This window comes from Haliotis cracherodii, unplaced genomic scaffold (assembly GCF_022045235.1).
Source record: "Haliotis cracherodii isolate W230 unplaced genomic scaffold, xgHalCrac1.p SCAF_2, whole genome shotgun sequence".
Classification (NCBI taxonomy): domain Eukaryota; kingdom Metazoa; phylum Mollusca; class Gastropoda; order Lepetellida; family Haliotidae; genus Haliotis; species Haliotis cracherodii.
The window spans coordinates 39164340-39308518 of record NW_027266275.1 but is presented as its reverse complement, the minus strand read 5'-3'; the positions used below and the strand labels follow the sequence as shown (position 1 = coordinate 39308518).

The 144179-nt window shown below is 39.6% G+C and overlaps 2 protein-coding genes across 2 annotated transcripts in view; both read left to right on the top strand.

Moving 5' to 3' along the window:
* LOC139468078 (probable flavin-containing monoamine oxidase A) overlaps positions 1-18552 on the top strand; it is a 21085-nt gene extending 2533 nt beyond the window's left edge. The window contains exons 2-11 of the mRNA XM_071249787.1: positions 5011-5101; positions 6250-6394; positions 7619-7733; positions 10925-11082; positions 11878-11967; positions 12577-12664; positions 13584-13849; positions 14584-14771; positions 15879-15966; positions 16809-18552. Of these exons, the coding sequence (XP_071105888.1) occupies positions 5011-5101; positions 6250-6394; positions 7619-7733; positions 10925-11082; positions 11878-11967; positions 12577-12664; positions 13584-13849; positions 14584-14771; positions 15879-15966; positions 16809-17033 (1454 nt within the window). The 3' untranslated portion in view covers positions 17034-18552. The remainder of the gene's footprint in view (positions 1-5010; positions 5102-6249; positions 6395-7618; positions 7734-10924; positions 11083-11877; positions 11968-12576; positions 12665-13583; positions 13850-14583; positions 14772-15878; positions 15967-16808) is intronic.
* A 10455-nt stretch (positions 18553-29007) lies between these two features.
* Positions 29008-104767, top strand: LOC139468077 (small G protein signaling modulator 3-like). Its single transcript, XM_071249786.1, has 20 exons — positions 29008-29171; positions 33787-33968; positions 35219-35288; positions 36259-36389; positions 37777-37971; positions 38545-38679; positions 39354-39470; positions 42277-42355; positions 43672-43817; positions 51421-51516; positions 58464-58595; positions 59669-59857; positions 61265-61420; positions 62847-63010; positions 64349-64442; positions 78537-78607; positions 86800-86848; positions 88506-88591; positions 91967-92089; positions 103368-104767. The coding sequence occupies exons 1-20, from the start codon at positions 29105-29107 to the stop codon at positions 103498-103500; spliced, it is 2415 nt and encodes an 804-aa protein (XP_071105887.1). The 5' UTR covers positions 29008-29104; the 3' UTR covers positions 103501-104767.
* Positions 104768-144179: the final 39412 nt, after the last annotated feature.

Here is a 144179-nt window from a genome sequence, read left to right as displayed (position 1 = left end):
AAATGGAATATTGCTGAGTGCGGCGTTAACAACAAAACCAAACCTAGTCAGTGAAGAGATGCAGGGAACATGCGGTGCTGGTGTCAGCCGCTGCTCCGTCACAACCACGTTACAACTACGCTCATAGGCACCGACTTTCTATTTTATCGGTTTACGAACTTTGGGCCAAATAATCAGATCGGTAGGTCGAACGAAATCAATATGAAAATTCCAATTTCATATCCTGTTTTTATTTCCTCAGAAGTATGTTGGATATGACGCATTGAGTTACCTCCCTTCTGTTATAGGCAAGGATCTGTCGCGATTCGTCATAATTCGTTTTTCGAAGTAAAATGTATTGTCAACAGATTTTAATGATATTTTGAATAATACATATACTAGTATACAATTATTACAAAATAATGTATATTTATTTTGATAGCGTCAGTAAATGAGTTTTTTTTAACGCTCTACTTTCTTGCCGGCGGAATAAAAAAACCCACTGCTTGTCATTTGTATGTTAAAATTATACATTTTCATGTTTTGGAGTCGGCAGATTCGTAAACCAAGTTCTAAAAAAGTCATTATCAGGCCCTCTGGCAAGGTTGAGTCTCATAAGTATGTACTGAAGGTATTCATACAATACATTCACTTCTATAACACTATTAATTATGCTCTATATCGTATGTAGGTCAGCCCTACCTTGACAGGTATATCGAGGTTACCGAACTTTCCATGTTGAGTCTGTGCGAAGAATGGCTAATGTTCGTGTGCCCGCCAAAACCAATGTTCGGGCGTCTCAGTGATTCGCTGTGGGAAGTTCATTCCGAGGCCCCACTGATATATTGCTGCAGTAATTCTGAAACCAGTTGGACGCTTTTGTTAGGTTACACAATTGTTATTATACTTAACAGTCTTCTCGGTGTGTGCAGAGACAGACTGCATGCTTTGAATGAGTTAATTGAGCAATTAATTGCTAGTCTAAGAAGACCCAAGTACGTCCATGTGGTAACAGTCGACTCAAAAAGGGGGAGCAGATCGTTGCAGTGTGTGATTTGGCAGAGTTTGTCCGATGGCTTTGGTCAAGCCAGTACCACTGGTTCGACTGGCCTAGGCCAGCTACAGGCCGTTATGGTAGACTTGTAATGTTGCTGACTGCCGCATATTATATTCACTCACATACTCACTATCACGTGTTGCATGCGTTATATCACTTGAATACAAGTAACAAGGACTTAAACTTAGAATAACATTTAGTCTGTGACATGAAAAATGAAAATATTGTAAGATGTATTTTTCGAAAGGACGTATTTTATTGTAATGAGCCAAGAGATATATGTATGTGTCTTTGTTAATGTGAGTGCGGTTTTCTTGAACTTCCTATGAGTAGTTTATATAATATACTGAACCACAAAAGAAACGTGGCAATGGCTAGATATGAGAAAACTTAATTGTCCAAACACTGTAAACATACTTTGAGACATATTAAAAAGATGAAACCTGGCAAAACAGATCATCAAGGTTGAAATTAAAGTGTCAAATGTTCTTAAAGTGAAACACAACACAAGTCTCTGAGAGTGAGTGAGTGAGTTTGATTTTACGCCGCTTTAAGCAATATTTCAGCAATATCACGGCGGGGGACACCAGAAATGGGCTTCACACATTGTACCCATGTCGGGAATCGAACCCGGGTTTTCAGCGTGACGAGCGAACGCTTTAACTACCAGGCTACACGACCGCCCCTTAGTCTCTGAGACAATGGCATCACAAGTCAGTTTCTCGTGTGTCCGCCATGTGCATTGACGTAACGTCGATACATGGAATGGATGAGGAGGCGGTTGATGAAGGCCATAGGCCCTTGAGCCCACACTCTGAGGAACGCCAGACGCAGTTCAGCTGCAGTTGTCGGCCTTGGTCGGACGTCATTCAGCCGTCTTTGAATATCGTACCACAGGTGCTCAATGGGATTTAAATCGGGACTGAGGGCAGGCATGGATCTGATGCCATTCTGCAGGATGAAGTCTCTTTTAGCTCATGCAGTGTGGGAACGGGCGTTATCATGATGAAACTCGTGGTTGCGGCGACGTGCTAAATGAGGTATGGCGTGTAGTCTCAAGACTTAATCAATGTGCCGAGCTGCTGTGACACCATTGCCTCTCCCTGGACCGATGTTCTGGAAGACCACAGGACCGACCCTCTGTGCAAGACCAATTCCACCCCATGCCATGATGCTCGGACCACCCCACGAATCTCTCTCAACAACACAAGCATCCGAATATCGTTCCCCACGGCGTCGCCAGACTCTCTCTGCTATCTGCTGTTGAGATACAGTAACGGCTCTCGTCTGAGAAGAGGACATTTCTCCACTGCTGGTAGCGCAAATGCCGGTGCTGTGTTGCCCACTGAAGACGGTCCCGGCGATGACGTGATGTCAGAATGGGTCCTCGGTGTGGCCCGTAACAGTGGAGGTGCTCGTCAATCGTCGACGCAAGGTGTCCGCACTAATGTGTCGCTGGTGTGTCCCCATGGTCTGTCGAGCAGTTTCCGCAGCAGTAACAAAGCGATCTTAAAGATGCACAATCTGACGATCCTGACGTCGGGTGGTGACGCTTCGTCTTCCACAACGTGGTCGGTCATCTGTAGTGTTGTTGGTCATGGTACCGTTGCTGGAGCCTGTATATGGTCCTTACGTGGACTTGAAATGCATTGGTTACTTGCCGGGTGGTTTGTCCAGCTTGCAATCGTCAAAGGGCTTGGTGTCGCTGATTTCTTGTCAGTCTTGGCATGTGGTAACAATTCAATAACGAATGAATGTAATTTTCACGGAACTCACGTGCATCTGGTAACCATGCGTTTGGGCGATCGGTTTTATTGTCATCTGCTTTATTTTATCATCAAATTTCATTTTTCCGGAAAAGGTAAAGTTAAATTTTAGAAACTTTGACAAAAATTACCCAGATATTTAAATGACAACTTTTCATGCAATGTTACATTTAGTGACGTTTCTTTTGCGGTTCAGTATATATAGTTCTTTCATTCCTAGTAATAGAGGCACATTCGTCACCACTCGCCCCTTTCCGTAACCTGCAAGAAGACTTGTCCCCCTGTCGATGAATGTTATGTGCGAAAATACGACAAACCAATCAGAATGCGCGTATGATTTCCAAAAATATACCCAAGACATAGTTAAAAGTGTTCAGTCATACTGTATAATTCCGGATGTCCCACTGTGCTCTAAAGTGCATTTGAAATATATAAATATATGGGGAAATATATGTGAACGAATTGACAATTGTTTTAGGTATGCCCGTTTGCGCTAAGACGGAACCGGGTCGCACAAATGGCACGAGTCGCTATTCGGCCTGTCCCGGAATAACACGAGTTGGTAACGAATGATAGAGGCAGTGTATCTCCGTGGGCAGGCACAAAAATGTCGGCATTAGCACACACGCACGCACGCACACACATAAAAGACTTCGTGACAATATGAGTACAAAATATCCCAGGTTTTACCATGGCATACATCTACGGCCAGCGCCATGTTGGGCTTTCCCCCCCACATTAGACATGCCTTAATAATTGGTGTAACAGAAATACTGTTTAAAGTGATGTTCAACTCAACTTACCCACTCATTATTGATATTGCCATTGCCAAAAAGTCTAAGATTGCACGTTTCTACGACCATATTCCTTTAAATGTGATATCTATGTTACTCCATTAAAGACTTTTTATGAGAATCAGGACATTATTCATGACACCCGTACCTCACGTAACAAAAGGCCTATGGTATCTTTGAGAGGCATTTAGAAGTTAGCGTATAAAGTAAGGAGATGATATAATCGATGAACGACTTCTTTATTACAATTATGCATATGACGTAGTCGATCGAAACCCGGTAGCAGTTTACTTTCTATGAAATAAAATATACGTTAATGATTAAGGAAGATATCGTCTTTAAAAAGATGTTTTATGATGTGAAGCCAATCGGAGATGTAGAGTGGGCTGTATATGCTTCAGAACACATAGGCTCACCTTTCTGACGGGCCGATCCGTAACCCGGGAGTGACTATATAGAGCAGCTGATAAACGGGGCAGGTGATACGGTAACCGCAGAAAGAGAACAACAGCCTCATATACAATTACAGGCGGTGTATATCAGACTGATAGTAATCACATGTGGAAACCGCTATATCACACTGACAGGTTTACGCGCTATGTTCCCTTCCGTTGCATAGACTGCTATTTGAGGGCTTGTTAATAGCCAAAACACCATACGGTCTGTTATCTCGATATGGACACGTTAGTACTGTACAGACACAACCATGTTTGTTACACAAGAAGATAATACATTCCATGAGTACGTACACAGACCCATTCTGCACAGCTCACTAATCAGTTGAAGTTAAGAAACGTTGGTGGGCAGAGATCGAGTTCTTGAATGGGTGAACGTGTTTCGGCGGTTTGGCTCCACTAGGGCTTCGGCCTTGCCCCACACTAAAGCACATGTAACGCATGTGGTGACTCCTTGGGCAAGTGTCTTTATTTGAATTGCTATTTGACTAGTTCTTAAAGAACAACCTACTCGAGCTACGATGAATTATCCATTAAATGTCCGAGTGTTTTTTGGCTATTATGTTGCAAGTAGGTTATTCTATGTAATTCACATAGTCTTTGTTTGAAGAAAATGCGCGTTTGCCAATCGCAAGAAGATATATCGGCTTATGTAGTTGGAACGGCGTTATATCAAATATTTACGTGAACTGATTTGAATAGCCAATAGAAGACCGTATACCATCGGTATAAGGTCTCTGAGCCAATCACTGTGAAGACAAAAATAATTTGCTCAACATATTAACCAATTTATCCCTGTGGGTGCAATGCGGCCATTCTTGAATGTTTCGATTCTTTGCGCAAAGGTCATTAGTAACTTTATTGTAAATTAATTAATTGCTTATTACTTCACAAAAACATTTACATGATGTGATTGGAACAATTTTATTTACTTCCCCATGCTGTTCACTTATTGACAGGCCGAATAGGCGGGAGGACGGAGACCCGGCAGCTTGACGCAGCAGATGGCACCAAGGACTTCTGGGACCTCGGGGGCGAGTGGGTCGGCAGGTTTGTTTGTTTGTTTGTTTGTTTGTTGTTTAACGCCGCACTCAGCAATATTCCAGCTATATGACGGCGGTCTGTAAAATAATCGAGTCTGGACCAGACAATCCAGTGATTGACATCATGAGCATCGATCCACGCAATTGGGATCGATGACATGTATCAACCAAGTCAGCGAGCCTGACCACCCGATCTCGTTAGTCGCCTTTTACGACAAGCATAGTCGCCTTTTACGGCAAGTATGGGTTGCTGAAGACCTATTCTACCCCGGAATCTTCACTGGTCGGGGGTCGGCAGGTAAGGTTGACGGGCGTTAGTAAATGTGCACATGGATCTCTATACTATAAATGAGCCCATGTTAATATCACAAACTACTTAAATCATTTTGATGAAATGACTGAAACCAAACAATTAACCAGAATGTATTAATTTTGTATATTTGAGTCCTCGATGATTTTGGGATTTTGTCGTCACGTCCCTTGATTTCGTTTGAGATGACTAAAACAGGAGCCGTGTGCAAAAAATGGGTGACACCCGAACTTCAGTTGTACCATGACGCTAAAAGTAGTTTACGATTCCTTGTATTTCTATTTAAATTTCGTTTCCCAAAATTGTAAACGTCTTTGACCTGCATCACTTCCTGCTCACTTCCCACATCAAGCAGGGGGCACGGATGGCCAAGCCGCGATTCGCTGTGCAGAGCTGAGTTCCTTTGGGCACGCCAGAAACCTATGATTGTGGTTTCGAATCCCGGTTCGCCCCGATTATGTTTCTAGGTTTGTCAGCACCATACCCGTGCGCGTGGGTTTCACCCAAGTGGTAAACGTCTGAGACCTGCATTACTTCGAGCTTTCCTCCCACATTGAGCTGACACGCCGCGATATAACTGGAATAATATTAAAAGCGGCGTTAAACCCAACTCACTCACTCACTCCCACATCAAGCCGATACGCCCTGATATAACTAAAATACTCTTCAAAGCAGCAGAAAACATTTCAAGTTGGCGTGAATAGTTCCACCCAATAATAACATTATATCCACACAATGTATGCATGTTCCATCGTTCCTCCAGGTCTGGTGTCCTGCGCAGTGATATTGCTGGAATATTCCATAAAACCCAACCCAACTCACCCAATCACTCACTCGTTCTCCAGGCCGCAGACGCACCTGCAGTATCTGCTGCAGAAGTTCCGCATGGACACCTTCAACCCCGTGGCCCCCCACACAGAGTCCCCCTTCACCCCTACCCCCAGACTTGCATGGAAGACGCGGCTCGACGTCATACAGTTCTCCTGGAAAGTAGGTGCAATGGTCTGAGATATTAATCATTATTGAGATATTTAGTAGTTAGTTTTCAACAAAGAAATGTCAGGTACATACCGCTTCTGGGTATATTCAAACAGACAGGCAAAGAAATAATACAAATGTCCCAATGCTGTGGTAGCAAATGGTCCCAGGCAATTTTTCATAATAGAACTGAGAAATCTACCCTGGATGAACGAGGATAATATTTTTTCTGTGTCTGTGTGTAGCTGGAACTATTTGTGGGTGAGGTGAGGTGAGGTGAGGTGAGGTGAAATGTGGTTGAACGTCGCGCTTAAGATTATTGCTCTTGTATAGAGACATGCACGTGTGCGCGCGTTAGTCGGGACTAGTGCATGCCCGGTTTAAGTGCCGGCTCAATTAAACACCATGATGTAGTTTAACATGGATACCGCACCCAGACACTGTATCCCGACTCCAAGCCGACCGACCCGTGAAGATCCTAGTTAGAACAGGTCTTCAACCCATGCTTGTAAGGGGCGGTTAACGGGATCGGGTAGCTAGGTTAGCTAAATTAGTTGATGTTTGTCATCGTTTCCCAGTTGCGTGGTTCGATGATCATGATATCAATCACTGAATTGTCTGGCCCAGATTCGATTATTTACATACCGCCGTCATATAGCTAGAATATTGCTGAGTGCGGCGTTAAACAGCAAACAAACAAAATAAGTAGTTGTTTTATCTGCTTAATGCCCAGCGCCATGCAGAGTAACAAGTACCATCGCTAACGTCACATGGTATGAGGGGCCCGGGGATCCAACACTTTCTTCGCAGAGGCTTTTATGCACTAGACCAGGGATTATTTGATAGCGCATTTGTTACAAGATATCTCATGCATGTCGTAAGAGGTTCGGGTGGTTGGCTAATTGTGAATCATCGTACCTCCATGGTGTCAAGCAGCGAGGTTTCAATTCACAAACAATCCAGCGACGCCTTAATCTATAAAGAACGTTGCGACGTTACACTTATACACTTTTGCCGTTAGCAGTATGCGACCTGTTGTAAAAAGGAACTTAATGGAACTTTTGTCTGAACTCTAACGCCTGCTTTGCTCCACTGATTTAGAACATCCTCAACACCTACTTTTGCTGTGTTCTGCGACTTCCTTTTATACACATAACAAGAAGATAGGGATATCATTTCAAACTGAGATATTATCAGTTATGCTATTTTTATTATTCTGTGTTGCCATGGTAACAGCTGAAACGACTGAAGGGTCGCCTGTCACAGAGCGACATCAAGAACTCGGTGGAGGCGCTCAAGTGGGACGGCATCACGTTCGAGAAATATCGGGATGACAACTTGTGGACTGTAGGTACGACGCTTTACAACAGTTACTGAATAACTAAAACATCCCGCGAACACATGTGCTTAATTGATATTCCTAATATTCCCCACGAAAAGTGTGTTGCTATTCAAGTTAAAGTGGTTACAGTTCTGAAAGTTTTGGAGGTTAGATATGACATGGATACTTGGCACTCTTAAATTGGGGCATGGTGTCTCTCAGTGGGCTAGCAACGCCGGTGTCCCGGTATAAACTCTCCCCCGTACAAATTCTCCCCCCGGAGATTTTATACCGGTACAGATTCTCCCCCGGAGAATCTGTTCTGAAATAAAATCTCCCCCGGGCGGATATGTTTCGCGTCCCCCTCAGTATAAAGTCTCCCCCCTGATTATTCGGTTAGTTGCAATGTCTTTAAGTACTATAATCTTTAAATAGTTATTTTTAATGTAAGGAGGGTTACTTTAAAAAATAGATTATGAAATATGGTCATAATGAATTGATATTTCAGCATATTTTATTTGGTAACTGTACCTTCCATCCTAAAATAATTATGAGACATAATCATACCAAACAAATATGAATGAAATGACTTAATATAACAAATACATGTACGGTTACTGTTGTAACAGAATTCAGAAATCTTATTAATCCTCGCAAACATTCGGTTTTAACACTAACTACGTAAAAACTGTCAATATATCCACGCGCGCCTCCAGCTCAGGCTGTCCGTTATACTCTGATTTTAGATCTAAAATATATTCCTTAATACAGGCTACGATATGAAAATGGTATCAGTGTAATATCAGCGGCTAGAATATCATGGTGCAAGCAGGTTTCTGTTAAACATACAACATCATAACTATCTAATTCAGCACTGATAAAATCTACTTTATCTTTATGACTGCGTACGTTTAGATATATAATCTTTAAATCTGGACTAGCAAAGGTCCTGGATTCGGATGGATATCACCGCGGCAGAAGAGAAAAAGTAAAACTAAGAATGATAATCGGAAATTATATAAGCAAAGTAACCCAAAATATAGAGAAATGTGTATCATCTTCCCGAAATGATTAGCATGTAGAATAGATTCAAAAACACCCACTACCACGGCATTAAAATCACATTATATAACCGAAAAATAAACATCATAAATATATACCACTGGGCGGAACAAAAAGTCCAACCTGAGGATCTAAACAAACTACTCAAAATACGCTATAAATCTATTATATTCCTAGGAGACTTTAACGCTCACCATCCTACATGGAGCATAGATGATAAAATAGATAATCATGGCAAATTAATTTCCGAATGGATAGAAACAAACGACCTAGTACTCCTAAATAACAACCAACCCACGAGGTACGATAAGATAAACCAAAAAAATGTCGGCCTAACCATATGCACCGCAGATCTAGCTCAAAGTACTCGACGTGGGAAGTGCACAACGTCCCGCTAGGTAGTGACCACTCCCCCATAAACACAACCATATGAAATACAAACGTACCAATTCAAACAGAAAACCAAGAACCAAAATTCAATTACAATAAAGCTAACTGGGACCAATTCCAAGATATCTGCAACGAAGCTAACTTAAACGAAATAGAAAATAATGATCCAGAAACCTATTGTAGAAACCTAACAGCCAAAACTTCCATCCCCTTCAAAACATCTAAGACAGGCTAGGCAAACCCACGGTACCATGGTGAAATGAGGAAATAGAACAGACTAGACGAAAACGTAAATCGGCCTTCAATAAAGCAAAACGCGACTACAAACATCTAAACATAGCCCACGAACTAAACAACCAAGTTTAAAAACTAGTCCAACTAGCCAAAAGTAGAGACTGGAAAAAAATCTGCGAAGGTATAAATAACCGTACAGATGCCAGAACGGTCTGGCGCAAAATCCACGCCATTAGAGGCTTAAAACGACATAAAAAAAACCCTGACATTAACAACTCAACCAACCCCGCCCAAAAAGCAAATAATCTCGCAAACCACTTTTCGGCCGTTAGCAGTAACACCAACTTCAGCCAAAAATTCCAAGATAAACTTAAAACAAAAAACAAACCCACAAAAGAACCAAACAATAACAATCTAGAAATAAACCAACCCTTCACAATGGAGGAGCTCCTCTACGTAATCCAAAACAGGAAAAAGGGCACAGCCCCAGAATTTGGCCTAACTTCTTACCAAGTAATTAAAAATCTCCCGCTAAAACTACTCCAGGCACTACTCAAACTATACAATCTCATCTACCTAAACGGACAGGTTCCTACTCCCTGGAAACAGGCCCTAGTCATACCAATCCCTAAACCTAATAAACCAGCTAATCAAGCTAACTCATATAGACCAATATCCCTAACTTCAAACTTATGCAAAGTAATGGAATCAATGGCTAAAAATAGATTACAACATTACTTAACCCAAAATAACATCAACTATTGAACTGCATGGAAAGTATTTATAAAACGACCGGGGGAGGAAATATTCTGGGGGGAGATTTTATTTCGTTGGGTGGGGGAGAGTTTATTTCGAGAGGGGCGGAACTGTACCGGTATAAATTCGCCGGGGGGAGATTTTATTCTGGGGGCGAATATATTTCGTGACACCGGCATTAGCCCAGACTAGGAAGAGGAGACATAAAGGATCGTTGACTTGGTTGATTGCGTACCATCGTACCCCGACGACGTATGGCTTTGCACATAATATCAATCAACGGTTTGCCTGTTTAGACTTGATCATTTACATGCTGCCGTCACACATATGCAATGTTGCTGAGTGCAGCTTTAAACAACAAATATAACAAACCAAAACGTCGAGCCAGGGTACCTCGAGATGTCTTCCCTTGGAGTCACCCATTGTCCAACAATCTAGATATGGTGTGTTCTATAATGTTTAGTCTATTTTCCACATCTCTGGAAAAGTGTTGATTGCGTGGCGTCAAGCGCCGTGATCCAGTGAAAAGTCCATGGGCTCTCATGGGTGAGTGAATAATTATTGGAAACTGATAATTTTGTTTAGATTTTTTTCCCATTTGGTTTAACTCAAATTGTATTGTATTCTCGGGGTCTATTAATAAAAGACATAAAGTGTGCTTTCAAGATGCCCTGGATTCAAACCTTTATATCAGACATTTGGCTGTAACAGTGAGATGGAGATATTGACTTTGGCGCCGTATTGATGTCTGGATCAAGGTTTTGCGTTTCTTCTTTCAGAGGCCAAGAACCTTGTAGACGCGGCGTGTCGGTGTATGTTTGGTCTGTCCCCAGCAGAAATGACCCTGTTGTATTTCCTCATGTATATCAACTCGGCTGGAGGACTGAAAATATTCACCACGCCGGCTGAGTTCACCGGCAGAGAAAGCAGGGTCAAGGTAGGCTCAGCAGATGGCCGCGCAATGTTTCGTGCTGGGCATTTATTCACAGGTGTCCAAAATGTAAGCTATCCCTTCCTCTATGCATGCCATTTTCGAATGATCATCCAAAAGATATGTGCCGTCTCACATGCGTGATTGGGTTTGCCTGTACTACGCTTCAAGCAACATTCAGTTAGCTGCACCATGTTGGTAATCGAGCCAGGTTTTCAGGCATGGAATGGTTGAAAGGGGGACGTTCCAGTCGTGATTTGGACAATGTATGTAATGCCAAGTGTGAAACTGCTTGCACCTTTACTGCTGGACCGCCTTAAGGGGTTAAAACAAGGCCTAGTCGACTCGAAGTGAGTATACTGTGTCTAAGTAGGGTATCCGCCTGGTAACTCAGTGGACGAGCACTATATATAAGACTGGCATACGTCCGGACTTGTACAAGAAGCCGCACACCCATGCGTGCACGTAGCAATAAGCTTAGCACGATGCTAAGCACTATCAACCTCATATTTACTGATGGATTGATCAGTATCATGAACTTTGGGCTACCATCCAGTGGTGTTGTAGGGATTCCCCCTTAAACGACATGCTACCTCATATTTTCAATAGCCCTTATACAGTATGGTTGTTGTCAGTCATTAAACAGCCATACGCTTGATTAGTTGGTGAATTTAGTGCATGACTGTGTAGTGGTGACTCATTTTATCACTTACCCATTTCAGTTTGAGAGTCTCGAACAAGTTTCAAACAATCACTGTATGAGCTAAATATTTTGCTGTATCGTTTGATGTATGTTTTCAGGGCGGAGTTCAGCAGCTGGCCACGCACATGATGCACAAGATCGGCAAGAGAAACGTGCACTTGAACCATCCAGTGACGCATATAGTTCAGGTAGAATAGTTATAATTGCATTCTGGTAAGTTGAAATGCAGTTGTTATAAAAGGAGGAAATTTTAAAAAGTGCCGATTCGTTTTTGTTTTTTTTGCTCTGTTTATTTCAAAAAACCGAACCAGGTTGATCAGAAATGATCATAGTTTGAGTCCCAGTTGGCTCTGATAACGTTTCTTGGTTTGTCAGCACTATACCCAGGTCATGGGTTTCACTAAAGTGTTAAAGCCTAAAGCCTGCATCAATTTGGGCTTCTGTCCACATTATGCTGACACATCGTGATATAACTGTCTCTGCAGAATGTTCCACTGTGTCTTTGCAGAATGTATGAGTCCAACTCAAAAGTAAAATGGAATACTTTCAGGAAACGTATGACGGTGTGGTGACATGGGTTAGAATAAGTCCCGAGCACTCTAAGGACTTGGTGACATGGATGTTCAGGTTGTCAGGCTCAATGGGTGTCATTGTACGCCGAAAGCGTGGGACGTAGCATATTTTCAGAGGGCTCCGATAGTGCTGAACGAAAAACGAAAGGATACATAAACATGTGAATCTGTTTGACTCACCACCAATTACATATTTTGTAATTATGAATGATTCCCTTCTTTCAGTCTGGGGAGAAGGTTACTGTTGTAACGGAAAACCGCCTCCAGGTGCAGTGTAGCAGGGTCATCATGGCGATACCGCCACACCATGCAGGTGATTTAAGGGAACTTCATATCTTTACGTAGCCATGCAGTAAAGGCAAAAACAAACACCCAGTTGAGTGCTTGAAGAATTATTTTGAAGTGTACATGTTTGTGAGTTTTGACTGTACTGTATCAAAGTAACACATAGCCATATATAAATATAATAACATGTTCAACCCTTAGGATACGTAGATCATCGGATTCGTGGAGATTCCGGGTAAGAATATAGGCCACCTGCAACATATATGCTTGTCGTAAGAGGTGGCTGAATGGATCGGGTTGTCAGACTGGTTGCCCGCTTGTCATCGTATCCCAATTGCGTTGGTTTGCCCTCATGACGTCAATCATTGGATTGTCTGGTCCATTACAATGTAGATCTTGATAATTGATCAGATCGCCTTGACTGGTCGTCGCCATTATGTTTGAAGCAAATGCAAGGATATGAACTGAGGTGGAATCTGATTGGTCACTAGGAGTGACATAGAAGAGACATAACTCGTAATAGCCACTGGTGGCGCTACGATCGAGCCTGGAACTTTCAGGCTTGTTCGGCATGGGTGGAAACTGGACTTTTATAGTCAGTTAACGCCCTTGCCTCGGGAAGATGAGGTGCGGCTAAACTGTGTCAAAAATGTCGATGTTAGATGTTGCCAGTGTTCGGCAATGACTAAGTCTATGGCACGTATATGGGACAATACAAAAGGTGGATCATTCATCTTTGGACACGGACTTACTGATCTGATGTTAGATTCTCTCTTGAATTGCAAAACATCAGTCTGTTTCACTCATTTAACCACTCTTGTGTACATCACAGAGTCGTAAGTGCAGCGGGAAAAACCATGTCGTTATTCATAGGTCCTGTCCGATAACATCTATAACATTATCCAGTAGCCCAAAAGTGCCCTTATACCTCATCCTTTATGCTTCAGCCACAATCAAGTTCACGCCTTCCCTACCCTCTAGGAAACTAAACCTCCTGAACAGCGTGCCTCTAGCCTTCCTGGTCAAATTTGCGGTCACCTTCGAAGAGTCGTTCTGGAAGGACAGTGGGCCCGATAAGCGCCATTTTGGATTCCAAACGGTATTGGAGGACCCAGAACGTGGCCCGATAGGGATTGCGTATGATGCCACGTCTGCCAGGGGGAACCCAGCCCTCGCTGGCTTCCTGTCGTCTGCTTACGGCACAGAGGCTGATGTGAGTAAATGTTGTAAAAACTCGATTAATTCGGGCTCTACGTTCTTATGTGAAATAGGCCAATGTAATAGGTCGTGTATGGCGTAATGGCTTCATGTAGACGTGGGGGATACGGGTGGCCCAGTCGTCTAACGCGTCGCAATTCGCTGTGCAAAGTTGCGTCCTTTGGGCATACGAGAGATCTTGGATTCGAATTCCGATTCTCCCCGATTATGTTTCTAGGTTTTCAGTACCATTCCCGCTATCGTAGGTTTCGGTAAACGTTTGAGACCTGCCTCAATTCGGGCTTTCCTCCTACAGTGAGCTGACAGCCGTGGTGGAACTTGTATTCTGTCCTACTCATGTAGACATTCATCTGGAGTGGCATGGAGAAAGGGTTTACGCCTTATATTAAGCTTATTTGATGCTAGTTACTTTATACGTTGACTTCATAGAAGTGTCCAAAGTTGAAAAAACTCGCTCACACAAGAGTTCGATTCCGTCCATCTACAAACTGGGAATAGGGTTTAGAATACGTCCCCATCATAATGAACCAGGCTACTGAAGTGGTGGAATTAGTGGTATGGCGCGCATTGGTAGCGTGTCATCGAACCCCAGCGAGGACCTTATTAACAGGCCACTGTCATATATAGTTGGTAAATTCATATTCTTAATAAATATTTTTGATGACCAAATGCATTTGAATCCATTTAATACATTAATGTGGATGTTATGTAATGTAATATCTGCAACAGCCTCGAAGACGACAGGACGCCATCATTGACCTCCTCGAGAGCGTCCTTGGTCCGAATGTCCGTCAGTATAAAGATTTCGTCCAGAAGGACTGGAGCAAGGAGCCGTATAACGGGGGATGCTTCCTCAAATCCCTCATTCCTGGAACCACCAAGTACTTCAATCAGGACCTTAGGGAGCCGTTTGAACGGTGAGTTGAAGTCCTAGGGCAAAATAGTCTCCAGGAAAAACATTTCCTTTCGTTGTAGGTATCTGACACTTGAATGGATACCCGTCACAGGACCTGTGAGGAGTCCAGGTAAGAATATAGGTCCCCAGCAACGCTTGTAGTAAATTATCTAGATGAATTATCTGTCCTAGACTCGATTATTTACACACGGTCGTTACATAACTGGAATAGTGCTGTGTATATGACGTATAACAACAAACAAACATGGCTACATAACGTCATATACGGCAGTTACACACTGAAGGGGGACTAGCTTTGGCAAATCGACATGATTTATTCAAGAACCCCCACTTTGTTTGCCTGCAAACTCAATTTGTTTATGTTGTGCAGTCTCATAGATGAGAGTACCATAATTATGTAGTTTGACTCTATATTATCGCGGTATCGGTAAATCTGGTAATCCACACTCCCTGTCGACTGTTTACTTATGCAAATCTAAGCACGATATTTCATCGCTTGATCGAATACAGGACTCGTTGCGGTATGTCACGGCTACTTGTAAGTATACATGTTAACTTTTTTATGATAGTTTCTGGAAATATGTTTTTGGAGTGGAATTACCCCTACCACCATTCGAAATTGATTAGAAAAGAAAACATTTGTTTGGACGAAGTCCCTTGACCCAACCTTGGTCTTATGCATACTGATTATTTATAATCCCAAAACAGGAGTGATCTAAACCACGTATTCCACACAAATATACCACAAAAAAGCCATACCGCGATAATATAGAGTTTCCGTCCTCGAGTCGCTAATGCCAGGTACTTTGTTTACCGAACTCGGTCAAGATAATCAGCATCGATTAATTCTTACTTGTAAAAGTTGAACAAAGAACAACAAACGTTTTGCGTATGACATATTCAATAGGTTAGTAAGTGTACGCCATTACGATACATTACAAATTAACTACCACGATAATATAGCCTACCATGCTACAGGGACAACGTTTCAATTTCACAAATGGTATTACTAAAGTCTATTATTGTCTGATTATTATGCTTTTAGATATATAAATGTAGTGTGGATTAACACTTCAGTTCAGCACAAAACTTCACTTCACCCTTTCAGGATCCATTTCGCTGGAACTGAGACAGCTACGATTTGGTGTGGGTTCATGAACGGTGCCATACAGTCAGGCTTCAGGGCAGCAACAGAGGTAACGAAACATTTTCATCCTCCCGAGGATTGCCCAGCCGTCTTCAGAGTTGTAATTCGCTGTGCAGAGTTCCATCCCTTAGTTATGCCAGGATGCAGTGATTGCGAATCCAAGATGAGTTCTAATTACGACCCTTGGACTTGATGGCACCTTCCACAAAGCGATCTTAGCGCTAAGATTATCTTAACACCCATACTTTAACGTGGGGTTATTACAATCGTAGTGCTAAGATCGGGATCAGGTGGTCAGGCTCGCTGACTTGGTTGATGCATGTTATCGTATCCCAAATGCGTAGATCGATGACCATGATGACAACCACTGGATTATCTGGTCCGGACTCGATTATTCACAGACCGTCCCACACAGCTGGAGTATTGCTGAGTGCGGCGTTGAACAACAAACAAAACTCTGAGAAGTGAATCACTTCCAGCTGTCATCCACGTGAAGCCTATAGGCTGTGTTATCACTGTAGTACTGTTCAATGCGGCGTCAACCCTTATTCGATGACTCATTGATCAAAAACAACCCATGGGCAAAACTTCTTAGGCTTTGAGTTGTTTCATTACCGATATACCCTTCGATGTAGAAGGGAGTCGACAACCGATCGTTTCGTCATCATAACATACACGAAATATAAACAATAGTTTCTATGTAAAGCTATTTAAGCTAGAAATTCCTGCTGGTGTATGAAAATGATTTCAGAGCTTCAGGTGACAAGGGAGCCATAGTCTCTTTGAAAACACAAATGAAGCTATACGTCTTAGCATATTTAATTCTGTGCGTTACGTTGAAATTGAAATTGTCACTGAGAATTGTGTCTTCAAAGAATATTCCTTTTCCAGGTATTGTATCATGTACGACCGCAGATAATTACCTCCCCTGATCCCGAGTCCCAGCGGTTTTTCGACGATGACGAGAACAGATTCGGCGATGACACGTACCTGCTTCGATGGATGTTGTTTGCAGCAGTTGGTGCAGGGTTTGCATCGGCTCTGTATGTAGTTCTCAAATCTGACAAAGGATTTACCAGGAATTTCATGGACAATATACGAATTGTATTTGACTGATTCACAGTATTTATTGGATGTTCATTTTCGAATATTCTTCATATTGACATTTTGGACCCACAGTGCCAGTCATGAGACGCTTCCAGATCTGAAACCAGTGCTGTGAATTCTGGCGGGACGTGATAGTATCCATGGGAGGCGGTGTTTGCTTGGTGCTTGTTGAAGCGCCTGTAAAATCCTTGACAGAAATCTTTACATGACATTTCTTTGTGTATTAAAAGATGCCATAAACATGCTCTTGCATTTTCCATGAGAATGATTTATGCTATGCAAGAGACGACATTCGTCTGTGGAAACCTTGATAACAACAAATCATGCAATGCTAATGAATGGGGTGTGCAGTGTGGATTCGTAAATTTTGTTTAAAACATGACAGTATTTTACTAGGAGAGGTTGGGTATTGTCATTTTAATGCATGTCGCTGCCTGAAATAAACATGACATATAACATGATTACTATTTTTCAACGTTATTGTGTATATGTCGAGATTCAGATTGATGGTAATCATAACTTCGTCAGATCGTTTACTCCGATAAAAGGCCTGTGACGATCCAGGGTAGAATAGGTCTTTAGCAACCCATGCTTGCCGTAAAAGGCGACTTTGCTTGTCGTAAGAGGCGACTGACGGGATCGGGTGGTCAGGCTCGCTGACTTGGTTGAAACATGTTATCGATCCCAATTTCGTTTATCGATGTTCATGATATCAATCACTGGATTGTCTGGTCCAGACTCGAATATTTACAGACCGCCGTCATACAGCTGTAATACTTCTGAGTGCGGCGTAAAACAACCATCCAACCAACCAACTCCGACAAAATAGCTGTCTTTCAGAGAGGTTGGTTGTTTGGATGGTTTGTTTGTTTGTTTGTTGTTTAACGCTGGATTCCAGCTGAATGGACCAAACATGGATATTGATATCATGAGTATCGATCCACGCAATTGGGATCGATTACATGCATCAACCAAGTCAGCGAGTCTGACCACCCGATCCCGTTAGTCACTTCTTACGACAAGCTATGCGTGTAAAAGATTTGAGTTGAATGAGATTGACACAAAATACACGTGTTGGGGGATGTTTTCCGTTTAATACATTCCACCTTAAAGTATCATCAACGTATTTAGTGGTGCGTAGATATCAGTGACGTCTCCTATCATATGTAAATATTTCATGAGAGTTTCAAAAGAATAAAGAGTTCGTGTAGCCAATATTGAATAACATTAAACGACATACACTGTAACATTGCAACTAACACAGCAGGCACATTGGATTCAAACAAACTATTAAGTATGGTGGTAATGCTGTTGTTATCTAAAAGATTCCTCTCTGCTGTCGGGGAAACTTTAGACAGCGTAGTCTTGCAGAAGGAATCCATGTAGCATTATAATTCCGACCCGAATGTTTTTGCTACTTATATTTCTTATGATTGTGTGCCTAAGGGTTATTCGTCCATAGCCAGAATATCGAGTCACTGATAATCAAAATTGTTGAAGTATGAAAGTATTAACAAACAAAAGACAAACGAAATAAAAATGATTCCAAAAGTAATATTTTCGTTTTGTGTTGTGTAGTCAAAATGTGTGGAGGTATAGTTGTGAGCCATGGGATGAAAAGGCGACCTTACAGAAAACGATTACGCTATCATATTATTCACTCATTATTGCGAACTTGCCATCATATTATTCACTCATTGACGATACTCTCAGAGAGGTATATGGGGCGGTCGGATAGCCTTGTGGTTAAAGCGTTCGCTCGTCACGCCGAAGACCCGGGTTCGATTCCCGACATGGGTACAATGTGTGAAGCCCATTTCTGGTGTCCCCTGCGTGATATTGCTAAAAGCGGCGTAAAACCATACTCACTCGGAGAGGTATCGTATCGGAGTGAAAGATGTGATTGGGATTAGATTGTCAGTTATGTATGGCTGACTGTATGTTGTTAAATGCCCCAGACCCAATATTCATGTTATGTCATGGCGGCTTTTAAATAATGTAAATAATAAGTGGTTGATATTATGTACAATGTCTCATGTCGCCAGGGTATGATGGTTCGTGCCTGGATACCTCTTCTGACCCGGGCACCCAGCCGGGTCAAACAGTACTGTAAAGCAGCGCTTGCTGCGCTTGATTTATTACAACCTGTCACTTTGGCAACGCTCACTGATGACTAAGATATCAACAGATGGGTAGATTCGCCCCATGCATGACACAACAGGAATACGATAACAGAAACAAATTTCATGGAAAAGTTTAACAAACCAAATATTTAAAATAACTAGAATTAAATACACATATTTATAATGTTTTGGTGAAAGATAGGTAAAAGTAATTTGGTGATGTTGATTTACTAGGCTTGACTGGATTTAGGTAATTAGGTGAATTCTTAAGGGGTTACCAAAAACTGAACAAATATATAGAGGACGGCTTTTATGTCTTTTATTTTACATGTTTGTATGAAAATTGTGTCCGTTCATACACTGTTACAAATAGTCCTTCTATACAGTGTTGCAAGTAAATAGAGCACAGTCAGTCATACATCTAGTTATAGTCTAGCTATCCCACACGTCAAGAAGACAGGTAACTCTGTCGGTATTGTCCATGACAGATAAGTGGCCATTGATGAGTCTGCCCTCAGCTCCCCTGGAGGACAGCAACATCGCGACGTTTTCTAGGTGGTTGTCTTGGTTGACCACACTGCTGGGCACGTTTCACATCGGTTGTGGATTGCTCGTGCTAAATCAGTTTCACAAAATCAAAGATGCTGGGGTCGTTAGTTGTCAAAGAGTGCAGATTGTTATGCCACCCTTCAATGTTGTTGGTCCCATGTCCGCTGTTAGCAAAGTGGTTTCACTGCCCTTATCCCCGTGAACACTCTCTACCCAAGTAGTCCTCACATGATAGTCCTACAACTTATTGAACTTAGTAACAGTTTCCCTATGTGGACTATCGGCAATTGTAGCCAACCAAACATTGTCAGTTTGGTCAAGAGGTACAAGGGGAAGGGCCTCAGCTGTGGTAACGAGCTTCTGGGATTCTGATCTTCTTTGTAGAGAGTAAGAAGACCTAAATGTTGGACCTTCCTCCACAACGCCTGTTTATAATGGAAAAAGCATCTTCAAAAACCGCAATAGCAGCATTGGTTGCAGCCTTCTCAAAATCAGTCTGGAACACAAGGGGTTTCAGGTTAAAGTGATGTGGTTCTGCTTCATCCTAATTAGCCGGAAGGCGGCTGTGTAGGAAGCTTCAGTCTTATTCGGTAGGACGCAGTAAACAAGAGGATACATGAAGCCTTGATGTTCAGCAAGGAGGGTGTAAGTTTGACAAAACAACTTGGGGGAGGAGTAGAAAGTACCATCAGCAAATACGGTTTCAGCTTCACATCGATGGTCCAGATTTTCTCGAGACGAGAAGTTTGTCGTTGTCGCCTTGATCGGCGATAAGAAAGTTTTCACCAGCGTCAGTTGTTTTCCACTGGCCTAGATGTCATAGATGTAAGGCGCTAAAGGCAGTACTGCTTGTTTATGGTCAGTTAGTCTTGATAATACGGGCACCGACGGTCTGAATGGTACCCTTGCATTGCTGAATAGTACATTTTCAGTATCTTGTGCGGTGAGATATTCAAGCAGGGTCGTGCAACTGATTTAAGGAAGGCAACAGCCAGTGGATCGTGCTTTTAGTTTACATACTGTCATTTATATCCGTTTTGTTTATCAAATGAGTTAAATAAAATAATATAGTAAATAAGTCCCAGTTATTTTTAAAAAACCACAAACTATACACGAAGGAATACGTCGAAATACAAAAGATTTTATGAAGTAATGCTGATGTAGCTGGGCGTGGAGTCATCCTTCAGATGTCATTCTAACTGTGACACCTTGTGACGGGGTTACCTCTTTGGCGATGTGGGCAAGCGTCTTACCTCGGATAATAAGGTCTGTGGTTTGAATCCCATGCATCATGTGAATCGGCTCCGTCTCTTCGAAAACACTATTCTATCATGGTCGAGGGAGGCTATTAGCCATGCTCCACGTCTGACGACCATTCTCAGCCCAGAATTTCGACCCACAAAGAGATCTTAGCACTGTCTCAAATCAATGCGAGTTAATCACAGCTCTTACAGCGTTTTGTGGAACGAGGCCCAGAACTAGACGTAATTAGTGCCGTGTGTGAAATAATTTTATGACACATTATTTTTGCGTAATTATGATAATTATTAACCACTTGATTGATATACATTATAATATATTGCCTGTCAGAGTGAAAAAAGGTTTTATTTCGGACTTACATAAAAATTGCTAGGACGGTCACTTGGCAGAACCTAGTCCCTTTGATGTGTGGACCACATCTGCAACAGTGTGACATTGAATCAGTTGTGTGCTTTCAGCGGGCATTCATTAGATCACCTATTGTCTCTGATATGAGCAGAATAGCTGCTAATGTTCTTTATTACAAGACAATATACATTGTACGTTGGTAATTACACTGTGCTTTGAAGAATTACTGCACCTGGGTATTACGACAAGACTTCAAATGGATTACTATAGAATACACTACCGTTCAAAACGGTCCCAAGAAGACAAATATTTGAGGGATTATGTTGTCTTTGATTGATTCATACAGGCAGGTGTGTGTAAGCAGGGAGTCTGTGTGAGATAATAATTAACACATGTACTATGTTGTACGCTTTTGTTTGTTTGTATGTTGTTTAACGCCGCAATCAGCAATATTCCAGCTGTATGATGGCGGTCTGTAAAATAATCGAGTCAGGACCAGACAATTCAATGATTGACATCATCAGCTTCGATCCACGCGATTGAGATCGATGACATGCATCAACCAAGTCAGCGAGCTTGACCTCCCGATCCCGTTAGTTGCCTCTTGCGATAGGCATTGTCGCCTTTTACGGCAAGCATGGGTTGCTGAAGACCTATTCGACCCAGATCTTCACGCCTCATGTAAGGAATAAGATTGGAGTGAGTTGTGTGTTACGCCGCTATTATTCCAATCATATCACGTGGAATACCAAGCTTGTTTTCATGCCATGTACCTATATGGTCTTCGGCATGACAGACAAACGCTTTAACCGCTGGACTACCCAACTGCTGCGCGCTAGACTACCCAACTGCTGCGAAACACTATGAAAATGTGTACATGCACTAATGTGCACGTAATTTCTTATGACATCAGAGCTATGGCCGTCAGCTAGTCGTTACTTTAACTCAGTTATCTATTTATTACCTGAAGGTGAAACTCCTCCCTTGTATGTGCTCCCTTAATTGTATGCCAACTCCGATAAATCTATCTATGATACTTTGAGTCTGGCCTGCGTGACCAATGACTTATAGTTCTAACGTTAGTTTAAAGTAACATGATAGTGAAATGTTATAATTCCGATGAAGACTATACAAGAATCCTCTTGATATGAAGAAGACGTGATACGTTCGGAGCGCACGCGAGCACTCGGTCCGAATTCTGTGAAATGTTGAAACCCTCGTGATTATCGTATTCTACTGCTAGATTAATGTCTATATGTGTTATAAATACATTGTTAAATGTGTTTATGCCTGAACTATTGTTGAATTAAATCCATTACCTGCCTTTCTTAGCGCCAATACAACGACAAAGAGTTGTGCGGCGTAGCTGATGTTTTTATTCGTGAGAGCCTCGCGTTCTCACAATCTTAAAATCCATGGGTACTGTATGTGGAGCCAATTTGTGGGGTCCCCCGTGGTGATACTGATAAAACACTGCCAAAAGAAACATACTCACTCACTTACTCATATAACAGGGGTTGGTTGGCGTTCATAGCGGCACGACTGTCGTAATTCTTACATTTTAAGGTGCAACCACTCCCGAACTTTGCAACCAATCCCGCAAATAGAATTGTACTTTGGCCCTGCGGCATTTCAGTGTGGAGTGAGTGAGTATGGTTTTACGCCGCTTTTAGCAATATACCAGCAATATCACGGCGGGGGACACCAGAAATGGGCTTCACACATTGTACCCATGTCGGGAATGGCGTGACGAGCGAACGCTTTAACCACTAGGCTACCCGACCGCCCTTTCAGTGTGGAATAAACTTATCTAAGTTAGGTGATAACATAGACAAATAACACAATCATAGCGATGAGGGCGCTTTGTGTAAGGGTCCCTGGTTATTGAAGCGTTCGGGGGCACGGGTGGGCCGGGCCAGTCGTCTAAGGCACCGAGATTCGCTGTGCAGAGTTGCGTCCCTTGATCACGCCAGAAACCTATGATTGTGAGTTCGAATCCCGGTTTGCCCCGGTTATGTTTCTAGGTTTGTCAGCACCATACCCGTGCTCGTGGGTTTCACCGAAGTGGTAAACGTCTGAGACCTGCATCACTTCGCCGTGATATAACTGGAATACTGTTAAAATCGGCGTTAAACCCAACTCACTCACTATTAATGCGTTCGCTCTTCAAACCGAACACTCTTGTTCTGATCCCCTTACTTGTTTAATGAAGCCTATGCTTGGTGTTTCTTGTTCAAATACATCGCTGAAAGTGACATACAATAATGTAATTGCTTCGTCATGCATAACAAACACTCAAAAATTTGATTATAATACCATTAACATACGTATTAAAGCTTAATTAATACTATAAAAGTATACTATTGTGATATGTCCGGAAAGATTGAAATACCATTATTAGCATCAAACTTGGAATCGGCCAGCTGTGGTTTAATAGAATATATACAAGCAACAACATCAACATAGTGAAACATGTGTCACAAACGATAAAATAACAGTTTCAGACTAGCATACACCAGATAGCAATATTATATTCCATATATTGAGTATATCAGTTTCACATATGAGTTAGATGTAATTGCCATGGATGATATTTTTCAAAATTCTATCTCGGCGTTAAAATTCAATAAATGAACCGAGTGTGCAGAGACCGTCATATGACTTGCATTATCGACAATGCATATTCAACGTTTTAGCATCAAGATGACTGTGGACGTTTGAAACACTAACCACCATCCTGGCATCCCCGGGAAGGGCGGATAAATTGAGAATGCTATGTCGCTCTCTCTTCTGTGAGAATCTTCTGTCGCCGGACAAAACAAATACGGAGGAAGAGAGCGACCTTGCTGAACCCGATCTTGTCTACTACTATACGTATCTGCGCAGGAGGATATTTACAGGTAGGCAGTTACATCTCTTGTGTTGAAATATCCCATTCATAGAAATACGCATTGTACTCATACATGTTGGGTTAGACAAGTGTTGTTTGATATAAAATAAATCGATGAATCGAAGTTAGGGATGGTAACAATTTTGCGTACGTGCCGTAGTAACCACTTGTTTGATTTGAAGATGTAAGCAAGATCAAACGAAAGTTTCTTTTGTAGTTCTACACAAGCGGGTAAATACCCCCAATATCATCCACCAACCTACTCCCATACTCTCGCTGTACAAATTCAGCAATCACTTGGATGATAGTCATCAAAAGTAGAAACACCATCATTGTTGTATATAATATTCACAATTAGTTTACATGCCCAGTCAGTTATCGAATGCATATAGGTTCTAGAAATAAATGATACAGTACTCAATATTTTGTTTATACTTTCAACAATATATCTGGCAAACATATTACAACATGTGATACTGTGTAACAACACTGTCTAATCAAGTCCATCTATGACGATTATATTGATAAAGGCTAGGTGGTTCTTGGTCGACATATAAATGAATTTATATTATAAATACTACACACCTTATAATGGAGGTCAAAGGCAGAACAAATTGTCATCTCATCACCTATTTCAGGTATCACTTTACAGAATTGATTATAGTAGTCAGTATGACTTGCCAATAAACAAGTGTACGCAATCACCTTTTCTTAAAATAATTAAAAGTATTCCATCAACTAAAAGGTAAGTTGACTTCTAACTACTGCACTCCATCAGGGGTATATCTGTTTTTATAACACATATTACACGTATTAAGTTTGTGGTGATGTGACAACGTTATACCAAATAACAAATAAAGTAACTCAAGGCGCGACAGTAGACAAACCAGCTCTTACAAGCGTACTCGTGAGATCGATCGATTATTCAAAGTGCGACATATATTTCTCTATTGTGTGTGTGCGTGGGCAACGTCGCTGGCTCCGTCATCAGTGGCATTGAAACAGACTTCCCATATGCTAACCATTACTGCGCACAAGGCACGGGCATAAAACCGATTTCATTCCGTATGGTAACGAAACGTATATGTCATTACCGCAACAGCTGTTTAAGATATGTGTATAGTAACACACTCGCCGTGAATTGTGCACAAGTATTGGTGCACAGGTATGCACATATTGGATACATCATGTCATGCGTATGTAAGAGAACGGGTAACAAGTTTAGGAAACAAATATTATTTAATGTGGGTGGCATTTACATAAATACCAAGTCAAACAAGAGATAAGTTTATGGTTTATCTCGGTGACTGAGTTGAGATTTTCAGTAGTTTAGTCATTTGATTGCAATAATAACATTCTTCAAGGAAAATATTAACTCAAAAAGGGATTTATTTTTTCAAGGAATACCCCGAGTGAGAAATGGCGTACCATTGGAAGCGCTCGTTAAATCACCAGTATCCGTCGGTCAGGATGACGTCAAATGCCCCCGCGGATACCACAGCGGAAGGTTTTGCGTTGTCCGTGCCCAACTGGCAAATAGTAAGCCTAACAAAACCCATATTTTTATAATCCTATCTATATATACTCATAACTCCAACAAGCCATACTGTATAATAAATGTAATCTTTATAACAAGAATATGTATGGTGGATAAAAGCACACACAAACTGAGCATGATTTAACGCCGCTTTTAACAGTATTCCAGTTATATCATGGTGTGTCAGCTTAATGTGGGAGAAAAGCCCGAAGTGATGCAGGTCACAGACGTATACCACTTCGGTCAAACCCACGAGCACGGGTATATGGTGCCATAATTGGGGCGAACTGGGATTCGAACCCACAATCATAGGTTTCTAGCGTGCCCAAGGGACGCCCCGTCAGTGCTATGATCAGTCTACACAACATGTTGCCCAGTTCATGTCTTGTCAACGGGATGTATGGCCCATGTCATATATGTCGATGCAATTAAAGATTCCGGGGTAGAAGAGGTCTTCAGCAACCCATGCTTGCCGTAAAAGGCGACTATGCTTGTCGCAAAAGGCGACTAACGGGATCGGGTGGTCAGGCTCGCTGACTTGGTTGATTCCTGTCATAATCGAAATTGCGTGGGTTGATGTTCATGATATTAACCACTGGATTGTCTGGTCCAGACTCGATTATTTACAGACCGCCGTCATATAGCTGGAATATTGCTGAGTGCGGCGTTAAACAACAAACCAATCCAAACAAAACAAAATATAACAGGGAACTTATACAGCTATTAGCTTAACTTAGATTATACAATCTAATCAAGCAGGCGAATACACCGAAACCCCGTTAATCTGGATCCCGTCAGTTCGGACACCTAACATTTCGAACGAATAATTTTGGGAACGTACTTCAATATCAAGGAACCTTACTGTGTATTTATGATTCGTCTATCCGGAAACCGGGACGATGTCGCTCAGAACGGCATCGTCCAGTTTCACGTAACGGTGTTTCAAAGTACATAACTATTTTAATGGCCTCCTGTGAACATGAAAGTCCTGTGGGTGAGAGATACACTGCCGGCCAGAGGAAAGTATACGCTTCATTCAAGGCGGACAACAGTCGTCGAAACCCTGCAAACTTATAATCATAAGTCCCGAAGACAACTATGATACCCGTAACGAATACGCCACCATCGAATAACCTTTCCTTGTTTGTATCATTTTGAGCCACCATCAAACATGGGTGTATAGTTTCCTTTTCTTAGCAGATCAAGTGGATGGGACTGATTCCAAGAAATCCATCCTTATGAATGACTCGCCAAAACAGCTGATGTAACATCATGTATTTGGATGACGATTTCTCTCATCTTGACTGCGTTGGTGTAGTGTATTGTATACAACATTGTATTTTTACGTGATGTAAAATTATAATGGTGTTTATCTGCTTCATTAAAACAACAGAAAAAATATTCATATATCATGCATAAACACTTAATCGAAACACTTTTCATTATCATATAGATAGGACGTATTGTTATAGCCTTCCGTGCGTATGCCATTGAAGTGTGACTATTCAGATCAATACACATATACAAACAAGAATATTCCTGTGTTACATTTATTCACCATCCACGTGAAAATGAACGCAAGAGTGAATAAAGCGAAGAGCTGATGAGATCAAAGCAGAACAAAATGCGCAATAAATGTTTGGAAACTAGCATACCCGGGATAGGGTGAATACTGTATGTTTGTCTCAAGCTACTATATAATGGGTATCGTATGGCCAAGATGGACGTCAAGTCGGAAAAGTAAATAGTGATCACTATCCGCTGAGGCTTTATTAGGCTGCATAAAATCATTAAATGTTTCTCAAAAGTGAGGAGGGTGGTAGAACTTTATTTATTTTCAATTGACAACAAAAGTGATGAAGGAGGAACGCTTTATAATTATTCCCCATCAAGAATACCAACCAACACAACTGAGCACACGTTGAACTCGGCATTTATTTCAATGTCAGTTGTCAAGCATTTATTTTGTGGATGACAGAGTCTGCTTCATTTGACTCAAGAAGACCTGGCCGATTTAGCTTGCAATCAGTTCAATTTTGTTTTCTCCACTGGATTGACAGTCAAGGCATTTGTTTAGACAGGTGTGATAAAACTTTAATAATGTTGAACACAACGTTACGGTATGCTATTTCACTCAATGTACAGACGAGCATGAATGTGTGAGTGAGTGGGTGGGTGTCTGAGCGAGAAAGTGAGAAAGTATTGTCGCCTCCACCATTTTGCAAGGATATATTGAATAGAACATCCCTGTCTTATGTGTTTAATGTTTTAATATCAATAATAAATACATATCCAGTTTATTAATACTCACTGTGGTTTTGTGCGTTCTTCTCTAAAAGGCCTGGAAGGGCAGAATAAAAATATTTTATCATAATTTATTTTTTATACATATCCACAGAGAATAGTCAGGCATATACTTGCTGATTATCTTGCTATCACTGTCCACGTGTCGGCGGTATTACAATAGCTCTGGTCGATACTGGATAAAACATATAAACAGCAAATTAGCATTTCCATCTCTTTCATAAATCTCTTGAAATTAATATTGATTTCTCTTTGTTCATTGTGGTGTGGGGTGATTTATCTAGGATATTGTGCTGATAAGGAAATATCCTATCAACGTAAAATGAATATCGCTGTTCAAAACATAGGGTGTCGCGGTAAAGTTGTTACTATATAATTTACAGTCCAAAACAAAACACGTTTATACTATTTTTTACTCCCTTTGTCCTATATATAATCGACAGTAGGAAGAAAATAGTTCATGGCCTGCAAAATGTTTAATAATCTACATTGAAAGCAAAATGATAATTCACTGTGGGCGGTTGGCTTATAAATAATCTGTAATCACATGTATTCCTTTACTTTAGTCACAGCTTGGTTCGATAACAACCACAGGATCAGTGGTAATAACAATGATATTTTTTGTTACCAGTTATATATTTTCAGAGTCATGTATTTGTAAAATATATATTTGTGATGTGTCGGGTAACAAAAAGATCAATGTAGCACAGCTTTCAATATCAGTAATGAACGGTCCCTCTGACGTATGCCGATCTTGTAAAATGGTAAACAAAATAGTCCCCGAAAATAGTGAAATATATTTGGGATATGTATCAATAATGGCAATATATTTTTGAAGGATCCGAACGCAATATACATTAATTAACGCAGAGTGGCTAAATGCGCCATAAATGAAATGAACATGATTTTGTTTCATTGGTGTATAATTACACGCTCTACTTTCTAAGTATATTCCTACGCACTGTCAACATAATTTGCATACGAGTCAATGGCGATTGATAAGTGTTCCCACGATGTAATAAGCGAATAATATGTCAGTGGCACATACTAAGGATCTAACATAGGAAAAATGGAATTAGCTAAAGCAGTTTTCGGGGATCGTTCACTCGACGGATACAGCAGCAAGTCAACAGCTGGTATGTCAAAATGTACTCCATGTTGAACGATGTAGGCTGATGTCGCGATCGTCGTGCCACATCGGCTTATGTGATTGATTGTCAACTTAATTCGTGAGAGTGTAAAACTGACTTCTGAGAGTATTGCTTATAGAATACCGTTCGTTACTGGCAGGTCTGTTATTTTATTTTATTTGCAGACGTATGAATATGTTGCAAATGTTATTATTGTCCGTCGTTTGGTAATATTTGTGAAAATGTACAGGGGAGGTAACTCTAATCGATTTCAAGAATTATTATTGGAAGTGAGTATACTTGTACAAATCAAAATATTTATGTTGGCAGTATTTTACATTTCACTGTTTGGGAAAATAAAAGCATGATATGTTGATATCCTGATTCCAGGGCTACGTGTCAGTAATTTCAATAACAGTGACACTATCCTCTTCCTTGTCAGTAGTTGGGGTCCAGTTAGACTACTTTCTTTGTGCAAACAGTGTACATGGTGTATGACATATGATTTTATGTTTGTAATATACTCTTATTTCAAGTTAGCAACCCATTTTTATGACAAATCTACCTTTCATTATACCTAATTTAAGAAATTTAATAATGATCAAGTTTTAATACTGTATAGAAATAGTACTATTGTAAACAACTTATGGCTAAAACGTTCCCGTGCAAAAACATCCCCTAGCAAAAACAACCATGTTGAATGTACATACCAGTATTCAAGTAATTGAAAAATTACAGAATAATAGATGTACACCTTCATTGATTGATTTTCAGAAAATAACATGTTGTACTCAGAAGTATCAATCTTTACTAGAAATGTGCCTGTATTCAGCAAATTAAGAGTTTACGCCATTGCCTGTCCAGGACATGTGAAAATGAAGTTTGTTTGGTCTAATCTATACCCTGTTGATAGTTGGGGAAACAATTTTTGTTCTGAAGCTGTGGAATTACTGATAGAATTTATGAAAATCCTATGGCATGTTTAAAGGATGACAAAACTTCAGGAAAGAAAAAGCTTTTAGAGTAGGTAATGAAAATTGTAATGGTACAGCGGCATTCAATTGATATATATCATACGCATTTACAGACTGCTGTGAATGGTATTTATTACCTTTCCCTCTATTCAAGATTATTACTACTAATAATACAGTAACCTGTTGAGGGATTTCACTTGTAGTATGTGTTTATCCAATTGTTAAGTACACACCTAATCTGTGAATTCAATACTGTTAGTTAGTCTATTTACTCAACATGCTAAACACAGACAAAACAACATGATAACATGTCTCAGGTTTCATGGCCTGGTGACTGCATAAACTGGACTTGTGATTTGCACAATTAATTCCAAATCAGATGATTTGTCTCTTCTTCTGTCTTCCGAACAATCTTTTGCATGTTTAGTTGTGTATGTAATGTATAAGTTCATTTGTTTCTAATGGGTAATTTTTTATGGTAAATCTGAGTTATTTGACTGTTAAAGAGAATCATTTTTTGTTCTAATTGATCAAAGTTCAGCTATGTGTCAGCGGGGAATTAGCTCTTGGGGGAATAAAGGACAAAATCGACATCACTGTCCCGGAACGCTTTATGTAATCAATAAACAACAATTGCACAATGAGCGGAATACCTGCACTGACAACACAAACACAGCGATGAGCGGACCTTCCACATGTTCCAGCTCAGGCACGAGGTGAGCGGAGCTCCAGCTCAACCTCATGACGTTTCCTACGAGCGACACATCCTGTTCGAGGTCGTCCCTACACCAGCACTCAGAATACCAAGCTTGACTAACACCGTGTAATGGTAACGAATATATAGTAATGAACAACAATGGACAGACAATGACGTTGCTCTGGACATGGGACTTATGCGGGTGATGAACCGACATTGCTCAGGGGATGAACAATTAAGGCAATAAATGTCATACTATAAATAACAGTAATTAACGGGAAGTGATATAGTGGCCCAGGTTGGCTGACAGTGGCAAAAACATTTGATCAGGGGACATTTTAGCTAGCATCCTTCTCCATGTTCTCAGCGTTAGACACTAACGGTTTTAGGGGTTATAGCTGAAACGGCACCTCAGCAAAATGTCAGCTGGTAAAAACGGCACCGGTTGGCGAAAACGGCACCTCGCCTCAAGTAAAAACGGCTACTATCATGAATATTGCCTGGCGAAAATTAGCCCATGTGAATACATCAAATACCATGTAAATAAATTATATAGAATACTACATAAATTGTTCTTATCTTCATTAAAAATAGAGGTGCCATTTTAGCCTGCACCCCAGTTTTAGTACACTAGTCCTTATGATGATAACATATAGCAAGACTCTTGAAACATGTGAAAAGGGCAAATTTCTACTAGTCCTTGTGATATCTTCAGTATTGATGAATGATAATCCTATTTGTATGTGATTAGTTTTGATCATTGTTGATTAAAAGATAGAATAAATGAACAAATATTTGAGTGAAATATCTGACTTCTAACTTGAAAATCAATAACAAGCCAAACATGCTAAAAGCTAAGAAAACTGATCTAACAAATGCTAAATGTCACATTTCTGTAGCAGCATTAACTGTCACATTCTGTGTCTGTCTGATAAACCATTGAATGATTTATCAACAGGAATTTATCTAGACCTTTTCAGAGGTATATGATCAGCCCATATTATGCGACAAATGCTTGTAAACATTCCTAAATTGTTATTTAGATTTACCCAACTCATATTAAGAATCTGTAATGTTTATAGAGGTGATTTATATTTCACTGATGAACATGTTGAACATAATGTTTGTTTTCCCCCCAATTTTCCTGTCAAGAGAACTTAGTTTGAATCTGAGATAAATCCCTGGTCAATGCAATATAGACTTAAACCATGCAATATTTTGTAAACAACTTTTTCGTTTTATTCTTTTGCATGATAAATGGTTAACATTAGGGCTGGGATGAGTCCAAATTTACGACCAAGGTACTCAACCCCCTATTATCCAACTCTACCTGGATACCCTATGTTGGTATCAAGAATTGTTTTATCCGTGCCCTGGCAAATGCTATTTACATAAATGAAGAAAAAAATCAGAACATGCATATACTGAAGTCAACTGAAGTTATATCTTTACTGAAACGTACAAAAGTCAGAAACAAAGTGTGCACAGTCAGAAAGAAATGCAGTGTTAGAAACAAACAGTTTCAATGCACTAGTCCTTATAATGATAACATATATATCAAACCCCTTAAAAATGGCAAATTTCTACTTGTCCTTATGACACCTTAACTATTGGGCAGTTGGTAAGGACTACAGGAGTAGTTCCAATGCAAACATAAGCAACTTGTTTTAAACAATATATCACGTGACTAACCTCGGGTCTCGCTACTCCTGTGGGCACTCAGGTTCTACTCAAGACCCACCTGACCCGAGTACTCAAGTTGTCCATCCCAGCCCTAGTTAGCATGGTGAAGTGACTATATATGTGAGGTATTTTGTTTGTTCATCTTGCATGTCCATTGACCATGTTGATCATGCTTGTGGACAACAGAACTCCGCTGTATCCATCATCATGACAATTTTATCATAGTAATCATCATAGTTTAACCTCGTAATCAGTGTTTGGGCGTAAGAAAATTAGTTTTGTTTTGCTTAATCTTTGCCATGTTGGCATGGTCAGGCATTAGAGGGCAAATAAGAAGTTATAAATCAAATATCCGCTTATCATGTTCATCATGTCAATCATGCTGACAGCATATTTTAAGTGTCTGTCTTTGTTCACATTTTAAACTGTTGACTACATATATATGCAGGTGAGCTGCAGTTCCATGGCACCATTTTTACAATATTTTTTTAATATCTTTTATTTAATTTTTGTTTCTGCATAGGGCTCAAAATGTTTTATGATCGGGGTAGAATAAGTCTTCACCAACCCATACTTGCCGTAAACAACTGGTAAAAGGTGACTATGCATATCGTAAGAGGCGACTAAGGGGATCAGGCGGTCAGTCTTGCTGACTTGGTTGATGCATGTAATTGATCCCAATTGCGTGAATTGATGCTGATGATGTCAATCACTGGATTTTCTGGTCCAGACTCGAATATTTACAGACCGCCATCATATAGCTGGAATATTGCTGAGTTAACAGCAAACAAACACTGTTTTGTTAGCAAGGGTCAGGGGGAGAATTCATCCATTTGTATTGTGATTGTGGAATTCTTGAAGAGGTAATTGTATAAACTTGTTCTTGACCGTCTCTATAGTCTAGTGGTAGAGCGCCCTTAGAGCGGAAGGTCTAGTGTTAGATCCTTGGCCCTGCCATACCAAAAGACATTAAAACTAATAAAAGATGGTACTTGTTGTTGGCGCTCACCATTGGGGGCTAAAACAAGGGCTGGTTGGCGCAGAGTCAGTATACTGTGTCTGAGTGTGGAATCAATGTTAAACTGTAGTATGGTATCTCAGTGGGCTAGCACTATAAAATCAGCGTTATTCCAGACTAGTACAGGCAGCCACACACACACAAGTGCATGTATGTCCCTATATATAAGTGCAATAATCTTAAACGCGGTGTGAAACCCCATTTCACTTCACCCTTATCTTGTTTTTATGAAATGTTCTTCTGTTTCAGTTGAAACACTATCCGAGGATGAAGAAGATATTGTCAGCATATGTACCGGTGAAGGCATCAGCATCACTGCCACGCCCTCTTTCACCGGCAGTGGGGGGTTTATTCCCTCCCCTGGGGGACACTTCTCAGCACTGACACCTTCCATGTGGCCCCAAGACATCATTCTGAAGTTTGGCAATGCTGTAAGATTGTGTCATCATGATGTGTTTTCTATGTCAGCATGGTCAAGGACCTGTTAACTTTCATTCTTGATTTCAAATCTTTCAAGGCCTTATATTTGAATCTGCCTTGAAAAGGCATTACACATTGAGATTCTTTATTGGCATTAAGAAGTTGGATATAAATATTGGACAAATTTCATTGATCAAGATGTCATTGCAGCAATGTATATAGCTTAAATGTAGTTCCTTATCATGCTTATAGGTGACCTCATTTGCATATTTAGATGATTATGACACAAAGTTTATAGAATTCATCAATAACATCATTTTCATGAGGCAAAGGAGTTAAAAATGTGAACTAATTATCAAAGTCCAGTTTCCACCCTTGACGAACTAGGCTAGAATTATTGAGTTATATTTTGACTGGACTTATGAGTCTATGCACATGATGCATGGTCCAATAAAAATCATGTAACCAAATTGTCATCTGGTTCGTTAACTGCCGTGCTGATTTCGGTCTATTGCAGGATTCACAAAGCATCTATAAAGACAACTCAGCGTCAACAGATATTTTCCCAACCTTTTCATGTTTTTGATCAAGGTGCTCACCATCTTGCCAGGGCAAGAAGTTAACCGACTATTTGAGTCCAGTTTCCACCCTTGCTGAACTAGGCTGGAATTATAGAGTTATATTTTGGCTGAACAAATAATTGTATACATAGTCCAGTCAAAATCGCTTTACGAAATCAACATCAGTTCGTAAACATGGATTTCAACTTGCAGATTTTGGTGTATGCAGGATTTGCAAAGAAAGTGTATTGTCAAGTGGGCCTTGACAGATATTTTCTAAATTATTTCATGTTTTTAGTCAAGGTGCTCACATAATTTGATGCACTTCGTGGGGTAAGACCCACTTGATTACAACATAGATCTTGATCATTGATCAGATCGTCTTGACTGGGAGCCGCCATTTTGTTTGAAGTTTTATGAGAGGTGGAATCTGATTGGTCAATAGGGGGTGCATATAAGGGTAATAACTCAAAATAGCCTCTACCAAGCCCAGAAATTCCAGCCTAGTTCGGCAAGTCACAGTCAGTTAGCTTCCTTGCCTTGGGAAGATGCAATAACACTATCCATCATATGATAAATATTTTATTCCTATGAACATGATAAATGTTTTGTGTCACATTAGCATGATCAAAAGACATAACAAAAATTATACGGGACCCTGAATGAATGGTGGTTGTATTTTAGTAATGTTGATATTTCAGCCAGAGGAAGACTCTACGGGACAGTTGGATTACCGCTATGATGAGTTTGGATTCAAAGTAGAAGAGGAAGGTATGATTTAGTTTTTGTTTAATTTTCCCACCACTTTTCCTTAACTCCTTTTTTGAATTCAAGGTACTGGTAACCTGGAATATGGGTTTCTGTGAAGTCAACAATCATTGTCTGAGATAATAAATTACCAGGATAATAAATTGTAGCCATATGGAGTATATCAATACCTCAATATAAATATGAGGATATTATATGAGTGTTCATGTCTCATGCTCTGTTTACGACTCTTGCTCGAGAAATACCAGAATTTAGACACAAGTGTCGTAAACATAGTATGACATGAACATGAATATAATGTTCTGTTTATTACCGAAGAGGATGTCTACATTCAGAGATGGATTTTTGTGTTTACTTATAAAGACCACAAATCACAATTTGTCGAATGACGTCAACAATCTTCAGCTAACTATATTAATATGAATGGGAGTAGTTTTTATCCCCTTTCGTGTTATACCAATAGTTGTTAATGGATGGTACTTATTGTTTCCCTGTCTGGCACTCAGCATTAAGGGGCTAAAACAAGAAGGACTGGTTGGTTTGGAGTCAGTATGCTCTGTCTGAGTGGAATATTTATGTTGAACTGCAGCATGGTATCTCAGTGCACTAGCAGTATAAAATAGGCATTAGTCCAGTGCAGACAAAGTCCTGTCACTGGTTCAGATAAAGCCCTGTCACTGGTTCAGATAAAGCCCTGTTACTGGTGCAGATAAAACCCTGTCACTGGTGCAGATAAAGCCCTGTTACTGGTGCAGATAAAGCCCTGTCACTGGTTCAGATAAAGCCCTGTTACTGGTGCAGATAAAGCCCTGTCACTGGTGCAGATAAAGCCCTGTCACTGGTGCAGATAAGGCCCTGTCACTGGTTCAGATAAAGCCCTGGCACTGGTGCAGATAAAGCCCTGTCACTGGTGCAGACAAAGCCCTGTCACTGGTGCATGAGTAACATGAGTACATCCTTGGTTCTGCTGCAGATGGTCCTGAGGAGAACTCCAGTAAGCTTCTTAGTACGCCATTTGTAGAGGACCCTCAACATCGACTTAAGTGGACAGCGTACCTCGAGTTCACGCACAACAACGAAGTCGGAGACCTCACGTGGGACAAGGTACAAACAAGTTCATATTCCTTGTAAGACACTGTATTCATTTGGAGTATTTACCATTGTTCCATGAATCAACCCTTGTCATGAACTACAGATGACATCAGATGACTTTCTACAATGGTTCATAAATCCTGGTTCACCCTGATTATGTTTATAGGTTTGTCAGCCTGTGTTCGTGGGTTTCACCAAAGTGGTAAACGTCTGTGAGTGAGACATCCCCACATCAAGCTGACACGTTGTGATATAACTGCAGTAGTGTTAAAATGCAGCATTAAGCCTCAGAACTCATTTGCTTATTTGATATCAGGATTGTTTCTGGTGGCTTAAAGCACTTGGTAAAGAGCAGTAAACAGGAAAGTATCAGAAGAAATTTCAAAAGGTTTATCAAGCTTTTGCAAACCTTTTTAACCATGGTTATAAGAAAATTCAGATTGTGTTAGTAAATATTATCAATGAAAAGATTATGCAGTGTTTGAAATTAAGAATGAATTTCAAGTATGTTGAATTATGTTAAATGTTTCCTTAATTGAAATATTATTGCTGGAATTATATCCATGATTGGCTGTACTCCAAATTAATCCTGAATGTATTGGGGTCCTTGTCATAACCCCAATGTTAAAAGTTTATGGGGGTCCCTAGGTTCAAATACTGTCGCAAGAAAGTTCAAGGATTCTACTTTGTGTTTTTCTGGTTTACTTCATAACACTAAATAACAAAAGTGTTTATTTTTATGCCACATGTGTACTACTCATACCAAGAACACCCACATTTGGAAGGCTGTGAGTTGCATAACCCACCAGCCATGACAGATTAACTAGTCTTATAAAAAAAAGTCTACCGGTGTGTCCTTTAATAAATGTTCAACGTCTTTTGAGTTGCATGTGAGGGATGCATAATGAAGCTTCTACTTCTAGCATGATTAGGTAACATACTGATTGTGTATTGTGACGAGGGATGCAACTTAACCAAAACATTTACTACTCCAAATACATGAAATAAAGGTAACATATCAGGGACACAGCCCAGAAATTGAAAAAGGCCTGATATTCTACTAGCCCTTGAGATTAGCATTTAAATGGTTCCATAAGTTTTGAAAATGACCCCATGTATTTATGCACATATCCCTGTTCCCACTTCCTAAGTGTCTGGGCACAACATTGCTAGTTGAATTTCAAACATTTTTGGGGGTGTTGCTATATGTTATCACTGTAAGAACCTTGGATGTTGAAAGGTAAGTGTAGTGAATTGAATATAATAATTATAATTTCCATGGCCTTGAATATGGGGGAGGGAGCTTTGGAAAGTCCTTGAATTTTGTGATGTAATTCTGTATGGACACTGTCTTTAGCTTTATTGTGTAATGGTGCTATATTCCATGCCTATTTATCAGGTGGAGTCACAGCTGCCGAGATCAGAGAAGCTAAAGGGCATGGTGCGGCAAGGCATCCCCCACTCTCTGCGGCCACAGATCTGGATGAGGATGTCAGGTGCCCTGGAGAAAAAGCTGAAGTCAGAACTTACCTACAAAGATGTAGTTAAAGCCAGTGCCAATGATCATCTGATGACATCAAAACAAATTGAAAAAGTGAGCAATATCAAGATCTTTTTTTTTATACATTTACAAAAATATACATAATTGTGAATTTGTCATGATTGATCATCATGAATAGCCAGTGATAGCTGCATTTTAAATGTGATGATTTTTTGTTTATAATGACCTGATCTGTGGATCTTCAATCACAAACTTTCAGAAGTTCGGAATCAAATTATCGTTTCTTTTTTCTCTCCTTCCCCCACCACCCCCCAGTGCCGAGTTTAACTGATTTCAGTAATGCATTATTACTTCAGTGTGAAGGGTGAAGGGAAGTAACTCTAAGACTTTTCCCTACAAACCCTTTTTAAATCACTATTCATGCTACTTTTAAGGTATCACTTATCATGCTTATAAGATCTGTGTTATTCATTTCATCTTTATTACTATTTTGACCACTGTATATGATGTTTGTGGAACAAAACATCTTTAGAAAAGTAATAATCATTGTGATAAGAAGAAGGCCAAGTTTAACTTGTTGAATGAAAACTCAACAAATAGCAATGGATGGTTACTTGCTGTCTCAAGAAGATGAGCTATCTACAGTTGGATAATTCCTCTATTTAGGATCTACTTCGAACAATGCCAAGCAACACATGTTTCTGCAACATCAACAGTACTGGTGTACCTCGACTCCGTCGTATCCTGCGAGGCCTGGCGTGGTTGTACCCAGACATCGGATACTGTCAGGGGACAGGCGTGGTGGGTGCATTGTATTGTCTTACTGGTATATATCATGCTATATCTCATGGCTTAACTCGCTTCATGCATTGTATTTTGAAACACATGTGGTTGTGACATCATGACATCACATCACGCTACTGCTGACCCTGTTTGCAGTTGAGTTGCTATACGGAGAGTCTGGTGGCAGACAGAACATAGATATAAATGTTACACAAACTGTTTCCACCAAAACTAAGCTCGTGTAACTTGTGACCTTGTTGTGATAAATTTATACATGTGTCTCTATAGCAGGCTGTACATGATTTTTCAAGCTTAAAGTTTATAAACATCCCTTGACCTCTGTTGTGGTGTACTGGACCATTCAAATCCTGTACAATCTGCTAGAGATATGTGTAAGTCATAGATTGTCTTCACTGTTTAGTAGGCACAGGTGTCTCAGTTATTTAAGGTGCCTTGATTTGCTGTGCTTATTTACGTACCTTAGTGTTGCCAGAAATCTTGTGTTCGAACCTTACATTCGCCCTGAATGTGTTTCTAGGATTTGGTGCATTGTACTGGTGGTCATGGGTGGTAAAGTTTTAAACATCACTTTTGGCCCTCCTCCCACATCCAAGCGATGTTGGGCCAAACTAACTCACTCACTGCAGTGTTTATGCCAGTAGAGATTCCCAGGATAAATGTTTGTGTTGCAGATTGCTGCCTCCCTGCTGCTGTTCATGGAAGAGGAGGACACATTCTGGATGATGTGTGCCATCATAGAGGACCTGCTGCCGGCATCCTACTACTCCAGCACCCTTATAGGCATACAGGTCAGTCAGCCTCTACACACCATATATAGGCATACAGGTCAGTCAGCCTCTACACACCATATATAGGCATACAGGTCAGTCAGCCTCTACACACCATATAGGCATACAGGTCAGTCAGCCTCTAAACACTAGATAGGTATACAGGTCAGTCAGTCCCTACATACTAGAGAGACATACAGGTCAGTCAGCCTCTACACACTAAATAGGCATGCGGGTCGGTAAGCCTCTACACACTAAATAGGCATGCAGGTCGGTCAGCCTCTACACATTAGATAGGCATAGAGGTCAGTCAGCCTCTACACACCATATAGGCATACAGGTCAGTCAGCCTCTACACACTAGATAGGCATACAGGTCAGTAAGCCTCTACACACTAAATAGGCATGCAGGTCGGTCAGCCTCTACACATTAGATAGGCATAGAGGTCAGTCAGCCTCTACATACTAGATAGGTATACAGGTCAGTCAGCCCCTACATACTAGATAGACATACAGGTCAGTTAGTCCCTACATACTAGAAAGGCATACAGGTCAGTCCCTACATACTAGATAGGCATACAGGTCAGTCAGCCCCAACACACTTGATAGGTATACAGGTCAGTCAGCCCCAACACACTAGATAGGCAAACAGGTCCGTCAGTCACTACACACTAGATAGGCATACAGGTCAGTCAGTCCCTACACACAAGATAGGCATAGAGGTCAGTTAGCCCCAACACACTAGACATACAGGTCAGTCAGTCCCTACACACCAGATAGGCATACAGGTCAGTCAGTCCCTACACACTAGATAGGCATACAGGTCAGTCAGCCCCAACACACTAGATAGGCATACAGGTCAGTCAGTCACTACACACTAGATAGGCATACAGGTCAGTCAGCCCCAACACAATAGATAGGCAAACAGGCCCGTCAGTCCCTACACACTAGATAGGCATACAGGTCAGTCAGCTTCTACACATTAGATAGGCATACAGGTCAGTCAGCTCCTACACACTTGATAGGTATACAGGTCAGTCAGTCTCTACACACTAGATAAGCATACAGGTCAGTCAGTCACTACACACTAGATAGGCATACAGGTCAGTTAGCCCCAACACACTAGGCATACAGGTCAGTCAGTTCCTACACACTAGATAGGCATACAGGTCAGTCAGCTTCTACACATTAGATAGGTATACAGGTCAGTCAGTCCCTACACACTTGATAGGTATACAGGTCAGTCAGCCTCTACACACTAGATAGGCATACAGGTCAGTCAGTCCCTACACATTAGATAGGCATACAGGTCAGTCAGCCTCTACACACTAGATAAGCATACAGGTCAGTCAGCCCTGACACACTTGATAGGCATACAGGTCAGTCAGCCTCTACACACTAGATAGGCATACAGGTCAGTCAGCCTCTACACACTAGAAAAACATACAGGTCAGTCAGCCTTTACACACTAGATAGGCATACAGGTCAGTCATCTCCGACACACTTGATAGGTATACAGGTCAGTCAGCCTCTACACACTAGGTAGGCATACAGGTCAGTCAGCCCCTACACACTAGATAGGCATACAGGTCTGTCAGCTTCTACACACTCGATAGGCATACAGGTCAGTCAGCTCCTACACACTTGATATGTATACAGGTCAGTCAGCCTCTACACACTAGATAGGCATACAGGTCAGTCAGTCCCTACACACTAGATAGGCATACAGGTCAGTCAGCCTCTACACACTAGATAGGCATACAGGTTAGTCAGTCACTACACACTTGATATGTATACAGGTCAGTCAGCCTCTACACACTAGATAGGCATACAGGTTAGTCAGTCACTACACACTTGATATGTATACAGGTCAGTCCGTCCCAACTCACTAGATAAGCATACAGGTCAGTCAGTCACTACACACTAGATAGGCATACAGGTCAGTCAGCCTCTACACACTAGATAGGCATACAGGTTAGTCAGCCCTGACACACTTCATAGGTATACAGGTCAGTGAGCCTCTACACACTAGATAGGCATACAGGTCAGTCACTCACACTGGATAGGCATTCAGGTCAGTCAGTCCCTACACACTGGATAGGCATACAGGTCAGTCAGCCTCTACACACTATATAGGTATACAGGTCAGTGAGACTCATTTTGAAAGCAAGGTTAACATATGATATACAACTGTAGCTTGTCATTTTATGAGATATATTCCTTCATTAAAGTGAATGAACAGAAGACCTACCAATGCATATTTAGTTGATTTGATTTAATTAATGAAAGATGTGCTTGAGATCTCTTGTTACTGTCATCAGCATGATAAACATTTGATAAAATTTTACATGTTACCTTGGTTACCCTCAAGTATACTTGTACCGTTTTATATGTAGATTAATGCGAACTTCGGGGACTATTAAAAACCCTATTCACTATCTCCATGGTTTTGTAATTACTATTATGTTGCCATAGTGCAATAATTTCTACAAGCCGGACAAGCTTATGGATTACATCAACATGATCAATACATCTGTCCCTGGTTTTGTGATCTATAGATGACAATAATATTCGATAAAGTGAAAACAAGAAATAGTGAAAAAGGAACCCTTCAATTCATAATCATTGTCAGCAAATAATTTTCCATTCATATAATCCATTTAAGAACAAAATATGTTTACATTTTTGTGATTGTTAATGGCACAGGTACTACAGAAATGTACCGCTGGTATCATGTTATATTTGATCATTGGCCTATTGAAATTATTACTAGCTACAGGCAAGCAGGCTCATGGTACTAACACTGTGATGTTGGGTTTGATTCCCAGGCTGACCAGCGGGTGTTGAGACAGCTGCTCATAAGCTACCTGCCGGACGTTGACCTTGTCTTGAAGGAACACGACATAGGTAAGATGTTCAATATGGTGAAAAGTTGTAGATACAGTCTTGGAGTTATTGTGTGGCACGGTAATATTGTGTATGCTTCTTAGGAAGTGAATTGTGTCCTGTATTCCATGAATGCTATTCAACTCCTAGGCTTCTATCAGCACAGTGCGGCATGGGTGGCCAAGTCGCCTAAGGCCTCGTAAGTCACTGTGCAGAGTTTCGTCCCTTGGGCATGCCAGAAACCTATTATCGTGGGTTCGAATCCCTGTTCACCCTGTTTATGTTTCTTGGTTCGTCAGCGCCCTACCCGTGCTCGTGGGTTTCACCAAAGTGGCAAATGTCTGAGACCAGCACCATGATATAACTGGAATACTGTTGAAAGTGGCATTAATCCCAACTCACTAACCTATCGGAACAATTATCTGTCAGTGTTACGTATTTGATGTGTTGTTGTATTGAAAAAAAGAACCTAAGATTAGAAATGATTGGGAATAGCAATTGAATAAGGCTTGTACTGTGTCAGTAACTGGAAACACTTGCTTTGTAATGAATATAGCTATCAAATACAAACAATTTGATGGAATACAGTCATTATTATTTTACTGTAATGGTACCCTGTCATCCATCATGTCCATAGTTGAATAAGCATGAAACAGGGTTAGAACTTAACACTAGCCTGCTGGCCCAAGGCTAGAATATATTCATTCAAGCTGGTGTAAATTTCCCTGTTTCCCCATTGTTTTAACATTAAAAGGGCATTATATCTTTACCATACACTGGGCTAGCAAAGCTTTTAGCTCTGTTAGCTCTAACCCTGAGAAAATATTGATTCAGGGAAGCATCTTTATTATATTGGCTTACTATTTACAAAGCAGTGTCCCAATTTCAAAAGGACCACATCAATGACCTGAAGCAAATGACTGACAAAAACAAAAATACACTTATAGATAAATAATACCTTGCATGTGAGCATGAACTACAATCAATTAGTAAAGAGGGAGGTACCAGGATTTGTTCTGGTACATTTTGTTCTGCTTAGAAACACTAACAATTAGTCTCGCTAGATACTAACCTGCTAACCAAGTGTGCTGCACAGGTGGCCTTATCCTCTATAGTGCTGCAGCTTGCTGTGCAGAGTTGTGTCCCTTGAATGATTGTGGACTTGAATCAAAGATTCACCATGATTGTGATCCTTTGTTTGATCAGTGACTCTCATAATGTGTGTTTCAACTTGCTGGACAGCTGGTTGGCCCAGCACAATGCTTCTTTGAACATCCCTTGCTACTAACTGGATGCTCCCGTCCTGCTGCTGCTGCATGCTGTCCTGTTTGTTTCAGAGCTGTCCCTCATCAGCCTGCACTGGTTCCTCACCCTGTTTGCCAGTGTCGTGCACATGAAGGTGCTGCTCAGTCTGTGGGACTTGTTCTTTTATGAGGGGTCAGTGGTACTCTTCCAAATTACCATGGGCATGCTCAAACTGAAGGTGGGTCAACTTGCTTGCTCGCTTGTGCTTGTAATTAACATGTTTAATAGTGGAATGAATCTATTAATGCATATTAAAATCAATGATGTGGTTCTGATTCAATTCAATTCAATTTCAAATTGGGAAGGTTCTTGTAAAGTTTTGTTAAATTGTTTTGTCACAAACACTGCTACTATTTCGGCGAACTACTGTAAAGTTAGCACTGTTTGGTATGTGTATTCATGCGTGCTCTGTGATTTGTGAAGAACACTGTATATCACTGAAAGCAATGTTTGGGTTGGCACATTAAATTAGGTTTGGTCAGGTAATCGGATCCACATCATTGTTTTAGGCTAATATGTCATTGTATGGCAGGCGGTATTCTCTCCATCAACAACAGAAGTTCCAGATTAGAAGAGCTACTGACTCTTATTAGAAGAGTTGCTGTTGTTGAATGCAGCAGTCAGCAAAAGTCCAGGGCCCTGTTCCACAAAGAAGTCACAAAGATGGCACTAAGGCTTTACTCCCATACTTTAACACAGACTTATGTCATAGTGCAATGAACGCCTTGTGAAACATGGCCCAGCTTTTCTTATTTTGTTGCAACAGCAGCCTGTAAGGTTCAGAGTCACAGTGAAAATAATAATGTCCATCTTCCCGAGGCAAGGGAGTTTACTGACTGTAAAAGTCCAGTTTCCACCCTTTGACCGACAATCGACCGAAATCAGCACGGCAGTTGGCGATCTGGATGTTGATTTCGTTATCTGATTTAAGTTGGACTATGCATAGTCTTGTTAGTCCAGCCAAAATATAACTCCATAATCCCAGCCTAGTTTGGCAAGGGTGGAAACTGGACTTTTAGAGATAGGTCACTCCCTTGCCTCAAGAAGATGGTGATTGACATCATGAGCATCAATCTACACAATTGAGATATGATAACATGCATCAACAAAGTTAAAGAGTTTGCCCATCCGAACCCGTTAGTCACCTCTTACTACAAGCATGGTTTGCTCAAGACTCGGATCTTCAAAGGGGCCCATGATGTGATAATGGATATTAACAGTTTTATTGCATGAAAGCATTTATTGTTCTCACAAACATCCCCTGCTTGACATGAGATCTTACTTCAGGATATTCATAATTTCAAGATTAGGCCTATTCATCAGAGATAGGTCAAGTCCACCGACAAAAAGATTGTAAAGGTTCCAAATATGTTTTGTTTTTTTAGTATTTTTTTAATTAAAAAGTATAGAGCAACAAATTTACATGGGGTGGTAGGGACCCACATAAGGTTCCAAGTGTTGTTAGATGAGTTAGCACAATCTTTTGTATGTATTCCCCACATCTGCTGTTTCTATGGTTGCTGTAGTGGACATTTTCACTTCCTGTATAAGAAGTGTTTCACCTTTATTTTAAAGGCGAATGATTTCCAAGAACAAAGATGCTGTCGTAATGGGTTGACAATTGCTTCATCAACTTTTGTCACCTAATTTGACGCCTTAGTTCATGAAAACATTGAGTGTAACACTAAATCAAATTGTTTAATTTTTTAACCTATCCTCCATTACTACCTTAATGCATTTACTGCTGTTTTTCTGACTAGGAAGGCTGAGCTGTAAGAGGTCCTGGCGGCAGAAGTTGTTGTTCCAACAAGTTGTGTGGCATATACCCTCCAACAGCTACCATGTGAGGGGTTCCATCGTCGTGGTGCGATCTTTGCAGCTCTCTCTCCCCTCGTGACTTCACTAAATACCTTAGTGTCTTGAGGAAATGACACACCCAACGTGCCTGCAGATATCCCCAGATGGCCGACCACAGGGAAACTTCTCTGACTACGGAGGTCCCTATTAATGTCTTCACTGAGGTGTTATTGTCCCATACCACGCTGCAGTCTTCTACAGCATTCACGCCTGCACTCATGTATGCACTTATTGTCAAAGACACCAGCACGCCCAGCGCTGACGCCTCTCATGCCTCCCAAGTTTTGGCTCCTTACCTGCACCGTATCTGGATCACGTTTAGGTTCATTGGATGCAATCTATGTCCCTGTCATCCAGGGCTCAGATGACTCCTATGGCGTCTCTGACTCCTTCGATGCCTGCGGCACACCTGGTCTTCACTGTTCCCATTCCAGCGCTTCAGGCCACCGCAACGCCCGCTGTTACACTGGCGCCTTAGGAGCCTCCAGGTTTTCAACCATTAATTAGCTTACCACCCATGTCCTCGGCTCCTGCTGTTGTGCTGGTGGCACCTCTTGTGCATCATATCAATATATCTTTGTTTCCTTTTCTACGACTACCTCATGTCCGTCCTTGGCTCCTTTAGAGGACACTACTACCCCTCGTCAACCTCACACACGTGCCTCTAACTCTCCCCCGTCTTCACGCTGCACTCCAGGTCTTCTCGCTCTAGACAGTCCTGTAGTCATTCCCTGCTTCGCTGGCATTACAACTATCCTTAGGACACTTTGCTGAGCTCCGTAGGTATGTTCTTGGGCTTAACCAAGTATCGGATTGGATGGTGCATAGGTTAGGTTCAGTCGCTGCCTCCCTGGGCCTGGTTGTTGATAAAATAGACACAATTTTGTCCTCTCCTACATTCATCCTGCCAGTTCACATGCTGACTGATTTGATATTTGCTTTGGATGACAATTTCTCGAAGCTGTCCCTTACTCCGGCATTTAATACACCTCGTTACCAGAAAGTGGATTTTCCCATGCATGCGTTCGAAACCGCAGATAATGCTCAATCTCTCGACGATGATTTACATCCAATGACTGGCTCCTCCACAATTTCATTAATGTCAAATCAACCATCTACGTAATCAACTCAGGGTGGCCTTGGCGGAGATCACTACCACCAGGCTTCTCAGTTATCTCTCATAAACAGATTGGGATTCAAGAAGCAAGAGGCAACTCCTAATTCAGCCTTGGAGTGCATCTTTGCTCTTCAATGGTGACATCTCCACGGGTACCTGTTTTGCACAGACCAGGATCTCTTCCTAGTACCCAGCGACAGGTAACACAAGATGGACTGGTGGACGCACTCTCCAGACTGGATAAAGTGGCTTCCACGGAGTGGATGCTCCAGCCCAATGCCTTCACCCTGGTTTGCCAGCAGCTCAGCCTACCACTCAGCGACCTACTTGCCACCAGCCAAAATTATCAGCTTCAGACCTACATCTCCCTGGTCATGTACCCTCTGCACACCATTATCTTGCAGGCTTATGACCTCGCCGGTATGGAACCGCCCATTACCAAAATCCCCATGAGATTCGAGCTGTCGCTTCGACCATGACTCTCCACAGCAATTGTTCCTTCAAGTCCATCATGGAGGGTTGTTTTTGGCGCTCGGATACTGTATTCTCTGGTCATTATCTTCGAGGCGTGGCTCTTGAGGTTGTGCAAGGTGTCCATAGTTTTGGTCCCCAGGTGGTGGAGCAGCAGGTCACAAACCCCAGACGGTCTTGACGTTTACACCTCCGAGCTGACCCTGCGACCTCTCTGGTAGAAATTACCTGAGACGAGAGGGTTTCATTCTTCTGTTCATTCTAGCTGCTTGCATTGGAATTTGGAACTTGGCAGACACCCTTTTCTACTTTTCCATTTTCCATTTTCCATGACTGGACTTCACACCTCCTACTCTGCCTCATGTGGCTGTATCAGACAGGAATGGTCTTAGGCTTCCGGTTTTCCCACTCGGGAAGCTGGTTACCTGGACTGGTTGAGGGTCTATCCTGAAATTTTTAAGGTGTGCCCCCTTCCGTTCCGTCTGATTAAAATGCATTAAGGTAATAATGCAGGATAAAATTTAATAAAATCTAAGTCTCTTTTACGTTGATACTTATCCTGCATTACTACATCTAAAGTGCCCGCCCATCGCTTTGCTACCTCCCCGCGAAGCTTTCAAATGTTTTTACTAGTGATTATACATGACATCGCTACTTCCGGTCACAACTTCTGCAGCCAGGACTTCTCACAGCTCCATCTTCCTTGTCAGAAAAGCAGCAGTGAAAGCATTAAGGTAGTAATACAGGATAAGTATCCAAATGTTAAAAATATTTAGATTTTACAAATTCGAAGGTTTGTTTAACAAATGAAATGTCAAAATTTTATTTTGATTTTATTATTGCCTGTAGTGTCCTATAATTGATTTTATTAGACTTTAAATGTTATTACCCTCACATATCTGATATAACAACCAGCGGATCTTACTGTTTCTTTTCTGCCGGTAATATCCTTTTTGTTCAACAAATTAATACATTAAAAACATCAGTCCATGAAGGATTTATTAAAAATATTTTGATATAAACATAAATCTGTTAAGTGGTGATGTTTTGCTGCATGACTTCGCTATCTGTTGTCTGTTAGATGATGGGAGTCTTTGATCTTGCCTCCTTCCATGATAGAAGGTGTCATTATATGCCATTATAAGTGCAGTGAACCTGAGGTGACAATAAATCTAGACAAGTCTAGACAAAAATATGTTAATTTTGTAATCCTCTCAATGCTATCAGCCAAATGTCTCAGGCGTCAGTCACTCGTAATGGCCATTGTTGACTTGGGACACTTCATGTTGAGCAGCATGCAGTCCAATATTTTCTTTATAATGTTTCTAAAAAATAAAAACAACTTTCAGTTTCATAAATTATAAACAAAAATAACCTGGATTGTTTCATCATTGATTGGATGCAACGGCCATGACTATGGCAATGGTTGTAAACAAACAACTCGTGCATCGTGACCCAGTAATACTCATATACCGGTGAATATTGCAATCTTTTTGCAGTATCTAGCTTCATTCTCTAGAATTTTTTTTGTAGTTATTTCATGATTAAGAATATGTCTGGCTAGCTTTGTCTTTCTATTTGACACGTACTGATAAGGGTTTCACTTGTCACACAGCTATCTTTATGAAAGTGACTCATTCAAATCAGCAATCTTTTTATTATATTCTCCAAATATATATGATAAATGTTTTATGATCATTACATTTCAATATTTATACTCGATTGTTTGGCCTAAATTTTTTTTGCGAATATGAAAAACAATTTGACGTTATTAATAGATAAGCTGAAGATATATTCTTAGTTTTCAGGGAAACAGTTGATAAACATGATCAATGATGAATGAAGAATCTGCCCAAGTCCTGTAACATCTTTAAGCTGTATCTCTGCAGTTATTGTCTGAAAAAGACTTATATTTGTTATGTAAAATATTCTCTTTATTTTTCATTGTTTCCCTAAAGCTTTTTGATTAAACCAACATAATTTCTTTTTCTGAATTCAATTTAAATCAAATAATCATTTTTATGTTATCAGATTTTTTAGTTTTGACAGGACACAAACCATTGGACCCTATTATATGTGTTGTTAAGGATTATTAAAAACCAATAGTGAGCAGGTAATTTTCAATTTTGTCCAGCACATCTGTTGTTATGTGACAGCTGGGAGTTTTACATTACCAACTCGATTCTTGACTGTTATGGTAGCCTGAATTGTGATGTCACAGAAGTGTAGATCAGTTTGTATTGTGTTGGTTTTATGGCTATTTCACCTTGGAGTACTAATAATCAACTGAAAAGTTTAACGTACTTGCCGGTGCTGTTGTCGAGTGACTCTAGTAAATGTCCAGTTCTAATGCTACATGATGGTTCCGGCTCGAAGTCGCTGTGTCTATTGGGAAGTCAGACCAAGGAAGCGCCATGTAGTAAGGCTATTGTATTTAATTACTTGGTTCATATTTATGCTGACTCAACATTTCCCCAATGTGTTATGAAATTAAGAGCTTGAGGTTCAGTGTCCTGTTGAGTGTATTTTCAGTGATGCAAAAAGTACTGAAGTTGGGTTCTAAAGGATGAAAATGTACCCTTTTACATGTTATGCACTTCACCCTACCAAGAATTCTTTTCAGATATCGCTTAAATAAATTTGACTGTTGGCAATCTGTAAAACGGGGAAATAAGAAAAATCAAACTTATGTTTCTTTTGCAAATTTACACTTTCAATTACTGATGCTTTTTTATGTCAATTATTAATGATGTAGTATGTGGTTGGACGTAAGATTGTACGGTCCAGTGTCAGCTCTCCACAGGTATGTGGCCTTGACCTTGTTTCTTATCTTGATGGTGGTCCCATGATATGCTTACCTCATGTAGTGATACATACCTTCATTCTTTAGTCACGATAAGATGTGTATTAATTGGCACAATTTTTGCCTGAAATCCTTCAAATTCCACTTGGCCATTCAAGGTGTTGCTATCAATAAGTTTGTGTTCAAATTGCCTGACTAATGTTATCATATCTTGGTATATGAACTTTCATATCATATCCTCTGCACCACAAACCGGGACATCCTCTGCACACGCAATCCGGGACATCCTCTGCACATGCAAACTGGGATAAAGTCTGCAGGCGCAGACCGGGTTCAAACTTAATTTCTGATCATTATGCTTAAGAGGTTGGTCATGTGACCCCTTTTAGTTGGCATACCATGTGTTATAGATATATGGAAAACCCTTTAGAAATGTGCAGTCGACAATATGACTAAAATAAATGAAAAACCATCAAGTTAATGTCTTCTTAGCCACTTGGTTTTTTTTTATTTAACAATGTTAAATTTTTGTTGATTTTTAACAGTCTGTCAGCATGGTCAGTAACCCCTTATACTTCAAGACCAATAGTGAAAACACCAAACAGTATGGTATCTGTGGAAAGAGCAGAATCTGGACTGTAATCTCAATACAAACAAAGGCCAGGTGAATAAAATAGGACAAAGAGTTAAGTGATCCTTAGGGTATTACCTCTCTGACTGTTTCCTAGAAACTAGTAGTTTGTGCTATTTCAAGGGATTCACCTGGGTACTTCTGATACGTCCCTAAACTGGCCTAATTCCCAAAAATATTTGTTGTAATGCCCTACTGTCCTATTACATTGCTTATTAAAGAGTTAAATAAGAAAATGCAATTTAGGAAAAATGGTTTGAAAATCAAATGTTTGGATAAGGGAGTCAGTATACAAGCATTGATTGTCAAAAGATAATGTAAAAATGTCCATGTTTGAAAAAGAATGTCCAAATGTTTTGTAAGACTTACTAACCAGTACAAATTTCATTGCCCCAGTGGAGATTCTGCCTTACAATTGGTCCCAAGCAACTTTATCGATCGGTTGGGTCAGACTCAGTGACTTGTTTGATTGTGTGTCATTGTACCACAAAGGCATGAATTCATTGCTCATAATATCAGTCACTGGTTTGTCTAGTCGACAGTCAAATATTTACAGGCTGCCGTCCAAAAGATGCAATTTTGTGTATGGCGTTAAAAGGAAACAAACAAGAATGAAAATTTATGAAAAGAGTAAGGTGGTTCCCGCTGGAAAGACAGATATTTGTGTTTCCGGTTTGCTGAACGGGAATCCTTATCTGGAGCTCCCTACAATATTTTTCCCCCAGTATTGTCCATAGACTAAGCCTCCAGAATAAGTTTCACTACGGAAAACAGTTTTTTTTATCATGTTTTAAGAACTATAACAACTGAAAAAACCTGACCTTCCTACCCCGTTTTGGGATAGACTTGAATATGTTTATACATTTGGTTTTTTTCCTTATCATTTGTTTATTTTGTTGCAGGAGAATGAGCTGAAGACACTGGACAACTCCGCCCAGATCTTCAATGCCCTGTCTGATGTACCAGGAGATGTGCAGGATGTTGAAGATCTCATTGAGGTAAGAGCTGCAAATCTATCCTTTCCAACTCCCATATGATAACTGTGCCAGGTAAATAGTATGTGGTATAACCAGCCAATATAACTTGGTCTTTGTAGTTCCGCAAGACTTTTTAAAATTGATCTTTAGATCCCACTGACCCTAAGATATTGAGAATTGAAAAATAGACTTATATATGTTTTTTGTCACCTGAAAGCACTTTTTGCACTGCCCACAACCTGCAGATGATAGGTTAAACTGCGAGATTGATGAAACAAGACTGACTCTAACACCACAAATATCTGAAATGTCTTTATTCCCCAACCTGTCGACCAGAATGACACAATAATCATTAAACCAAGCATTAAAAAAGATCTAGCCTTACAGTAACTTGATAATTTGCTGATTCTACATAAATGACAAAAGGACAACAAACAACCATGAAACACATTGTTTATTGATTGTTAGTGTGTGATGTGGTTATTTCACATTTTGTCCAACTTCCCTGGCTGCATGTACACTGCAAGGCATCATTTGGACAAATTCGTCTTTTCAAAGCAGAAATATGCATAAATAGAGAAGAAATTGTCTGGAACATGGCATAACCAGGATTAATAGTGGTCTTTGTGTGGCCCGCTATCATTGGAAACCTTTGTGCACTCTATTTTACTGGATAGTTACTAAAGCTGAAACATTTCACAAATGTACTGGAACAACTTGATTTCAAGACTCAACCTTATGATGCATGGCATGCTTCATAATGTATCGGTATGTATCAGTCTCAATTTGGTTTTCTTAAACTGCGCATAATATGCCCTTGAATTAGCTATTAATGTGAATGCTGTAATTCTTGAAATTAACGCGAGCGTGAATTAAATGAGAAAAATACAAGTGTTCTTGGCTCGCATTTTTAAACATCGCATTTATATCAACAATAAGACATTTTGGATAGCAGAAATACCAACTTAGACATACGCTGAAATAAACAACTATGTATTTCTAATCACTGTTTATTGAGCAGCACTTGTAACAAGTATATAAACAATGTCATTCAAACACTAATTACATCCTGTGAATTGCCACTGCTGGGGTCAAGACAAGAGTTCTACTCACTTATGTCATCACTGATCACACCTGCAAGTCCAGACAGACCCCACCCACGCAACATGGTGTCTTTGTTCTTTGTGACTGCGTCAAAGGCTGACACGAGCCAGCGCGCATGTGTTATTTTAGCGGAAATACTCTACTCAGCGCTAATAAGCAGTGCTTTTTTGTGTGTGATTGGATTAATGTAAGGTTGGATTAAGGTGAGGATTCTCCTGTAAACCTGACAGAGGACATTTTCTTTAGATAACAATATCCACTGATGCTTGAGAGGAGGGAGGTGTCGCATTCATATTGAGTTGCATTTTTGGCCAGGGGCCAGTTTTCGTATTCTTTTGGAGACGCATTAATTTCACGATTTACAGTATTTGAAGGAAAAAGTCATTTTGGTAACTGAAAATGGCACTTATGTAAGAAGTTTCACAAGCTCACCCATTTCATATAGATTTTAATTTTAATATGACGACTGATAAATGCAGAAAATGTTTCTAATGTTGTAATAGTTTCCAGGATGACAGAGATGTCTATGATGATATTATTTACCCCGACACAGAATGGGAGGGAGGGAGTGAGTGGCGGTCGGGTAGCCTAGTGGTTAAAGCGTTTGCTCGTCACACAGAAGACCCGGGTTCGATTCCTGACTTGGGTACAATGTGTGAAGCCCATTTCTGGTGTCCCCCGCCGTGATATTGCTGGAATATTGCTAAAAGCGGCGTAAAACCATACTCACTCCACCCAGAATGGGAGGAGAATTATAAGCAGAGTTCTTGTCCAATCCTTTCCTCGATCAATTAATTGTTAGCAGGATTGAAGAAATTTGTTCTTGATGTTCATGATGTTGGAGCTATTGTCTATTGACAGTTGACTATTGAGCTCACCAGGTCACATCCCAAGTGATCTTGACCTTGTGTCGCGACCCGTTTGTACATGATCTGTTGTCTGATGTTGTCTACCATCATCTCTGCAAAATGATGGACCAGTGATACTGAACATGACTTACATGTTCATCCCAATATGACTGCAAAGTTTCTTCAAAAGTATGCCTTGGAAGGAGGAAAGTGAATGAGTGAGATGGGTTTTACACTTTTTGACCAGTATGTCACTAATAATACGTCTGCTATATTTGGAAGGTACACTGAAGTGATGTAAACCTACTACTGTGGTCAAACCAAGAATCATACGCTTGGTTTTAAACCCATGATCATGAGGGTTATTATGATTCACTCGCGTATTCGGTGAATCGTACCGTATCCCTTCATGAATTGAATTCCTTATTCACTGTCACTAGAATGGAATAGTTATACCAAAAATTAAAAGACTGTTTTTCACTTGAATTCATCTTTTATTTATCAAATCAATACAGTAAAGTACGGTTATAACGAACTCAAAGGGACTATTAATTTTAGTTAGTTATAACCGTAGTTGGTTATAAGCATATATACAGTATAACAACAGCAAATAGTCGGGACCAAAAAGTAAGTTCGTTATATCCATCAGTTCGTTATAAGCGTGTTCGTTATAAGCGTAGTTAACTGTATATGTAAAATGGAACGTATATCAGCCATGCATGGCCAAGTTTGTTTTCACCTCTTCATTTACCTGAATTCGCTGAAGGGATACGGTGTAGTTTTTTACTGTGCATAATTCTTGATAATTTTGTTTTACACTATGAATCATAAACAACTACTATTCTAATTTCATACTCTGATATGCAACGTGTGAGGAGAGGCAATAGCAGCATAGATCGTGTTAGGTAGGGGGAGCATATGCTATTGTGTTGGTAATTTACCCCCCACAACTCCTCGATTTAAACAGCTGATCCATCTATAACACTCATCAGTTATTTGGACCCCAAAGGTAGCATTGTAGCAATGGATCACCGTATCTCATTGCAACCATGAATCTGCAGTGTCATCAGGGTCAGATAATGTCAAATAATTGATTTTGTTGTTGTTTTTCAAAATATAATAAAGAATACATCAACTGCTGACTTGTTATTGTATTAGTGAATAAATATTCGTAATCGTTACCCTATATTCTTGACATGTATTGTATTTGCTTCATAACAATTCTTTGCCCTACTGATCATAGGGTGCTGTTACACCAAAGGGACATAACTCACATTGACCTTGATCTGACATGTTGATTTAACTTTGGCTTATTGACTGTGTTCGCCATGCAAAATTCACTTACTGCAGTCAGCAATAATGAAGCTTGACTTTTGTGAGATTAATGTGGCTTGTAATGTAGGTCCCTTTATCCATGGAAAAATACTGAAGCTGCTTTCTGTTCCAATATTCTTGTACTTAACTGTTATGAAATGAATCTGTTCATGGTTTGACATTGAATAATTCTATTTGGAACATGGGTAATAATCCATCTTCACGGCTTTTGCTCATTGTTATTAATTGAAACAGACTTTAATCTTAGACCTAGGACCTAAATCACTGTAAATTAACTCACAATTATCCTATTGTCAGGCTAACAGCACAGTGGGAATGGCATGTAGATATTCAGCTTATCAAGAAAATCAATTGCACCAGCTGGTACAGAATAACACTCAGTAATAATTGCCTTGCGTATTGGTTGGAATATGTCGCTTATCAAGCATAGGTTTACTGATACATATATGCTATGTATACTGATTGACACAAGGCAATCTGACAAATAGATGATCTGGAATAAGAATGGACAAGATATCCCTGGTGTTTTTTCTGCATTTGATTCATCATGTGATAGTGCATGAGAAACTGTATATTCAACCGTTGTGATTTCACATCAACATATGTTATCCATTTAACATGATGTTGTGTCCAAGTGTGGCACCTGGGAGTTCCCATAGTGGCGTGCAGGATGAAAAGTTGGTTCTACACTACAAGAGGCCCTATCCTCATGTGCCAGCACCACCAGTTGAATTTCAGGTTGGTGTACAGGCCTATGTATTCTGTGGGGAGAATAGGTCGACAGTTCCCCATGCTGAAGTACAAGCCTATTTATTATTCTGTGAGGAGAAGAGGTCGATAGTTCCCCATGCTGAAGTACAGGCCTATTTATTATTCTGTGTAGAGAATAGGTCAATAGTTCCCCATGCTAAAGTACAGACCTATTTTTTATTCTGTGCAGAGAATAGGTCGATAGTTCCCCATGCTGAAGTACAGGCCTATTTATTATTCTGTGAGGAGAATAGGTCGATAGTTCCCCATGCTGAAGTACAGGCCTATTTATTATTCTGTGTAGAGAATAGGTCGACAGTACACCATTCAGTTAAAAATTAAAAGTCCTTCATGTATATTACTACTCTAGGACTAACAGACTTGTGTTATTTTTAAACCCTTGGTGTTTATCCTGTGGGAAGTCTAGGGCAGGATAAGTCCGCAGTACCCCATGCTGGTTGTAAGAGTTGTGAGAAAAGTAGATGGTTACAATGTGAGTGACCTGGCTGACTGTGTGACACTGTACCCTGATGGCATGGGTTGTTCTTATCTGCTTATGCTTGAGACGAACTTGTGTGTGATGGTGGACAGGATTTGTTGATATGCTGTTGTAGTTTGTCACAAGGTGGCAGTGAGTGTTGCTCTCTTTCAACCATGGGCTAAATACCAAGCTAGGTTATGTTACATAAGAGTCAACTAAAGTGGGGTTCAGGTGGTCACAGTTTGCTTCCTTGTCTTTAATCTCATGAGAATCAGATTGCATCATATGACGTCTCTCTGCATGACGATTTGAAGACACTGCCATAATTCCAGAGCATGGCGACTGCTAAAATGCAGACTACACAGTCAACATTGTTGAGCGGAAAAATACACTTATTGATATGAAAGGTCGAAAAATGACTGACAAAATTTTGTGATGTTTGTTATTTACCCTGAGCATACAGAGTGAGTGAGTGAGTGAGAGTATGGTTTTATGCCTCATGGTTTAGGCATTATTCCAGCAATATCATGATGGGGGACATCAGAATCGTTTTCATACATTTTACTCATGTGGGGAAGCGAAGCCGGGTCTTCGGCGACAAAAGAAAGCTCTAACCATTAGGCTATCCTACCACCCCTATTTACCCTTGGGGCCACTGATTTGTCTGACCCGGCTTGATTATTTGATTCACACATTGTGCTGGTGTGGGGAATCAAACCCGGGTTTTTAGCGTGACAAGCAAGCGCTTTAACCAATAGGCTACCCCACTGCCTGGTTATCTAGTGTATTATGTCTCCATTAATAAATATCCAAGAAACTGTTTGAGTTCAGCATGTTCAGTGCCAATGACACAGTGGTAAATAAATGTCCAATCAAACTACACCATTGATCATGATAAAAAGAAGTGGTGATATCAGCGTACCATCTCAAATACAACTGGAATGTCTCGTAACAGAAAGACAGCCCTCCGTTTCTGTTTGTACTCTGGGAAACATCTTTTTCGGATAAAATTCAGTTATAACAGCCTTCTGATTCAAATCAATCTAACAAGGGCTTGCCCAAATGAGACCGTCATTTTAATGTAGATCTATGCCTCTCATTCCGGGGATGTAGTTTGATTGATTGTTGATTTTAAGCTCAAGAGCGAGAGAAATTTTGTATAAAAAATGTTAATGATAATAAAGCTGGTGACGTCACTTCCACAGTGAAGCTATAATAAGATTGGCAATTAATACTCAAGGATGTGCTGACTGATGCAAAACAACATTCACTAGTTCAGTTGTACAAATGTTGTACTCATGTGAAGTCTGAGTGTGTAAAACTGCACTCTGTATTTATAGGATATCACGCATGATTCAATTTAATATCCAGTTTATCATGTTTATATCCCGAGTGAAAATATTTCATGAGGCATGGTTCATGTTTTTGTGTGCATTGTAAGGATGCGTGTGTTTTATGCAGTGTGGTGCAGTATTATTCTGACATGATGATACAGCAACTGCATTGTAAGTCTGAACATGCTGAGACAGCTGTTACAATTAATCAGAGTGTCAACTGTTGTTGCTGACTTTACCTCCATCATCCAGTCAACCTTGACCTACCGTCTTCGCCGTAATAAGCGCACTGGGCACTTAGTCCCAATCAATTTTAAAAATACAGCAGAGGCTCCATATATGGCCGCTGTTAGGGATGTCCTATAAAGTTAATGCTTCTTCTCACAACAAGCCCACTCCCTGTTTGTGGTCATAGTCACTTGCATACATTTCGTGGCAAGTAAACTGAACATGGCAACTTTACAGATCTTATTACTTTAGGGCATACTTAATCACAAATGCTAAACCAAAATTTAATTTGAAAAACGAAACTTGTGTAAAAGAGACAATAAAATATGTGGAAAATATGTTTATTTATTTGTTCAAAGTTGGGACTGAAAAGAAATGGGGGGGACTGGTGTTTTTTAGAGTTGCCAGTTTAATGAGCCAGTGGGTACTCTGGTAAAACTGTTGAAACGTTTTAATTAATTATAACCGTTTTTATGTTATGTCTGTGTTGGTTATAGCCATGTTCTACGGTATTATAAACAGATAGCTGATGACATGTTAGCTTTAATCTGAATAATATACCTGGTGTATACTTGTTAGATACAGTGTTTTTTATTTTTTATTCCTCCTTCTCATATCACTTATTTCATGAATTCCAATGTGATTCTCATTGTTTCTGCAATGCCATACATAAAATGAAAGGGTTGTTTTCTCCTATTGCTCTGTTTCCTGTACAATGTATTCACAACTCATGAATGTGATAATGTGATATGATGATGGTGTAATATTATATATGTAGAGAAGATGGATGATGATGTCTATTACAGATACCTATCATTTCCCTCAAATAGAAAGTTGATTTATATGATTGTACACAAGTTTATGATGGCGATGTTGGATATGTTGCAGGTGGCTTTCCGGACTGCTGGATCCTTGACTGATGTCGTGGTGGAGACACACAGGCGGAAACACCTGGCCTACCTGATGGCTGACCAGGGTGCACTGGTCAATCCAGAGTCATCCAGGAACCTGCCAAAACAGGTCTGTTGCAGCAGTTGAATGTGTCATTTATGAGGAAAACAGTTTTGAGAATTGAGAATAACTAAGAATAAAAAGTTACTTATGAAGATATCTTTCTCTGCTAATCGTGGGGAATGGGTGGCCCAGTCGTCTTAGAGTTACGTCCCTTGGGCACACCAGAAACCTATGATTGTGGGTTCAAATCCGGGTTCGCCCCAATTATGATTCTAGGTTTGTCAGCACCATACATGTGCTCATGGGTTTCACCGAAGTGGTAAACGTCTGAGACCTGCATCACTTCGGGCTTTCCTCCCAAATTAAGCTGACACGCTGTGATATAACTGGAATACTGTTAAAAGCGGCGTTAAACCCAACTCACTCACTCACTCTGCTAATCAGTTGGATATTGGATAACAGTGGTCAATCAAAATTGTTCAATACTGCTGACTTTTTAAATTACTGTAGGCAACACTTTTTTTGGCAGATTCTACCAACCACAGCCAAAGGCCACATTCATTACTGAACATAAAATATGTTCAAGATTTTTTTGTTAGCTCACAGCTCACAGCTGCAAGATTGCTGATGCAGCATTTAGCAATGTTTTTGTGACACTGAAGAAAACAAACGTTCTTATAGATGAATACACACTTCTATAAATATACTTGACATCCCGTCCTTTCGACAATCTTAGCATTTCTTTTTCCCAGCTAAATTGGCTTCATCACTTCATCCTGAATAAAATTTGAAAAAAGATTAAGCTGCAAACAAATATTTATATTTTTGTCCCACCCAAGCTAATTGGATGTATGTTGCCAACCATGGACTTTTGAGAGTAGAATCCTGTGTGAAGCTAAAATTAGTACAACAATGTGAGCATTGTTTTTGCATAAAGCAGCTCTTAGATACATAATCAGGGCAAATTTGAGATCTGAACCCATGATTCTAAGTTTCTGGCATCACTAAGGGATGTAACTGTGCACAGAGAATTACAGTGGTTTAGATGACTGGGTCACATGTGCCTCTCTGTGCAGTGCATGTGTTTTTGTGAGCTTACTACCTGGCTTTGAAAGAGAAACTTCCTGTTTCATTTACAGCAACTGAACAAGCGACACCTAAAACGATCTCGATCCCTCGTCTCGGTCCTGCTCAGAGGAGAATCAGAGGACGAAGACTTTGGAAAAGCCAAAAACATTCGCCAAACAGAGTTACTGGTAGACTTGCGGGAAGCCATCCTCCAGGTTGCTCGTCACTTCCAATCACTGGACCCCAAAAATAACAAAGTTGTAAGTATACCAGACTTTCCACAATCTCAACTTTACACAATCTCGACTTTACAATGAATCTTATTGTCAGTGACAGGACTGCAGGATTATATCAAGCTGATATTGCTGTATAATCTTGACACAGGGTTTAAAATTACCATCACCAGATGCCTATGTGGATATTTACATATAAAATGGCCATCACCATTGTTTGAAAGTGTTTTTGTGAGGTAAAATCTATATTTAGTATTAGCAATATTATTCTTTAAGTACAGTAATATTTACATTCAGAATTACAATTCCCATTATGTACTTGATGATGGTTCAGTGAGTTAAGAAGCATAATGACAAAATAGGGTAAGCTCATAAGCTGAACAACAGTGGGCTGTGTCAGTGGTATGGAATGGATGTTTGGGTGCTGCCTTATTAAAACTAAATCAATTTTTATTGTCAAAGGAAATGATGCTCAAGCAACAATAAGATTTCACAAACAGCACTTTTTCACATTGTGGTGACTGAAGTTGTTTGGGATTTTATGGTTGCGAAATTTGTTAAGAGAATTTTACCTTAGGACAACTGGCAGTTCAAAGGTATCATTCATAGAATTTCAACCACTAAAATGTAAAACTCCAATATGCATCAAGATCTGAGCACACCTCCAAAGAAGGTCATGTCAGGTGCCCCTGAGTAAACTTTGACCACCCAGTCTAAAGGAAAGATATGTGGATTCTGGAGACAATCAGATGTCAGCTTTCTAAAAAAATCTGGCGTCAATTCTTTTTTTGCCACCTTGATATGGAAATTTGATTTTAATGAAAAGAAAACTCACGTAAGACACAATTATTCCTTAAGTGCTTTAATCGTACTTCCTTTTGGGTGTAGATGCCATGGATCTCAGAAACGACGGGATGCATAAAATACTCACAACAATATAATGGCGTACCCCTCATGAGGTACATTCAGGAAAGGTTGTCTTAGCTCATTTCGAGATACAGAAATCAGAACATATAAGCTGATCTGAATGCTTCATGCACTCATACCAAGAATTAAGAGGCCTTGACGCTGATTGGCTGAGTAGAAAGTTCACCTGAAACGAGTACCTTTGGAGGTGTCCTATCGAAGTATCGTATCAGTGTAAAAGATCTAATTTTAATGAAATTGGGTTTTCAAACAAACAAAGCATTTCAGTTTTTCAAAATGTGAGACATGCCAGTTAAATATATATTGATCTGTGCAAAACTTTGTGTAGTAAATATTTAGTAGAGTTTTAGTATAGTGATATAATTGTATTATTCAAGAAGAACAAATGTTTATCTTCCAGTAATTTAATATAAAATATTTTTATTTCTTCAAGTAACTTAATCATATCAATCGCAGATGTTTTTTTAGATATTTCAAGTGTGCAAGTACAGGTGTTGTGTGTTGCAGAACCTGCAGGCTGACTACACCATGGACAGCCATGCCAAGGACCTGGAGAACTACGTGAACGTGGCCCGCAATAGGAGGAGGCGGGCCAAGGCACTGCTTGACTTTGAACGTCACGATGATGATGAGCTGGGATTCAGAAAGAATGACATTATCACAGTAAGTACCAGGCTTCGGGGTTAACCATTGTTAACAAGCCTGTTAAAAGTCAAGAATGAGATTGGTATATTGCTTTTATAAATATTGTTTGATTTGTAAGCCATTTGGAGATGTAGAAGTGTGTTGTAAATCCTACAGTGCACATTGGCACACTTTCTAATTGCTTGATTCCTAGCTCCAGTTGCGGCATATAGAACTGCTGATAAATGATGAAGGGATGAGTGGATGCTGCAGCAAGCTTTTAGGCCACCTTTCCTAGATCCACCATCATCACTGCTTGCACTAATTCCCTCACAACTTTGGCAGGACGTGTCTCCTACTTTCTATTCTTTGGATAGATGTTTATGAGATCTGTTGAAGCATCATCATTAATAAGTTTTAGATAACGGTAGATTTCAATGACGTGTGGAGTTGAGGATAGATTTTTGTGCACCTGCTTTTAATGCAGATTTTCAGTTTTTAAGTGGGTTGATACTGGATTATTCTTCAAAAATGTGAAGTGTTAGGTTTCCTCTTTCCTGAAGTCCTTAAGTTACACTCCTGCTCTCTCATTTGATATCTACAGAACTGACCATGTTTAAACAATCTTTTATATGTTTAAATCAGGGACAAGAGTGGCATAGTGTTGTTTTGAGGTATCACAACTGTCTGTGCTGAATCACAAACCATTAGGCTGGAAAACAGATCAAATAAAATTTCACCATATATGACTTTGATCTGTCTGTTGTCACCAAAGCGGTAAATGTCTGTGACCTGCATCACTTTGGGCTTTCCTCCCACGTTAAGCTGACATGGTGTCAGGAAACTGTGAGGCTGTTTATAGTGGCTCGTAACATGTTTAACCCAACACACTTTTTAAAAAAGAATATGTTTATATCAATTCAGTAGACATGAATGTAACATTGTTACATGAGGCATATAAGTGTAGCAGTTATTAGAATCTTAAAACATGATCAGATATGGGTATATACATATATCATGATATATTGGATTGACTGATAAATTATATTAAATAGGCTGATAAATCCTTCCATTTTCTGTCGAATTTATTAATGTGTCTATTTTTCATCATGTTCATTGGGATAATATTTTCTACTTTACATACATCTTTCAATATGTTAATGAAGAAAAGGAAGCATAATAGATTTTTTTCAATGCTTGACTGGTGAATGCATTTTTTTGCAAGAAGAATTATATGGTTGCAAAGATAGTTGTTTTTGTTGTAGCAAAATAACTTATCCAGAATGGTAATATGAATATCATATGCATGTTTTGAGTTCAGGTACATTTCATTTTCTAACCCAAATTCCTTTACAGAAACACATTGTACATGCACATGGTATAAGTTTCCAGATTCAGAGACACAAAAAGAGCATATATCATCATCCATTAACTTCATCCATTTAACACAACACTCTTTGTTCAGATCATCTCCCAGAAGGATGAACACTGTTGGATCGGGGAACTGAATGGTTTGCGAGGATGGTTCCCGGCCAAGTTTGTGGAGATTCTGGATGAGAGGAGTAAGCACTACTCTTCAGCTGGTGATGACTCTGTGACAGAGGCTGTCACGGATCTGGTCAGAGGGACGTAAGTAGCCACATTTCTTATGTAATAACAGAGAACATAAAACCATATAAAATTTAATAGGGCAAGTGAGAATATTGTAGGATGAGTACAAAATAATATCTACTTGCCCTGCAGGACGAGTTGGATTTTAAAGAAATGGTACGAGCCCTGCATATGAATGCTTGTGCAATTGATCAGATATGTTGGATTTGGGAAATAAATTCTTGCGAGGAAATTGTTTTGAAGTAAAGCAGCCTGTAATCAATTGAGTTCGGACCAGACAGTCAAGTAATTTATAGTAGGAGCAACGATCCACGGCGTTTGGGTACATTGACATGCTATCAACCAAGTCATGAGCCTGACCACCCAATCCATTTAGTCGCCTCCTACGACCAACATAGGTTTCTAGGGTCCTTTTCTATCCCAGCATCCCCACGGGCGTATGTAAGATAACCAATGGGATCTTGGACATGGATGGAGATAATGAATGACCTGAATCCAAATCCGAGAGGACTTTTAACGCGAAATCATAGCTCATTGAATTCAGTGTATTCCTACCAACAAGCACTAGATATGAAGCTATGCTTTTTTTAGTTATGTTACTGTGTATCCTAAATATTCTGATTCCTGAGGGTAAACACATTTCCTATTTTCTTCTAATACCATAAAATAGTGCTATCCTCTAATGCATGTTGATAAAGATACTGACATTAAAATGTGCCAAGAAAAGAAGTTTGGAACACTCTTAATACTATCATACTAAATACTATCATAAGCAGAGCAAACACATTTCATGAATTCAATTCAAGGGAGAGAAGTCTGTTAGCCTTCTTGGCCTAATGTGTTATCTAATAATAATTCCATCACTGCAGCTTGTGACCCAACATTTGAGCACAGAATCTCAAGGGAACATGGTATAATTACTGAGATTAATTTATAACACTTATGGTCAGGTTTCAGTCAATACCACCTTACTGATTAAGGAAGTTAAAAAAAATATTCTTGTTTCTCAAGACTTGACAAAATTCACTTGGTTTGGGGAGGGAGTATTATATTTTGTTAAACACACTCACAACACACACACACACACTAGGTGCAAAATCAAGTTGGTCGTATGTAGTGATGGGTAATGGAGGAATGTAGTGTACACATAACCTGTGAAATCTTGAGGATGAAGATGTATTGATGTATTGATCAATGTAGATACTGAGTTTATCAAGTTTTCCCTGAAATGGTCACATTAACGTAATGAATAATCAGTATGTTTAGCCATATTTAAAAATGCTTCTAAATGTCCTTGATGAAGATGAATAGTTTTCAGGCTACGTATTCAATTTTAATTGTTTGTATTCTTTCCAGGTTATGTCCAGCGTTGAAAGCAATATTTGAACATGGATTAAAGAAATCCAACATCCTAGGAAGTCATTGCCATCCTTGGCTCTTCATTGAGGAGGTGAGACTGATTTCATATAGCAACTGTCCAGTGTTGTAGAGGCTTGTCCTGCACACTAATCACGTTCACCGAAGTAGAAATGCATTGTGATCAATTATGGTGTGTTTATAGATGGGGAGTGTCATGGTACATGGAATGATTTTTTAAAATACATGTACTGTTTTGTAGGGCTGTTATGATTCACTCGCGTATTCGGTGAATCGAACCGTATTCATTCATGAATTGAATTCGTTATTCGTGGCCACTAGAATTGAATATTTATGAATATGCAATCATGTGCATTTACATACCCTGTACCTAAAAAATATCCATAAAAACATTATATGCATAGAGTTCTTAAAAAGAACACTCTTATAATATTTAATTTGACAGTATTGTGGTCACTGGTCATTGTCACATTTGAGCAGATACTAGTACCTAGATAAGTGAGGTATATTAATGTTTTATATAATAATAGTTAACCATCCATGTCAAATAATTTATTTTTTTGTTTCACTGAATATAACAAATAATACAACCGCTGCTGACTCGTTATTGTATTCATGAATTAATATTCATATTTGTTACCCTATATTCATGATACAAATCGTAATCGCCTTATAGTGTATTCGTTGCAGCCCTACTGTTTTGTTATGGCTATCGAAGAGTTCTCAAACTGACGTTTACACATGCATTGTTTACACACATTATTTATTTATTTTACTCTGCTTTCTGAGGTGAGGTAAGATTGGGCTAAAGTCACGTTCAAGATTATTGTACTTGTAGAGCGGTGCAAGTTCATTTGTGTGTAGCTTTTACTGGTTCGTACTAATGCTGGTATGCAGTACTAGCCCACTGAGATGCCATGCCGCAGTTTAACATGGATACAAAATACTGACTTTGAGGCGACAAGTCCTTGTTTTATCCCCTAATGCTAGGTAACAGCAAGTACCATCTTTTAATGTCTTTTGGCATGAAGGGGCCAGGAGATAGAACTACCAACCTTCTTCTCAGATGCTTGCTGACATTGAGAGCTCACGACACTCAGCATAGTGAACCTATTTATACCAACTACAAAGTCACATGACATCACACTCTGAATTTTGTCAATCTCGTGAGCTTAATGGGATTGTTTGGTCTAGATAGAAAGGCTAGATGGTGTTGACTACTAGATTATTCAATTAGGCAGAATACTTTTCTTCTCCGTGCTGAAATGGCAGGTTAAGTTTTCTCCTCTCTGTACCAACAGCCATTCCATCAGCATTCATGAAGGAAATGTTATCACGATTGCAGAAGGAATCAAATCAATCATTGCCCTCTAAGTTTGTGACCCACTGACATGGGCTCACTGTACTTACAATATGTGTATCTGGTCTGATATGAAATGAATACACTGATTGGTTATAACTGATAAGAGAAGCCATGCCTAAAACCATGGGTGTTGTGAAGCGTCAAAAGAGTTTAATTTAAACAAAAAATCCTATTTACATTTGGCACGTTATAACAAGACAGTTGTAAAGCCAGTTCATAACCTGAAGGGGGCACGGGTGGCCCAGTTGTCTAAAGTGCTGCGATTCGCTGTGCAGAGTTGCGTCCCTTGGGCTTGCCAGAAACCTATGACTGTGGGTTCGAATCCCAATTCGCCCCGATTATGTTTCTAGTTTTGTCAGCACCATACCAGTGCTCGTGGGTTTCACCGAAGTGGTAAACGTCTGAGACCTGCTATCACGCCGCGATATAACTGGAATACTGTTAAAAGCGGCGTTAAACCGAACTCACTCACTCACTCATAACCTGAGGGCTTTGCCCGAGCTCAAGGTTTCACATTTTCAACCAAAACCGCAGAGTGTTATATCAGTTTACTGTGTCTGAGTGGGGTATTCATGTTATAACTGAGGCATTGTGTCTCAGTAGGCTAGAACTATAAAATCGGCATTAGTCTGGACTAGTACAAGCAGCCACACACACACAAACACTCACGTGCATGCATGCACATGGCAATAATCTTGAACGCGATATTTAGCCCCATTTCACCTCACCTCACCTCTACCTATGCAGACAAACTACTGCAGACTTTTAAAAAATCCTGTTGTCTTTGCATAATCTTTGGGGTTAAAGGTTTGCTTGTGGGCTAGTGTTGCATTGACGAATACACATAGATCATGAACACCATACTCACACCACATGCACACCACATGCACCAGGTCATGCTACACTGCAGTCGCCTGTTCAATGGAAACAGATTTGTATGTTGCAAGTGGAATGCCTCTAGTCCCAAAATGCTGTGTTCTGTTTACTTTTTCATAAGTTTGATTAACCATATACAATATCCACAGACATCCAATCCACAGATGGCAGTCCACGATAATGTCACACAATGTGATCAAGTGTGAACTTTTGATGGAATAAGATTGTGATGAAAAAGATTGTTCGGTGTACGTTTATCTAACAAGGCAGTTTTATGTTGGAAAAGTAGATTTAGAATCCTTTATGTCAGATTTTTTTTTTGTATGTTACTGAGTTTGGTTATCTGGTGACATCAGTAGATATTACAAAATGTACAAATGATGCCAAAAGGGATGTTTTATGCGATGATATATGGTGTACATCAATTGAAGCTTTCATAAAATATAATCAGAAGTGACAGGGATATGAACATAACAGTTCTCCTTGTTACAGAATCTCAAATGCTTTGTTTCACATAAGGCATGTCACCTGTGCAGTTTTCATTGCCCTAAACTGACTATCAAACTGAAAAAGCAGAGTGAGATTTCAGTGTTAACCTGACCATGCAATTTTACCATTTCCAAAGTCATTGTAGACATTCTATTTAACAGACTGAACACTGATTTCTTGTACATGTATTATCCAGGAGTAGTTGTGCCTTTGGGGGAACATCTGTCAATGGTGGATTTTGATCCGCCTCTGTCCGTCTTCATCCATTCAGGGATCCGTGAAGATCCGGAGTAGAAAAGGTCTTCAGCAACACATGCTTGCCGTAAAAGGCGTCTATGCTTGTCGTAAAAGGCGACTAACAGGATCGGGTGGTCAGGCTCACTTACTTGGTTGATGCATGTCATCGCATCCCAATTGCATGGATCGATGCTCATGATGTTAATCACTAGATTGTCTGGTCCAGACACGATTATTTACAGATCGCCTTCATATAGCTAGAATATTTCTGAGTGAGGCGTTAAACAACAAACAAACAAATCATCCATTCAGGAGGCCAATGCCCAGTTGCACAAAGTGTTCATAGTGTTATGACTATCATAACTCTCATATCTTAATATAAACTTACGGTAGTGCTAATATGGCTTTGTGCAAGTGTTCCCTTGGCAATGGATTCTTGATAAGATTGATGTCTAAGATTTGGATAGCTACTCCTTTGTATAGGCACACCTTTATCTTGTGTATTATCTAGAGGATATGAAGCATGGGACGTCTACATATTTTCATTTGATTGTCATGCATTTTTAAAAAAGCAGAACATACCTTAACATTTATCTTGCTTATCTAATGTAAGGCAACATCAATGCAGTCCGACTTGGCCACTAGTCTAATTTTAATGCATGGTCAAAGTACTGGCGGAAATGCTTGAGAAATGCTTTTTGCCAATTATAACAAGATGGAATGTTTCACAGACCGTAGCTATTGGAATATCGAGTAACTACTGATCTACTGTGTTCCAATGATCAGGGGTGTCATAAAAAAAGAATAAAGTAATAATGAAAACTCAAAAAGTTCACAGGTGTATAAATAACGGCTAGTTGTACTTATAGATGTCAATAAAGGATCAGATAAACACAATCAGCGCAAACAAGGACAACCAATTAAAATCATCAGCACAAATATACAACCGGTTTAGCTGAACGACTGTTTTACGGTAATAAAATGAGAAAAGCTAAAACAACACTCTGACAAGATACCGACCAGATGTGTAGGCAGCCAATTAAGTCAGCTGGACATCAAAGGGGACAACAGACAGGGGCGCTTAGCCAGCGTGTGTTTCTAAACACGGGGAAAACATGAAAAGCAAACTAACTACAGTCAAGTCTTGTTAATCCGACACTTGTTAATCCGACAATCGGCTTTATCCGACACTAATGATGGGAACCGATTAAATCAGTGCTATTTAGACCCGTTAATCCGACATTCTCGCACTCCGACTCCGACACACCTTTGCAACGAAATTCTCCGTGGTCATCTGCCTGCGAGTACACAGCCAGTGTTTTGATGCGAGGCGAGTCGGCTGGTAGCTGCATATTACAAAGCTGCAGCGATAAACTTGCTTAACAATAAACAATTAATGCTTTAAATAAAGAAAACAGGATAATTCACATGCTTAGATTACCTCAATCTTATTAAAATCAGATACAAGTTCTCGCTATCGACGAGGACATCCCATTACAGGTCACGTCAGAACAACCTTTCGCGAACTATGACCTACCAATGAAATGACCAACAGGAAGTCGACGTTAGCCACTTAGAAAGCAGCTTTCTTAAGCTTTGGGTACCAGTTTCAAAGTTGAGACTTCCATTCCAGACAATGCTTTTTAAAGTATTTTGAATCTGTCAAACAGTCCGTAACAGTTGTTTTGTGTTAAACTTGAGGGGTTGAATGATTAGAAAACATATTCCGCCAAAAATTTAACATAACATTATGAATATATATTTTATATTTTTTATAACGTGTTTGAATCCTTATCTATCGTGTAGTTGTCCGATTTTCGATCACGAACGTTGATACTACTAAATTTCGTTTATCCGACATACTCGTTAATCCGACACAATCATATGCAACCATCGATATCGGATTAACGGGACTTTGATCCACAGTGACACTACCTACCTGTGGTTTGAAGTATTTCAGTCACATGGAGTGCTATCATAAGGAAAGGAATGGTGATGTGTTCATAGGCTGGTTGGTAGTGCTATAACAATACAGCAATACAGTTGTGTTGTGTTATGAGGCTCATGATACAATACATAGATTTACAGACCCTATATCGCGATACATACAATACATTACATAACAATACAAGCTATATTGTTGTAAAAACATGTGAATAATAACAGAAGCTGTTCAAGAACCAGTTTACAAAGCTTCCGTAGTATTTACAGGTTGGTTGTAAATAGTTTAACATTCCCAGTGCCCTCTAGTCTATATGTTTCTGTCAAACAATATCCAATCTTCGCTCTCTGAAATTTGAAAAGAAATGATTCAAGATTATGATTCATGTAGAAAAAGAAAGAATATCAAATGATGAAATGAAAGTACTATATCTGGACTGGATACGAATTGTATTGCACCCATAGCATTAGGATACGTATTGAGTCGCAGCCACACCATATCGTTACACCTCTACTGGTTTGAACATCTGCTCCTAACCCAATCTAAACAACCCCAGTATCATTGTCATTTATATTGCCAGTAATAATGACATCCGGGAACCAGATACTGTCGCACCACACATAAGAGGTCTGAAGTCGACCATGCAGGAATATCTGGCATCTTGCAATGTCTACTTCAGCCCTTCTGAAACAAAAGTTAAGGTAGTGGAGAAAATTTGATGAATATGAAATCATCAAAGTACCAGGTGGATGTCCTGGCAACACAGCACGGTCACGTTGTCTTATGTACCCAAGTCTTATGTATGCATTGTGAGCTCAACCCTGTTGGGCTTATCTGGGCTAACTCTAAAGGGTTCATGGCAAGATGTAACAAAATGTTCAAACTCAGACACGTCAAAGGGTTGATCAATGCAGCCTTTGGTACACACCAGAGGTAAAGCAAAAGGCTGAAGATCATGTTCTTGAAATAGAACATCAGTATCGCCAACAGGACAGCATAGATATCAGCCTTTTGCAGATATCAAACATTTGGGTGATATCACAGATTCTGATACGTCATCAGCTGAGCCAGATGCTGGACAAAGAAATTATTTGAAAGTAAAAATACTTCCAACACACATCCCGTTTCATAGCTTCTAACTATTCCATCATTTTCCCAAACAATATGCTGTTCTTATTTTATTTTAAAAACGCATTTCTCAATAAAGTTCACATATCAGCAATATTTTGATTCCACCCCCAACTCTGGTGTGAGGTCATTACCTCGGGACAGGTGTTAGGTAATTACCTCAGGCTATAGGTCATTTCAGATTGGAAATGACATATTGTGTTCTGTGGGGTATTTTGGATTTTTGATGTGTTCTTTAACATTTTGAAGAAACTCCTTACAGACATGCTTGCCATAAGAAGGTGACTATGCTTGTTGTCAGAGGTGACTAACGTGATTAGGGTGGCAGCCTGGCTTGCTGACTTGGTTGATGCATGTCATTGTATCCCAATTGCCTGGATCGATGCTCATGATGTGAATCATTTGATGGTGTGGTCCAGACTTGATTATTTATAGACCGCTATCATTTCGCTGGAATATTGCTGAAACAGCATTAAACAAACAAACAAACAAACAAACCTAACCAGACTTAACTGCTAAAGGCCATCAACACTAATCCTGCTAATGTGGGTCATTTGTTTATCAAACTATTCAATAAATAAACTAGATGTTTGAATCACACTTGTACAAACCTTTAAATATTAAGTAATTTGTAGTGATAGAGTGAGTTGGGTTTAATACTATTGTTAACAGTATTCCAGTTATATCCTGCCGTGTCAGCTTAATGTGGCAGAAAAGCCCTAAGTGATGCAGGTCTAAGACATTTACCACTTTGGTGAAATCCCTGAGCACATGAATGGTGCTGGCAAACCTAGAAACATAATAGGGGTGAACTGGGATGTGAACCAACAGTCATAGGTTTCTGGTGTGCCCAGGAGATGCAATCCTGCACAGCGGCACCTGAGAGGACTGGGCCACCCCTGCCCCCGAATAATTTGTAATGAAAGAAATCAACAATTACTTTTCTAATGTTATTGCTGTGGTATTTCTATTCTAAAGCACATCTTTCAACTTGTTTCTCATTATCAGTTTTCTACAACCAGCCAACATGCTTTGTTTACTCTGATTCAAAGTAAGATTGATGCTACATGTTCAAGTAAATATATCTAACATTTGGATTAAGGTAGAACTCTGACATATCTCAGATTCTGAGACCTGTAAAAATCAACTTTCTTTTTAAGAAAGTAATACGATTCACCAAAATATATAATTTTCCTGCTTCCATCTGAATCCAAATCTTCCGATATGTTGTCATGTATCATCTATATGTAATCTATCAATGTTATCAAGATTTCCAAGCACATATGTCTTCCATGCCAGACTCCTTCAATGAGTTGAGTAATGCTCTCCTTTGAAATTCTACATACCGCACATATGTGAACTAATGGCACAGCCTCTCTTGTAAAAATAACCTTTCTGTTTTTAGTTAGCCAGTTTTAGCCCCGCGATATAACCCAGTGATGAGTGTAAATTGAGTTACACTGTATACTTGTAGAAGCTTGTTATCAACCACATGTGGAGACCACGTGGGTAATGTGCCCTATTGCAATCACAAACGCTTTATTTCAAACCAAAATCTTTCTTCCCAGCTGTTCTGATTGTTGTTTTGGAAATTATTTCTCATAAATCTTAAAAAGCATGTTTCCTGCTTATGCGAACCAGGCTGTATCATTAGGGAAGTGCCACCAAATAGTTCCATTTGCCTTTGAAATGGCTAGCAGGATGTTTTTTCTTTGATATCACAAATCCAGTATAAGCTTGTGGAGTATTGAAAACAAGCTAGTGATAGCCAGGATTCGAGTCCCTAGTCGTAAGCATGTTTCCAAGCTGAGATAATTGACACTTATCAACAGATCTTGTTTTATTGCAAAATTGTTTCTGCAAATAATTGTTCAGTATGGTTAGAAAGTTATCTGAGTCAGTGTTACTGCTTATTATTACTACAAGAATGCTTTCAAGTATTGAAACAGGTGCGTGTGAGGTATGTGTGGTATTAGTGCACAAGCTGCAATCGGACAGCTAGCTCACATTCATCATGTTTAAAGCATCTGATGAGGAGGCTACAGGCAGGTGTCTGTGGCCTTGATACAGAGTTGAAGGATACACACACAGAAATAAGCAGCAAATTTGGAGGCCAATTTACTTACCAAACTATTTATTACAGTCAAGCAATTATTTTTTAGATAGGTGTTAGGCAAGGATTTAGTGTATTTCCTATTTTTGTGTGGAGCAGAAGCATGGTGAGTGGTGAATGATGCATCTTATTACGGTTATACAGGTGAAGGAACCTATGGAAAAAAGTGTTTGTTTAGCATTTAAGCCATGATATTTATTTGCTGGAATTAGAAATTATAATTAAGCCCAGGTGGTTAAGGTGTATATAGGTGTTGAGACGGTCAGGTTTCCACCTGTGAAAACAGGGTGACAAGCATCGGGCAACTATGTTGTCTACACACAGTTTATCTTTGTTGTATGTAGTTCTTTAAAGCTCACATGGCCTGAAAGGCCATGTGAGCTCTGCATATCATCCTTCATCTTTCACTTTCATCAATGTCCATGAAGTTTTGATACCTTACTGACATCCCTTAAATGGTTTGATGGATTCATCTGATATTTTGTGTGGATGTTTGATTTCAGACAAAATTACTAAAAAATCTCCAAATTTACAGGTCCAAAAATATGAATTATTGTGGGTGATGTGGCTTCCATAATTTATGTAATTCCAAGTTTGTTTGAGACATCTTGATTGAAAATCATATATGACTACCAGGCATTATAAATAGCTGACCAATCAAATGACACTAAAGAGCAAGAGAAATTTGTGAGAATTTAGTGATAGGGGGAGATGGTTCTTTCTGAGGATTTGGGGCGGCAAATAAAATGTAAATGTGAATGTCTGCATCATGATGTCAGTATAATAATAATATACATCATCCAATACATGACCAATGTGGAAGAACACAGTAAACCTGACCAATGAGAATGAACACGCTAAGCCTGACCAATTAGAAAGAACATTCTAAACCTGACCAATGAGAAAGAAGAACATACTAAACCTGACCAATGAGGAAGAACATACTAAGCCAGACCAATGAGGAAGAAGAAGATACTAAACCTGACCAATGAGGAGGAGGAAAAAACTAAACCTGACCAATGAGGAAGAAGCACATACTAAACCTGACCAGTGAGGAAGAAGCACATACTAAACCTGACCAGTGAGGAAGAAGCACATACTAAACCTGACCAATGAGGAAGAAGCACATACTAAACCTGACCAATGAGGAAGAAGCACATACTTAACCTGACCAATGAGGAAGAAGCACATACTAAACCTGACCAATGAGGAAGAAGCACATACTAAACCTGACCAATGAGGAAGAAGCACATACTAAACCTGACCAATGAGGAAGAAGCACATACTAAACGTGACCAAAGAGGAAGAAGCACATACTAAACCTGACTAATGTGGAAGTAGAAGACAACTAAACCAGACCAACAGGGCAGGAGAGCCCACTTGAGTTGGACCATCTTTCACTAGCAGGTGGGCCCCGCTGTGGTAACCCAGTGGAGGAACCAGTTGTCATTTCAGTAAAAACTGTCTTGATAAATCATGGCCGTTTATCTGATAAGGAAGGCAATGTAGATTAGACAGCAGGAGCTACATTAGTAGCACCTCCACCTGTGTTACAAGGCTCTCCTCCCCTCCTATCACTACCTCGTCTACATTCATAAAAACTCTATTTCTGTCGTGGTGTTACATCTTTCACATTAGTGGCGGATGTTGTGCAAGGAAGCGAAGCTACAGATTCTTTAACATTTGGACATTTGTTACAGATCTGCCCTTTCTTTGATAAGCACTAGATGAAGGGTATTTTATGTTGTTGGTGTAATACCATGGGTCATTTATGTTGTTCTTCAAGAGGAGAGTATTTTCATGAATGATTGGTGTTTTTTCTTTTCGGTGATAAGAGTAATATGTTCCAACCTTTGCTGGTTTCCTTTAAACATGATGTTTGTACTTGAGTAAGGGAACAAGACTGAGCTGTGATAATGATGAATGCATAGAATAACTTGTATGACCAAAGGTAATGCTTCAAATCAACCACTGGATACCCAAGAGATGTTTGCATCAATCTGCTCGGATTTTGCAGGTAGATTACGCCCCAAGTACATAATTTCCTAAGAGTCAATTAATGAGGATCAGGTGAATATAAAGTGTATCATTATGCTGACACAGCCTTATTTGACTGTGCTAGTGTTACTGTTAAAACAGCATCGAACCCAAATCACTCACTAACTCACGTGTGAAAACTTGTCATACTTTCCATAAGATTCAATATTTATGGAGTCATTTTATAAGATGGCCATGTACCACGAAGAATCTATGACAATAAAAAATTAAAAGCTCTGATTTGAAAGTAATAAAGTTTTAAAGAGCAACCAATGTCTTGCCCACGGAAAAATATATGTATTTATTGTATTTTATTAGATGAACTGAGGTGTGTTGAGTATCTGTTGTTCATTACACACAGAGGAATGTAGGTTGTTCCAGGGTAATGATCTCATAACATTTTTCCAACGAAGATTTATACATTGCAGAGTTTTCTTATATAAACATGCTGAAACAACTAAATTATTACCACAATTACAATATTTAGAAATAGTATCACATGATCTTTCTGGTGGTTTAGGGGTATGTAGGTATGGGAGGCTACTCAAATTAGTTTGAGATATGTGGAGATGCAGGTATACAAACAATTTTTGAAATAATGGAGATGTGTGGATAAACAAGGTTCCACTGTAATCATCCCCCTGATCCCCTCGCTCTGTGCACTGAACTACGTAGAGACAGAGCCAAGTTTGAAATATTCTTAGCACTTGAAGCATACAAACATTTTGATTGGTTAATTACAGATTTATACTTGGTCCTTAAGATTATGCAGTTATTAAGCATCAATGTATTAATTATTATAATGGAGGCAAACCTGTTACTCATCATACAGTAGAATTTGTCCATCTAATTGGCTTACAAAAATGTGGGAATATAGATTGGCATTTTTATTGAAATACAATTTATAAGCAACCTGAAAAACTTCATAATTTCAAACGTTCAGGTATATAAGTTCCAATGTTGTACAGGATCAAGTTTAGTAGATAGAGAGGCATCTGTTAATGAATCAGATCACTTTCCCTCCTTCGTGTGATTAAAGACTATCAAACTAAGTTTTTAACCAGGTTACCCAAATCAGTCTCTCAAAGAGGGTATCTGCAGTGCTACTGAATCTGTAATGTTTGAGATACACTTGACATAAAGTAATTATCCCTTCACAGGTTTCATCCACCTGTTAACACCTAATTAAATGCAGCTAATTGCTTCATGAATGAAGGGTTAAATTAGATTCTGTAATTGAAAATCCAGCCCGAGCTTTTTATTGGCATTGAAATTCTAAACAGTGTCTGAAATCTAAAGATAAGCATCTGTTTGCATGATGCCATGTGTTTTGAAGCAACACTGATTAAGAATAAAGTGCCTTTTGGGGCCTCCTTGCATCATGTGAAGTGTAAGAACGAATCAAATGTCACTACCACTATGCATTGTTGGCTATTCTGACACTAAGTACAAGCCAAATACAGAGCCATGTTGGAGTGTACATGTCAAGGAGCGCATGATATACCCATTGTTGTTTCGTCTACTTGAGCAGAGCAATTTGCATTGGATTAGGCTCGGATGGGGCAATCAATTTACATGGAGAGAAAATAGATTCTCCATAACAAGGGATTTATATCTGCTTGTCCCGAAAAGCATTCGCGACTCACTGTTGTCGCTGTGATGTGTTATAGGCTCACCGTGTTGTGTTATGGAGTTGCTGTTGTGTTACTTGATGATAATCTCTAGGGATTATTTGTAAGATGATCGTGTTAGTGTTTCAATGGAAGGGTCAGGACCCAGTTGGTTCAGTTTCAATTAAGTTTGAAGAAGCTATTTAAATGGCTCCTAGTCAGGCTGTTTGGTTGGGCTAAAATCGGCCTCCTTGTTTCATTTGTTGGTATCAAATGGTTACAGCAGTGGGTAAGTGGTAGGGTGTTATGTCTTTGTCCATTGAGGGAGGGGAGAGAGGCTCAGGTGTTACACCTGCCCTATGTCTTGATGAGACGGGTGTGGTCGTTAAGACAGGTGTCGTTGACACCCAAGGTCAACTGAAACATTTGACAGGTAACCGAACACGAATGTTTTGGTTCTGAAAGCATTCTTATATACTCGTAGTATAAATAAGGGTAGGATGTCCCTGAAGCTATTAAACTTGTCATAAATCACAGCTTAGAAAAGCAGCAATGAATATAACCAATGGTTTGTGTTTTCCTAGTGCTTTGGTAGCTATTGTTCCTTAAAGGGGTACCCGTTGAAGCAGTTTGAACTTCACTGTTAGGGATGTCCGATGAGTTCGTATGACTGTAGGGGCAGTTGGGTAGTCTTGTGATGAAGATGTTTGCTCAGTACTCTGAAATCCCAGGTTTGATTTTCCACATGATGTGATGCTGTTGTCAAATCATCTGTGGTTATTGTGATTTGTAACCTCTGATGGACCAGTCAGACTCTCCATTACTTAGCTTGAATATTGCAGAGAGTAGTTTTAAACAACATTTGCAAAAATAATCACCATCAGACATTACCTAAACAAATCTGAGCTGCTTGCTTACAGCTACAGACAAAACTTATTTTAAAACACAACAATGAATGTAATAACCTGTTGTAGACTTTTCAGCTTGCAGTATTTCCTCACAGATCTTTTTAGCTGATCAAATGTAGACAAAACATACTCCTCTGCAGTGTATGACAGAAAAGTGCTACCTCTTACTTTCGACATATATCACTGTTGTGAGTTTAAAGTGTTGGTCACTTGCCTTTCACTTGCCTTTCTTCTTACGGAATGACTTTAGTCACCACAAATGGTGCAAAAAAATATATTATGATAACATTTAAAACAGAATTACTTTTGCAATATGAAAACTTAACCCAGTTTGTGACTTCAGCCACTAGTCCGATGCCTGAAGCTAATAAAATTCTGTTCAGTCTAGTATGCTTAACTAGTAAGTCTAATAATAACATCCACATCTACAGAAAATGATGCTTATAGCCAAGTTTGGGGTAGTAGGCTCAAAAGGTTTTGGCACATACTGCTTACCTGGTATTGGTTTGAGATACAAACTGGATGTTGAATACCCAAAGAAAAATACACTATGAGCATGCTTACATATGCGTAAGTACTCAATGACTCAAACTATTATCTGGTGGACTGCTGCACAGTGGCATCTTTGACCCATGGCTCACCTATTTCCTCTTCCAACAAGTCTTTGAAACTTAGAATAATAGTCACAGACAGAAATGTGTGATGCTTTTCTTAGGCAAGTGACTTTGTTCACCCAGCACAAATAACTACCCTCTCAGCATGCTCAGATGAGAGGGTTATGTGAATACTGTGCCTTCTCGCTGGCAGCTTGTATGATCCCCAGTGAGTTTAGAAAGCAATTAGAATGCACACTGATCTATTGACGAGGGCAATGAGGGAGTATTAGGATATACAAATTCAATCTCATTGAAATCAGATCTAAGTTTTTGCCACCGCTAAACAAAGATCTGAGGACAACCCATTACGGGTCGCGTCAGAACAACCTTTTGCGAATTTTGACCGACCAGACCAATGAAATGACTGACAAGTAATCGACATTGGCCAATCAGAAGGTAGCTTTCTCGGTTTTACGACACTACATGTAGTTTCAAACTGGCGACTAGGCTTTGAAACATATTTTGTCATATTCTCGATTAAAATTTTAAAACTGATAAGAAGGACATTCTGGAATGGCTTATAGATGGCATAGATTGTATTGATATAATCATAAAACCCGCAACTATCGTTCGGAATACCCCGTGTCAAATATATCATGGTTGCATGATTAGAAAACACATTCCGACTGTCACTTTCATGATCTGGTAAGTGATGCTCTGATTGGTTTGATGAAAGGTCGTTCTGACGTGACCCATAATGGGATGTCCTCAGATCTTTGTTTAGCGATAGCCAGAACTAAGATCTGATTTTAATGAGATTGATAAATTATTATTTATTATCATGATTTCATTATTATTACTGTTGCAGACAGCTACAAGAGAGGTGGAGAAGGATTTTCAGAGTGTGTACTCTAGACTGGTGCTCTGCAAGACATACAGGTGAGACATACATCTTCTTCTCCTTCAGTATTTATCCAGTGTTTCTCCTCCATTCTATAGTGCCTGTTGTATATTCCCGTGATCCATTCATAGCTTTGTTTTGGAAGTGACGTCACCAAAATGCTTCTTCTGTACAACAGTTCGGCTTAGATGTACATTCAAAACTGGGTGCTCATCCGAGCGAGCCCTCAATATTTTTAATCAAAGCAATCTTAGCGCTATGATGATCATAAGTCTTATGTTAAAGTATGGGAGTTATGATTCCTTTGTGCTAAGATTGTTTTGTGGAATTGGGCACTGGTTGTATTTGAGACCGCATGAAAGTCAAGTCAATGTACATACTGGTGAGGGACCAGTGATTTGATTTGATGTATATATAAAAATGTAGCATTGTGTAATTCTAACCAAACTCAAAAGCACTGGTAGCAAATGGGTCAAGGTATGTATCATAATACAGCAATAGAAACTAACATTTTTAGTCCACTATAGTCCTTATAATTATAACATATAGCAAAACCCTTAAAAATGGCAAATTTCTACTAGTATTTATAATACCTCAACTATTGGGCAGTTTGGTAAGGACTATAGGACGAATGGCAATTTCTAAAGCTGTAATCAGGTAATAGAATAGAGACACTTTGCCCTGGACAGTAGAGGCTGGTGATTATCAAAATGTGCATGATGTGTGGACAGTGATGCAAAGCAAGGACAAACTAGATGAGACAGATTATTGGTAAAATACTTCACAAAGCGATGATGGCATACAAAAATCGCTTTCACTACATTCAATATGTTGAAATACTTGTTTTGTTTCCTTGGTTTCAATGTTTCTTCAGGTCTTCTATGAGTAAAAAGTAGTTTATTTATTTATTTATTTATTTATTTATTTATTTATTTATTTATTTATTTATTTATTTATTTATTTATTTATTTATTTATTTATTTATTTAATGTCACTTTAAGCAATATTCAGCAATGGTCTGTAAATAATACAGACAATCCAGTGATTGATATCATGAACTTTGAGCCTCACAATACTGGGATACAATGTAATGCATCTAGTCGCAGAGACTGACCACCTGATCCACTCAGTTGCCTCTACAACAAGAATAGGTTGCTGCGGATGTATATTCTTCCCTGAAATCCCACTATGTCTTTACCATACCGACCCGTGAAGATCCGGGCTAGAATAGGTCTTCAGCAACCCATGCCTGCCGTAAAAGGCGACTATGCTTGTTGTAAGAGGTGACTAACGGGATCGGATGGTCAGGCACGCTGAGTTTGTTGATGCATATCATCATATCCGGATTAATGCTGATGATGTCAGTCACTGGATTGTCTTGTCCAGACTCGATTATTTACCGACTGCCGTCATATAGCTGGAATATTGCTGAGTGCGACGTTAAACAACAAACAAACTTATATTTAACATACCCGCATGTTAATCTTGACAGCATGAATTGGTAACATTTTATAATATTTTTTAACTGGAATTCTGAGCTAGCAGTAAAACAAGTTTTTTTCCATCTTTGTGTTTGTTTTGTTAAACGAAGATATATATATTTAGTTAGTGTACATGGTCTTTCCCATATCCTCATTTGAATCTTGGAAACATCAAACGTTGTATCAGGATTTCTTCCAAGTAAAGCAGCTCTCTTCTCTTCTCTTTAGCAGGTTTCTACAAGAGCCTTCTGTCTATATTTATCACTTTTATCGGAAGGGTTACAAAGCAACCTCGACAAGCATTTCAGGAGGAAAATATTGTGTAACTTGAGGGAAGAGTTTGTGAAAAATGAAAAGAAAACAGTCCCAGATGTTGAGCATGTATGAGCCTGGAGACTGAAAGTAGAGTGCATGGTGATGGTGTGTGATGACGGGGCTTGCAGGTGGTGTTATTTGATGAGATGTTGCTTCAGCAAACTGAGTTGATGTGCAGATGTAGCTTCCCCAGATGCAGGTATTCACTCTGTCTTAACACGGTATTCACACAGTCCTAGCACAAACATTGATGCTTAGTGTTTGAAGGGATTTCTGAATCTGGCTATTATACACTGTAGTATTCTTCATTTTTTCCTAGTGTAGAGTTATGACCCTTATGCGTAACAGATATATGATTGTGGGTTCAATACGCAGATTTGCCCTGATTATATTTTGTGGTTTGTAGGCACCAACCTTGCTTGTTGGTTTCACCAAAGTGGTAAATGTCTATTCCTACTTCACTTTGGGCTTGTCTCCCACATCCAGCAGATGTACATGCTGTAATGTAGCTGAAATACTCTGCAGTTAGACCAAATACTATCACTAACTCAATCTTCTTTTCCTTTTGATTCTTAGTTTTCAATTTTGAGTTGGATCTAATGGACTGTCATGTCATGTATATAACTGTCAGTCTGTCTATTGTAAAATTTGAGTTTAGCAGTCCAAAAAAGTGTTTTGAATGACTTCAACCAAATGTGCTGGTACTGCCAATAAACCCAGGCTTTGAATATTGTGTATGAGACATGAAACATGTCAAAAGTTGACTGTCATTGAATAAAAAAATGTCATCATCATCACCATCATCATCATCATCATCATCATCATCATCATCATCATCATCATCATTTTTTAATGGCAAGGGATATATGTTTTTTTAAACCAAATCTTAAAGAGGTGATACACAGTTAATGCTTTAAGAAAGGTTTCAGGAGGGCAGGTGACCATGTAATCTTTGTGATTTGTTTGTAAATGACCTCACAGTCCGCATTTCAATTAGATGAAATGTATCCAACTCATCAGGAACTTAGCTTGTCTAGTCTTCTGTACCATATTATAAGTTGCGTCTTTGAATATTTCTAGCAAGTTCATAATTGAGATTCTTGCAAAATGTCTTAAGAGCCAAAGTAGTTTAAATGATAAGAATATACACTTACAGTCCAAACTAACTGACTATATACTACCACACCATGACAGATTAATTATAGTACTAAGAAAGATTTAGGTGTACTTTAACTTCTAGTATATTTGATGGACTACAGTTTGGCCGTTTGTGTATTGAAAATTATGCTTGTAAGCAAATGGTTAGTCTGCAACGTTTGCAAAAACAAAGTTCTTCTTTTCTGCTGATGATTCTGTGTTCAATTTTGGACATGCCTCTTAAGCCTATATTCGTTCTGAAGAGTCTGTAAGTGTACTTTGCACATTATCTTACAAGCAATTTGTATTTTCTCAGGGCCAAACACGATTCTAACCAGACGTTATCAATCAAACTTCAAAACTGCTTCCATGTCAATCCTGCCATACTTTCGTTGAAGAGACGAGACTTATTTGAAAGAAGCTTTCAAGTTAAACCCGATGGGGAGAAAGAGCAGCCCTTGAGAATTACAAAATAGACACAAGCACTTATGATAAGTACAAGCATATGTCACAGGTCAAGGCCAAAGGGTTAATAAACATGTTTTGTAGTCTGCAAGCGAATCAATTTAATTGGATTAAAACATGATAGCTTATAAACACGATAAAAGTTATTTGACCTTGTCTAATGAGGTACATGTGTTTCTGAAAATAACACCTAATTACCTGGCTATAGAAGGGTAACTATATGCGGTATCAAGGGGATTTTGTACATTTGTAATCTTTGATGCATGCATGGTTCTGTAACCATACTTTGGACATTAGCAAGATTGCTTTAGTACTTCTTAATGCTTGATTGAATTCTTGAAGGCAATCAACATCATCAAGACTGTTTCCTGTAATATTTATTGTTGTAGGCTAATGGGGAGGGTATTTATGCGAGTTCACATCCACATGTGTTAACAGGCGTACCATATTTGCTCTAATTTGAATGCCAGCATTACTGTAATGGAAAAGTGTTGGAATGCATAGCATCTCCCAGATGAATATGTCCCATATCTGATTGTTTGATCTGTGAAACGTTGAACATGTGAGTCATAGTTATGGCTTGATACATGTTAAAGAGAAGGATACACAAGAAGTTGTCTCCAAGGGAAGATTACTCATCTTTGTTGCTTAAATTTCAGGAATGCGTTCTGATTTACCTCAAGAATTTCATGAAGTCACTCTTTTTCCCACCCATCAAATTTGATGTGTCAGTTTGAAGCAACGGTGGTATTTTAACAGCCTGTTGGTATATTACATGTATTAGATGTGTGCTAATTAAGTGTAGATCACAAGAAGTGCTCTGGCATGGGGCATATTCCCGTGGACTATCAGGTGGAGGTGTAAGAACATGTGGTGTTTGGATTTCCGGAGTTGGTCACAGGGCTTGGTCCCCTGCCAACCTTCTTGTGATTAGAGTGAACATTTCATAAACTGTTAGGGGACAAACACACCAGGAACACAGTGGGTTGGAAAGCAATCTCCACGAGGCTGGATGAGGCGTAGATGTTCAGGGGCTGCCTTAGAGTTTTGCCCCATAGTTGTTCCAGGATCTGGAACTCGTTGGTTTGAATCCCAGATTTGCCCGTTGAGTATGGTCCTTGAACAGAGTGTTCTCCCTTAGCCGTGCTAGGATCTGGAAATTGTGGGTTTGAATCCCAGATTCACTCTCATTATGGCCCAAGACACATAAGCATTGATCTCTCAGCATAGTCCGCTCCATACCTATGCTTGTGGGTTTAACAAGAGGTAAACTTTTATTACCTGTCATGTTAGGCAATCATTCTGTATTAATATGTGTGATATAACTGCAATGCTATTATATCAGTATTTACCCCGATGCACCAATTCAATCACAGCACAGTAAAGCAAAGATTGGTTTTGTTCAACATACATGTTGCTTGTAAGGGGAAGAAGTACATGGGATGTTTCGGGCACTACTGGTAATCATTACGCCATTGGATCATATGCAGGAGGGTAAGAACGTGAATGTACAGATCTCATGCCACATGTTCATGTTGAGGGAGGAAGGTATTGATGACTAGTCAGATCAAACTTCATTCCACATAGGATAAATTGTTTGACCAAAATTCCTGACTATATTAGTCCAAATTGAAAAAAGTGAGGTGAGGTACCAGGTTTACAGCCAATATCCCACATGGGAGAATTTGGCGACCAACCCCATACCACATGAGTCCACAAACAAGAATTTTGGCAATCAGCCTTAATACATGCAGTGTTTTCAATTGGGTATGTAAGTTAAGGAATCCTTGCCATACTCCGATACTCCAAATGTTAAGAAAAGCGCAGATTCTGTTGGTTCTTGGATCATAGGTCTATTTAATTCACATGACTGAGACATTACGACCAACACATATACCACATGATTCAACATGGCAGAATTGAGGACCAACACATACCACATGATTCTACATAGCAGAATTGAGGACCAACACATACCACATGATTCTACATAGCAGACATTGGGGACCAAGACACATACCACATGATTCTACATAGCAGACATTGGGGACCAAGACACATACCACATGATTCTACATAGCAGACATTGGGGACCAAGAAACATACCACATGATTCTACATAGCAGACATTGGGGACCAACACATACCACATGATTCTACATAGCAGACATTGGGGACCAACACATACCACATGATTCTACATAGCAGACATTGGGGACCAACACATACCACATGATTCTACATAGCAGACATTGGGGACCAACACATACCACATGATTCTACATAGCAGACATTGGGGACCAAGACACATACCACATGATTCTACATAGCAGACATTGGGGACCAAGACACATACCACATGATTCTACATAGCAGACATTGGGGACCAAGACACATACCACATGATTCTACATAGCAGACATTGGGGACCAACACATACCACATGATTCTACATAGCAGACATTGGGGACCAACACATACCACATGATTCTACATAGCAGACATTGGGGACCAACACATACCACATGATTCTACATAGCAGACATTGGTGACCAAGACACATACCACATGATTCCACAAACAAGAATTTTGGCAATCAGCCTTAATACATGCAGTGTTTTCAATTGGGTATGTAAGTTAAGGAATCCTTGCCATACTCCGATACTCCAAATGTTAAGAAAAGCGCAGATTCTGTTGGTTCTTGGATCATAGGTCTATTTAATTCACATGACTGAGACATTACGACCAACACATATACCACATGATTCAACATGGCAGAATTGAGGACCAACACATACCACATGATTCTACATAGCAGAATTGAGGACCAACACATACCACATGATTCTACATAGCAGACATTGGGGACCAAGACACATACCACATGATTCTACATAGCAGACATTGGGGACCAAGACACATACCACATGATTCTACATAGCAGACATTGGGGACCAAGACACATACCACATGATTCTACATAGCAGACATTGGGGAACAACACATACCACATGATTCTACATAGCAGACATTGGGGACCAACACATACCACATGATTCTACATAGCAGACATTGGGGACCAACACATACCACATGATTCTACATAGCAGACATTGGGGACCAAGACACATACCACATGATTCTACATAGCAGACATTGGGGACCAAGACACATACCACATGATTCTACATAGCAGACACTGGGGACCAAGACACATACCACATGATTCTTTGTAGCAGACATTGGTAACCAAGACACAAACCACATGATTCATCATGGCAGACATTGGTTACCAAGACACATACCACATGATTCATCGTAGCAGACATTGGTAACCAAGACACATACCACATGATTCAACATGGCAGACATTGGTTACCAAGACACATACCACATGATTCAACATGGCAGACATTGGTAACCAAGACACATACCACATGATTCAACATGGCAGACATTGGTTACCAAGACACATACCACATGATTCAACATGGCAGACATTGGTGACCAAGACACATACCACATGATTCTACATAGCAGACATTGGGGACCAACACATACCACATGATTCTACATAGCAGACATTGGGGACCAAGACACATACCACATGATTCTACATAGCAGACATTGGTGACCAACACATACCACATGATTCTACATAGCAGACAATGGGGACCAACACATACCACATGATTCTATGCAGTAGACATTTTGGGCCAAGACACATACCACGTGATTCTACATAGCAGACACAGAAGAAATTGGGGGAACCAACATACCCATGGCATACCACATGTCTGACAGTTAACATGGTGACAAAAGGTGTTAAATTCCAAGTCACTCACCGACTTCACCCCCAGTGCAGAGATCTGGGAACTAACACACATATCATCTTAGCACACAAAGAATCAAGTGGGGGACTTACCTCCATATGAGCGTATAGAGGAGTTAATAGGGAACTAACCACCTTACTAAGTGACTTCATACAAACAGAATCACTTTCATCCATCTGCTGGCAGTGCACACACACAAAGCCAACTGCTCACCCAGGGAATTGCACACATGGGGTGGAGGTAATCTTTCACATCGATTCTCTGAACTTTAGGAGCAATTACTGGTCCAATTATTACTGGCAGTTATATGACATTGGTGCAGATAGCCAACATCAGAGCCCTCCCTGTCTACTTATCTGTTGTTATCTTAATTACACAAAGCTTAGTTCAGGTAGTCTGCATTCTTTGAAGATGCTTCAGATGCTTGATCTATATTTTCTTTTTACCTGCCTCTTGCTGGCACTGACCGATCAAGTATTTTAGCAGGAGAACTCAGTTTTACCAGGGGTTGGATACAAAGTGATGGCTATTGCTCCAACGTTCGTATTGCAATTTTTTGCAATAATGATTCATGTATTGGGATATGTACCAAAATGTGTTGCATGTGTTCTTTCATCTGTAATTTATTATGATCCTGAATAGATATTACCAAAATAACTTGAAATTTTTCCCTATTTCTTTACCAAAAGTTGACAGTTTGCACACTGCAATGTTATCTTTGGTTTTCTGATCATGGTTTCTTTTATAAGACAGAAATGGTCCCCTGCACATTTTTGACAACTTTGTAGTGGTCCACCAACCATGGATAATAAAGACAAATCTGGGTTCAAACTAAAAACCAGCATCCTGACATAACCAGGGGAAACAACTCTGCACAGTCAACAAACTGTTCAGACATTTCTGCCCCTTAATATATATGAGAATAAAATTAATGGGAACAAGATCCTTTTGAAATAGGCTTCTATGCTTGTTGTTTCAAATGTTTACTTATCTTTGTAGATTGGATGAAGATGGTAAAGTTCTCACCCCAGAAGAAGTGCTTTACAGAGTAAGCAAAATCCATTATTATCCCCCGCCCAACAAAGTTGGCGGGGGATATAGAAACGGGCTCTGTCCGTCCGCCTGTCACGTTTCGTTTCCGGAGCATAACTCAGAGACAGTTCAATATTTTTTCATGAAACTTTGCAGGTCTGTCAGGTACATGCTGAACTGGTACCTTTTGCTATTTAGAAATTTTAGAAATTTTTATTTTTACATTTCCATGGCAACAAGATGGACTTAGGTTCTGTGAGGGCAGGGTTCGTTTCCAGAGCATAACTCATAAACCGTTCAATATTTTTTCATGAAACTTTGCAGGTCTGTCAGGTACATGTTGAACTGGTGCCTTTTGCTATTTAGAAATATTGGAAATTTTTATTTTTTACCTTTCCATGGCAACAAGATGGACTTAGGCTCAAAACTCTTCTTTTTTTTACAATTTCCATGATAAGTTCCACCTCGGTTAAAAAAGGTTAGGGTTTGTTTAGATTTAATTATGTCATAAATTCTGCAACAGGGGCGGGGGATATAGCCACGTTAGTGGCAAACTCTTGTTTTAATTATCAATTCTCCATTATTTTTGCACCTCAGAAAGATATTCAGCAGTGAATATATATGGTTGAAAGAAAAATAAATATTTCTCTGTCACTTGTTTAAAGATGATGCCAGAGAATGATATACTTTTTCCTGCAAGTCAGTCAATTTGTCTTTTTTATTGCCAGTAAAAAACCCTAAAGCAATTCAAATTTCCAATGTCATATGAAGCATACTCTGTTATCCATAAAATATAATGCTTGACAACTGACATTGTATTAAAGTCTCGGTGAAATGTGTTTGTTGGTATTCTTAGTGGAAAAAATAAAAAAGGGTTTCTTCATCACTTTTATTTTCAATAAAAAATATAAATATGATCCTACTGCCCACCTAGCTTTTGAAAAAAATGTGCACAAGAATCATTGAAAACATTTTATGCAGCCAAAGTGGAAGTGCAATTGCCTTCACATAAACACCAGGTATTTATGAAGCTGATATGCTACTTTGCAATATTCGAATTACATAGCGTCAGCCTTTAAAGGTCCTGACATTGGTAAACGAAGGTGATGGGGAAAAGAAATGATGCCACATTTGTGAAATTTTGTATATCTGTAAACCAAGTAAGTAAACAACAGACCTTTGTTGGTTTGTGTATGTAGATCAGTAGGGCTGTAACTATTCACTGATACCTACCATAGCATTGATACTAAGGTACAGATGATACTTGAATTGTCAGTTTGTGAGATCGTGATATGCTATAAATAGAACAAAAATTGAAGAGAACTGTAGCAGTAGCATAGTGTAACTCGTGAGCCAGGCGGAACACGAGGAAGTGGTTATAGAGGACATGCCCGCTATTAAACTATTACATTTAATTACCATCCCTTCATTTAAAACTGTTTTGTGTTTGGGGATGGCAAGATTTGATTTTTGTGATAATAATAAATAAATGTATGAATCCAGAGGTTTTAGAGTTAAATTTCAGTTATTTCATAATTTCTTACTCTTTGTTGGTGAATTGTGATACTGGTGGTATTGTCAGTCTGTATCGTGATACGTATTGTATCACAAAATATCAGGCGGTACTCAGCTCTATGAATCAGGGAGATTACAATGCAAGACATTCTCTTCAGGCTGTGCAGGCTGTGAACTTCTCCCATGATGCTTGTCACTCACAGATGGATGTCAAGTTCCGCTCCCTCATCTGCTGTGGTCTCAAGTAGGTAGTCTTTAACATCAGTACCATTATTTAGAAAACATTTAAGTTAATTTTGATTTTTGTGTTTTTAGGAATTCATAATGTTTTATACACCTGACTGTTTCAATGTAAAATGGACAAATACTGTGATGTACCAGGTATTTGTGAAGGTTAGTTAACTGAAACCAAAGCTTCATGTGAGCTTATGTCCATCTATATATCGGTTGACGGCTGTCATAGGAGCAGGATATAGGTTTTGTTAATGAGGAGAGCCTTTATATATAATGGTTATGTATTTTTGAATTTCTTCAATACCTAAGCCATGGAAGAAATGAACTCTTCTAAATGATGTGTTCATTTATACACTCCTCTTCATTGCTTTTTATTGCTGGTTTATCTGGGTTACTCTTGACTTGGAAAGTATGCGACAGAGGCAGTGACATATATAGATCCTATCTCTGGGCAATAGTGTGGTTTCCTGAATGACCTACTCCCCAGTGGGCAGTTTGCAGGGGCTCAGGTGCTGGGTCTGTCAGCGCCAAATTACCAGGATGATGCGGAGTGCCACAGCGTCACATCAGAGTCTTCATGAAGTGATGCAATAGTCAGCTGAAAATAAAACACTTGAAGCTAATTGGTGGGAAAGGCAGTCGATTTCCCTGTTATTTGTTGTGTCACGTTTCAAGTGCCTCTCCTCTCGTTTCTCTCCTGTCTCCCCCCACCTCCCACTACAGTGAATGCCACGCAGTAGCAGTGGGTGAACGTCGTGCGATGCGACAGCAGGAGGGGGGAGCGAGGTGGAGACGTGAAGAGGAGGATGTGATTAGAGCCACAACAACGACCCACTTCACACCCCACCTCTGAGGTTACACTTATATGGGTAATACAGAAGCGTGAATTGCCATACTTACGTAATGTAGTGTTCCTTTCATCAGCTCTCGTCATCAAAGGAGGGCAGTGACTGAGGAGGCTACTCTGAATAGGTTCAGATAGGTTCTGCTGTCTGTATCATCACATTAAATATGTGTATGCTATTGGAGCAATTAAGTTCATTGCTAGTTTTGGCCCCAACACTTAGCTCTCCATTTCATGTTACAGCCTCTCATGAAGTGCTCACATAACTTTCATGTTTGTGATGTATTAAGACATGGACAGTTTAAGATCTTAACAATGAGACATCATTCTACTGTGAATTTGGAAAATACTTGAAGCAGATTGGTCAGTTAGAGGTTTCAAATCCAATGGCCACCTCCATCAGGTGAAGCTAATGTTTCTAGAAAAGTACTTCTGCCTCAGTCTTTGTTGGTTTGCATTCTTAAACAATGTGTACAATTACAGGTTAGTACAATATTGAAAAATCCTATAAGCACCTATTTTGAGCAGAGGTTTGGTGGAAATTCAGTTTACTCTGTTTAAACCTACAGGTAACTGCATTCTACAAAGAAAACACATTATGCTTATCTCCTTCCGTTCAACATGATAATGATACAGGTGTTCCATCACACAAATATTGGATCAAGTTTGTTTTTACTTGTATCAACCATGTCTTGATATACCTGATATACAGGAGAATGTTTCTGGTATTTATGTTTGACACCTGTACCACAAAGCATTGACACCTGCCCCAAGGAGATTTGAGTGCATCTAATGCATGCATGATGCACCCATATGTAGTTAGAATGCACTTGATCTGCCATCCTTCTGGTACATAAACTAATGAAAGATGCATTTTCATGAAGCAGATGTGTAGCTTCTAAACACCTGTTGTACCTGCATGCCTTCTGACACCTGGAGCACTAGGTGATCCTGTGAAGCACCTGCAGCATTTGTGTCAGTATTGATGCCTGTAAAACTCACACCACCTGTAGAACCCATGACACCTGTACTCCTTATGCCACATATAACATCTGTGGTACTCACATCACCTCTTGGACCCATGTCAACTGTGACATCTCACATACTCACGTCAATTGTGACACCTGAAGTATTCACACCACCTGTAGGATCCATGACACCTGTACTCCTTATGCCACATATAACATCTGTGGTACTCACATCACCTCTTGGACCCATGTCAACTGTGACATCTCACATACTCACGTCAATTGTGACACCTGAAGTATTCAGATCACCTGTAGGACCCATGACACCTGTACTCCTTATGCCACATATAACATCTGTGGTACTCACATCACCTCTTGGACCCATGTCAACTGTGACATCTCACATACTCACGTCAATTGTGACACCTGAAGTATTCACACCACCTGTAGGACCCATGTCAAGTATGACAACTGAAACACTTGCATCAATTTTGACACCTGCACAGTATTAATGTTGCATGACACATGTAATAGTTATAGTTGCCTATGACACCTGTGGTACACATGACACTTGAAGGACTTACGCTGCCTGTGACACCTGTGGTACACATGACATTTGAAGGACTTACGCTGCCTGTGACACCTGTGGTACACATGACATTTGAAGGACTTACGCTGCCTGTGACACCTGTGGAAAACATGACATTTGAAGGACTTACGCTGCCTGTGACACCTGTGGTACACATGACATTTGAAGGACTTACGCTGCCTGTGACACCTGTGGAAAACATGACATTTGAAGGACTTACGCTGCCTGTGACACCTGTGGTACACATGACATTTGAAGGACTTACGCTGCCTGTGACACCTGTGGAAAACATGACATTTGAAGGACTTACGCTGCCTGTGACACCTGTGGAAAACATGACATTTGAAGGACTTACGCTGCCTGTGACACCTGTGGAAAACATGACATTTGAAGGACTTACGCTGCCTGTGACACCTGTGGTAAACATGACATTTGAAGGACTTACGCTGCCTGTGACACCTGTGGTACACATGACATTTGAAGGACTTACGCTGCCTGTGACACCTGTGGTACACATGACACTTGAAGGACTTGTAGTGCTCATACGACATGGAACCTGCAGTACTCATTTGACATGAAACCTGCCACCTGTGAAGATCTGGGTAGAGAATAGGTCTTGAGCAACCCATACTTGTGGTAAGACGCAAGACAGGATCGGGTGGCCAGGCTCCCTGACTTGGATGATGCATGTCATCATATCCCAATTGTGTAGATCGATGCTCATAATGTCAATCACTAGATTGTCTGGTCCAGTGCAGTCCAGTCCAGTGCAGTGCAGCGTTAAACAACAAACAAGCAAACGAACATGAAACCTACAGTACTGATGTGACATGACATCTGTCATTCTCACCTCACACCTGATACATGTCAAGTGACACATGTTTGTCCATTATACCTTTGCAAACATCCCAGAAGCAATAGACAAAGTAGAGCGTTTATCACCTGAAATAGTCCAGCCTACTAAAGATGCAAGTTCTGTTCCAGTGAGCAGGTGCTGCACCTGTGGCTGGAGACTCTCTGCTCTTCCCTGGATGTAGTGGAGAAGTGGTACTACCCCTGGTCCTTCATCCGGTCCCCGGGCTGGGTGCAGATCAAGTGTGAACTAAGGTAGGTCGCTGCATCCATCTTTCCTTGGTGACCTACAGTCATCCTAATCTAATTGTTGTAATGTTGTAATCTGTGGTTCATGTCCAAAGTGTCAAAAATCTTTTAAATAGTAGGACCTAACTATTGAATGGCGAAATTGTAATGTTGTAAAGTTTGAGCATCAGTGCCCAGGAATTTACTGTCTAAAATGTGAAGGAGTTAGAAAGAGTTTAACAAAGCAATTAGTGCTACCGAGTTAACTTGTGGCTATGTCGGCATATCTCTTCTCCCTACATTCTCCCTAGTAGATTATGAAAGTCAAAATAAACATAGTTTTAAGAATTATAAAAGTCAAAATAATGTGATGTCATATATTTATACATTTGTTACGTTAATTCTATTGAACGGTGGCAATACATTGTTTTCTTTACACAGCACCGATCTGTTGACAGTACCTGGTGCAATGATCCTCAACCGACATCGAAATGTTGAAAATATTTGAGTGCATGAGCCCATGACCAACACCGAACTGTTGAATATCAAAACTACCTCTATTTTAGATTTTCGACATTTGGGCCCATACCTTGTCTGAGACCTGTTGTAACATTTAATGTTGGCAGCTTGTTTATCTCCATACATAAAGCCATACATATATCAATATGTCTGTTGTTGTTACTAGTTTTTCACTTGTTAAAACTTACTTTTTAGATTACCTTTTCTCTGCACCTTGAATATTTCTTGAATGCAACTGTGACTAACCTTTAGATCTGCTTGACAGTTTTTGAACTAGTATTATTTGTAATTTGCAGCTGTTGTATTCACTTATGCTTTGTTTTTAATTTTACACAGAGATATCTTGAAATATTATGCTTATCTTTGCATATTTTAACACCTATCAACCTGTTTGCTTCAATGCTTCATTTGTTATGTTCTTTATCAATAATCAATTTGAAAAAATATAGAAAGATAAATTTAGGTTAATGATTATATTTTCCTACTGTTAAGACATGTATTACCTTGTATATGAAAGTGTCCCAACTAAACCTTGATTTTATTGCATGTCAAGAATATGTTGCCAGATGATATACCTAGAGTACTGTCGGAAATGGTCAAAGAATGCTTTTTGCCCATTAAGGAGGGATAGATTTTATCAAAGACTGTTGCTCTTGAAATATCGAGTTACTTACAATCAACCTACCTGTGGTTTGAAGTATTTCGGTCACAAGGAGTCCTGTCAACAATTTTACAGGAGAAAAAAAACAAAAACAGTAAGTTCAGATTTATTCCAATAAATGAAATAAAGTCCAATGATGAAAGTCTAAAACAGACTATAGAAATGGGGTTTTCAATTCATATCAACAAGTGTATGGTATAATAAATATAACATAGAAGGTATAGGGGTGGTCTCAAAAACAATACGGGGACATGAAAGGACAGCTTTGATACATGTACTTAGGTCGATTTGCGTTATTTTGATAGCCCTGTGACTTTCGACAATATTTTAATCACTGATTTATTTGATGGCTTACCTGTAGAAATTCTGGGTCAGAATAGATCTCAGTACCTCTTGTTTGTTGTACTGCCTGATTAAAATGGCTTTCGGTTAGGCAGGCTCTGTGGCTTGGCTGATTGTGTGTCATCCAACCCTGATGGTGTGGGTATTGCTTTAAAATCTTGTTTTGTTTATTTGTTGTTTAATGCCGCACTCAGCATTATTCCAGCTATATGACGGCAGTCTGTAAATAATCAAGTTTGGGCCAGGCAATCCAGTGATTGACATTATGAGCTTCAATCTACACAGTTAGGATATGATGATTATCTCTGGTCTTCAGTGGGCTAGCTCTGTAAGATTTAAAAATCAGTAAGTAACTGATGCCCCATGCTTGTGCGTTGCGTAATATGAGGATTGGGTGTTACCATTGAGTGACCTGGTTTATTGTGTAGGTTATTTACCATGGTGATGTGGATTGATGCTCATGCTATCAACTACTGGTTTACCTGGCCTCAATTTGATTATTAGAGATTATTTATAGATCACTTTGATACACTGTAAAAATTCTGTCTGCTCTGTAAAACAACACTCCCTCACTTTTAAAATGGGAGTGAGTGAGTTGGGTTTAACGCCGCTTTTAACAGTATTCCAGTTATATCGCGGCGTGTCAGCTTAATGTGGGAGGAAAGCCCGAAGTGATGCAGGTCTTAGACGTTTACCACTTCGGTGAAACCCACGAGCACGGGTATGGTGCTGACAAACCTTGAAACATAATCGGGGAGAACCGGGATTCGAACCCACAATCATAGGTTTCTGGCGTGTCCAGGGGACGCAACTCTTCACAGCGAATCGCGGCGCCTTAGACGACTGGGCCCCCGTGCCCCCTCTAACATGGGAAAGGGGGGTAGGGTAGTCTTGTGGTTAAGGCATTTGATCATTAGCTGACTAAAATGAGTGGGACACCAGGGGCTAGTTGTTAGGTATTTTGTTCCTTTATTGCTATCATGCAACAGAGGGTTGGTGAATGGTGTTTAGGAAATACACAATTGATTTTCTGGGGTGTGGGTTTAAAGAAGAAGAAAAGATAGAAAAATAGAATTGTTTTAGTAAATATCAAAAAAATAATTTTGCCTCAGGTTTTACTATCTAAAAAGTGTTTACCGTTACTAGACATGCTTCATGCTTTAAGAAACATGTGAAAAGCAGTGTGTCTTTAAATAGTGACCGGAAATAGTATATTTCTGTGTCTGCTAAACAAATCCCAGCACCCCCTCACTTTGCCACCACTGTTAAAAGGACAGACTCTTAGCTAATCTCAAGGTATATTGAATGCTTAGATGACTCTCCTAGCAAAGCAAAGGAAGGTATGGAGAGTCTTGCGATTTTGTATCAGTTACCTGGCTCCCAACCCTGCCCTCTGAACAGATGTAGACAAAACTGCAAGCTGGCTATGAATGGCTCTATTATCACTAGCAATCTATTTTAGTTTACAAACTGCAACAGCATGTTATTATCATTTGTTTACACAGAATGGAAACTGTCTAGTCAGAAGAGCACCTTTGTGTGTTTTCTTTCTGTATAGGAGAGAGTGCATGCCTGCATTATAACCCTGCCTCACATTCCTAGCATACCCTTCAAACATTCACCTTTTCCCTAGCAATCAGATTCCCCAAGCAGAAATGAAGATTTCATAACACAGACTCATCAATAATACATAGTGTCACTCACCCTTGGCTTATGACATAGATTGGTCAGTAAAGGGGAACAGTAATGGAGGATGAAGATCTGTGCAGATTCCGTGTATGTTTGTAATTCCTGAAATCTCCCATTTTTTGGCAGTCCTCATTTACTTTCAGGGCATAAAGGTGATCTGTAGGTACTGACAGGCCCAACAGTGTTGTTGCCACTTAACTGTCACAAAGTGACGGTCTGACAGAAATATATGTGATTATCAAGTCCTTTCAATAAGGTTGCAGTGTTTTTCCAGGGCATACCCTTGTATGAATAAACAGCCGTCAATCTTGTAAAGGGTTTGGGGTTGTTTTTGAACAGATTCTCAGTTCTTATAGGCAGTTCTCCTGTCAAGCAGTCCGAATTTGAATGAGGAGCTCTATGATATCTTATCTTCTTGTTATAAATGTGTTATACACATGTATTTTTGAAGGTGACTGGTTTTAACTGTGCAGATGTCTGTTAAGTTCCGACAGCTGATCACTCAGGCGTGATGCATGTAAACACCTGAAAAAGGTGTTAGCCTGCAGTGTCTGTTGTTTATCTTAGGTTTTACTTTTTGGCCTGAAAGATTCCCACATTCCAAAGGTCGTTATCCTATTGTACTGTGACATCTCTTTAACGCATGTCAAGTTAGGTATCTCTCTGACTTGCCAACGGGTACTTTTCTATTCAACCTACTTTTGTTTTGGTTTGTTACTGAGTTAATAGAGTTGGTTTCTTGTGGTAATGGTAATTGAAAGAACTGACACTATTAATACTTGGATTGCGGACACTATTCAGTTAATTGTATGATGATTTCCTACATGAATAAGAAACCCAAGTGAGTTGGGTTTAAAGCTGCTTTTGAACAGTATTCCAGTTATATTCCGGTGTGTCAGCTTGATGTGGGTGGAAAGCCCAAAGTGATGCAGGTCTTAGACGTTTAACACTTTGGTGAAGCCCACGATCATGGGTATGGTGCTGACAAACCTAGAAACATAATCATGATGAATTGGGATTTGAACCCAAGATCATAGGTTTCTGGCATGCCCCTTATGCAACTTTGCACAGGGAATTGCAGCACCTTAGATGACTGGGCCACCTGGGCCCCCTTCAAGAATAAGAATCCATACGATCAGTGTCTTCATTTGCTATATGAAAATGCTCTTACTGAAAAAAAAAGGAAAAGACTCTACAGTGGCCACCAAAGATGAACTTCAAAAGACATTGAATTAAGGCACATATCAACTATCATTATAAGCATATGTTGTCCTGTCTGTGCGCTAGTGAGATGGATTGGACTGTTAACTTTTGTGAGTCCTCAGTAGATCCAGGATTTTTGATAATGTATTGTAATATGATTGTGTCAGTCGCTTCTCCTACAATAAGCGGGCAGTTGCCTTTAAACAATAGCTCTATTTGAGTGATGTTAAACCCTTCATCAGTAATGGTTGTGTCAGTCACTCCTCCCATGCCAAGCAGGTGGTTATGTTTTAGCAGAAGTATTACTTGAGCTCCCATGGTATGCAGGCAAATTGTTTCTAGCAGTAGCATCATTTGAGATATGTTACACCCTTCATGCTTCATCACTTAAGGTTGTGTCAGTCACTTCTCCCATGCCAAACAGGTGGTTGTGTTTTAGCAGAAGCAGTACATGGGCTCCCATCCTAAGAAGCCAGTTGTCATTGAGCTGAAGGATTACTTGAAAGACATTACACCCCTTCATCCTTCATCACTTGTGTCTCCTTCATCACTCTCCGCAGTAGTTGGTTGTGATTAGCATATGCATTACTGGATAGGATTTTGACCCATTATCAGTAATGTTGTGTCAGTTTCTTCTTCTCTCATGCTAAGCAGGTGGTTGTGTTAAAGCATAAGTGTTACTTGAGAGATATTCCACCCCTTCATCGGTAAACAAGGCAGTGATCAGTGACTCTGCCAAGCCTTCACTACCGGAGATGAGGCATCACAGTAGTCCATGTTATGTCAGACTGGAGATCCACCAACCTTCGCCTGTCAGTGCCATCAAGTTGCAATCAGTTTCCCTCATTTCATTCTGTGAAAAAAACAATTGTTGGTGAAGGATAACTGTCAAATGCAGTTGTTGTGTCATGCTAGGGAGAAGGTGTTTAACGGGGCAATAATACTTGGCATCACACCCACAGCTTTCAGGCTGCTGTTTGTTATTTCTCTGCCACAGAAGAGTGGCTTTCTATTTTGCTCCTGCTGATTTGAAGAGGGTCATCAACCAAGAGTGTTTCAATCTGTAGTTTGTCTTGGCAATAGCTCCTGTTGCACACTTCTAAATAATAATATTATAAATTTTTCCAAGCTATGCTACCCAGCATTTGTTAAGCAGTTTGTTTTCAAAATAAATCATGTCACTTCATCATTTGGAATTTGCTGAAGCATGTAAGGCATGCACAGAAGCAGCTGTTGTAGTTGAATGTTATGGAAGGTTTATGGTAAATGTCAATGTGTGAAGTGGAGTAAATGCAGAACAAAAAAGTATGTTGGTAACTATCACTTCATGATGGGTTCCTAGAACTTAATGGATTTGTAACCATGTAAGATATTTGGAGAAAGTAATTGCTTCATAGTGTTTTGTATAATTTTTTATCACAGTCTGTGTCTTAAGCTCAAGTTTTGTAAGATATTTTGGGTACTACACTCAGCTTGAAATTGGCGTATGAAACTACATCGAAACGTCACTAATTGCAATAAACTAGAAAGTTGTATGTTTCCTTATTTTCTTATTGGCTGAGAAAGTTCATATTTATGAACTGACTGAAATGATGTCAAGAGACAATTTCGGGCTTGTAGATTCCAAAGTTTTTGGCCTTGACACAACATCCCATATGATGATCATAACAATGAAAATACACTAACAATAGATAGCAACTGTTTTAAGCTAATATGTCTTGTATACTGGCTTCAGCATATGTATTATCACTGTCTGCTAGACTCACTGCAAACTCACTTTCACTGCCTGCAACCTCTACTACACCTGACTAATTCAGAACACCGACCTTCTAACCATTCCGATTAAACAAATAAACGATTTGAAATGAATAAAAGCTGCAAAAATTGGTCAATGAAATAAAAGATTTCATTATATGATTAAGACAAAGACATGTTTTTGTCTTTCAGAATTCTGTCCCAGTTACCCTTCAATATGTCTGTAGATCGTGAATTAAAGCGAGTGCAAGATCGTGTGGAAACTTCTATTGTGCAGAGTGCCAGAGATATCCTGGTTACTTACCATCTCTTTAGTTGGGAACTGTGATGGAGCCTTTGATTGTGATCAATATATACGTCCACTCCAGTTGCTCTGCCCTGACCTTGGATAATGCAGGTCAAAGTCAGATCAGGGTCAACTAGTTGAACTTCTTCCAAAGGGTTACGACAAGTTCTTGTCTGTCCATTGTGCCTGCTGTAACTGCTGCTATCTTCATATATGTGATCATCATTCCTGCTGTTGATACAACCAGTAGCTGTCCTCAATCCCTGGTTACTCCTGGTCAAGGCTGGTGAAGGCTTGGGCGGGTGAGCTAAGTGCTTGCTTTGGATGGGGAGTTGTAATCTTAATATGTGATGCAGATAGCTATGTTATAGGGTTTGAACAAATTATAGATATGAATCAGAAATGTCCATTGAAAGTGTTTTCCCCCTAGTATTAACATGATTACAGAGCATTATTTGTGTTAGGCCTTACATTTTTTACTTGCGTTACAAATCTGCCCAGCTTAAAAATAAAATAACATGGGGAAGAAAAAACAATGGTATTGCAAGTTTTTTTTCTGCTGCCACGAGTTGAAATCATTTTGATAATAAAATAATCTCCAAATATTTGGCATCAACTGAAAATGCTGAAATGAAACACATTTTTGAATTCTTGAAAACAGAACAGTACAGAAACTTAAATCTCTGGTGTTAAATTCAAGTTGTTTAAAGGCCCAAAACAATTGAGCTCAGATGTATTTTCTTTCCACCTGCTGACTAAATTAAAGACCCGTGAAGATCTGGGTTAGAATAGGTCTTCAGCAACACATGCTTCCGGTAAAAGGCGACTAATGCTTGTTGTAAGAGGCGACCAACAGGATCGGGTGATCACGCTCACTGACTTGGTTGATGCATGTCATCATATCCCAATTGCGTGGATCGATGCTGATGATGTCAATCGCTGGATTGTCAGATCCAGACTTGATAATTTAAAGACCGCCGTCTTATAGCTGGAATATTGCTGTGTGTGGCATTAAACAACAAACAAACAAACCAAATTAAATCTCAAAAAATGTTTGAAAAAGTGTGTAAATATTTCAAAAACAACATCCATAAACCAAAATAAAAAAATCCTGGCCCTGTGATGATAGTTTCTCATATAGACCCTGAAACAAAAAATATTTCAGTATCCCAAGCAAGTCTACAAATTTTTGGCAAGTCTAGATTTGTTCAGTTTCAAGAGATTCTCTGGACTGTTTTCTTTTTATATTATATACATTCAAAGACACTTTAATCAAAACCAATGTTTAAATATTTTCATTTCAGAAACTAAATGTTAGTCTATCTATTGGCTTTTAATGTTCCCGACACCATGAACACATCTCATTTTGAACTTACAGTCTTGTAACTCACCTGTAGTCTGTAGTTGCATTTTACAATGTTGAACTGTCTTTTAAGCTTTGAATGTATCACTGATAGCTAGCTTGATGTTTTTTTTACAGAATCTTGGCTCACTATTCCTTTACCTTATCCCAAGACTGGGAGCTACTTCGCAAACCAGCCCCAGCAAGTTTGAAAGAAGGAGTGCGAGACATGTTGATAAAGCACCATCTGTTTAGCTGGGACTTATGATGTGCTACCTTTGTACTGTGGACACCCTGTGTTGTGGAACCTTGTTTTCTGGACTCACCTGCATAGTGTGCATCTAGTGTCACAAACTTGCTTGTCGTTAAAACTTTTCTTTTTATGTTCGAGGGTTGTATCTTGTATTTATCCAAATCAGTGATCAAATTACTAAGCATGGATGAACAATCGGAGACCCAGCCTATCCGACAATAATCAAGACAGTGATGTTGAAGTTAAAATAGGCCAGTGATGTGAATGTAGGGCTTATAGACAACCTGGCATGTAATGTGGTTCAGGGATGCTTGTTTTTGCTTGTTCGTCCCGTTCTTAAACTCTGATTTGAATTTCTTACAAGCTAAAACAAATGTAATATTTATAATTTCCAATACAAAACAGTTAGGAAGTATGGAAAATCATGCATTCTGCCTAAACTTCCACTTGCACGAAAGCTATGTATGATTGACAGACAAACATGATGAAAGTGTCAATAACAGATGGGGTGGTTGTATTTTCAAAGCTGAATACTGATACACTCATTTGTAGAGTCTGTATCTTGTTTTTGACCACAACTGCAAATGTGCAATATGTATATCATGGGCTTATGGAGGAATTAGCACCAGGCCTGGGGGTAGAAGGTGGACTGACCAGTGGTCATCATAACCATGGACCATCCTAACTGCAGCACACAATCTATATATCAGTATATTTAATAGTGGAGCTGAAGAAAGTGTTGTCATAGAGGGTACTACATCAGTTGCTTTTCTGTATACCGAAATATACCCTGGCTGAAATCTAAATGCTAGAATATACCCTGGTCAAAATGAAAATACGGAAATATACCTTGGCCAAAATTATAATACAGAAATATATCTTGCCTGAAATCGTAATACAGAACTGTACTATGTTGTCACAAAGGGGTGATTGTGGTGTTAATATGAAATGGATTTTATTAGAACATATAACATGTACAGCCATGAGTAATTTTAATATGGTTACCAGAAATCTGCAGAGAAACTGATTTCATGCACTGTTGAATGGATTCGTCAAGTTGTTTCAGTTCTATGCTGTGGCCGACAAGGGTACAGTGATCCCTCGCCAAATAATTGATGAGTGTTATAGATGATCAGCGGTTTAATGAAGGTCGAGTCGTAGGTGGTAGGGGGCGGTTGGATAGCCTAGTGGTTAAAGCGTTGGCTCGTCACGCTGAAGACCCGGGTTCGATTCCCGACATGGGTACAATGTGTGAAGCCCATTTCTGGTGTCCCCCGCCGTGATATTGCTGGAATATTGCTAAAAGTGGCGTAAAACCATGCTCACTCACTCACTCACACTCGTAGGTGGTAGATGACCAACAAAACAGTATACATGCTCTGCCTACCTAACACGATCTACGTTGCATGTAGCGCAATAACGAGGGAACACTGTATATTTCTGTATTATGATTTCTGCCAGGATACATTTCTGTATACAGACCAGTACCTGGGATACATTTCTGTATTACCCTGTATGACAATGACCCGCTCAGCAATAGTTGAAGCACAGGGAAGGTATCTGTTGGTAGATGAGCACTGCACATGTAGTATGTGCATAGAATTAGAGGATACTCTATGAGTGGTTGGGTTGTACACTCAAGGGCAAACCTAATTGCCTTCATATAAATTATTGATAACTAAATAATAATAAGTATGATGCTACTGACGGTATGACATTTTAGATTGATCTAACGTTGTACACAACAAACCCCGTTTCAAAATATGGGTAGCTTATTGACATTTTAATGCAATTTTAGTCAAATAATTTTAAGAAAGCCACACCTCAAATCTGCTGTACATATTAAAATCTGCGGTATCTAATAAAATCACAATTAATATATATCCAAAATTTAATTTTCAATAATTTGAAGAAATACTTAGAAAGTCTATTTTGAAATCCTTTATAAGTTACAGACTTGTAAGACATCAGAATAATATGAATAAGAACATGATGACACTTACTTGTGTCTTTGAGGATACACAATTCTAGGGTGCAACAAAAGTAGGGTTACCATCGTTACTTATGTTTTTGTTATCATATACCACACATCTTTCATTATTTTGAGTGCTGATAACTCTCATTTGGGCTAAATGGTCACAGATGAAAAATTCTCATTTGATCTTTATTGACTCAAATTCTTGAAACCTTACTGAATATTGGCAATGTAATTATTGTTAGAAAGATGCAGCATACTGTGCAATGTTCAATGCTATTTTAATCCTGTTGTATATTCTTTTATTCTGTCAATGAATGTGAGTCATGGTATGTAGTGAATGAATGCATTTAGCTGTTTATTTGTGAGGAGACGTGATATCATTATTTCCGATGCATGTCAAACTGCTTCTGTATTATCGCTTTTTATTTTTTATTAGTTGGTTTACAAAATTTTGTCCGAATATTTTGTGTAGAAGGTTTTAAAAAGATATAAACATGACCACATGCACCTTGTTTAACTGAAATGATAAACAACAAGTTAAGTTTGTGGGAAATTGACTGTAGTGTTGCAAGTTGATGGTTTGTCAAACTGACACCAGTTTCAACAATAAGCATAATCTTTGTATACACTAAACAATATAAGTAAATCAGGGTTTCGATTGCTGACCCTTAAGATATTTGCAAGAGCCATTAGTTTGTAAACATACTGGTTTTGTCCTCCAAACTGCTAGAAATGATATTTCTTAATTCGTTGTTAATTCTTAGCGTGAAATGGAGTTGCTTCAAACAAATTTGTTGAAAGTGTTGTTTTTTTCTAATTTAAGATTTTTATGTCAGTTGTTTTTGTAAACAAACTAGGATAAAATAAAAGCGAGAAGAAGTTTCTACTTTCAGCAACCTTTAACCTTTAAGATTGGAAATAATGATGTCAACTTTGACAGCAATAATGCATTTTGTTGTGATAAGTTTACAAACTCCTTTGTTTGTTTTTATATCATTTGTGTGTTTGATTTATCATGTTATGTACCTATAGTATTATGATCAGTTTATTTTAAGTGTTCTTTATGAAATCCAATTCACTAACACAAATGTTGTGATCATGTTTTATTTGCTGTGTGTGTCGTATTGTTTGATTGTGCTTGTAGCATCGTTATGTCTATGTCTTGTTGATTAAAACCATAGCCTACGACAATGGCAGCATACACAATACTTCAATGCTGATGTTTTTGCAGTATTTGCCAATAATCTCACTTCTTATTTATAAACACTTTCTTTCAGACTCTTTGCCCAGTTTTCCTTTAACCTATCAAGAGATTGGGAACTTCCAAAACACTCGGATGGTTACAAGCCGTTCAGGGAAGGGGTCAAGGACATGCTGGTGAAGCACCACCTTTTCTCATGGGACCTGTGAGTGGTGTCAGTGTGTTCTGTCAGTAAGTGCTGACAGTGTGTTCTGTCAGTAAGTACTTCAGTAAGTGCTGACAGTGTGTTCTGTCAGTAAGTGCTGCCAGTGTGTTCTGTCAGTAAGTGCTGCCAGTGTGTTCTGTCAGTAAGTGCTGTCAGTGTGTTCTGTCAGTAAGTGCTGCCAGTGTGTTCTGTCAGTAAGTGCTGCCAGTGTGTTCTGTCAGTAAGTGCTGACAGTGTGTTCTGTCAGTGAGTGTGTTCTGTCAGTGAGTGTGTTCTGTCAGTAAGTGCTGCCAGTGTGTTCTGTCAGTGAGTGTGTTCTGTTAGTAAGTGCTGCCAGTGTGTTCTGTCAGTAAGTGCTGACAGTGTGTTCTGTCAGTAAGTGCTGCCAGTGTGTTCTGTCAGTAAGTGCTGCCAGAGTGTTCTGTCAGTGGGCTCTGTCAGTCAGTAAGCGTTGACAGACATTTTGACATTGAGGTAGGACAGTGAGTTCAGGCACTCATGACATCACGGCTGGAGCAGCAGTGTCAGTACCAGGACCCTCAGACAGATTGTATCTATATGCTGTTCTCCTGGCTGATTATTACTTGGGTAACTGTGCAAGTAACCAAATGTCAATCCATTTTTGTCGTGTGACGACTTTAATACCAATTTGAATTGGTTGATGCTAGGTCATAAATGAAATGGATTGATACCGGTTTATCATAAACTGTTCTGGTATCATACCAGGATCTACATTGATACTATGTAAGTGTACCATGGTAACTATACCAGGATCTAGGTACACTGATACTGTATGAGTGTACTTTAGTATCCTGGTACCTGACACTGTTCTATGGCAACAACGGATTATGTAAGGGCTATGAAAAATCTACTGCTGGATGAGAAACAGTTTCCCTTTAGGACTGTCTGAAGATGAAGTAACACAAAAGATTCATGTCTTTCTTTAAGGTTTACAAAATCTGTTAGCAAAACAATGTGATACAAAAAATATTGTTTGGATAGACTTCCTGGTTATGATTTATGCTATATCTTGTCAACGTATTTATAACATTTTCTAATCTTCGGTAAAATGTGTTAGATATTGGTGTTGGAGGATGTAATCTGTAAAGATTTCTCAAGATATTCTAGTTTGGAGCTGTAAGGATCAATGCCTTCTAACTTGCATTACCTTTTTGCAGCTTAAACACGAAGCTAAGCTAGAATCCCTCACAACAATATTTTTACTTCATTAAGCTCTGAAACTAGGAGCAGAGATCTTTTGCTAATTTTATTTCTAACCTGCACCTGCTTCATTCAAACATCAAACTAGTTTTTGGAACCATTGATACGTCATGAATGGAAGTTATTTTCTGATTGCAATATGTTAAGAGGAGTTGATTGTATAGATGCCAAGACAGAATTAAATCTGTTATTGTTATGATTAACACATGTAATCAAATAATTTGTTGTATGTTGAAAGTGTTATATATAATCTTGTTTACATGTACATTCATTGTAAATATCAAATTTAATTTATTTCTGTTTTTAGTGTATCAACAGTGACACCCTGTTATTCTGGATGGAATTCACAGTAAAATTGTCAGAATTAATAAAACAAATAATATGTTCACAGTTGTATGTTTTTGTGAAGAGGTTCCCAACACAATCATCCAGAAAAACAGGTTTCCTTACTAACAGGGTCTGGAATAACAAGGTTTCACTGTATAACTGCAAGTTACATCATTTCTTTGAATAAATGAGAAAGCAAGATTAGTTAGTCACCTGGAACTGCTAACAATCCCTTTTTATGCTATCTGCAAAAAGTCAGCATTTTTTATTAATACTGTTTCATCAATAATAATGCCAGTAATTTGGATTTTAGTTCATCTCATTGCCAACTGATTGTCACACTATTTCAACATATAGTTTGATTGGCCCAAACCGGATTATTTACAAGCCACCGTGATATTGCTGGAATGTTGCTGACTGTGGCATAAGACAAAAAAAAGTATTATCATTATTATTTGTCATGTGCATAATCTCAAACGAATGAATGGAGATGTGATATTTAAGCTTATTTTGTTCTCTTATTGTTTCTGCCAAGTCAGTTTCATCAACAGAATCATCAGTGTGTATTGCCCTATGTATTGTATTGATAGATATGTGGGGGAATTAATTACAATGATGTAATCATAAATGTTTGCACTATCCTTTTTTGTGACCCTGCAGAACAATTAATGGTCAACATATATTTAGTAGATGAAACGGTTTTAAGAAAATAGTGTTACTATGGTTACATATCAAAATGTAGCAGAGGCAGAATACCATGGATTTAATAACTAACATAAACCTTTTTTCAGGGAGTTTTCCAAGTGTTTAAGGTCTCTTAAAAAGTAGCACATTAATTGCTAGTTTTTGTTTATTGATAACCGCATTAACATTTCCAGAACAGCCCGAGACCATGTGGTCTCTGAAATCATTGATCATAAAATTTTAGAATTGTGTATGGTTTTAAGCACTTATTGGTTCATTTATTGACCTTTCTGTTATATATGTTTAAAAAGTATGTCCAAGTGTTGTGCGTTACAAGTTTAGCTAGTATGGTGTGTCATGACACTGGTAGACATACTACAGTGAATTAAAACTAGTTTTTTACTTATTTAGGTTTGCAGATACATTGACCCAAAAGTTTCACAAATCTGAAAAAATAGAGAACAGTTGTGTTTTTCTGTCTAGAGTATGTGAACTAATTTGAAAACTGAAAACAATTTAAAGATCAAAACAGGCAGGGAAGTAACCCTTTGACTTTTCAATGAAGAAAAACAACATCTTCAAAGTTTAATTCACCTCTTTATCTTTTTGGATCATTTAAAGAACATGTATGTTAAAATTTCAAGTTTATGTTTCTTGATCACTCGCACTACAGTTATGGAAAAAATTACCTGAAAACCAAACCATGAAGAGGCATATTGAGACATGCAGAAGAATAAGATGACCATTCTAGTTTCATTTTTCACATAAAGGTTTGCTATGATATGTGCAATTCCCCAATCTTGCCTTTAGAATTGCCATGTGCATAGTTAAATTATCCTTGGTTGTGCCAATCCTAAAATGTCCCAATAAATGCCCCTATATTTTTTTCTCTGTTGTCACATATTATGTAAGGTAGTTGTTTGAAGGATAGTGTTGAAATTGTATATAGTTGATGTTATAATCACAGTAGTCTTTCACACATTCCAACAGTTTCCTGGTAAGCAACAATCGCATCACAGATCTTTTACTCTGATATAATACCTTGGTCTGAAGATCTGAGACCTCCCTTGAAGATCATGTCGGGTGAACTTTGACTGCCTAATCTAAGTGAAGGATGCATAGGTTCTTGAGCCAATCAGTTTCTACAACAATTCAGCTTCTTTTCTAATACCACCTTCATGCGAAAATGTTGATTTTAACAAATGAAAACCCACACAGAACTCAAATATACCTTCAATGAATCTCCTGTTTGGTTGTACATACCATGGTGCTCAGAAACGACAGGGTGTATTAAATATCTACAACAATATGATTGAGGAACCTTTACTATTTACATTCAGAAAAGTTTGTTGCAAGATAGAGAAGATATGCTGATCTGAATGCTTCACTAACCTGTACCAAGAATTTAGAAGCCTTGACGATTAGTGACTGATTTTAAGGAGGGGTCGTCAAATGTTCATGCAGAAGGGTATTGTGCAGAGTAAAAGGTCTGATTTTAATGAGATTGTACTTACCTCTGCAAAGAACAGTCCTGTTTGACATGGAGAGATGATGGCAAAGTGATGGTCCTGCTTCTGCACCAGTGAAATGAATAGTATAGGATGATGACCCTATGCATGTGTTTGAATGGACTGTCCACTTGTGCCTTGCATTGGTCAAGTGGTCAAGCATTTGTTTGCTAGTAGTAACAAGCAGTTCTCAGTTGTGATGATGCAGAATCTACAGGAGCTCTGACATTCTTCATCATATCTTGGTATGATAAGATCTAACTCTTTTTCCTAACAAGGAAAGAGCTTACTCAGTTAGAAGATGTCATTTATGATTTATGATTTGACAGTTTTGTTACCTAAGAAGTATAATTCACTTGATAATTTTATGATGTAATGAAATAATTTCAAAATGTTTCAGGTTGAAACATTTAGAACATGTTTCAGGTAGGTGGAAGGAATACCATTAATTTGATGTTAATTCTGACAAAGACTATCCTGCCTTGCTTAATACATTTATTTTCTGTTTTCATGATACACATTCATTTTCTCACAATTCCATATAAAAAACATCCTACTAAAATAAAGGCACTTAATTCTCTTTGTTTTGAATGTGAAAATTTATAATGACTTCAACTGATGTCTTCTTTCACCTTCTCTATGTTGTTCAGATTATGTTGCCTCTTATCATGGACTTAAGCTTCAGACTTCTTTGTTTACTCGATGAAATCCATTGATTCTACACTTCAGCAACCCTGTATTGATGATGTATCTACATGTAAAAACTGTTGAATGTACAAGTATTGTAAAATATCTGTACTGTGAAATAAAACAATGCAACTGTAGCAATGCCTTGAGTTAAATGCCTATTTTGTACTTTTATACTCAAAATTTTGCGGAGGATCACCCGGTAATGTGTCAAATTTTGTGTGCATCTGTTGAAATAACCAAAGACATTATTCCGTGAGGACATGTCTAATAAGCACGTCCGTTGTCATGTGTCACACAATGCCAACAAACAACATGTGACCAATAACCAGTCATATCACCCGCCAAAATGAGAGTATCTGACCAAAAATGAAATGCCCCAAAATCATGAAAACAAATTCTTTGTAACAAAAAAATCCCAAACTCTCAGTATGTGACCAACGTGATGGGATCACAGCCTGGCACTGTCGTGTCATGCTCCCAATAAGTGTTTGAAGGGTTGATTAGGGAAGATTGTTCCTCTCTTCAGAAAGAGCATTGCCGAGTTGCTATAGAGCATGAAGGACAGGGTTTCTTGAGGGTACGATCTGTAGCTCGTTCCACATGTGTTCAATAGGGTTGAGTTCTGGTGATCGGGCTGGCCCTAAATAGGCATCAGCTACCCTGGCACGATGATGTTGTGTAATTGTTCATGGTGATGGAAGTCGAGTACCATTGCACCAGCATACGGTCTCATGCATACATTCGGAATGTCATCCCTGCAGCGCAAACCTTTCGTCGTATCCCGCTATAGGACATTGATCTCATCATGAGATGCGAATGCATGCCCTCCGTGACAGGAAACAAGCCTCACTGAGACGATTACGCACTGAGTAGAAACGTTTAACGCCACTGGCGTTCTGCAGGTCATTTCTGAGTGTGGTGGCAGTCACGAAGTGATGACGTCTTGCTTGCAATCAGGAGTAACCTGTCTTCCCGCTGTGTGTTGGAACGATGTCGCTGGGTGGCTGATCCAAACTTCTGGTGACGTTGTGTTAACCCATTTCCAAGCATGCCTATGTATCTGCCCTTTTCTTCGATCGTCAGACGAGGTCTTTGGCACTGAGGGGGCATAAGTGCATTCAGTTGCAATCCTCAGTAGCAAATGTTGTGCTCTCTGATCATGTTTGCATCGATTCAGTCACGATACATTCAAACACAAGTTTTCAAGCGCCTCTTGCACATCGTACCCATGACTGCATGCCTCTGTCCGTTCGTCACGAAACTGAGGTCCAATAGGGGTTACCCAATCATTGTGTACCGGGATATTTCAATCTTTATTTGTTGGATGATTTTGAGCTTGAACTTGATCCTTAGCAAACTTAGAGTAGTTTATATCCTATAATACAAAGGGACCAGACGTATCAGTCACCCGATTGTTTTGGAAACCATACCTGCCAGATCGGGGTACATCTTGAACTCACCATGTGTCCGAAATCTTGCTCAGTGTCGATGTATAACAGATCTGGAGGCGTCTTGCAACTTCTCTTATGGATGCGGGGCGGTCTGGTAGCCTAGTGGTTAAAGCATTCGCTCGTCACGCCGAAGACCCGGGTTCGATGTGTGAAGCCCATTTCTGGTGTCCCCCGCCGTGATATTGCTGGAATATTGCTAAAAGCGGCGTAAAACCAAACTCACTCACTCTTATGGATGCTCCATCCTGCAGCTATCCTAAGCCACATGCTTTTTGAAACAAGCAGTGAAAGGACTCGCCTCCTTGAACCTTTATGGCCAAGGGTGCATTCTTTTCACAAGAATCATGCAAAGCATTGTTGCATTGGGGTGAAAAATGTTTGCTTATCGAAAAACATTGCATTTAAAATTTGGCAAATTCAAGCAGGGTTCCAGCAAAAGAAACATCAACCCAAATGCAATCAAAACAGTATTCCAGTTATCACTGACCTCAGTTACTCACCCATTGGGTGTTCTGTGTTGGATATGTTGCACAGGGCATTTGAATACAGCTATCTGAACGATGTCTGTTTCAAAAAGAATTTAGTAATAATATAATGTGTCAACGCAAGAGGATAACCAGTCTCGATTATACGACGAAACCAATTTCATTGGGCGTAAAAGGCAAAATCGCGGTGAAACTCAGATGAATGGATCATTGAAAATCCGTGATGACACCAGGTGTTCGCGAAAGGGTAAGCACGTCCTTCCCTACCGCCACTCCCACAATTTGCATCAAAGGGTATGTGCTTGTTGCCTATAACTGGCTTTAAAGAGGTGACTTGTATATCACTGATAACAATAACAATAAAGAGGACAATACATGCATTGTTGTATTGAAAACAATGATCAAAAGCCTCAGCATGTACAAATATATGAACTTAATAAGAATTTGTTTTGCGCAAAATTAGAAATATCGTTTTTCCAATTTTCTGCCTTGGCACGTTTTGCAGGGAATTGCATGAGTTCAAATCCTAGACTGATACGAATGATAATTCGTGGTTTACCAGCCCCGTGGTGCGTATATCTTATCTTATCTATTCGAGGGGCGGTCGGGTAGCCTAGTGGTTAAAGCGTTCGCTCGTCACGCCGAAGACCCGGGTTCGATTCCCGATATGGGTACATTGTGTGGAGCCCATTTCTGGTGTCCCCCGCCGTGATATTGCTGGAATATTGCTAAAAGCGGTGTAAAACAATACTCATTCACTCACTCACTCACTCATTATCTATTCGATTATTTGCAGAGGGCCCTCATATACTGGACTATTGCTGAGTGTGGCGTTAAACAACAAGCAATAGAAAGGGGGATAAACACTGGATAATAGAAAATGACATATCCATCGTTGTTATTTTTGTTTGGTAATATTCCACCTATATGACGGCGGTCTGTAAATATCGAGTCTGGACCAGTCAATCCAGTGTTACACATTATCCCAAGGTGTGATGCAACAGAAAACATTCTTAGTTTTGGCTTCGCCAAACATGTGAAGAGTCCTAAGTTAGCAAAACATATTTCCGTAGTTTTATATTTTTCCTACTCTGTGCTCAGTGATTCCATTTACATCTACACGTTCACGCGAGCTGTGGCAAAATCAACACTTTATATGTCTTTATTCCAAAGGGTGTGTAAGGATAATGTTTTACATGTAACCTAGCAACATGTATATGAATGGATCTTGTTGAAAATTAAATTATGAACATTCAATTCTTTATCCTTGTTAAATGTTGTTCAAATACTTCATCAACTGAAGCAATACATTAATTAAGGAAGGTATATCGTTATCTCCGTTGACGAGTTCTTGTTTGTTTTAAACATATTTTATTCACAGTAGTGAAACAGATTTGGTGCAAGTTGTCAAAACTTAGAACACCCTCTCCATAACATTTACCACATCCAATTACAATGTGTACAAAAGACAGAAAGAAGGAACAGAAGCAGAGAAGAATATTTATGATCAGACGTATAAGTTATAACAAGGTACTGAATCTTTTTGTATGATAGATAAACAATTGAACAACGTTCAACATTGATTTGAGATCTTTATCATTGAGAGATACGTTTTGCCATCCAAAAGTAATTAGACTTCTGACGGAAATTTGTTCACAGCTTCATTACTCAAACGTCTTAAGAACAGTGTTTTTTGTTGGTGACAGAACATATTCTCGGTCACTGCTTCAAGACTTACAACCACCTCCGTGGTGTAGTGGATAGAATGTCTCCCACAGAGTGAAAGGTCGATGGTTCGACCCCTTGGCCGCGTCATACCAAAATTCTTCAAATACTGCTCTGCCAGGCACTCGGTATTGAGGGGATAAAATAAGTACTGGTCGGCTCCGAGTCAGTGTACAGTGCCTGAATGGGGTGTCCCTGTTATACTGCTGCATGGTGTCTCATTGGGTTAGCATTAAGTCCGGACTAGAACGAGCAGCCACACACACGCGTGCACGCACGTCGTAATATAAGCGCAAAAATCTTGAACTCGATGTTGAACCCCATTTCACCTCGCCTCAAGATTTACACTTTTTTAAAGCAGCCACGAACAATTTTTTTGTGGTTCATAGCACATTTTTATTTATAACAGACTGCAGGACATTCCTCTGGAGTTCTGGCCTGTACCCATCGCAACGAAAGACCTCAAGGCGTCTGTGAAACGAACCACTTACAGGAACATTTCGTTGAATGGATGATACATCTGCGGTAAAAGTTGGTCTTATGAGAAGGTACCTCCAATACAACAGGCAAAAGTGGAGGTTTTTAAGCTAACGAACGGTGCGATGTCCCAGTGGCGAGGGCGTTTGGTCACCACGCCGCGATCCGAGTTCGATCACCCACATGAGTATAATTATGTTCATTCTTTGTGTTGCCGACTTGACATTGCTAAAACGGCGTGAAATAGTCTTCGTCTGTCATTCAGACCCTGAAACAAATATATCCAATACAGCCAATGCAAGTTTATGATATTTGGCTGGTCTGGACAACTGCGGTATCAGACAGATAATGAAGAAAGTCTCTGGGCTACTTTTGGTTATATTTCACAACTATAATTTAACAACTAAAATATGTTCAGAGACTAGATGTTTGTCTACCATCGTCTCTCCTCAGTAGAAATACATCGTCAGTGCTTCACTGGTCTGTATGCGCTACGTTCCCTCAACACCAAATGGGATTAACTAATACATTTTACAGACAAGAAACATTTTCGCCAAAAAAGAAATTGTAGAAAAAATTATGTCGACCATTCCAGCTGTCATATAGTCATTGATGAAATCATGTCAGACAAGGATGGAACTCCTAACCCTAAATTCCTGGAACTAAGTCAAGTCAATCATGTGAATATTCTTGAGGAATTTGCCGCAAAAAGTTGGTATCATCTCATAGTAGAGGAACGCACCCCTGACTACCGGCCACTCCTCGTCATCACTGGATCCTAAATCGGGAGGAGCGATGGTGTTTAGCTAATCAAACGTTGTGAAGCGTTCACTGTGTCCGCGTTTATCCTGAATGTTTATCTCTGGCGGTTTTATTCCCCAACGAGGCAGAACCTCGTCTCAATCATCTTCTGACCATTTAATGGGAATGCACCAAGATACTGACACTAAATGGAATGTTCGCATTTATTAACTTAATTCTGCCATTCGTCACCACCAATTTCACGCAACCTGTAAGAACATACGTACCCTTTCGTGTCGGTCCGGTGTACGTTCGTCACCGCTCGCATCTTTCCGTATCCTACAAGAATGGATAAATCGTACATTCGTTGACAACTCGTGTCACTCCGGAAGTAAACAAAGGATATCGGAGTCACAAGTGATGAGGTAATGTGCAAGCAGGCTTGTTCCGGAACGACACGAGTGTTCACGAATGGTGCTTGCCAACAATCTTGTAAAAACTCCCCAACAACTACTCTGAGTGAGATGAGTTAATAGAAAGGGCAAAATGTCAAAGATCGTCAAGTCAGGAAATCTTTGCGTGGCCATTTACACGACGGGAGTGATCGCATCGGATTATTTACGCGCGGTGATGTAGTTTCTAATTTACCATGAAGGCAACAACAAAGTTATCACTTGGTTTCATGGGAATCGCTGCGTCCTTTTTCCAAAGATGAATGATTATAATTGCTGCAATTAAGAACGTTAAAAACTGATTAATTGTTTGACATCACAGTCAATTTCAATTTGGTGACGAAGCTTAAATAACCACTTTGGGTTAAAAGCAAAAATACATTCCCTGCCGTCCTGTTAGAAAGTAATAATACAAAACTCTTAAGTAAAAGGGCACCTCAACTGTAAATATACAGTGGCCCCTCGTCAACTGTAAATATACAGTGGCCCCTCCTCAACTCTAAATATACAATGGCCCCTCGTCAGCTGTAAATATACAGTGCCCCCTCGTCAAATGTAAATATATAGTGGCGCCTCGTCAACTGTAAATATATAGTGGCCCCTCGTCAACTCTGAATATATACACTGGCCCCTACTCAACTCTAAATATACAATGGCCCCTCGTCAAATGTAGATATATAGTGGCCCCTCGTCAACTCTAAATATATAGTGGCCCCTCGTCAACTTAATATACAGTGGCTCCTCGTCAAATGTAAATATATGGTGGCTCCTCGTCAAATGTAAATATATGGTGGCTCCTCGTCAAATGTAAATATATGGTGGCTCCTCGTCAACACTAAATATACAGTGGCTCCTCGTCAACTGTAAATACATAGTGGCCCCTCGTCAACTTAATATACAGTGGCTCCTCGTCAAATGTAAATATATAGTGGCTCCTCGTCAACTCTAAATATATAGTGGCCTCTCGTCAACTTAATATACAGTGGCTCCTCGTCAAATGTAAATATATGGTGGCTCCTCGTCAACTCTAAATATACAGTGGCCCCTCTTCAACTGTAAATACATAGTGGCCCCTAGTCAACTGTAAATATACACTGGCCCCTCGTCAACTGTAAATACATAGTGGCCCCTCGTCAACTGTTAATATATAGTGGCCCCTCTTCATCTCGAAGTCCCGAGGGCCATCTGATAAATGTCGAGACAAGCGTAATGTCGACATTAGACTATACAGCAGTAGCTCACACATCATGGCCTGCATCATGAGGTGACGTCATCTTATCTGGAGTTTGATAAGAAAACCTGATTGAGTATATATTCACGGCTAATGCACTGCTGAACACAAATATGTTCAATACGCCAAGTTTACGTTAAATATATGTGTTTATGAGCAATCTACAACACCCTAAAAACTGAAAACAACAACAACAACAACAAAAATATATTGACAAAAAATACACGGAACAAGCTTGTGCAAACAACAAGCTCTCTCCAAGTTCCCCTATTATAGTTTACAAACATAAATTAAGTCTATTCAATCATATGGGAAAATATCTTTACCATGTACACTGCATAGATCTAGCAAAGTTTTTTTACTTAATTTGAAAAACAATAATGGAGAATTGTTGTATTCTAAGAATTTTACAACACCTCCCTTTTGCTCTCTAAATCCAACAAACAAGTGATGTATGTATCATGACCTCAGCGAGAATGAATGCGTTATTAAACCCAATCTGTTTTATTGCGTTCCTCGTATAAGGTTATTAACGACTAGGTATAATCTCGTACAGGTCCACAGCTGCATGTGCAAGTGGAAGTGTACCCACGAAGCGCACGTGCCAGCATTCAGATGTCCAGTTATCAGCTGACACGTCTGATTCAATCGCCATCTAGTTTACTTGGAAAAGAAGAAAGAAATTACAACTATCAAACCGAAGACGTATATACGTCCGTGATCTAACTAACGAACTAACTAACTAACTAACTAACTAACTAACTAACAAGTGAGAGCCGTCAGTTGTCCAGTTATCAGCATACACGCAAGATTCAATCTCCATCTAGCTTGCTTAGTATTAGAAGAAAGGAATTAGAGTGCTGTAATGCGGAATATGAACATTTGTTCAGTAAATGTTCACTTGTTCAGCCTGTTACCGCACGACTAGTGAGTGAGTGAGTTGTGTTTAACGCCGCTTTTAAAAGTATTCAAGTTATATCACGGCGTGTCAGCTTGATGTGGGAGGAAAGCCCGAAGTGATGAAGGTCTTAGACGTTTACCACTTCGGTGAAACCCACGAGCCAGGGTATGGTGCTGAAAAACCTTGAAACATAATCGGGGCGAACCGGGATTCGAACAATCATAGGTTTCTGGCGTACTAAAGGGACGCAACTCTGCAAAGCGAATTGCGGCGCCTTAGACGACTGGGCCCCTATGCCTCCTGTAACGATGAAGAAGCTGGATGTCGAGTTACAATTGAATTATATAGATGGTACTATGTCCACCGTGTTATGGCTCATACGTGACATGTACAAATACACAGCCTCACGTCTACTGCAGTATACACAGGGTAATTCTACTGTGACATACACAGGCTTACTTCTACTGTGATATACACAGTCTTATTTCTACTGTGATATACACAACCTCACACCCACTGCAAAAGCACATCCTTACTTCTACTGTGATTCACACAGCCTTACTTCTACTGTAATACACACAGCCTTACTTCTACTGTAACATACACATTCTTACTTCTACTGTAACATACACATTCTTACTTCTACTGTGATAAACACAGTCTTACTTCTACTGTAACATACACATTCTTACTTCTACTGTGATAAACACAGCCTTACTTCTACTGTAACATACACATTCTTACTTCTACTGTAACATACACAGTCTTACTTCTACTGCAATATGCACAATCTCTCTTCTACTCTTATATACACAGTCTTACTTCTACTGCAATATACACAGCCTCACTTCTCTTGTAATATACACAGCCTTACTTCTACTGTAATATACCCAGCCTTACTTCTACTGTAATATACACAGTCTTACTTCTACTGCAATATGCACAGTCTCTCTTCTACTCTTATATACACAGTCTTACTTCTACTGCAATATACACAGCCTCACTTCTCTTGTAATATACACAGCCTTACTTCTACTGTAATATACCCAGCCTTACTTCTACTGTAACATACACAGTCTTACTTCTACTGTAACATACACAGTCTTACTTCTACTGTAATATACACAGTCTTACTTCTACTGCAATATGCACAGTCTCTCTTCTACTCTTATATACACAGTCTTACTTCTACTGCAATATACACAGCCTCACTTCTCTTGTAATATACACAGCCTTACTTCTACTGCAGTATACACAGCCTTACTTCTACTGTAACATACACAGTCTTACTTCTACTGCAATATACACATTCTTACTTCTACTGTAATAAACACAGCCTTACTTCTACTGTAACATACACAGTCTTACTTCTACTGTAACATACACAGTCTTACTTCTACTGTAACATACACAGTCTTACTTCTACTGTAACATACACAGTCTTACTTCTACTGTGATACACAGTCTTACTTCTACTGTGATATACACAGTCTTACTTCTACTGCAATATACACAGCCTCACTTCTCTTGTAATATACACAGCCTTACTTCTACTGTAATATACCCAGCCTTACTTCTACTGTAACATACACAGTCTTACTTCTACTGTAACATACACAGTCTTACTTCTACTGTAATATACACAGTCTTACTTCTACTGCAATATGCACAGTCTCTCATCTACTCTTATATACACAGTCTTACTTCTACTGCAATATACACAGCCTCACTTCTCTTGTAATATACACAGCCTTACTTCTACTGCAGTATACACAGCCTTACTTCTACTGTAACATACACAGTCTTACTTCTACTGCAATATACACAGCCTCACTTCTCTTGTAATATACACAGCCTTACTTCTACTGCAGTATACACAGCCTTACTTCTACTGTAACATACACAGTCTTACTTCTACTGCAATATACACAGTCTTACTTCTACTGTAACATACACATTCTTACTTCTACTGTAACATACACAGCCTTACTTCTACTGTAACATACACAGTCTTACTTCTACTGTAACATACACAGTCTTACTTCTACTGTAACATACACAGTCTTACTTCTACTGTGATACACAGTCTTACTTCTACTGTGATATACACAGTCTTACTTCTACTGCAATATACACAGCCTCACTTCTCTTGTAATATACACAGCCTTACTTCTACTGCAGTATACACAGCCTTACTTCTACTGTAACATACACAGTCTTACTTCTACTGCAATATACACAGCCTCACTTCTCTTGTAATATACACAGCCTTACTTCTACTGCAGTATACACAGCCTTACTTCTACTGTAACATACACAGTCTTACTTCTACTGCAATATACACAGTCTTACTTCTACTGTAACATACACATTCTTACTTCTACTGTAACATACACAGCCTTACTTCTACTGTAACATACACAGTCTTACTTCTACTGTAACATACACAGTCTTACTTCTACTGTAACATACACAGTCTTACTTCTACTGTGATACACAGTCTTACTTCTACTGTGATATACACAGTCTTACTTCTACTGTAACATACACATTCTTACTTCTACTGTAACATACACAGCCTTACTTCTACTGTAACATACACAGTCTTACTTCTACTGTAACATACACAGTCTTACTTCTACTGTAACATACACAGTCTTACTTCTACTGTGATACACAGTCTTACTTCTACTGTGATATACACAGTCTTACTTCTACTGTAATATACACAGTCTCTCTTCTACTGTAACATACACAGTCTTACTTCTACTGTAATATACACAGTCTTACTTCTACTGTAACATACACAGTCTTACTTCTACTGTAACATACACATTCTTACTTCTACTGTAACATACACAGTCTTACTTCTACTGTGATATACACAGTCTTACTTCTACTGTAATATACACAGTCTCTCTTCTACTGTAACATACACAGTCTTACTTCTACTGTAATATACACAGTCTCTCTTCTACTGTAATATACACAGCCTTACTTCTACTGTAACATACACAGTCTTACTTCTACTGTAACATACACAGTCTTACTTCTACTGTGATATACACAGTCTGACTTCTACTGTAACATACACAGCCTTACTTCTACTGTGATATACACATTCTTACTTCTACTGTAACATACACACAGCCTTACTTCTACTGTGATATACACATTCTTACTTCTACTGTAACATACACACAGCCTTACTTCTACTGTAACATACACAGTCTTACTTCTACTGTAACATACACATTCTTACTTCTACTGCAATATACACAGTCTTACTTCTACTGTAACATACACATTCTTACTTCTACTGTAACATACACAGCCTTACTTCTACTGTAACATACACAGTCTTACTTCTACTGTAACATACACAGTCTTACTTCTACTGTAACATACACGGTCTTACTTCTACTGTGATACACAGTCTTACTTCTACTGTGATATACACAGTCTTACTTCTACTGTAACATACACATTCTTACTTCTACTGTAACATACACAGCCTTACTTCTACTGTAACATACACAGTCTTACTTCTACTGTAACATACACAGTCTTACTTCTACTGTAACATACACAGTCTTACTTCTACTGTGATACACAGTCTTACTTCTACTGTGATATACACAGTCTTACTTCTACTGTAATATACACAGTCTCTCTTCTACTGTAACATACACAGTCTTACTTCTACTGTAATATACACAGTCTTACTTCTACTGTAACATACACAGTCTTACTTCTACTGTAACATACACATTCTTACTTCTACTGTAACATACACAGTCTTACTTCTACTGTGATATACACAGTCTTACTTCTACTGTAATATACACAGTCTCTCTTCTACTGTAACATACACAGTCTTACTTCTACTGTAATATACACAGTCTCTCTTCTACTGTAATATACACAGCCTTACTTCTACTGTAACATACACAGTCTTACTTCTACTGTAACATACACAGTCTTACTTCTACTGTGATATACACAGTCTTACTTCTACTGTAACATACACAGCCTTACTTCTACTGTGATATACACATTCTTACTTCTACTGTAACATACACACAGCCTTACTTCTACTGTGATATACACATTCTTACTTCTACTGTAACATACACACAGCCTTACTTCTACTGTAACATACACAGTCTTACTTCTACTGTAACATACACATTCTTACTTCTACTGTAACATACACATTCTTACTTCTACTGTAACATACACATTCTTACTTCTACTGTAACATATACAGCCTTACTTCTACTGTAACATACACAGTCTTACTTCTACTGTAACATACACACAGCCTTACTTCTACTGTGATATACACATTCTTAATTCTACTGTAACATACACACAGCCTTACTTCTACTGTGATATACACATTCTTACTTCTACTGTAACATACACAGCCTTACTTCTACTGTGATATACACAGTCTTACTTCTACTCCAATATACACAGTCTCTCTTCTACTGTGATATACACATGCTTACTTCTACTGTAACATACACACAGCCTTACTTCTACTGTGATATACACATTCTTACTTCTACTGTAACATACACACAGCCTTACTTCTACTGTAACATACACAGTCTTACTTCTACTGTAACATACACATTCTTACTTCTACTGCAATATACACAGTCTTACTTCTACTGCAGTATACACAGTCTTACTTCTACTGTAACATACACAGCCTTACTTCTACTGTAACATACACATTCTTACTTCTACTGTGATATACACATTCTTACTTCTACTGTAATATACACAGTCTCTCTTCTACTGTAATATAAACAGTCTTACTTCTACTGTAACATACACATTCTTACTTCTACTGTAATATACACATTCTTACTTCTACTGTAACATACACAGTCTTACTTCTACTGTAATATACACAGTCTTACTTCTACTGCAATATGCACAGTCTATCTTCTACTCTTATATACACAGTCTTACTTCTACTGCAATATACACAGTCTTACTTCTACTGTAATATACACAGTCTCTCTTCTACTGTAATATAAACAGTCTTACTTCTACTGTAACATACACATTCTTACTTCTACTGTAATATACACATTCTTACTTCTACTGTAATATACACATTCTTACTTCTACTGTAACATACACAGTCTTACTTCTACTGTAATATACACAGTCTCTCTTCTACTGCAATATAAACAGTCTTACTTCTACTGTAACATACACATTCTTACTTCTACTGTAATATACACATTCTTACTTCTACTGTAATATACACAGTCTTACTTCTACTGCAATATACACAGTCTCTCTTCTACTGTAATGTACACAGTCTTACTTCTACTGTCACATACACATTCTTACTTCTACTGTAATATACACATTCTTACTTCTACTGTAATATACACAGTCTTACTTCTACTGCAATATACACAGTCTTACTTCTACTGCAATATGCACAGTCTTTCTTCTACTGTTATATACACAGTCTTACTTCTACTGCAATATACACAGTCTTACTTCTACTGTAATATACACAGTCTCTCTTCTACTGTAATATAAACAGTCTTACTTCTACTGTAACATACACATTCTTACTTCTACTGCAATATACACAGTCTTACTTCTACTGTGATATACACAGTCTTACTTCTACTGTAACATACACAGTCTTACTTCTACTGTAATATACACAGTCTTACTTCTACTGTAACATACACAGTCTTACTTCTACTGTAATATACACAGCCTTACTTCTACTGTGATATACACAGTCTTACTTCTACTGTAACATACACAGCCTTACTTCTACTGTGATATACACAGTCTTACTTCTACTGTAACATACACAGTCTTACTTCTACTGTGATATACACAGCCTTACTTCTACTGTAACATACACATTCTTACTTCTACTGTAACATACACAGTCTCTCTTCTACTGTAACATACACAGCCTTACTTCTACTGTAATATACACAGCCTTACTTCTACTGTAATATACACATTCTTACTTCTACTGTAACATATACAGCCTTACTTCTACTGTAACATACACATTCTTACTTCTACTGTAATATACACACTCTTACTTCTACTGTAACATACACAGTCTTACTTCTACTGTGATATACACAGCCTTACTTCTACTGTAACATACACAGCCTTACTTGTACTGTAATATACACATTCTTACTTCTACTGTAACATACACAGTCTCTCTTCTACTGTAACATACACAGCCTTACTTCTACTGTAATATACACAGTCTTACTTCTACTGTAATATAAACAGTCTTACTTCTACTGTAACATACAGAGCCTTACTTCTACTGTAATATACACATTCTTACTTCTACTGTAACATACACAGTCTCTCTTCTACTGTAACATACACAGCCTTACTTCTACTGTAATATACACAGTCGTACTTCTACTGTAACATACACACAGCCTTACTTCTACTGTAACATACACAGTCTCTCTTCTACTGTAACATACACAGCCTTACTTCTACTGTAATATACACAGTCTTACTTCTACTGTAATATACACAGTCTCTCTTCTACTGTAACATACACAGTCTCTCTTCTATTGTAACATACACAGCCTTACTTCTACTGTAACATACACATTCTTACTTCTACTGCAATATACACATTCTTACTTCTACTGTAACATACACAGTCTTACTTCTACTGTAATATACACAGTCTCTCTTCTACTGTAACATACACAGTCTTACTTCTACTGCAATATACACAGTCTTACTTCTACTGTAATATACACAGTCTTACTTCTACTGTAATATACACAGTCTCTCTTCTACTGTAACATACACAGCCTTACTTCTACTGTAACATACACAGTCTTACTTCTACTGTAGCATACACACAGCCTTACTTCTACTGTAATATACACAGTCTTACTTCTACTGTAACATACACAGTCTTACTTCTACTGTGATATACACAGCCTTACTTCTACTGTAACATACACATTCTTACTTCTACTGTAATATACACAGTCTTACTTCTACTGCAATATACACAGTCTCTCTTCTACTGTAACATACACAGTCTTACTTCTACTGTAACATACACATTCTTACTTCTACTGTAATATACACATTCTTACTTCTACTGTAATATACACAGTCTTACTTCTACTGCAATATACACAGTCTCTCTTCTACTGTAACATACACACTCTTACTTCTACTGTAACATACACATTCTTACTTCTACTGTAATATACACATTCTTACTTCTACTGTAATATACACAGTCTTACTTCTACTGCAATATACACAGTCTCTCTTCTACTGTAACATACACAGCCTTACTTCTACTGTAACATGCACAGTCTTACTTCTACTGTAACATACACATTCTTACTTCTACTGTAATATACACATTCTTACTTCTACTGTAATATACACAGTCTTACTTCTACTGCAATATACACAGTCTCTCTTCTACTGTAATGTACACAGTCTTACTTCTACTGTAATATAAACAGTCTTACTTCTACTGTAGCATACACATTCTTACTTCTACTGTAATATACACATTCTTACTTCTACTGTAATATACACAGTCTTACTTCTACTGCAATATACACAGTCTCTCTTCTACTGTAATGTACACAGTCTTACTTCTACTGTAATATACACAGTCTTACTTCTACTGCAATATACACAGTCTCTCTTCGACTGTAATGTACACAGTCTTACTTTTACTCTAATATACACAGCCTCTCTTTTACTCTAATATACACAGTCTTACTTCTACTGCAATATACACAGTCTCTCTTCTACTGTAATGTACACAGTCTTACTTCTACTGTAATATACACAGTCTCTCTTCTACTGGAATATGCACAGGTTTACTTCTACTGCAATATACCCAGCCTCACTTCTACTGGAATATGCACAGGTTTACTTCTACTGCAATATACCCAGCCTCACTTCTACTGTAATATACACAGTCTCTCTTCTACTGTAACATACACAGTCTTACTTCTACTGTAATATACACAGTCTTACGTCTACTGTAATATACACAGTCTCTCTTCTACTGTAATATACACAGCCTTACTTCTACTGTGATACACACAGCCTCACGTCTACTGAAATAACGCAGTTTTATTTCTACTGCAATATACCCAGCCTCACTTCTAGTGTATTATACACAGTCTCTCTTCTACTGTAATATACACAGTCTCTCTTCTACTGTAATATAAACAGTCTTACTTCTACTGTAATATACACAGTCTTACGTCTACTGTAATATATACAATCTCCCTTCCACTGTAATATACACAGTCTCTCTTCTACTGTAATATACATAGTTTCTCTTCTACTGTAATATACACAGTCTTACTTCTTCTGTAATATACACAGTCTTACTTCTGCTGTAATACACACAGTCTTACTTCTACTGTAAAATACAGTGTCTCTTCTACTGTAATATACACAGTCTTACTTCTACTGTAATATACACGGCCTTACTTTTACTGTTATATGCACAGTCTCTCTTCTACTGTAATATACACAGTCTTTCTTCTACTGCAGTATACACAGCCTTACTTTTACTGTTATATGCACAGTCTCTCTTCTACTGTAATATACACAGTCTCTCTTCTACTGCAGTATACACAGCCTTACTTCTACTGTGATATACACAGCGTCACTTCTACTGTAATGTACACAGCCTTACTTCTACTGTGATATTAACAACCTCACTTCTACTGTAAAATACAGTCTCTCTTCTACTGCAATATACACAGCCCCACTTCTACTGTTATATACACAGTCTCTCTTCTACTGCAGTATACACAGTCTTACTCTTAGTGTGATATACACAGCCATACTTCCACTATAATATACACAGCATTACTTCTGCGGTGATATACACAGCCTCACTTTTACTGTGATATACAAAGCCTCACTTCCACTGCAAAAGCACAGCCTTACTTCTACTGTGATAAACACAGCCTCACTTCTACTGTAATATACACAGCCTTACTTCTACTGTAATATGCACAGTCTTACTTCTACTGTGATATACACAGTCTCTCTTCTACTGTAATGTACACAGTCTTACTTCTACTGTAATATACACAGCCTCACTTCTACTGTAATACGCACAGTCTTACTTCTACTGCAATATACACAGTCTCTCTTCGACTGTAATGTACACAGTCTTACTTTTACTCTAATATACACAGCCTCTCTTTTACTCTAATATACACAGTCTTACTTCTACTGCAATATACACAGTCTCTCTTCTACTGTAATGTACACAGTCTTACTTCTACTGTAATATACACAGTCTCTCTTCTACTGGAATATGCACAGGTTTACTTCTACTGCAATATACCCAGCCTCACTTCTACTGGAATATGCACAGGTTTACTTCTACTGCAATATACCCAGCCTCACTTCTACTGTAATATACACAGTCTCTCTTCTACTGTAACATACACAGTCTTACTTCTACTGTAATATACACAGCCTCACTTCTACTGTAATATACACCGTCTCTCTTCTACTGCAATATACACAGTCTTACTTCTACTTTTAATATACACAGTTTTACTTCTACTGTAATATACACAGTCTCTCTTCTACTGTAATATACATAGTTTCTCTTCTACTGTAATATACACAGTCTTACTTCTACTGTAATATACATAGTCTTACTTCTACTGTAACATACACAGTCTTACTTCTACTGTAATATACACAGCCTCACTTCTACTGTAATATACACAGCCTTACTTCTACTGTGATACACACAGCCTTACTTCTACTATGATATACACAGCCTCACCTCTACTGTAATATACACAGCTGTACTTCTACTGTGATACACACAGCCGCACCTCTACTGTGATACACACAGCCTTACTTCTATTGTGATATACGCAGCGTCTCTTCTACTGTAATATACATAGTTTCTCTTCTACTGTAATATACACAGTCTTACTTCTACTGTAATATACACAGTCTTACTTCTACTGTAACATACACAGTCTTACTTCTACTGTAATATACACAGCCTCACTTCTACTGTGATATACGCAGCCTTACTTCTACTATGATACACACAGCCTTACTTCTATTGTGATATACACAGCCTCACCTCTACTGTAATATACACAGCCTCACCTCTACTGTAATGTACACAGCCTTACTTCTACTGTAATATACACAGCATCACTTCTACTGTAATATACACAGCCTCACCTCTTCTGTGATACAGGCAGCCTTATTTCTATTGTGATATACACAGCCTTACTTCTATTGTGATATACGCAGCCTTACTTCTATTGTGATATACGCAGCCTTACTTCTATTGTGATATACACAGCCTTACTTCTATTGTGATATACGCAGCCTTACTTCTATTGTGATATACGCAGCCTTACTTCTATTGTGATATACACAGCCTTACTTCTACTGTGATATACACAGCCTTACTTCTATTGTGATATACGCAGCCTTACTTCTATTGTGATATACGCAGCCTTACTTCTATTGTGATATACGCAGCCTTACTTCTATTGTGATATACGCAGCCTTACTTCTATTGTGATATATGCAGCCTTACTTATATTGTGATACACGCAGTCTTACTTCTATTGTGATATACACAGCCTCACCTCTACTGTAATATACACAGCCGTACTTCTACTGTGATACACACAGCCGCACCTCTACTGTGATACACACAGCCTTACTTCTATTGTGATATACGCAGCGTCTCTTCTACTGTAATATACATAGTTTCTCTTCTACTGTAATATACACAGTCTTACTTCTACTGTAATATACACAGTCTTACTTCTACTGTAACATACACAGTCTTACTTCTACTGTAATATACACAGCCTCACTTCTACTGTGATATACGCAGCCTTACTTCTATTGTGATATACGCAGCCTTACTTCTATTGTGATATACGCAGCCTTACTTCTATTGTGATATACGCAGCCTTACTTCTATTGTGATATACGCAGCCTTACTTCTATTGTGATATACGCAGCCTTACTTATATTGTGATACACGCAGTCTTACTTCTATTGTGATATACACAGCCTCACCTCTACTGTAATATACACAGCCTCACTTCTACTGTGATATACACAGGGTGGGTGGGTCAGAGGAAAACATGGAAGGGTCTGCTCTCTGTATGAGAAGAACTGTTACGCAGCGTGTGAACCATTTACAGGCGACTATGCTTGTCGTAAGAGGCGACTAACAGGATCGGGTGGTCAGGCTTGCTGGTATTGGTTGATGCATGCCATCGTATCTCAATTGCGAGGATCGATGCTGGTGATGTCAATCACTGGATTGTCTGGTCCAGACTCGATTGTTTACAGACAGGTGTCCTATAGTTGAGCGCGGCGTTAAACAACAAACAAACAAAATAATATCTCGGCAGGGAACGAGAAATTGTGCACAGCTGACGAGGTCAGCGGGTACATTAAATTGTGACGTCACGATGAGGGGCGCGCGTCAGTGAATGAGAATGTATGTGTTCGATCGATCAACATTGAATTAAACATTCTTTGTAGTCGTCAAAATTGAAAAAAACATAAACATTTAGACGGCGATTATACGTTCTTTGTATATTATACGTTCGTTTATATAATCAACATTTTAGAATATCGACACTATCAAAAATAAGTTCCAATCAAGATAACATAACATACAGAAGGGTCGAATTCAAGGTATCTTATTCTTGAAACAAACTTTATTAAATACATATCTTTAACTTTACACTAAATAAATGACAAAGACGGGGATGATATTTGTGTCGTAGCACACATATTTTTCATTTTGGAACTAAAATTTCAACCGTCCCACCTTATTTACTTCAATATACAATATGTCAATGTTATCTGCTACAAACATACCTCTCAGAGACATATGGGGTATTCAAATAGGGTTTAAACGTTCTGCATTAAACATAGAAACACGTGGATAAGATAGTCGACATCTCCAGTGTTCAGTAGGCATGATAAAGATATTAATAAGCACAGAGCCCGGCACGTACACGACAGGAGTCATGGCCGGGAGTGATTCAATGCACACATGTTAGTTTTTGAGTGAAAATATGCAGTTATCTAAATCAAAGTTAAATAAAAATATTCCAACCCGATTTGATCTGTTACGAATGTTGTTTGTAAACATGCTAAAGAACCGAGTGAGTGAGTGAGTGAGTGAGTGAGTTAGGTTTACCGACGCTTCGAACAGTATTCCAGTTACGCCACGGCATGTCAGTTTGATGTGGGAGGAAAGCCCGAAGTGATGCAGGTCTTAGATGTTTTCCACTTTGGTGAACCCCACGAGCACAGGTATGGTGCTGAGAAACATAGAAACATGATCAGTGCGGATTCAAACCCACGATTATAGGTTCCTGGCAAACCTAAGGGACGCAACTCTACACAGCGAATTGCACAGAGAATTGCGGCGCCTAAGAGGAATAAGCCATCCATTTCACCATAGAGTGTGAGTAAAAATGTGAAATTTGACTGAAATCGGACGCCTTTTCTTCGAATACATCACAAAAACGGACATTGTTTTTATATATCAGTATTAAATATAATTAATTTAATTGTAACTATACTCTATTATGCAAAAATCCATATGTCTTCACTTGGAATCCATTCCAAGATAATCTCTCGCGGAGTGGAAACCTACATACTACTCAAAAGAAGTTAAAGAACATCCGATTCTTTCGTATCACTGTATATAATGTTATGGCATGACTGATTAACTATAGTAATTTGAAAGAATCGGGTGAATCTCTAAAAAAATTGTGAGTAGTACATATACTCAAAGAAAAAACTGTGATCATGTCATTTTATTGAAAACATAAAATCAATAAATATAATGATACTATGATTGCTTCAAGGTTGATCATCCTGTGTACGCAACAAGCCTCTGGCAAGGATAGAAAATAGTCTAATATTGAATTACATATAAATATACATGTCATCTCAATTTGATCTCATTTTGTCCATAGCCGCACAAAATGTTTCAGCTCTTTTACCCGAGATGTATCAACTTAGATACATGGTATGTAGCTTACTTGCTTCGGTGATTCTAACCATTCGATGTCCCGGCCCGTCATTCTGGCCAGTACAGGTTGATGCAGATTTAATGAGTGTTGCTGTCCAAGAACAGTGAGTGAGTGAGTTGTCTTAAACGCCACTTTTAACATTATTCCAGTTATATCACAGCGTGCCAGCTTAATGTGGGAGGAAAGCCCGAAGTGATGCAGGTCTCAGACGTTTACCACTTCGGTGAAATCCACGAGCACGGGTACGGTGCTGACAAACCTAGAAACATACTCGGGGCGATCCGGGATTCGAACCCACAATCATAGGTTTCTGGCGTGCCCAAGGGACGCAACTCTGCACAGCGAATCGCGGTGCCTTAGACCAACCCTCCGTCCAAGAAGAACACCCTCCTTAACTTTACTCGTACATTTCTAATGCGGAATGAAAGTAACAGCATGTTTATCCATTACGTATGTAAAGAACACAAATATTTGCTTGGAGTTACATTTGTTTAACTTTAAACTTAACAGAACCTCAATAATCTATGGGGTCATCTTAAACCAAATTAAACATAATTTGACTTCATATCTCAAATATTAGCTATTTTTGATCTACAAAACAACCAAAGTTATAAATAGGAACACGATAAAAGTTACTGATTATAACTGCAATGTATTATGTTACCGGTTCATTTACTTTACAGGGCGATGGGGTAGCCTTGTGGTTAAATCGTTCGCTTGTTCGCCCGTTCAGTGCCCGGGTTCGATTGCCCCACATAGGTACAGACTGCCATCAGCGGTGTACCCGGCCGAGATATTACTGGAATATTACTAAAAGCGGCGTTAAACCCAACTCCCCCCTCCCTCATTTAACTACACTAAGCCTTATACCTGGGTCTTAATCGGGGTGGACAAGGAGGTGAGGTGAAATGGGGTTTAACGTCCAAGATTATTGCACTTATATAGCGACGTGCATGCACACGTGTGTGTGTGTGTGTGTGTGTGTGTGTGTGGCTGCTTGTACTAGTCCGGACTGATGCCGATTTATAGTGCGAGCTCACTGAGATACCATGCTGCAGTTTAACATGAATACCCCACTCAGACACAGTATACTGACTACGAGCTGACCAGTCCTTGTTTTAGCCCCTTAATGCCGAGCGCCAGACAGGGTAACAACAAGTACCATCTTTTAACGTCTTTTGATATGACGCGGTCGGGAATCGAACCCCGGACCTTCCGCTCTCCTGGCGGACGCTCTACCACTAGACCACGGAGGCGGTTGGGTGGACAAGGTATGTTAAAGTTAGTTAACTATAGTTAACAGAAATATTTAGGTACCTTTCAGCCTTGGAATTTAAAACAAAAACCATTTGATGTCCTTTATACACCGTAATGTGAAACATACATACACGATACATTATTATTGCTTTGGGACAAGCTGTTTGAAGATGTGTGATGCGTCAGTTTCGTCTATTGAAGTGAGACCGTGTTGACCATAAAGTAACACCCTGGGGTAAAATGGGTGTACTTTAATGAGATTGCACGAGAGTGGGTTACTCGTGGGTGTTAATCCCGGCGTGGGCGTCACATACAACGGCGTTGCACCGTGCATATATACGTCAGTAATTGAACTGACAAGAGCTGCCCGCTATGCCATCCTACACGCGATGTTTTGAAAGTGCTAACACACCTTGATGTCACGACCTCAGCAAGTTGGAATAAAACAGAGAAAGGAAACTGAAAAAGGCGGGGTAGCATGACCAAGAACGTGGAACCGGAATGAGATTCGGATCTCGTCGTCGCCCAAGGGGTTGTATAGGGCACGGCTCTCCCTTACACGATGTCTGCGAGGTGTTTGATGTGTGTGTCGTTTTCACTCGGCGTCATATTCATACATAAATGATAGCATACCTGCATGTTCCGGGGTAAATTCTCATTGATGTATGTTCTTATATAGACTGTACGTAAACTTTAAGGGCTTGCCACCAGTTAGCCACAACAGTATTTAACAGGGTTCTTCTAATATATGTTAAAGATATTAGATTCAGAACAACCCTCATAGCCAAAACATTTGTACACGATTAGATAGCTTTATATAAGCAGCAGTGTTAAGTGGAACGTGTTAAAAAATACAGACAACAAACTAAATAAACAAATTACATATAACTGGACCTTTACTAAGAAGTTAATTCATAATAAATTAAGCGTAAGCGTGATTCCGTGGTATTTAATTAGCTAACCAAGCCATGTTTTGTGTTTATGATTCCATAGACCAAAACATAAATAGACCACGCCCATTTCCTGATTGGCTGATGATAGAATGTTCGACATCATGCTTCATGTTCCGACCCGTTCTTCATTTTCCTTCCCATGCTTCACGTTCCTTTCCATGCTTTATGCTCCACCCCTTCATGTTCAACCCCAAGCTTCATGTTCCACCCCACTCTTCACGTTCATTCCCATTCTTCATGTTCAACCCCATTCTTCATGCTCCACCCCTTCATGTTCCACCCCATGCTTCATGTTCAACCCCACTCTTCACGTTCATTCCCATTCTTCATGTTCAACCCCATTCTTCATGCTCCACCCCTTCATGTTCAACCCCAAGCTTCATGTTCCACCCCACTCTTCACGTTCATTCCCATTCTCCATGTTCAACCCCATCCTTCATGTTCCACCCCTTGCTTCACGTTCCACCCCATGCTTCATGTTCCACCCCATTCTTCATGTTCCACCCCTTGCTTCATGTTCCACCCCATGCTTTATGATCCACCCCATCCTTCATGTTCCACCCCATGCTTCATGATCCACCCCATTCTTCATGTTCCATCCCTTGCTTCATGTTCAACCCAATTCTTCATGTTCCACCCCATTCTTCACGTTCCACCCTATACTTCACGATCCACCCCATGCTTCATGTTCCACCCCATGCTTCATGTTCCACCCCATTCTTCATGTTCCACCCCTTGCTTCATGTTCCACCCCATGCTTTATGATCCACCCCATCCTTCATGTTCCACCCCATGCTTCATGATCCACCCCATTCTTCATGTTCCATCCCTTGCTTCATGTTCAACCCAATTCTTCATGTTCCACCCCATTCTTCACGTTCCACCCCATTCTTCACGTTCCATCTCATGCTTCATGTTCCACCCCATGCTTCATGTTCCAACCCCATTCTTCATGCTCCACCCTATACTTCATGTTCCATCCCATTCTTACCGTTCCACCCCATCCTTCACGTTCCACCCCATTCTTCATGCTCCACCCCATCCTTTACGTTCCATCCCATGCTTCACGTTCCACCCCATTCTTCACATTCCACCACATTCTTCATGTTCCACCCCATTCTTCATGCTCCACCCCATTCTTCATGTTCAACCCCAATCTTCATGTTCCACCCCATTCTTCACGTTCCACCCTATACTTCACGTTCCATCTCATGCTTCATGTTCCACCCCATTCTTCATGTTCCACCCCATTCTTCATGTTCCACCCCATTCTTCATGCTCCACCCTATACTTCATGCTCCACCCCATCCTTTACGTTCCATCCCATGCTTCACGTTCCACCCCATTCTTCACATTCCACCCCATTCTTCATGTTCCGCCCCATTCTTCATGCTCCACCCCATTCTTCATGTTCAACCCCAATCTTCATGTTCCACCCCATTCTTCACGTTCCACCCTATGCTTCACGTTCCACCCCATTCTTCATGTTCCATCCCATTCTTCATGTTCCACCCTATGCTTCACGTTCCACCCCATTCTTCATGTTCCATCCCATTCTTCATGTTCCACCCCATGCTTCACGTTCCACCCCATTCTTCACGTTCCACCCCATTCTTCATGTTCCACCCCATGCTTCATGTTCCACCCCATTCTTCATGTTCCACCCCATTCTTCACGTTCCACCCCATTCTTCACGTTCCATCCCATTCTTCATGTTCCACCCCATTCTTCACGTTCCACCCCATTCTTCATGTTCCACCCCATTCTTCGTGTTTCACCCCATGCTTCATGTTCCACCCCATGCTTCATGTTCCACCCCATTCTTCACGTTCATTCCCATTCTTCATGTTCCACCCCATTCTTCACGTTCATTCCCATTCTTCATTTTCCACCCTTTACTTCATGTTCAACCACATTCTTCATGTTCCACCCCATGCTTCACGTTCCAAATCTCGCTTCAAGTGTGTCCATTCGTGAGTCGTAATTTAGTGCGTCAGTACAATTTACACCATAGTGGATAAATTTAAACCAATTCTAGTGGCATGGCTACACATATTTCTATTAATGATGCCAAGAAAGTTATTATGTTTTGGGGTTGTCATTATCCCACCCAGTTCCATTGTAGGCAGTTTTATTCCCAACAATTGGTGTTTAACTTATAGTATACGTATAATACATGTGAATAACGACCTTCAGATACAACCAACTACTGAACGGCCCCCTACTTTGACTGATTTGTGTGTTGCTTTCGGTAAACTGATTCAACAGTACCGCAAGAAAATAAGGCCATTGCTATCCAGCTTTGTTATGTCATTAACAGTATTTATCTGTGACATTGACAAGTTGTTAGTAACTATAATAGATTATCTGCCACTTGAACGTCATTGGTCAATACAATTTCGTTATAACGGAGAAACATGCGATCGGTAAGAATTCAATTTCGGTGACCTCACACGAGACGACGAGACCTTGACCAGTGGTCAGTGTACACAGGTGTCACCTGGATACCTGAACATACTTAATCTATATCAGAGTTTAGAAAAGCGACACATATAACATAACGAAACAAAGATCTTGTTATTGACTCCGATCACAGCAATATACCTGAAATATTGACCACTGGTCATTGTTAACCCAGAGCGTGCAGAACAGCCTTGATCGCCACAAGTCAACAGTTTACATCTGATAAATAACACAGATGTGTGATAGAATGGGAGAGATCATGAGGCATGGTTATACCAATGGCCTTCAACTTCTCTAGAAATAGTTCCTCATTGTGTTAAGTATAGACGCAAAATATGTACAACCCACATGAAAATAAAAAACCCTTTGAAACATTGTGTCAATGGTCGATCATACATGAAGATGTTTTCTTTATCATATATCTTTAAACTCCTCGAATGTTGATCAAAATAACGGAACTAAAAGAGATAAAGTATGTGTCATCTAATATTGGGGTGCGAAATCTTATCTGTGCCATCTAACATTGAGGTATGATGGCTCATCTGTGCCATCTTAACTAGTTCCTCATTTTGTTAAGTAGACGCAAAATATGTATAACCCACACATGAACAGTAAAAAACCCTTTGAAACATTGTGTCAATGGTCGATCATACATGAAGATGTTTTCGTTATCATATATCTTTAAACTCCTCGAATGTTGATAAAACAAAAACGGAACTAAAAGACATAAAGTATGTGTCATCTAATATTGGGGTGCGATATCTTATTTGTGCCATCTAACATTGAGGTATGACAGCTCATCTGTGCCATCTAACATTGAGGTATGATAGCTCAATTGTGCCATATAACATTGAGGTAGGATAGCTCGATTGTGCCATCTAACATTGAGGTATGGTAGCTCATCTGTGCCATCTAACATTGAGGTATGACAGCTCATCTGTGCCATCTTAACATTGAGGTATGATAGCTCATCTGTGCCATCTTAACATTGAGGTATGATAGCTCATCTGTGCCATCAAACATTGAGGTATGATAGCTCATCTGTGACATCTTAACATTGACGTATGATAGCTCAATTGTGCCATCAAACATTGAGGTATGGTAGCTCATCTGTGCCATCTAACATTGAGGTATGATAGCTCATCTGTGTGTAATCTAACATTGAGGTATGACAGCTCATCTGTGTGTAATCTAACATTAAGGAATGATAATTCATCTGTGCCATCAAACATTGAGGTATGATAGCTTATCTGTGTGTAATCTAACATTGAGGTTTGATAGCTCATCTGTGTGTAATCTAACATTGAGGTATGATAGCTCATCTGTGCCGGATTATTCTAAGAGAATGTGTCTCATCATACCCCTACTTTTCTCATTATATCAATCATTGGTTTGTATAGTTCAAACTCGACTATTGATATCCGTTTGTCATATAGTTAGACTATTGCTGGTTGCATCGTTAAAAACAAACATCATATTTAATATATACCACCGCGAAGTTTCCCGTTGCCAAGATTGGCATGGTGTAAGCACTTCTGCTGACACCTTGGAATGTTGTATGATTTTTAATACATCATAATTTGTTTATTTCTGAAGAGTTATATCATATAAGACACATGTGCACATGAAAAATGGATTACTACCCGACATTCCAGCCCATATGCCTCCAACTATTAACATGCTTTCACCTTGTTCATTACACTCCGTGACTGCATTATTTACCTTGACAAATGTTATGATACACGTAACACGTTAATCAACGAAAACAAACTCTGCCATCCCTTTATAGTCCTTCGTTACCATATTTACTTTCAGATTTCTAAATACTGCAATGTTTGATTGGGATATCGTGATACAAATACACCTCAGGAATAAGTGATGCGCGAAGAAGGCACTTAAAGAGACGCATAGGTTCAGTATAGACTACGGGTAATTAAACACGGCTACACCAGCGAGATGGTAACACTTACTTTTCGCCACGTGTTCACTCCTGCCTTGGTTTGTTTATTTAATCCGTGTGAGGCACATGTCTCCACTCTACTCTTTATGTATTTTAAAACGAAAGCACGGCCCATGATTTCGTGCATAAGGTATTTATTATGACAAGCATGGAACACGTGCCTTGATTTTGTGGTAGTCACAGGTGTTCATTATAGCATGTGAAGCTATTATATATATACTGGCGAAAAAAGTAAGGTTACACATGTCATTATTGCAGAAAAGGGTTTATTGCTGATTTTAACACAAATGCTTTGAATAAAAAAAGTAACAGAGTGTTTCATTGCCAAATCGTCTCTAGGTGTCTTTGGGGACTACGTGTATGGGTGAGTGAGTGTGTATGGTTTTACGCCGCTTTTAGCAATATTCCAGCAATATCACGGCGGGGGACACCAGAAATTGGCTTCACACATTGTACCCATGTCGAGATTCGAACCCGGGTCTTCGAACGCTTTAACCACTAGGCTACCCGACCACCCCTCTTTGGGGACTACGAAATTGTATGTTACTACTACTGCATGTTATGTATATGAGAGCAACCATTATTTATTGCTATCAGTATACATGTATGTGACGCTCATAAAAAAATACCTATCTCATTTAAACGTCTGTGTTGACGGTAATTCACGTAAATGTAGTGGGTATTGGTGAATAGACATATCCAAAGCTGACATGACAACTGTAAAACTACACGGCATTATAAACACTACAACAGACTATTTGAAAAGAAACAGACTTAACAGTATTAACAATTGGATACAAATACAGAATATACGAGGGGTGCCAGAAAGGATCCGCGTCTAACTCAGGATGTGTAGTTCACCCTGAACAGTTTGCCGGTATTTAGTACTATACTTTCCATGCTTACACAGACAGGCAGCATATTTCTGCAGGCTCAAAGACTTGGTGTTCTTTGTTAATGGACAAGTAGCTCTAATTAAAAGGGCTAACTCCAGAAGCCATCGGTGCAGAAATGGTGTCCACAATAGGGGATGATACTCCTTCCTTTGACACAGGGGCGGTCGGGTAGCCTAGTGGTTAAAGCGTTCGCTCGTCACGCCGAACACCCGGGTTCGATTCCCGACATGGGTACAATGTGTGAAGCCCATTTCTGGTGTCCCCCGCCGTGATATTGCTGGAATATTGTTAAAAGCGGTGTAACACCATACTCACTCACTCCCTCACTCCTTTGACACAGTTCAGATATGGGCGGCGGCGTTCACGAGAGAAGAAGAAAGCCTCAAAGATGATCAAATATCAGGAAGACCTCCAACTTCCTCCACTGTGGAAAATGTTAATAAAATACATGATATGATTATGGGTGATCAACGACGTACCACAAGTGAAAAAAAAGAATAGGCACCTCTCGTGAGAGAGTTCAGAGGTATGAACTTGACAGGACAAAGGTTTCAACACACTGGGTTTCAAGGCTTTTGACTCCTGATCAGGAACGGGTTCTGTTTGTTTAATGCCGCACTCAACAATATTCCAGCTGTATGACGGCGGTCTGTAAGTAATCGAGTCTGGACCAGACAATCCAGTGATTGACAACATGAGCATCGATCCACACAATTGGATTGATTACATGCATCAACTATGTCAGCGAGCCTGACCACCCGATCCCGTTAGTCGCCTCTTACGACAAGCATGGTCAACGTTTACGACAAGTATGGTCAACTTTGACGACAAGCATGAGTGATCAGGGACGCTCCAGGTTCATCTTCACGTCGTTTTGAAGCAGACCCAGCTGATTTGGTCGCCGAAATCAGCCATAGACTAAACAACATTCAAAGCGATGGAACCATGTACTCTCTCCTCGGAGGAAGAAGACTGCAAAGTATATTCCATCAGCTGGCAAGGTGATGGCTTCGGTTTTCTCGGATTCCAATTAAGAAATCCTACTGGTGGACTACCTCCCGAAAGGTCAGACTAAAACATGGTCAATATCATATGTTAATCTGCCCGGGCAACTGCGTGAGAATATCGAGGTTATATGTAGTAGAAAACTCAGTACAGGTGTGTTGTACTATCAGGGCCCACGCACAAAGCAATCTTAGCGCTAAGACTATTGTAAGCCTATGCTAAAGTATGGGAGTTACGATCATCTTAGCGCTAAGATCGCTTGGTGCAAGTGGGCCCAGGAGCTGTGCACAAGCCTGTTGTGGCCATGGCTGCAGTGCTTGATTGTGGCTTAGAACTTCCTCCGTGCTCACCAGATTTGGAACATGTCAGATTGCCACCTCTTCCCCGACTTGAAGGAGGAACTGTCCGGCAAGCATTATGCATAATAGTATGTATCCCACTCCATCGCAGCCCATCGTAGTTAGGCACCGACCAGTATATAGGAGATAGTTTTCAGATATGCCGGATTTCTCTGTGACACAATGTTTGTTTATAGTAGGAAAGTGCACTGTTTTTGCCAACAAATATTTCTACATTATAAATAATGGAACTTTGCAAGGTATTGGGGAATATGCAAAACTTACTTAAACATTTCATAATTCAATTTAGCATATGAAAAGCTCTCTCACAAGCAAGTGCACGCGATGGGACTCAGCTTCTTTTTCGCGCAGTGAAATTGTTAAAATATTCATAAGAATGGTTTGTCAAAGGCAGTATAATGTATATTCATTGATCATTTAACGATTTCTTCCGAGCATTGAAGGCCTGCGGACACTTTCTCTCTCTTTCATCCCCTAGTTTACCCTCCAGAATCCAGGGTAGCTGTGCTCCCAGCAACCTTTGCTCGTCGTAATAGGGGACTGACAGGATTGGGTGGTAAGAGGACGGTGTGGATCGTTACTCAAAGCATCAATCACTCGATTGTATGGCCAAATTAGATTATTAACATTATAACATCAGTATAACATCGACGGATTGTAGTGCCGAGTGTGGCTTTGAATACACGCGCGCAGTCTCGCAGCACAGATTGTGTCGATGGGCATTACGTTGGCAGACCATGGGACTATACGTTGCTGCTGTAAGATGGAATTGTTCTTACTTTTGATTTTGTTCAACAGTGCAACTATCCCCGACCTCCCAGATGATTGTAGTCCCCTTGATGATGACAGACTACAACTAACTTGACAAAAATCGCCTCAAGAGATCAAAACTATATTTTGAGGGTAGTTGGTTTACTGAAGACAGGTGGCAGGTTAAACTATTAACAACAGTTCACACATTAATAAGAGATAAATACCACTCATACTTGAGGAATTAATTACCTCGTCGCTAATCAACTGTGTCTAATTACAATAACTATTTCCTACGCACCAAATGCAACATACCTTTCATTAAAGATTGATTAGACATTGTTTCGGCGGACCACATTCCTTCCAAATGAGATCTGGATTATGAGGTGAGATGGAGTGAAATGGGGTTTAACGTCGCGTTCAAGATTATTGTTCTTATATAGCGCTTAGATGAGCACTACTTAGGTACATATTGATATTTGAACACATCAAGTGTAACAATCTAAACAATCAAAGGATCTCAAAGGAATGCATGTAATTACTTACACACAAAAATGGTTGTACATGTACTTATGTCCAAATTGATCCCACTATCACGTGTCCACTAACTTCACGCCACTTGATCATGTAGACAGACAGACAGACAGACAGGACAATTGAATGAAGAGATATAGTTGTAATGACGTGACTTACGGGACATTTGCTAAATTAACAACGCTTAGAAATCTTATAAACAATGTGTTTGATAAAGATACCTACTGATCATTCGAGTTAAGTAAATTGTACTTTACTTGGTGAGTTACGTATGTAGTTTCTTGATCATGTACATATTGTTACACACCGTGCGTTCGGCATCGTTCCCAGTGAAATCGACCGGTAACAGGTTCACGGATTACCCAATTATGAATACAGAGTAATATCCTTTAAATATACACTAAAAAACGAACCCCGTTAAAATAGAAACCTCTAAAACAGTTACTGCCGGGAGCACTTTTTGTTGTATAAAATGAAAGTACCCGTTCCCGTGATTCGTTAATCCGTTTTCACTGGGAACGCTACCGTCGGATTAACGGGGTTCCACTCAACGTAGATTTTCCTGACAGTAATTTTTCTTCCTGCGGAGGTCCGGATTAACGAGGTTTCATTGTATTTGTACATTCAATAATTGAACGTGAGTGAATGTTTTGAAAGCAGCAATTTTCCAGCTACATTTCTTGTAAATAATCGAATTTGGACAAAACAAACCAGTGGCTGAAGAGTCGAAGTCATGGGGGTAAATGACACGGAAGCTGCCATATCAATTGGTCTGACCACCTGATCCCCATTTAGTCGACTTCTACGACAAGCATTAGGTACTGCGGACTTATTCTGACCCGGGCAGTGGTCACCAGGAGGCGGCCTCGGTCAGTCGTAGGTCACTTAACTGCGCATTTGTTCACTGTCAGTGCGTAAATAGTTATGCAATATTATGGAATAAATAATCGTATAATCGTATTCTGTATCACTTATTCAGTTGGCCAGTTTTGTAAATGTCACAACGTATAGTATCTTATCATCGAATAGAAGCTAAGATAACAGCAAAGGTCTCTGAAGTTTCAATATTCGGTGATTGTACACTGGCCTCCATGATTATACACCGACGTCAGTGATTGTACACTGGCCTCCATGATTATACACCGGCGTCAGTGATTGTACACTGGCCTCCATGATTATACACCGACGTCAGTGATTGTACACTGGCCTCCATGATTATACACTGGCGTTAGTGATTGTACACTGGCCTCCATGATTATGCACCGGCGTCAGTGATTGTACACTGGCCTCCATGATTATACACCGGCGTCAGTGATTGTACACTGGCCTCCATGATTATACACTGGCGTTAGTGATTGTACACTGGCCTCCATGATTATGCACCGGCGTCAGTGATTGTACACTGGCCTCCTTGATTATGCACCGGCGTCAGTGATTGTACACTGGCCTCCATGATTATACACCGGCGTCAGTGATTGTACACTGGCCTCCATGATTATGCACCGGCGTCAGTGATTGTACACTGGCCTCCATGATTATGCACCAGCGTCAGTGATTGTACACTGGCCTCCATGATTATGCACTGGCGTCAGTGATTGTACACTGGCCTCCATGATTATGCACTGGCGTCAGTGATTGTACACTGGCCTCCATGATTATGCACCGACGTCAGTGATTGTACACTGGCCTCCATGATTATACACTGGCGTCAGTGATTGTACACTGGCCTCCATGATTATGCACCGGCGTCAGTCATTGTACACTGGCCTCCATGATTATGCACCGGCGTCAGTGATTGTACACTGGCCTCCATGATTATGCACTGGCGTCAGTGATTGTACACTGGCCTCCATGATTATGCACCGACGTCAGTGATTGTACACTGGCCTCCATGATTATACACCGGCGTCAGTGATTGTACACTGGCCTCCATGATTATGCACCGGCGTCAGTGACTGTACACTGGCCTCCATGATTATACACCGGCGTCAGTGATTGTACACTGGCCTCCATGATTATGCACCAGCGTCAGTGATTGTACACTGGCCTCCATGATTATGCACTGGCGTCAGTGATTGTACACTGGCCTCCATGATTATGCACCGGCGTCAGTGATTGTACACTGGCCTCCATGATTATACACCGGCGTCAGTGATTGTACACTGGCCTCCATGATTATACACTGGCGTTAGTGATTGTACACTGGCCTCCATGATTATGCACCGGCGTCAGTGATTGTACACTGGCCTCCATGATTATACACCGGCGTCAGTGATTGTACACTGGCCTCCATGATTATACACTGGCGTTAGTGATTGTACACTGGCCTCCATGATTATGCACCGGCGTCAGTGATTGTACACTGGCCTCCATGATTATACACCGGCGTCAGTGATTGTACACTGGCCTCCATGATTATACACCGGCGTCAGTGATTGTACACTGGCCTCCTTGATTATGCACCGGCGTCAGTGATTGTACACTGGCCTCCATGATTATACACCGGCGTCAGTGATTGTACACTGGCCTCCATGATTATGCACCGGCGTCAGTGATTGTACACTGGCCTCCATGATTATGCACCAGCGTCAGTGATTGTACACTGGCCTCCATGATTATGCACTGGCGTCAGTGATTGTACACTGGCCTCCATGATTATGCACTGGCGTCAGTGATTGTACACTGGCCTCCATGATTATGCACTGGCGTCAGTGATTGTACACTGGCCTCCATGATTATGCACTGGCGTCAGTGATTGTACACTGGCCTCCATGATTATGCACCGGCGTCAGTGATTGTACACTGGCCTCCATGATTATACACTGGCGTCAGTGATTGTACACTGGCCTCCATGATTATACACTGGCGTCAGTGATTGTACACTGGCCTCCATGATTATACACTGGCGTCAGTGATTGTACACTGGCCTCCATGATTATACACTGGCGTCAGTGATTGTACACTGGCCTCCATGATTATGCACCGGCGTCAGTGATTGTACACTGGCCTCCATGATTATACACCGGCGTCAGTGATTGTACACCGGCGTCAGTGATTGTACACCAGCGTCAGTGATTGTACACCAGCGTCAGTGATTATACACCAGCGTCAGTGATTGTACACTGGCCTCCATGATTATACACCGTCGTCAGTGATTGTACACCAGCGTCAATGATTGTACACCAGCGTCAGTGATTGTACATCAGCGTCAGTGATTGTACATCAGCGTCAGTGATTGTACACCAGAGTCATTGAATGTACACCGGCGTCAGTGATTTTACACCGGCGTCAGTGATTTACACCGGCATCAATGATTGTTCACCGGCGTCAGTGATTGTACACCGGCGTCAGTCAATGTACACCAGCGTCAATGATTGTACACCGGCGTCAGTGATTGTAGACCGGCGTCAGTGATTGTACACCAGCGTCAGTGATTGTACATCAGCGTCAGTGATTGTACATCAGCGTCAGTGATTGTACACCGGCGTCAGTGATTGTACACCAGCATCACTGATTGTACATCAGCGTCAGTAATTGTACACTTGCGTCAGTGATTATACACCAGCATCACTGATTGTACATCAGCGTCAGTGATTGTACACCAGCGTCAGTGACTGTACACCAGCGTCAGTGATTGTACATCAGCGTCAGTGATTGTACACCAGCATCAGTGATTGTACACCAGCGTCAGTGATTGTACACCAGCGTCAGTGATTGTACACCAGCGTCAGTGATTGTACACCAGCGTCAGGGATTGTACACCAGCGTCAGTGACTGTACACCGGCGTCAGTGATTGTAGACTGGCGTCAGTGATTGTACACCAGCGTCAGTGATTGTACACCAGCATCAGTGATTGTACACCAGCGTCAGTGATTGTACACCAGCGTCAGTGATTGTACACCAGCGTCAGTGATTGTACATCAGCGTCAGTGATTGTACACCAGCGTCAGTGACTGTACACCAGCGTCAGTGATTGTAGACCGGCGTCAGTGATTGTACACCAGCGTCAGTGATTGTACATCAGCGTCAGTGATTGTACATCAGCGTCAGTGATTGTACACCGGCGTCAGTGATTGTACACCAGCATCAGTGATTGTACATCAGCGTCAGTAATTGTACACTTGCGTCAGTGATTATACACCAGCGTCAGTGATTGTACATCAGCGTCAGTGATTGTACACCAGCGTCAGTGACTGTTCACCAGCGTCAGTGATTGTACATCAGCGTCAGTGATTGTACACCAGCGTCAGTGATTGTACACCAGCATCAGTGATTGTACACCAGCGTCAGTGATTGTACACCAGCGTCAGTGATTGTACACCAGCATCAGTGATTGTACACCAGCGTCAGTGATTGTACACCAGCGTCAGTGATTGTACACCAGCGTCAGTGATTGTTCACCGACAGTTACAACCCTTGTATTCGCTGGCAATTTTACACAGATTGATATAAACGACTTTACATACGACACCGATCTATTAACTTAGCATCTCGCATCAATTGTGATCCTTAATATCATTGTGAAAAAAGAGGCAGAGTGGATACTGATATCGCAATGAATATCAGCAGCTTTAGCTCCCGGAACAGAGGCGTCTCAAGGCCCTACTTTAAAACGTATCCTTTAGTTCTCGTTAAGTGATATATATGTGTGGAGTAGCTTGTGAGTGATAAACAGGTATTTAAAGTTCCTTAAACCAGACTTTTCTAATTCCCACCCTTCCTATGTGGTGACGCCCAAACAGAGTCAAGCTGTTTACAGCCTTGTTTCTGTACATTAATTGAAGCACACATTTCAATTGCGTGTTTTCATTTTGCATCTGTTTACGAAATTTCGATCTGATATTTACGTAATCATCCCTAACATCAACAATGATAAACAAAGTGTTTGTATGTTAGTGATTCGAATTATTAATGCGTGGTCAGGGCTGGTAAGGGCACCCACTATGATTAAATAACCACTACCCTATTGCTACACAACTGCCCCACTACAGCAGATCGGTATCCTAGTAACATGGGAAGCATTGCCTGGAGTTTGGTTTAATTAACTATAAACCCTGTGAGTTGTTTGTGAGTGAGTTGGATTTTACACCGCTCGTAGTAGTATACCAGCAGTCTGCTAGGCTATCCCACTAATTGCCATTGCGTTACAGTGGTCAGTGTATTCGTGTTGTTACAGTGGTCAGTATGAATGTTCACCGTGAATATCCGGGAAAGAATAGGTCTTCAGCAACCAATTGTTGCCGTAAAAGGCGATTTTGCTTGTCGTAAGAGGCAACTGACGGAATCTGGTAGTCAGGCTCGCTGACTTGTTTGATGCATGTCATCGTATCCCATTTGAGTAGGCCGATGCTCATTGGATTGTCAGGAGTGCGGCGTTAAACAACAAACAAACATTATGTAGGTATTGTGTCAGTGGTCAGTATATACGTGTTGTGTGTGTGGTAAATATATGCGTGATGTGTTCGTGGTCAGTATATACGTGTTGTGTTACAGTGGTCAGTATATA

Bases quoted from the DNA above. Each gene is read 5' to 3' on its own strand.
- LOC139468077 (XM_071249786.1), top strand. From the start codon at position 29,105: ATGGAATTAGCTAAAGCAGTTTTCGGGGATCGTTCACTCGACGGATAC. The intron at 59,858-61,264 runs GTAAGTATACCA...TGTGTGTTGCAG, and splicing joins ACCCCAAAAATAACAAAGTT to AACCTGCAGGCTGACTACAC. The intron at 64,443-78,536 runs GTGAGACTGATT...TTACTGTTGCAG, and splicing joins CTTGGCTCTTCATTGAGGAG to ACAGCTACAAGAGAGGTGGA.